General features: G+C 39.4%; 1 long non-coding RNA gene across 1 annotated transcript; it reads right to left on the reverse strand.

The window, feature by feature from the left end:
- Window positions 1-16,042: 16,042 nt before the first annotated feature.
- On the reverse strand, window positions 16,043-17,593 carry LOC145163195 (uncharacterized). The gene is made up of 3 exons (XR_013739635.1): window positions 17,494-17,593; window positions 16,616-16,662; window positions 16,043-16,448 (listed from the first exon to the last, which is right to left on the reverse strand). It is a non-coding gene; the product is annotated as an uncharacterized LOC145163195 (long non-coding RNA).
- Window positions 17,594-144,179: the final 126,586 nt, after the last annotated feature.

Below are 144,179 nucleotides of genomic sequence, written 5' to 3' on the forward strand. Positions count from 1 at the left end.
ATCATCTGAGAAAGTTCTCACTCGTTCTCAATTGAAAGCGAAACAAACTGCATTATTCTCTAAAGTTGAATTCTGTATGTTTAATTCGTTTGTCTCCAAAGTCGAACCAAAAACAGTTAATGTTGCACTTGATCATTCTGATTGGGTTCAAGCAATGCAAGATGAGCTTCATGAGTTCGAACGAAATCGAGTTTGGAAGCTGATTCCCATACCAAAGGATGCTTCAGTGGTGGGCTTGAAATGGGTCTTCAGGAATAAATTGGACAAAGAGGGGAACGTTATTAGAAATAAGGCTCGGTTGGTAGTTAAAGAATATTGCCAAGAGGAAGGGATAGATTATGAGGAAACCTTCGCTCCAGTAGCTAGGTTGGAATCAGTTAGAATCTTCCTGGCATATGCTGCTCATAAAAACTTTGAAGTTTTCCAAATGGATGTAAAATACGCTTTCTTGAATGGAGAACTAGAAGAAACAGTGTATGTTGAGCAACCTCCCGGGTTCGTGAACGAGAAATTCCCTGATCATTGCTATGTGCTGGATAAAGCCGTATATGGTTTGAAGCAAGCACCGAGGGCCTGGTATGAAACTTTAACTCGCTTTCTGAAAATGTCGAAATTTAAGCAAGGTTCGGTTGACCCAACCTTCTTCCGAAAGAAAGAAGGCGAACATCTAATGATAGTTCAAATTTATTTCGATGATATCATCTTCGGCTCCACGAATCCTAGCTTGACAGTTGAATTCAGGAAGTTGATGGAGACTAAATTTGAAATGAGCGCAATGGGTCGAATTAATTTTTTCCTTGGTTTGAATATTAGACAGTGACCAGAAGGTATCTTTATCAACCAGGAGGCATACACAAAGAATTTGCTAACAAAATTTGGTATGACAGGAGACTCGAAAGTAAAGGTTCCTATGGCGTTTGGCACTAAGTTAACACCTTCTCTAGAAAAACCTGCTGTTGACATAACACTATATCGACAAATGATAGGGTCCCTTATGTATCTAACAGCTAGTAGACCGGACGTTATGTTTTCTGTTTTCATATTGTGCCAGGTTTCAAGCTAATCCAAGAGAACCTCACATGGTGGCGGTGAAAAATATTTTCCGTTACCTGAAGCGAACCTCGTCTCTCGGTCTCTGGTACCCTGCTAGATCTGGATTCTTCATTCAAGCTTTTTCTGATGCTGATCTTGGAGGATGTGGTCTGGACCGAAAGAGCACTACAGGTGGATGCCAATTTCTTGATGGTAAACTTGTTAGCTGGCAGTCCAAGAAGCAAACCTGTGTGTCACTTTCAACAGCCGAAGCTGAGTATATAGCTGCAGCATCTTGTACCTCACAAGTAATATGGATTCAAAGTCAACTAAGAGATTATGGGCTGAGTATGAAGAAGATTCGTCTCTATTGTGACTCGGAAAGTGCAATAAGGATTTTTCACAATCCAGTGCAACACTCTAAGACTAAGCATATTGCACTTAGATATCATTTCATCAAGGACCACGTAGAAGATGGGAACGTGGAAGTACATTTCGTTCAGTCCTCTGATCAACTGGCTGACATATTCACTAAAGCCTTACCTGAAGCGAGTTTCAATAAAATTTTACAAGGCTTGGGAATGATGGAAGCAGAGTCGGTACCGAATCCTCAAATCTCTTACTAAAAATTAGACAAGCGAAATAGAGCGAACGCTCGGTCTATTTCGGTTCCGGATTTTTCGGGAACCGAAATGAACCGAACGCTCGGTCTATTTCGGCTCCATAATTTTCGGGAACCGAAATGAACCGAACGCTCGGTCTATTTCGCTTCATTCTTTTAAGATAAGGTTTCGGTTGTACATTTTGTTTATTATTTTAACTCTATTTTTTTTAAAGAGTGTTTTGTGCTACTTTATTTTTCTCTTTCTATTTTTATTATTTTTCAGAAAACTTCAAAAATCCAAAAATAATTTCTCTTTCTGTTTTTATTATTTTTCAGAAAACTTCAAAAATCCAAAAATATTTTCTCTTTCTGTTTTTATTATTTTTCAGAAAACTTCAAAAATCCAAAAATATTTTCTTTTTCTGTTTTTATTATTTTTCAGAAAATCTCAAAACTTCAAAAATATTTTTTTTAAAATTTTTTCTTTGTTTGGTTTGTTTGTTTGCTTTGTGTGTGTGGTGTGTGTGGTGTGTTTGTTTGCTTGTTCTTTTAATTAGGTCACAAGTATACCAGTACAACAGAATTTGGAGCTAAGGCGGGTTTGATCATTTCCATCTGAACTAGTTAAGAGTCCCTAAAAGCATGCTGCTGCATGTTGACCAAAGCCTCAACGACTTAGAGCAAGGCCTTAATGATTCGATCTATACCTATCGTTTCTTCCCAATCAGGCTGTTAAAATCAACTCAAGTCAAGAGCTACCTTACTCTTCTCAAATGAGTTAAGAGTTTTTCTGCTTAGTCATGTCTTTATAGCAGAAGGTACTTTCGGTTCTTTAGCCACCCTCCTTATATTCTCCATCAACTTTCGGTTCACCACTGTAACCCTTGAGACTCTCGGTCTTTACCACTGAGGTTTATGGTTGCATAAAATCTGTGTTTGTGATCTTAGATACGTACACCACGTGCTGAGTGAAACCCACAATCCAACACCAACAATGAATTGACGGTGAATTATTATATTCAAGATCTTACTGGTTACCTAATGAAATCTCATTTTTATTTTTGAGTGATCTTTTATAAAATTGTCTAACACCAAGGCTTTTCTTCCCAAAAAGATCAAGTTTATTTTTGTTTCTGAGATTTCCATCACTTGTATAGTCACTAAATCTTATATCCCACCTACTTGTTCAACAGACCACATCGGTCTCACAAGTACTTCTTCCGACGTTCGGTCTTATGTTAAGAATCGATGTTCAGTTGAAGATAAGCCACCCTAAGCCTATAAATTAAAAGGAAGCCTTTCAATGTTTCTCTACAAACACTTGATCGTTGTTTCTCGGGAACCCACACAAGCACTTCAAATCTCTCTTGACTTTGAAGGAAGCGATTCTTGCCCGAAATCACCTGCTTTCTGTATTCTAATAGACATCACTCACATCTAATACACATTTTGCTTTATTTCTTTATCTTTTCTCACACTATTGAACGAAAATTTTATTTTCCAACATTCTGGTTGCTGTTGGTTCGATTTTTGTTCATCTTTTGGAGCAACAGGGGTTATCCTAAATCTTGGAGCGAAACTGAATTTCAAACGACGAATTGAGGATAATATTTTGGGCGCGTGAATTTGAACGGTCTCTATACCCACGCGTGCTGATGTATACCTGGGAGTAACCAACCTGTCACATCGCGCTTTTTCAGGCGACGTTTTAGTGATCGCGTCATTGTCATGATGATTTTTTTCTCTCCTGGCAATGGTATATAAAGGGTTTCTAATCTTATTTGTCTTTTACCAGCAACAAATTCTCTCAAATTACAAGGCAATTTGAAACTGTTCATCTTCTTTCTTCAATCAATAATGGCGACTTCTTCATCGGCTCATGATCAAACTGCTTCATCCACATTGCTCTCGATCAAGCCAAATCAGAATATGATCATTGAACTCAATCCTTTTCTGTACGATGCGTATATGCTGTAAGTTGTTGAGTGTTTGAAGTATTCACCTTTGGTTCTAGCCTTAACGCAGGTGGAACCCGTTCCTATGTCACTCCTCTCGCAAGTCTACACTACCGCTTCGTATGATAAGAACAAGGAACGAATTTACTTTCAAATCTTCTCTCATAAGGCGTCGATTTCGAAAGGAAGATTTTGTTCCCTGTTACAACTTGATGTGGATTCCTCTGTAATCTCATCGGACTTCATTACCATAACTCAGTTGTTCTCAATGCTCTACGAGATGGGCTATACCGATGTCCTAACTACGGTTACAAAGGTTAAGAAGTCATGCTTACCGCCCCAATGGAATGGTTTACTTACTCTTCTCATCAAGAGTTTGGCAGAGAGGAGTGGTGGGTCTGATGGTACCAGTAAGGGTTTCCTAACCCTTCTCTATTGCCTTTACAATGGTCTCAACCTCGATTATGGGACGATTATCTGGTCTCAAGTGGTGCAAAGCCTCAACACTTAAACGAGGCATTCTGAAATTTCGTGTGCACGCTTCTGGACTCTCATTCGTGTGGAAAAGCCTGTCAATCGTGGAAAAAGGGCTACTACCAAGACAGGGACAACTGAGGATGATAAGTCTAAACCTGCCAAATCAAGGAATCGAAAGTCTGAGAAAGGGGATTCTTCCGAGCCTAAGAAGTTCAAGAAAATGGCAAAGAAACCCAAGAGTCCCTTTCCTTCTAGTTTAGAAAACGATGAAGAGGAGGAAGAAGAAGAAATTCATCATGAATCACCGAGAGGTAACACTCCACCCCGATCTCCTACTCCAACCGAATCTCTTCATAACAAACTTCCAACACCACCTCCATCACCGAAACAGACAGCTCCAGTTTCGGTTGCTCCTATTCCACCACCTACCACATCTCCAACAACACCTTCTCTATCACCACCACCACCAGTTCACTCTATTCCTATTTCTACTCTATTCCTATTTCTACAACTCCCTTACCACCTCCTATAATTTCCCAATCCACTTCCACTACAATCCCTGAACCGACAGTAAGAGTCAACGTATCAGATACGGGGGCGACTACTGAAACAGAACCTCCAGTTACTTCCACACCACTTTCACCCTCACCTTCAACCGATTCCGGTGCCACTCTCGGTGGTGCTAATGATGAGTTTGATTCAACATACTACAGTCCCTATAGGCTTCCTACAGATGATGATGATGAAGCTCCAGTCACACGACAACAACTGCAAAGCATTAATGAGAAGCTTGATAAATTGCTTGATGACAATAAGTCCTACAGTGGTGTTGTGCTAAAAGCTTTCATGGATACTGCTCTTGAGCAATATACTGAGTCAATTGACAAATCCACACAGGCTGTTAATGAGTGTACTTCTTCTTGCAAGAAGGCCACTACTGACGTTGCTGAAATTGTTCATAGTACTCAAATCTTTCTTGAGTCACTCAAAGGGCATGCTGATAACAATGCAGCTAAGGTGAATGCCTCTGTGGATTCCTTATCCCAGTCCCTTCAATAAGAGCACACAAAGTTTGAGGCTGTACGTTCTTCAATACAAGCAGAGAACACTTCACTTATCAGTTCTGTGAATTCTCGGCTTGAATCTCTTCACGCTGATTTAGCAAAAGAGAGTGCTCTAAAGGAAGATCTTGCTCGTCAAGCCTCCACAATTGAAGTTCAGAAGGTGCAGCTTGCTCAAGCTGAAAAGGAAATTTCTTTGTTGAAGACTGAAAGAGCTGTCTTTCGTAGTTGTGCTGGGGATGTCAAGGATATGCTTACCAATATTCTTGGTGCTCATGATCCTATCCTTACTCTCACTATCAGAAATCATCTGACATCAAAACTTCTTCCTGCCCTTGCAATGTTACACGAGATGAAGGGTGTTTCGGAGAGATTCATTTCTCCAAAACAAGGGGGAGAAGGTGCTCATCAACCGAAGGTTAAAACAGAAACCGAATCTGCTCAACCGAAAGTCAAAGTTACAACCGAACTGAAGGGTAATGAAGCTTCAGGTTCTGGTTCTCAAGCTAAGAAGAAGGAGATTGATGATGACAGTAATGACGAATCTGATGAGACTATTGTTGAGGCCCTTAAACGAAAGAAGAGGGATAAAGAGTTGGATGAAACCTTGAGGGTTGCAAAGGAAGCAGATGAGAGGGAAAGGAGGAACAAGGAAGAAGAAGAAGCCTTAAACTGCAAGAAGGCCTTGTTTTCCCTGTGGACAAAAGAGGCACTTATCAATCAAGCTATAGAGTTTCCAAGTGTTTACTGGTTGGAACCTGTTGCTTCGTTTGATTGTGACAATTCTAAGGACTCACAGTTCGACATGCCGATAACACGAAAGGCATTCACGTTTCATTGTTTCGATTCGACTGTTGAAGTTCCTTTCTCTCATCCAAAAGTTGATCGTGAACTTATCGACTTTTATTTGAAGTATGGTCAACCGCAGTACTTGACATGGAGCGCACAGAAGATAGTTACTGTCAAGGTCCTAAAACCTACGCCTGCTGGGAAGTTCATAAATGTTAATTTTAAAATCACACGAGGATCAGCAAACTCGGTGTCGATTATTTCCCTGGCAGACCTTCCAAATCTAAATCCTCATGACAGGATCCTATTGTTTAACATTCTGCTCACCAATCCGAAGGAATATGAGCCGATACTGGATCACTTGAAGAGGATGTTGGCTTCTTACATCCATGAGGTTGCAGCTATGGATCAGGAGATAGCGAAAGTAATGAACAAGAAACCGACTATCAAGCCAACACCGAAACCAGGAGATGTGAACAAAATGAAGATGGGCCAAATCGATTCTACACATCTTACTGTGATGTTTACAAAAGGCGAAGCCCACAGATTTCTATTCGCTCTTGTTGATAAACATCTGTTTTCAACAGACTGCTTGGAGCACATTATCAACATTATTCATCGGTGCAAGCAGAACTCAGACACAGACAAGAAGAACTTCACAGACATGCTTCGGTGGTACATAACGTTTCGTCATCATCTGTTGGCTATCATACCGAAGGTGTTCAAGACAATCAAGAAGTCTTCTGCAGCTCAACCGAAGTAAGCTTTCGGCTCCATTGACGCAAAGGGGGAGATTGTTGGGTCTTATTGTGTTGCGTCATGGGCTTGTGTTTTGTTTCCGGATTGGGCCTGTCCATCCGTGATTATCTAGTAGGGTTAAACTATATATAGTGCATGCATGTATGCATTAGTAAATGTTCGTGATTATTATCGTTTATTGTTTTGTAACCCTAAACACCTCTACAGTCGAAGTTCTTAATCGAGCTCTTCTGAGGTGTTAAAGCATTAATCATACGACACATTCAAAGCCATTCTTGTGTTCATAATTACGTTCTTAATTGTTTGTCTGCATAGAATCTATCGATCCTAATTGAACTTTGTTTCAACAGTATTCGAGTATGATACCTGAAATTGTTGGATTATTATAAGACTGCGGGGAGCCGTAGCATTTACTAGTCAGTGAGAGTTTGTTGTAAGACTGCAGGGAGCCGTAGCATTTACTAGTCAGTGAGAGAGTGTTGTAAGACGCGGGGAGCCATAGCATTTACTAGTCAGTGAGAGAGTGTTGTAAGACTGCGGGGAGCCATAGCATTTACTAGTCAGTGAGAGAGTGTTGTAAGACTGCGGGGAGCCGTAGCATTTACTAGTCAGTGAGAGAGTGTTGTAAGACTGCGGGGAGCCGTAGCATTCACTAGTCAGTGTGTGACACATATGGGTTCTTAGGCTTGGGTAGCCTTGCCATATGAGTCTTTGGGAACCTGGTGGCTAGACCAGGGGTGAGACCGGGGTCTCATCGATGGTTGGGAACCGTTATATCTCGAGTTAGGCTGGAGTTGTTGCAAATCAGAAGGATTGGAGTGTAATGCATGCGTAGACTCGCGGATCTCGGGTTATGCGTTGACTATCATATTGGATACGAGTGGTTCCAATTTTTGTTACCGGGCCAGACTCTTGTGTTTGGGTTGGCTCTATCTGTGTGAAGGATAGGCAACTTGGGAATTTTGGATTTTCAGATGGATTCCATTTTGAGTGGTTATGGGTCCCATCTGATGTTTTAGACCTGGGTGGGTTGGTCCGTTTGGCATGGGGAGGACCACGACATCCATGGAATTAGCAAGTGGTAGACGATAGAGGTCGGAGGTGATGTGTGACTGCAGATCGGTTGTAATATTCACTTGGGGGTAAAGAGAACTTAGTGATTGCATGTACAGTTTGATTGGTTGAGATAGCTCAGTTGGATTGATCGGCTGTGGAGTTATATTGCCGAATGTGTTAGAGTAGCCTTGGTAGTCCAACTATTGTGTCGGGAGTCGAACTTGTATTCGGATTTGGTGTTAAGCATTAGGAGGCAGCTGGAGTCATGTTTTCAGATATCAGTGGATAGTTCGTCGGGCATGGTAAGCCAGTTCAGGGCCAGAGCTGAATCGTTCTGGGATTGGTAGTGGAATGGTTTTGTTTGACGGAGGTCAAACCTAGTGTAGGGTTTCGGTTTCCATGTGGATCGACAGGTTTTCATTTAGTGTTGAGGGCAGAGTGTTGAGGTTCATTCTTCAGATGGGTTTTGATAGCAGTATCGGTGGTTGGTCCTTGCTGCGAGGTGATCCCTCCGTTCCTTTGGGTTTCGGTCAGGATCGACTCGTATGTCAGACATAAATGTTAAGCAACTGATTATGATCAACGACTTGTCCCATCGGTCGCAACAAGATAATCAGGGTTGGAAGTGTTTTATCGGGTCTGTTATTCGATGAGCGATTGGCATAGGGATATTCTGCATGGGCGGTCTGTCGGGGAGACAGACCGTTATAGATTCCATGTTTTGGAGAGGCAGAGTTGGTTCTGAAACAGCGAAGGGTTCGTTTTCTTCGGGTTGGAGGGTTCTGATTGGTTTCGTTTGTCTTGGGGAGATTGTTTCATGTTCTGATTTTCGGATGCACTTCTCGGGTTGTTTTGATTGGATTTGAGTAATGATAAGGAGCGATTTCGAGGGCGAAATCAAATTTAAGTGGGGGAGAATTGTAACATCATGTTTCAGATCGTTTGTGATTTGGGGTTCGTGGGCTGCAACCCGGACATGAGGAAGTTTTGAGGCTGTGATGAGTTTCTAGGAGCGTAGGGCTTCTCGCCACCTTTCAGTGGGTGTAAGGTTCATTGGAAACGGACTTATAATGAAGAAATTATGATAGTTTGAAGTTTTGGCAAGTTTAGTCCTTATTGAGAAATGGGTGGCAATTGAGTACATGGGGCGTAAGCATGTGTACACTTAGCGTACTCATGTGCGTAGCATGAATAAGGAAACCACCTACTACGTTGGGCGTACCAGAGGGTACGCTGGGCGTACTAGGCAGACAGTCTAAACCCTAATATTTTGAGGTGACCCTACTTAAGGAACATGATTGCCTCATTTTTCAGCCACCATTTCCAGCCTCCAACTCCTCTCAAAACCCTAATCTCGTTTCCATGGCTTGTGTGAGTGTGGTGGCTCATTTGAGTGTTTTTGGTGAAGCTCTTGGTGAAGAAGGAGTCTTGAAAGAGGATAGCTTACGCTTCTAGCTTGTGGATCTGAGTTCTACCCTTGTTGGTGCATCTTCCAGAGGTATCAAGTTCGAAACTTGCTCATTGTTGTGCTAGTTCTTGTTTTGGGTCCATTTTTAGGGTTTTATGTCCCAAGATTGGAGCTTTGTGAGTGTGGTGAACTCCAGAGCAAATCTCCTGTCCTTTTAAGTGTATTGGGTTGCCTTGATTCACAAAAATGAGAACTTGGTCGTCTAGACCTCTCCATGCATGTGTTAAGATGGTTTAAGAGAGTCTTAATGATTATTTGTGGAAGGTGGGTCCCATTAAGACATGCAAACTAATAATGTCGCCAACTTTATCAGTAAGGAGCTTGAAATGAAGCTTCCCTGAGGATTGAATGCTTTGAGCTGAAGTGGTTAAGTCGAAAATAGAGTTTTTGGACTTGAGTCTGACGCCCAGTGTAATTCCCAATGCGCCCCGCGTACTGGTCTAGTTTCCCCGATCAGGATTTGAGTGTACGATGAGCGTACCAAGGGAGGTACGCCTCGCGTAATCTTGTTGTGAGCTTTTTGGGCTAAATCTCGTTTGGGCCTTAAGTGTTGGGTCTTGGTTGTGGGCTTGCTGTATTGGAGATTTTTTGTCAGAGGAATATATATGTCTTGGACCCTTGTGTTGGGTTTGCCATTTTGGACTTAAGTTTAGGGTTGGGCCTTGGTGGGCCCATTTGGAATTGGGCCTTGATGGGCCCAATGGGCTTGGGTTATTTATGGGCCGGGTTAGTAGACCATCTTTAGACGTTATGTGTGAGGGTTTGGTCTTAGATCCTAATTGGGTTAATTGTGGGTTTGGCTCAGTGTTACAGGCCAGTGTGCAGCAGCAACATTTATAGGATATGTTCATCATTCGAGGTGAGTCTTCTCACTATGCTTACCTGTGTGGTAATTTATGTGTGACCGGAGGGTCTTATTCGTGTTATTGACCGGAGGGTCTTATTTGCTTATACTGAGATATGTGACATTATGCATTCTGTCTTTGTAATTATTGTTGAATATTATTCTGCGCATTTATTGAGCTATGACCGAAGGGTCCATACCGAGCAGTGAGACCGGAGGGTCTTCACCGAGACACGGGACCGGAGGGTCCATATCGAGCCGTGAGACCGGAGGGTCCTTATCGAGATTTAGGCATGAGAGGCTAACTATTTGTGTGTCTGGTATTTTGGGGAACTCACTAAGCTTCGTGCTTACCGTGTTGAGTTAAATGTGTTTCAGGTACTTCTGTAGATTCTGGGAAGGCAAAGGCACGATTGTACACATCCGACGGCTTATGGAGATTTGAGGATTTTTAGGACACTCTGATATTGTTTGATAATAACTTGCAATTTATGTGATGACTTGAATTTATGAGTAATATTTTGAGAATTAAAAATGAAAAAAAAAATTGTCTTGAAATTCGAGCTGTTACAGGACAGTTCGTCACTCGCTATGTGGTAGGTTGTAGTTAACAACCACGAGTGGGGTGGTCAACCCGTATAACTTATACACAACTTCCTTGCTCACACGGGATTAACGGTTATAGGTCAGAGGATTTCCCCTAAGATTCCCAATCTTAGTTGATTACTAGAATAGCTCATGTAGACTTTGTCGGCTTCCTAAAGTTCTAACAACAAAAAGCATATTCGTGTCTAAAACCCTAAGTTACTAGACTATGCTTCTAAATTTACTCCTAATTTCATGATACTTAGGCAGTATAACATCTATAACTTGAGGTGAAACCAGGTTTTTTCTTAACATAAAACCAACAATAGCAACATACTTAACAAGTGTATATAGAACTCCTGAATATACCTTCAGGACTATATTAATAACATATCAGTTTTTATCTTGACATAAAACCATAAATATCAACATACTAAACAATTAGTATATATAACTCCCGAGTATAACTCCGGGGCTTTATCATACATCATATATATATATATATATATATATATATATATATATATATATATATATATATATATATATAGAACACCCGATTATAACTCAGGGTCTACATTAGTATAATAACATGCTAACAAGTTTACGATAGCTGTATGTTTTCAAAGTATCAGATTCAAAACAACTATATCCCGGTTAATATAACTATCTATGTTGATATGAATATACTATCATATAGACATAATATTAACTTATATACAATATTTTGCATGCGTTTTCCCCTGAAAACATTAAAACGTAGGGTCGTGAAACTCACTTTAGCAGCGTAATTTTATGGAATCTAACTGGAAACGGTCAACGGTTCGTGATCGTCGGGCTCGGGAAGCGGAACGCCTTCAGCAAAGGAGAGAGAGAGAGAGAGAGAGAGAGAAGATATTTAGGTGTAAGGAAGCTTAAGGACGAACTTGCTTTTTATAGGCTGATTTTTGGTCTCTCACATCGTGAGTTACATATGCTCACGTCGTGAGCCATGCCTGCTCACCTCGTAGACTTGCCATTTGCGTCCCTAGCTTCAGAAGGTGTCAATTTGACTCCTCACTTCGTGAGAATCCATTCTCACGTCCTGAGCTTTTGACTTATCACTCTGTAGACTTTCCATATGGGTTCTAGCATTGAGAGGTGTCCGTTACACTCCTCACATCGTGAGAAAGCAAGCTCACGTCGTGAGTTCAGTCAGATTAGGGTTTCTGACATGTGTCACGCTCTCAGACAGTTGCATCTTCGGAAGGTCACAACTTTTGCATATGAACTCCGTTTTTGACGTTCTTTATATCCACATGTAGGTATTTACGAGTACTATAACTCTCTTTTAGATTCCTATAGCTAAATCTCACTATATTTTAACATCTTCTTATTATAAAGATTTATAGTGTTAGAGTTTATCATAACTTCTTCATGTGAAGTCAGTTTTAGATTTGTATGGATGTATACTTTGATTTATACTATAAGGTAGATACAAAAGTTCATATTTGTATTAGAATTTACCATGAACTACATAGTAAGTTTATCACATCACTAGTTTAACAAAATCACATTACTTGATTGACTTAATCATATGTGATTGTTGTTGACCTATTTTGACTGGTGTTAAAACTATATTCTTAAAGAATATATAAACAATAATCAACAGAACGAAGAAAAAGAATGATGGTAACAAGCATTCTCAAAGAATATAATCTATTGATGATGTTAATTAATTTAATCATATCAAAAGATAAATATATTCGTAAAGAATTTCAAATATGTAGAATATAATTTAACCATGAGCTGGAAAGCACGAACTCGAGCCCCCTCAGGCTCTGCCCTGCCCTAGCGTCCACCCGAGATCCTCAAAGTAGTCTGGGATGGAGCCTGCACGAGTCTTGTAGCGAGCAAAGGATAGTTGACATTCAAATAGCCAACCTGATCACAGTGATACCAAATCCTGGTATTCGGTACTAGGGCCTGCTTACGACAATCCTTAACAATATGGCCCTGCTTTCTACATTTGTGGCACCTAAAAGAAAATCGGAAAACACCCTTATGAACCTCGCTGAACTTGCCACAAGTGTGGCCCCTCTTACCTCCTGATCGTGAATCAGTGGGCTTGAACTGCTTCGCTGTAGCCTGGGCCTGAACCAAAGCCTATCGACGCTCCCTCTTCTGAGTTTTAATCTCAATATCTCGCCTCCTTGCGGCATCCTGAAGCTCGGCCAAGGTAATGTATCGTTGGGTAGACACAAACTCCCGAATTTGGGTCTTGAGCATGCTCAAGTATCGTAACATCTGAGCCTACTCCGATGAATCATACCCGAGACAGAAAAGATCCCTCTTAGTAAATATCTTGGTGATCTCTGACACCGTATCTATCGTTTGTCTCAAAGAAAGATACTCCTGAGCCAACCTCTCTCTCTCCACCAAGGGAACATACATAGTGCAGGACATCTCAGAGAACTGCTCCCAAGTCACTTCAGCCTTCTCCGCAAGAGAATAAGTACCAGTCGCTAACCTCCACCAATCCTTCGCCAATAACAGAAGAAGGTTCAGGGCGCACTTGACCTTCTGGTCATCTGGGCACGAAAATATGAAGAAAAAGCCCTCCACATTAGACAACCACCTCATTGCCATAATCAGGTCCTTGACCCCATCCAACTCTGGGGGCTTCATGTTGCTAAAGTCCCGATATTGGAATGATCCCTCCTGAATCCCTGCAGTAGCATTTGCGGTAGTTGCAGCAACAACAACTTCAGTCACTACATTGTACCGCTCATCAAACAACTCAATCATATCGGTCTTGATAGACCCAAAAACATCAGGGATGGCACCACAGACACCAGCAACTACCTCAGTAGCGATCAGCTCATGGATATCATCATCCGTCAATCTTGGCTTGTCCTGACCACCAGCTCCAGAATCGGATCCTCTCGTGAACACCATACTGAAAATGAACCAAAATATATCAGAAATTCCATAATTCATACTATTACAACCATCACAAAGAGACTAAACCCTCGGGGTTTGTGACTTCCTTGCTACGTGTACATGTCCTGTTTTTCAGTAGTACGAGCCCATACTACCTTCCACACCTACCCGTATTTGTCTCAATGGATCTTCAAAAACTTCTCGAAAACATGCCCACAACTAAGATACACACACACACATACACACACACACACACACATATATATATATATATATATATATATATATATATATATATATATATATGTATATATATATATATATATATATATATATATATATATATATATATATATATATCCTATACTCACTCTCTCGAAAGTGGCTACTCATTCCTCAATTGACATGCTACACCCATACTTACTCATGAAACTTCCACCAACCCTGCAGCCGCTCGTGCATGCTAATTATATGTAACGCTGGATTCCATAGACAGTCAAATACTTGATTCTACCCTAAGCCCACAACCAAATAAGGAACATGAAATAAGGCTAAACCAAACATTCTTAGGCTATAGAATCTTAGTTATGTACAACTATGTTGTACACACTAAGCAACTACAATACTGATGTCAATTCCATCTAGCATATGGAAGATTCTCTTAGGCTATAAGGCATCAAAACTCATGCAATTCCTGAAGATCCTTAGCCTATAAACTAGCAGGCCGTTCTATCAAAATCATGATAAGCAAATAATAGTGTGGTATTTTGGGGTATACTTTCTTGCTCCGGCTGATCGTACACATCTCATCCTTCTTTGCCATCCTTGAAAACAATTTTGAAAAAAATATTTAAAATTTTGAAAACAATTTTGGAAATTTTTTTGAAAACTTTTACAGATCCTTAGTTTAAGTCTGGACTCACATGAGTGCTTATCCAACTCGCTCAAACGAAGGCTCCGATACCAACTTGTCACATCCCAAAAATCAAGGTAAAATTTTTCATTTTTCAAAAACAACCCACAAGTCATATTGTTTGCAAAACATAGTTTCCAAAAGTCAAAATCAAAATCCAGAGTATTCCAAAATCAAATCTCATAAAAACTAGAGGATATGCACGATCACACATTTGCTTTCCCTCTATCATCAGAAGTACCTGAAACATGACACATAAACTGTAAGCCAAAGATTAGCGAGTTCCCCCAAAATACCACCACACAAACATATAACAACATGCTTACTAGAACCACATCCATCGAGATGGATTACCCTTGAGCCCACGTCATGAGTTTGGCTTGCCTTCCTGTCCTACAAATCATGTCTGGATTGCTCCCGAGCCCACAACATAATTCTGGCTTGCCTTTCTGGCCCATAGCTTATGTCTGGCTTATTGTCGAGATTGTTAGCTTCCGCATAGAGCAGTATTGCCTCAACTCTACCACACTATGTCGACATATGTAACAGATAGTCATATAACCAACAAACAGATAATCATGCAGATCTAACATATCACTACAACATAGAAACATCCTATATACCAGAATACATAACCAAATGGGCTGGCATTAGTGCCTTCGACCCACAAGTACAGTGAGGAAACTCACCTGACTGTCTGAAAAGATAGCAGAAAAAGGACGCTGCTCCAGATGCCAACTCTACAGGTCATCTATATGACAAACAATGACCTTAACTCAAGTACATCTCAAGATATCCAAAATGCCCCTAGGTCAAACTTGGTCAAAGTCAACAGTCAACGATCATATTCAAAGTCAAATCCAACTCCAGTTGGTCTCCATGTCGTGGCCTTCCTTAGCCACATCGTGGCCATAAATCTACAAAACAAATGTCTTTTGCCCAGTCTCCACGTTGTGGGAGCCTAGGCCACTCCATGGGCACTAGGCTCCCAACAACTTAATGTATTAAGTCAACTTCTTTGAACCTAAGGGATCCAAAGCCCAGATCTGGTCCATTCCAAGGTCCAAGTGGATAAAGTTTCCAACTTTATCCCTTTAGACCCTCTAAGAGATAGATATCTCATTTATAGATCTAAATAGGGCAATAACATAACTTGGCTTAACCTATTAAGCACTTTCCCTTGAAGACTACTAGATCCCCATTTCCATAATGTTTCTAGCATCAAATGACAACATAAAAATCCATACTTTCTATACATGCATGTCCAATGCATGTCTTGGACTCTATTAGGTCAAAATGAGGGTTTTTGGCCAAATCTCCCGTGCATGATGCTAAAACTCAATATTACTCCAGATCTAAAGTATCAAAGGCCCAAATGGCCTGGAGATTCAAAAAAGTTGCAAACTTTATGTGTAACACCCCAATTTTCATATATAGATTATATAACAAATAATTGTTCCAACATTTCCCAAGATCAATTCTGAACTTACTTATCGACTAAACTACAGCAGAAGCAAAATAAAAGAAAATATAGTCTTCAACCGAAGAGCTTCGGGTGTTACGTCTTTGCGGAACTCCTTAGTCGTCTTGTTGATCAATCCTTCTCCCTAGCCTTCTTACTGCCACTTGTTAACTAGTTTCCTGGGTTGCGCACATTTAAAGTTTCTAAAAGGGTAAGCCTAGGGCCTAGTGAGTTTGTGTTTCACATACATGTTCATCACTTAAAAAAAACAAAAGGTTTTACCATATAGTTTCAATAAATCATACAACAAACATATCACCCGATGACATAATTTAGGGGAACGATTAATTATCCAGAGAAAGAACCAATGATTCGTTTCCCTTCCCCTTGAGACAAATTATCATCCATTGTACTCAAGTATTTTAAATATCTAAGGAAGTGAGTATAATTCTCAATTCCCATCTCCGCCGATCACACACATCCGTCATGCTCACGATGATTAAACACCCCACCCGTTCCCACTTAACATGTCATCCAAAAAAACACATAGTAGATAAATAAGTCAAAATAACATTTGCACACAACCATACTTATCATAAAACATACTGTTAATAAATAATGAAAAACTGCATATAAACCACATAATAAACATTTATGTGCGAGTAACCACAGAACACGAAAAACTCACCTTACAACCGATAAGTCCTAGCCGAAGCTATGTTACTAACCTGCATCCTACATTCCACCAACAAATTTCTTTTCTAAGACAATGATCCTATGAAAAATAACATATTATCGTATGTGTTCTTGGATTTTAATTCATCCTCTCGTATGTCTCGTTTGGTTAACATGTATTTTAATTACATGCTGAAAATATATTTTAAAATGTATATATTTTTTTCCAAATAAATAATCATACAATTATTTAGTAAGTATATTGAACAAAAAGTTTTAATTACCAAAACCAAATATTACATAAACTGAAAGGGTAAAAAGAAAAAGTAATAATGCTTTTGATTTCACCAAAAAAGCTCGTTGGTTAATATTTTAAAATAAAAACTAACAAGTTATTTAAACTATAGGGGCCCTTTCTGTAAATATTAATTTTTAATTCACAAAAACAAGCCATCAGGCTCGAGAATACCAGACCACCACCAACTTTTAGTTATTAACTTTACATATTTTTTTTAAACAAGATCGGACCTTTGTAGACCCGCCCAACACAATAAACCCGAATTGTCTTCTTCTTAACCCGGAAACTCTTTTTCTTTTTCTGCCATTTTTATACAAATTACAGCTTCGATTTTATCCCAAATATCGCCAAATGATTATGTAAAACACACACTAGTTATCTCCACAACCTACTAACATAAATCAACTTTTAATCTAAAGTAAAACCACATAATCGTAGACTAATTATCATTTTATACCAAACTTTATTTATTTCATTTCAATCAAATTAAACCACTCATAGACAAAAAAGAGACATACGATCGATCTAGGCCACACAACACATAACCTAAAGCGATATCTTCAACTAATTTGAACTAAAATTAGAAAACATACCTTGATTTGCTAAAACTTCAAAAAATCTTCACAATCTTACTCTAGTGATTTCTCCTTCGATTCTCAATGTTTTCTAGCAATTCCAGTGGGCATCCCATTCCATTTCTCGAGCCCTTTATAATGCCCAAGTTTGTAACCTTTTTAGCTCACTCAAGAGTCCAAATTTATGACTCTAATCAAAGTGATAAGTTTTAGAATTAAAATTCCATAATTTCTCTATTTACTCCTAATTAATTTCTTAATCATAATTATAATAATACATTTAGACCATATATTTATATATTTATTTTAATTTGAGTTATCATATTATGGGATCTAACCACCTAATGATCAAGAACATGAAGATTAAGGGACAAAACAGGGTAAAAGTCCTTTTTACCCTTTCCCTAACTTTGCCCAATACCAAAGCCCAATCCAAATGTCTAAAAAGTCTAAATTCCAAAATAATCATTCAAGGCCTAAATATGACCCACTTTTCCAAATTGGGCCCAAACCCCTTCATGGGCCTTCAACCAAAGGTCCAATAAAATATCCTTAGCCCAAAATAATATTCTGATAGCCCAACAAGGCCCTAATCATCAAGAGTCCAAATATGACCCTATATCGAGGAGCCCATATGACCGAAGCCCATTGCTGAGTACGCAGGGCGTACTCAGCTCGTACGCTCAGCATACTCGCTTTAGTGCTTGTACGCTAACCGTACCCGCTTGTACGCCCAACGTACTCCACGAACTTCGCCAACTTTCTCATTCAGCTCTTAAACGGTTAAGACTTCACTCCAACACTTAGATCTGACTTCCTTGATGTGGTTTATCACGTAAAGTTGCCAAATTTACGTGCATGCATGGCTTAATGGGGATCTAGAGCTCAAAAGAGCTTAATAAATGACTTAACACATTCATGAGACCAAAACTACCATAACGTTTGCACCTTTATGCTTAAGAAACCCTTAATATGCCCAGATCTACAAGGATAAGCTCCATAAAGGACCTTAGATCACAAAACCAACCAAAAGGGACCAAAATAGCCTAAAAGCAAGCCAATGCATAGATCTATGAAATGAGATGACAAACTTTGAACTTTATAACTCAAAAGCTACGAAATGAAGGTGCTAAAGTTGGATCTCTAAGCTCCCCTCCATAGAATGAGTCTTCAAGCTTCTTCTTCCACCACTTCAAAATGCACAAAACCCTCTAATGATCAAAAGAAGAGCATAAGAGCACCACACAAGGAAAAAGGACGAATTAGGGTTTTCAAATGGTGGAGGCTGGTCTAAAATGTCCATAAGGTGAGTTATTGAGGCTTAAATAAGGCACAAACCCTAAAAATTAAGGTTTGCCCCTGGCCAGCTTACGCCCCGCGTAACCCTCGTACGCCCAGCGTACGAGGCCGATACCCGCGATCATGAATCAGCTAGTACGCCAAGCGTACCCTTTGGTACGCCCCACGTACTAGCGATAAGCACCAAAATGCAACACTTTAAATAATAAGGGTTAAACATGAAACTTACAAGGTTCAAGTGTTACATCATTCCTTTAAATAGGGAGCAAAACCCAGAAATAGGGTTTTGTCATTTGCCAGCTTCCACGCCGTTACCATATTTTGCCTCGCCGTGGCAGCCTTAAATGAGCCCGCGTTTTTTTTTCTTGAAGCGTCACGTCGTGGCGCCTTCCCCCACATCGTGGCGACCTTGAATTCTTAATATTATTGAATTACCTCGGGAGCTGGATGTTACAAAAAACACCTGTTAGAAAAGAGAAGATGTCGTCTGAACAATGGTAACCAGATGAAGATATGAAGTTAGCGGGATCATGGGTCGACATTTCGGAGGATTCAGAAACCAAAAATGTGCAAAAAGATGATCATTTTTTGCAACATATTATGCAGCGATATCTGAAAGTTATGGGTCGTGACGACGCTTAAATTTTTTTTATTGATAACAATAAAAGGTTGTTCAAGTTTATCGATGTGTGGAGGTTTTTATCCGCATCCATAATATGTATAAAATTGTCTGGTGGCAAAGAAGGCGGTGAAAAACAACCAAAGTTTCCGAGACGAGTTACACTGTTTCATCAGATGCATATTTTGGGTTTGATTTGAATGAAGTGGATAAGCTCGGACTTGAACAATTTGTTCGACCGATGGGTCGAGATAAGGTGAAAAAGAGAGGGTCTTCATCGAATACATCAGAAACGGGAAGAGGAGATGATATTTAAAAGGTCGATAGTAATTCCAAAATTTATAATTTGAATTTTGAAAATCGTTTGAATTTTGAAAGAAAGAAATTGGAGGAGATAGAAGAAAGTTATAGAGGAGAAACAAAGAGCTTGATAGGAGAAGTAAAGAACTCGCGATATGAAATTTTTTAAAAAATCCATCGATCATCTCACTGGAAACGAGCTCGATATGGTCTCGAGGGATAGAGCAGAAATCATGAAAATAATATTACAATTGGTCTTATTATGTAGTGTTTTAATTTAATTGTCGTTTTTTAGCTATGTAATCATTTTTAATTACATTAATGAAGTTTTTTCTTTAATTAATTTTATATAAATATATTTTATTAAATAAAAAAATAAAAAATAAAAAATAAAATAAAAATGTGGTATTACACCTAACAATTTTGACGGTGGTGGGAAATGAAATGACAGATTAAAACTATGGTAACGTGTGGTTTAACACCCACCGTTATAAGGATGTTGTTTTTCATTTGGCTATATTATATTTTAATCAATGTTGTAAAAAGCATTTGATGATAACTAGTCGGTTGATTGGGATCAAAGGGTTAATCGGCATATGTTGAATTTAATCAAAGAGATTAGATTATAAAAAATGTATTTAACAAAATAAATAAATATTATCAATATGCTAACAAAATATGTAAATAAACATAGAAAAGCATAATCTAGTAGTTAAGCATTTAAGTCAAGATTATCATACATTAAATTCGTAACCGGCGTCCATGTGATACGAAACAAGAAGTTGTTCTTGATTCCGTGAAAGAGAGTAGAGACGAAGAGAACGGGTGAAAAGCTAGAACTACAACTATTGGTTTACTTTTTGTCTTTAATTTTGTTTTTGTTTATTATTTGACTCATTTTTGTTACTTTCGTTGACAATTTTATTAATTTTGACTTTTAAACTTTTTTGTCAAATTTTCACTGCTTAGACTAAACGATGTGGTGATGTTTTCATCTGCCAAAATTTGATGTTACATAAGCTTTTGTAATTCTTACCATTTTTTCTCTATGAGTATGGTGTGGTAACATCCTTGCCTACCAACACTAATAAGATGACCAACTAATTAAAACTAATAGTAATTGACTAGAGACCACATAGCATTTAGATGCTAATTAATCCGCCGTCTAGACTAATTTTTACGACACTGATTTTTATAAAACAATACTATTTTTTATACAACTAGGTAAGTATAAGATCTTAGTGACATATAGATTAAGAAGATGTTTACATGATCACATTATTGGAGTCTAACCTTATCCTCCTCCTACCATCTCTAACCTACACATACTACTGCCTTTAACTGCAAGTTGGAATGAGCTTATTTAAAAACTTTAAACTGGCTATAGACTGCGGACAATGTGCACCACCAGCGCAACATGGCCATAAATTAGCTACATATGGGTTGAAATAGACCAAATTTTTTTATGTATGGACTTTATAAAGTTGTTTGAGGCCTTGGCCCAACAAGATTTAATTAGCCGAATACATTATTGTGGCATATGATAGGGACCAATATGATCAGCCTTCCTCTGGTTCGGATATCATATAATGTGGAATGAATGATATTATTATTGGTGATAAAAAGAGAGTTTTCTGCCTTTAATGCCAAGTCAATTTGTAGATGAGGCAAAATATGGGGCATGGAGACATATGGAGAGGAGTATACAATGTGGAATTAATGGGTAATATGGGTGATAAATCTAATTTAGTGTCTTTAATGCCAAGTCAATTATTAGGTGAGACTAAATATGGGACATGGAGACATATGAGGGGAGATTAAGGAGGATATCCAATGTGATGAATTCGATAATACAAAAAAAATTTGAGGTCTAGAACGAAACAATATTCAAAATAATAACTAAGATGTTTCTTCCAAGTGAATTAAAGAAGAATGATCGGCATAAATCGGTGGTAATTACACAAATAGATAATTCTTTCTTTATAAAAACTACAAGATATTATAGAAACCAAAAAGCTAGTAAGAGGCTAGTAAAAAATGAATACAAGGGCTGAACTGCAAAACACGGATTGCACAACCATGTCTGTCGCTCAAATTTAAATTTCCTATATCTATTCGACATACAACTAAAAGGATTAACTGTGCAATCAAACACAACTTTGTTGCAAAACACTTTATTTTTTATAAACTTTATCATTAATAATTATTTTCTTAATCTTCCATAACTCACTATAGTAACATCTCCGTCCAAGGCATTCATAATGCCTTCAAACAAGTTTTAATCTTTAATACACCTCACCAAATCTCCAATGTTGCAGACTTGATAAAAGTTTACTTCCGACCATCCACCAATCTTAAATTATACAATCTTAAACTACACAACTATAGCAAATCTACACTCGAAGAAGATGTGGCATGTATACTCCGTGATATCTAGGCAAAAGGGACTCAACGCAAAATGTTAAACATACTTGGTTGCCACTTTCTCCATCAGATATGCTATTGTGAATTGACTCAAGAACTTTGGCATCTAGACACAACTGTAAATATGTTATGGAGTTCCAACTCTATTTATCAAAAAATAAAGTGTCAAGAATTGTCCCTCCCATTTCCAGAAGATTCAAGAATTCTTCATTTTCAACCCCTCTACAAAACACTCTCCTCCTACTCCACTTCCATTATCCATCTACAATGTATTATGCGACATTATTTTTAACATGCTAGTAAGTGGCTGAAAACCAGGGAAAAGTATCCTTAAGAGAGGAATAAGAGCACCAAAGGTTGAACCAAAACTTGATGGTATCCCGCCTTTTTTTAAAATTTTTAGATCATCTAAATCGGGTCAATATCTTTAAGAGACAATTATAGAACAACCGCAACAAATGTACGAATTTCTAGCCAACTCCTTCTAGACAACCTATATTCACGGTGAATACCCTAAATGATACATATCCACTTACTCTGCGAGTTTAAACCTCCAAATCTTTTTAACAAACATATGAAACCACAAGAATCAACATCCTAGTAGAGGAATCAGAAAACAAATTCAAAATGTCGACATGGACAAGTTAGCTAGAACACTTCCTCCTAAATAACAACCTCTAGGATCAAAAGTGCCAAAGGTGGAACCCAGAATAACTGTACTTTTTATCCTTATCACTAAAAACTACCAAAACCAAACAACATAAATATGTTTTGGTAGTCCCAATATTCAGTTCAATCACAATTATCTTATGCTAATCCATCATACGGGCGACCAGGACGTCCTAATTCAATGATAGTTTGATTGAAAGAACATAAAACAATAAATTGTTCACAACGACGACCAGTTGAGATCCCGTTTGAATTATATTTCCAAACACTACTAATATGAAGGAGAAGACACATCATAAAACGTCATATAGTCGTTACAACTATTGAAGATAATAGGAATCCGCCTCACACTAAGAGACTACTGAGGTTGGATCTAAAAAATAGCCAACATGTCTTTCCTACTATTAGTCACACCAAAAACCAAAAATAGGACCAAGTATACTTTTTGTTCAGGGTCAAAAGAAGGCTCACAATAGAAATGAGAGGACAAGTTAAAGGGAAACAAGATATAAGGCAATCAAAATCTAGGATTTCGTCAAAACATAAACCATGGAGTAACACTAACATCATAGATGGGACATCCGCTATTTTTCATAACCGAAAAAAACTTTTCTTTACGCTTTTAAAACCAAGCTATATTTATTTATAGGAACTCCCAGTATAATAAAACATTTTACGGAAATTGTCTTTTTTTATTAAAATATCTTAAATAAATATGTTGTTTCAAAATACAAAAACCCTAAGGATATCATAATCAATACACAACATATGTTACAGTGTAAAGACCTAATGATCCTAAATAGTATCACATGCTTATCTTTTTAATCAATCGACATCTAATTCAAAATCCAACAGCCTTAACACCGCTACTTATGATGTATGTAAATTGAGTAGGCCAGGTTGGATAATATGGTGACACACATATGGTTTTCAATCCCATAATATCTAAATGATGATACATCATAATTATCAAACCTGCAAAACCAACTGTTATCAAACAACACACCATAAATATCTATAACACATTTTACCCCTAGTTACCCGTCTTGTCGATCCTCATATATTGATCTTATAAGATCTATCCTGATGAATCACTGTAAGCAACAAGTTGACTATATTGCTTAAGGGATTCATTGGCAGCAAATGTTTGTCAATAAAGCCAACCATGGGGGATATAGTACAACGAATGAACATACAACCCTATTGATCTGGATCAGTATAATTAATTAAAACTTACAAAATATAAGTCTGCTAGTGATTATACAATATTGATTTAGTCAGTGGTTGTCATCCTACTCAGGCAGATGACTAGGTACTTAACGGATTCCAGATACAGACACACCATTCCTGATTGTCTAAAAAGGAGGGATGATACTAATATAACACCCAATACATAACTTGTACCCCACTAAACATCAGTGTCATCGAACATAGTTCTACTCTCCGTTCCAATATTACACATACCCTTATTTTGATGCTACTCAGTATCCAAACTTAATTGAACTAAGTATCCCTTTAGGTCTTAATGTATAACTAGACAAGATTACAATACTCGTAATCAACAAAAATTTCCTTCCTATGTAATATCTTTACAATACAGGGTATAAATAACACTCTTTCAACTTATCTTGAACTAAACATCTTTTATAAGTCTTATCTCATCAATAGGCAAGACTATAATGCTTATAATCAACTTCCAAAACCTTTTTCTTGTTTGTACCATAATATCACAATATACTACTATACTTTTATCTAGCTTAATTGGAACTAATCATCCTTTATACATCTTAGTTTAAAAATAGACAAGACTACCATCCCTATAATCAACTTTCAGTAGTAGCCCTCAATAGACAATACCATCATAATTTAGTGCATACATTTAACACAAAGTATCAGGTATTCATTATACTTTAAGCTTTTAAATAATAATAGTTCCATTAATATTATCATGTAATAATACCATATACACTTTAAAACATATATAACCATATCTGGTTCGCACAATATACGTTATCAAATATACATTTATAAATATTCTAGATAATAAACATTTAATTCGCATATAAGTTTGAACATTTATTTAATACTTTTAATAAATATTTGTAATAAAATTATATTCATGAAAGTAACTATCCACTCACCTAATTGATGTGGAAGACTCGTAGGAAAGTCAGCTCCTTGAATGACACTCCAGTTTTTCCTTTCTAAACGACCTAAATACGAATATTATCATGCTTCAGAATTAGTTGGTATCCATAAAATTATATTAATCATTACCGGATTCTTCAATAATCCCAAAAAAATACCGAGTTCTATCATATAAGGATTGAACATGTAAGATCACTATGGAGGTATGATCCGTTTGGTAAAAAGATGTATCGTTTAGAAAATCCACTTTAAACACCTCACAGATCTGGCATCAACATCACTTCAGTAAGTAGATCGATCAATATAACGACTTGTATTACTGATAAATCTTATTTATAATTTCATTATAATGACTATTAACATAAATATAAGTTACACTTAAAGCCTAGTAAATATAAATCAAATTACAGGTTTTCTAGCGAAAAACCAGAAACTACGTGGGCAGAACTGCAATACCGAAAGCTCTATTTCGCCGGACTCTCTGATGTTCCAGAGTTTTGCTACTAACACTTAAAAAAACCTCAAGTCAGGCATTGGGTCGTGGGAAAAGTTTTAGAGGGTTTGGAGAGAAAACTGTGGAGTAAAATGATAAAAAATTGAGGTATAACATCCCAAAGATTTCAGGCAAAATTTTTACATTTAAATCATTTTATACATCCAATAATCATATCAAAACAACTGGAAGTGTATGATAGTGAATAATAATAATAATATCAGAGTATAAATCCCAAAATCACATAGTACAGAAAACATGATAAGATGTGGTGCGATCAAGCTGGGCCCTTCCCTTTTGAGCTGGAAGTACCTGAAATATAAACTTAAAACTATAAGCACAAAGCTTAGTGAGCTCCCCCAATATACTCCATACCATACATACATAACAGTCAAAAACATATTGGGTCTATTTCACCCCCTTCGGTATCTTTCAACTGGTACTGGTTTTATTTCACCCCTTTCGGTATCCTTCAACCAGTACTAGGTCTATTTCACTCCCTTCAGTATCTTTCAACCGATACCAGGTCTATTTCACCCCCTCTCTGACCCTCATCTGGTGATAACCCGAATGCAAATCAATCTTGGAGAACCAAGATGCACCCTGAAGCTGATCAAATAAATCGTCGATCCTCAGGAGCGGGTAACGGTTCTTCACGGTTAGCTTATTCAGCTCCCGGTAGTCAATACACATCCGATGCATTCCATCCCTTTTCTTCACAAAAAGATCGGCGCTCCCCATGGTTAACTACTCAACTGAATAAATCCATTATCTAGAAGCTCCTGCAGCTGCGTAGACAACTCATGCATCTCTGAATGTGCTAACCGATAAGGTGCCTTGGCTATCGGAGCCGCACCTGGAACCAAGTCAATCCGAAACTCCACCTGCCTCTCCGGAGGCACTCCTGACAATTCCTCCGGGAACACATCCGGGTACTCCCGAACAATCGGTACATCACCTATGGCAATCTCACCCTTCTCCCGGGTATCCGTCACATAGGCCACAAACCCGAAACATACCTGTTGAAGATAACGTCTGGCTCTGGTTGCCAAACATAGAGCCGACCCACGATGAGCACCCTCACTGTGGATCACCAACTCTCCTCCATTTGGGATCCGAACATGTACCAATTGAAGCATGCAATCAATCATCGTCCCATTGGGGATCAACCAATCCATCCCCACAATGACCTTTCTCTCGTGTAGAGGAATCGGAACCAAGTCAAACGGATACTGCTCACTGAGTAACTTCAAAGTGCATCCCCGGTGAACCCTTGACATTTCCTGTAACAATTGACAAAAATAGAAACGATCGAACGATACTATATTTTGACTTTTAAGCAATATGATTATTTTTATCAAAAATGGCTGAAGGAATTTAACATGTTTTATTAGATAAGTTCTCGTGAAAAATAAAACAAGTGACTAATGATAAATTCCGTTACGACGTATGACTACGAACCATCACCGGTTTGTGAAAATTAGCATATAACGTCATTTGAACGCAATAAATTTAATTACCGTATCTACATGTCTCCAATTGATGATTAAGATAAATTTTATATAAAACTTGTGCCTAATAGTTGTGAAGGATCTAAATTTTACAAATATACAAACCAAAGTGATCACAAAACTTGCTTAACGATATTGCTAACCGGTTAAATGTCACGAAATTATACCTTGGTCAATAAATTTTATATTTAATTAATAAAAATATAAAATGAATTATTATAAGGCATAATTAGAATGTATTTAAGTGTTTTTGAATAAAAAGAATAAAACATAAACATTTAAGTTCAAATACACAAAAACTACATTGTTATTTTATACCAAGAATACATGTATGTATTTGTACATATGTATTATTATCTAGTGGATAACTAGTTATGGGTCGTGACTTAAAGTGATTTCATGTAAGGTATTTTGTGTCTAAATCAATTAAGATAAGAGAAATGGTTGAGATAAGTTCGAAGTTAACTAACAAGTATTTAATCACTTAAGTCATTTTGCTAAAAACACTTCTTAATTCTTCTTATGATTTTTGAGATTTACCACCTTCCCTCTCCATAAATAGAACATCTAACTAACTAACTAACCAACTAATAACTAGTTAGTTAACTAAATCTTATCCCTAACTAACTAACTAACCAAGTGGCTAGACAAGATCATATCTCATCATTTTCCCATCCCATCACAAGCTAGCTTAGGACTTTACTTCTTATCTTCTTCTCTTCTTTCCCTACAAATCTCGAAACCTCTCTCTCTCATTCTTCTTTCATTCTCCAGCCAATACTCCATGGAAAATCTCTCAATCTTCATCCCATTTTCAGCCACACAAACTTCCTTCCAACTCATCAAAACCGTGAACCTTAAGGGGTTGTTGTCCCTTGGTTTTTCAGCCACCATTTCACCTATATTCACCTTCATTTTGCTTGATATTTTCACCTCCAAATACCCATGGAAGTTAGTTGTTATGCTAAACTAAATTTGGGACTCAAAACTGTAACGCTTGTTCCAGGTATCATTAATTTTTCAAGTTTTTAGGGTTTTGTACTGGGACTCGACGAGTTGGGGAGCCCCAAATCGACGAGTAGAGATTAATTTGGACGCGGGACTTAGGGTTTACTCGACGAGTTGGAAGGCCCCAACTCGACGAGTAGAAACTGTAAAGGAAAACCCTAATTTTCAGGGGTTTGTACCCAATTGAAGGAACTTATGGATCGTTTGTGGCCTCCCTCATCATCCTAACTGTCCAGAGAGAAACCCTAGCCGTGTTTTAGTGCCTTCTTGAGTGTGTGTGATCTTTGGAGAGTGAATATTGTGTTTTTTGGAAGGAAACTTGAAGATTGAAGAGATTGAAGTGAGGAGAGGGCCTTAGATCTGGCATCTACCTGATGTTAGCATCCATTTGGAGGTAAAAAGTTGCTACCTTGATCTCTATTTTCTTAGATCTCATCTTATGAAGTATATGGTCACTTTTGGTGCAAAATGGTGTCATACTCGGATTTGGACTTGTCATGAGGATATGGTTCCAGTTCTAGACACGTCTAGGTCTTCATGGACATAAAGTTGCTCCCTTTATCTAGTCTGGGCCCTTCTCTATGCCCCAAACCTTATGTGAGACTTGGTTTTAGTGTTTTAGCCTCTTGAGGCCTTGCATGCACGTAAAGTTTGCAACTTTACGTGGTATTTCAGTCCTAAAGGACTGGATCTGTAGTTTGGGGTTTTGGATTCGACTGAAAGGACTGATTATGTTAAGATAAGGGAAAACTGGACGAGTTGCCCTGGCAACTCGGCGAGTTGGATCGGGTTTTCCCGTTTTCAGTCTGCAGAGTAAACTCGACGAGTTGATAAGATAACTCGACGAGTTGGATCAGGTTTTTCCCGTTTTCGGTCTGACGAGTAACTCGGCGAGTTGGTTAGGATTTTCCCCGGTTTTCTGAACACTGAAGGAACTCGACGAGTTGCTAGATGCACTCGACGAGTTGGGTCAACATGGACTGTTGACCTTGACTTTGACCATGGTTGACCAAGTTTGACCGTGAGGGTATTTTTGGTATTTCGGGATTTACACAAAATTAGTCACATGATGATTGTAGGCAGTTGAGTTGGAGCTGCACGTTGAGACTTATCTGATCTTATCTTATAAGTTCAGCACTTTTGAGAGGTGAGTCTCCTCACCATACCAATGGGTTTAAGGCACCAAGGCTGGCCCATTTTGTGATATGTGATACACTAGTTGATGTAGTGATATATGGCATGTTAGTTGGTTATATGCTAGGTGGTATGCTAGTTGTATATGTGATACTTGCAGGGAAGACCATGGGGGGAGCCCATGAAACTTGAATGTAAGACCATATGGGGGAGCCCATGGCTTTTCAGGTAAAGTCCATGGGGGAGCCCATGACACTTGGATGCCAGACCATGTGGGGGACCCCATGGCTTTCCAGCTAAAGACCATGGGGGGATTCCATGTCACTTAGGTGTAAGACCATGTGGGGGAGCCCATGACATCCTGGAGTAAGACCCTGGGAGGAGCCCACGACATCCTTATATGTTTGTATGCATGTTATGTGGTTTATGTAGTTTTTATAGCTAATATGGATTATGTGATTATGTGGATTGTGTGGGGTATGCTCTGGGGAACTCACTAAGCATTAGCTTACGATTTTGTTGATTTGTTTCAGGTACTTCTGAGCCTAAGGGAAATGGCAAGGCTTTATGGCGCAACATGCACTCTTCGGCATTTGATTTGATGGGACACTCTGATATTTGAAATAAAATGTTGATGTTATGGATTTTGAAAACAATTGTCATTCATAATTCATACTTTATTGGAATGTTTTGATTAATTAAAAATGAAAAACTTATTTGGAAATTTGGGTCGTTAGAAGTTGGTATCAGAGCCTTGGTTTGAGGGATTCAGGCACACTCTCGGGTGTGTCAGGACTCAAACTAAGGAAATGGTAAAATTGTTTTCAAAGATCAAAAGTTAAAAACTTCTTAAAATGGAAAAAGGGGAGAGTGCAATGCGCGTGATCAGCCGAGCTCAAGTTAGCAGTTCCCCAATATGTTAGCCATGTTATACTGATATTTGGATTATGATAGCCGGATGGATTTTTGCTATGTGTATGCTTTAAAAATTGTATACAGTTAGGATCTTATAGCCTTAGAATGATTGATTTGGCCTTATTTCCTAGTCCTTATCTGGTTGTGGTCCTAGGGTAGAGTCTGTTATTCGAAAGTCTATTTGATCATGTTCTGTGTATAATTTGTATGCATAGGGCAGCCTGTTGATTTGAGTTCTGGTTTGATGGGATTGAGCAAATCTTAGGATAGCCTAGGATTTGAATTGTGCAGTATCCGTGAGATATGTTGTGTTCTGGGACGAATTAGAGTTATCAGGTAGAGCTTTAGGGAAGGTACATGTAGGTGTGGAAGGTAGTATTGGGCCCGTACTACTGGAAGCATAGGATCTGTCCCCGAACTAATGTTAGATATGGAAGCTCTAAGGAGAACCGGTGTGGGAGGATCCCCTTTTTGGATATCTTGATTATTCTGTGTTATGGTATTTTACATCAGGATGGTGGTGACACGACTAGGAGCAGGGGGATCAGGATCAGGATCAGAATCCGGATCTGGGTCGGGCGACGGTACCGAGCTCATTGATGAGAGGCTGCGCGAGCTTATTGCAGCCGAGGTTACGAGGGGCATCCTTGACGCTACCCCAGTGATTTTTGGGACAATCAAGGAAGGGATGATGAAGATTATGGAGTAGCGACTCAGGTCGTTCAGAGCCGAGATTGCTGTGGGCCAGATCGAGGACCGAACTGTTGGATTAGGTGTCTAAGTTCATAACTATTTCTGGAATGTACTTGACCCGGTTGGCATGGTCCATTTGGGTTGCATGGCATTGCAACACTTGGATAGACTAAATGAGAGAAAGGACACTTAAGGTTTATTAATATATTATAAGTTCTAATATATTATTAATATTTTTTAATTAGTATTTATCAAGATTTAATTTGGAATTAATTAAGTGATCAAAAAGAGACTAATTAAATATATGGGGTTGATTGTGTAAATCATCTATTCTTTTATAGTGGGCTAATGATCCATGGTTTATTGAATTGGGCTAAAACCCATAAGGTGCTCCATAGATAGTCCATGGAGGTTATAAACCCATGGATCATGGAATATGGAAAGCCATGTCAATTACGATTTACATGTTGTAACCCTACTTGTGACACAACTATAAAAGGACCCCATGACTAGCAAAATCGGACTACAAAGAAGAGAACTAGAGGGCTAGCCGATTTTGAGTGTTAGTGAACTTCTCTCAAGGTTATTCCAAGAGTTGTGGTGTTGTGTGAGACATTTGAGGCATCACACTTGAGGTGCTAGGCTCACAAGGTTCTCAAGGAATCCAAGTGTAACGCCCCGTTTATTTAAATAAATTAATAAATGTGAGTCCCGGACTAATTTGTGAAGAATTTTGATAGCCGGGGGTTAAAAGTGTAAAATACGGATTTAATGGGTAAGTATTATGCAAGACAGGGACTAAATGATAATTATTGGGGCTTAATTTGAAGAGATTTTATGGAGTAAGGGGATATTGGTAAAATTCAGATTTAATTTGTAAAGAGTTTTGTAGGCATGGGTTAAAATGGTAACTTTTGGATTACATTTGAATAAAAGGGGCATGGAGGGACTGTTACTGCCATTATGGCAAAGTATTGATTGGAGTCGGGTATAAAGGTTAAATAAACCCTAACCCCAAAAGCTCTAAAGTTCAGCCGCCACCATTTGTAGCATCGCCGGAATTCGGGTGTCGTCGGGAGGAACCACCGAGACCGTTGTTGTATCGCGGAGGACCAACCGAAGCTGTTGGGTCGGGTCTCATTGCTGCCACTGCCGCCATACGACTGTTTTATTGAGTTTTTCTGTCACCACCTCCGTTTATTTGATCTCCGGCGACTCCTTGTGAATCCAACGTCGGGCATGAAGGCCGGTACCGCTGTTGCGGTTGCGTTTTCCTTCCTCTGTGTCTTCTTCTCCTTCTATTCTTCGTTTTTCTGCTGCTACTCAGTCGCCAATGTAGCCATCCCGGGTGACTGTTACGGCTGGGTTCTTTCCCGGCTGCCTTGTGCCACCACGTGAGTGGTTGAGATCGGAGCGTATTCAGTGGCAAGCTTCCGTCGATTACGATCTGTGGACGTGTGATTGCTGTCGGGGACTCAAGAAAGCTCGCCACCACCGTGAGGTGGTGGCTGTCATTGCAAACAGCCGATGCCGCCGCCGCCTGCTGCTATGCTCCGTCACCACCAGCCACCGTGGAAGGTGGCTGTGTGCGTGCTTTGTATGTACTTAGGTGTGTGTATAGGGCTCTTGTATTCCATTAAGAGAGTGTGTGTGTAGTTTGTGTAAACGGGAACAAAAGTGAGCCACCACCACCACCGTGAGGTGGTGGCTAGCACCTCCGACCACCACTTGCCGCCACGGTGCGGCTGTGTGTGTGTGTGTGCGTGTATTATTTAGGTGTGTGTAGCTTGGTGTGTGTTTGGATTGAGTTGTAACTTGTAAATGGTGCCCGGAATAGTAATAGAAAATCCATAACCACCACCGTGAGGTGGTGGCTGCCGCCTCCTGCCGCCACCGGCCGCCGTGTCGGGTGGCGGTGTGCTTGCCTTGTGGTGTTTGACTCGTTTGCGGAATGCTTAGCCAAAGTGGGCCCAATGAAGCCCTAATGGGCCCAAGGAAACCATAATTGACCTAATAAAACCCTAATGGGCCCAATAAAGCCCAATGTGACCTAAAAGCCCAATCAATGGACTAATGGGCTAGTATTGGGTTGGAAAACCCTAATAGCATAAAACCCTAATTTTTGAGAATTAATCGGCACACACACGAGAATTATTTAATAAGTTGAAATATTAAATAATAATCATTGGCAAACTAACTTAAGGCAATAATGGACTTTATGGACTAAGTCCTTAATGGGTTAAGTAGGAACACTTAACCGTAATTGTCATTTCATGTGAAAACCCTAATTTTAATTGGGCCTTTCTTTTGGGTTTTGGTAATTGGGTTATTAATGGGCCATCCAAGAATAAGTAAATGGATTAAATAATTGTATGGGATTTAGGATAAGGCCCATGTGAGGACTTGGGCCCAATTTGGAAAATTGGGCCATAGATGGGCTATAATTGGACCTTTATGATTATGTGATATTGGGCCATATGAATTGGACTGGAATAATTGGATGGGCCTTAAGGAAAGACCATGTAGAGGTCTAGGCCCAATTTGGAAAATTAGGCCATATGTTGGGCCTTGGCCCATTACTTGACTTTTGGGCTTTTGGAGTGTGAGTTGGACTTTGAGCTTGAAACCAAATTATTAATTGGTTATTGTTTGATGTTGACAGTTCGGAAATCTGTCAATCAGCAGCTGGAGTGTACCTGCGGGACTTCAGCAGTGCCAGATGAGTTCTCCTCACTATATCAACAGGGTCTATGGCACCAAGGCCGGCCCTTTATGATTGTATCCTGGTTTTAGGATGTTGCTACGCTATGTGATCTGTTAGATCCGTATGGTTATCTATATATATGTTAGTGACCTGGTTAGGTCGGTATCTTGGTTAGAGGATGTTGCTATGCTATGTGATCTGTTAGATCCGTATGATTATCTGTATATATGTTAGTGACCTGGTTAGGTCGGTATCCTGATTATAGGATGTTGCTATGCTATGTGATCTGTTAGATCCGTATGATTATCTATACATATGTTGGTGACCTGGTTAGGTCAGTATCCTGGGCATATGATGATGCTATGCTATTTTATCTGTTAGATTGGTTGACTGTTATATATGCTAGCGTATGATACGTATGTGCACATGTTTGTTTGATTGGGGGTTTGGGTTGAGGCGGTCCTGCTTTGTGCTGAAGGCCAACATACCCAGGGCGGTCCGGATAGACTACAAACCCATGAGGGTATGATAGTCAGACCGAAGGCCCGGTGAGCGGTCCGGATAGGCTGAGGGCCCTACGAGGCGGTCTAGACGTGCCGAAGGCTCGGAGAGCGGTCCAGATAGACTAAAGGCCTGCGAGGCGGTCCAGTCATGCTGCAGGCTCAATATGCATGTTGTTTTGTATTTATATTGACATGATATTTGTTCTGGTTAGTATGGGTTGGTATTTTGGGGGTAACTCACTAAGCCTTCGAGCTTACATTTATCGATTATTGTTTCAGGTATTCGGATGATCGCGGGAAGGTGAAGGCGTGATCGTGCACCTCCTTAAATTTTCATGATTGATTCTGGGGATACTCTGATGTTTAAATTATTTTGAAAGTAAACTGTAATGACTTAATGGTTTTAAACGTTTTAAAAAGTTTTAAATTGGCTTGCATTTTTGGGGTGTTACACCAAGCAACAAAAGGTATGTTCTTCTACTAGTGTTTTATGATTCAAGTACCTCATAACATGCTAGTTAGGAAGTAAACCTTGGAAAATTATTATTTGCATGTATCTTAGAGAAAACATAGATCCAAGGTTTCTAGGGTTGCATGTACACCATAGGAGTGTTAGGATGCTCAAAACCCTTCAGTGGTATCAGAGCCTAGGTTTGTTTTCTTGATACTTGATGCAAACTTGTTTTTCAAAACCAACATCTGCCCAGACTGGAAAACTCGATGAGTTCTGGCCAAAAACTTGCCGAGTTCATTAGTTAATACATGAACTCGACGAGTTCCTTATAAAACTCGACGAGTTTGTCTTCCAGTTTGCAGTTTTTCGAGTTTGGCTGCTGGAAATGGACTAGAAACATTACCCTAAAGTTTTTTGGTCTTATAAAACTTGTTTTAGATGGTGTAATGTTTATGCTAATCCATTTTCAATGGCTATTATAAAAAATTTCTAGTTTTGTATGGTTTATTTATTATTCTTGAAATTGTTGATATGGATATTCATACACTTATGAGTTTAGAAGATCATAGGAATTATTTTCAAATAGTTTGTTAGTTTAGTTCTTGATCTTGATGTGTTTAATGGAATCCATAATTTGTCCTCAATTTATGGATTACCAAAAGTCAATCTTTTAAACTCCATTAAAGAAACACATAAGTTACATGAAAGTATGATGAATGTAAAGTAACTAAATGTTTTTATAAATTCCCAATCTTAGTTACATTAGGAAAATGTGAATAAGGTGCTAACCCATGAAATTACACTTTGCACTTTGCTTAAGTCGTTAATGGAGCGTGTATGGTTAACCGACACACTAACCTGGACTTAACAAGGTAGGCAAAGGGTGGCTTAAGGTTTATCATAGATCGGTGGAGCGCGTGTAGTTAACCGGCACATCGGTTGAGTGATAAACATTAAGAATACCAAGTAATTTGCATGGTTACTTCACACCTTGTTTTGTGATCCTCGGCATCCCAGTCACAAAACTTGAAGGGCACACTCGAGATTGAAACATGCCATTGAAAAGTTCAATGAATTTCAAAGAATCTATGTCACACCCCAAAACCGGAACGACGGAAACGTTCGGGGGTGGAGGACGTCATGTTCAGTATCACAACAATGCAAAGTAGTAAACAAGCAACAACATCATCCATTGCATTAATAATATAATTTCATACAAGTGTGTTCTGTCAAGTTATATAGACACCAAAACGTATACATCAAAAATAAAAGATGAGTCTTGAACGAGCTCCATCTTCTGAGAACCTGGCATCGGTACCTGTCTACTGGTGACCTGAGAATACAAGTTATTTTGAAAGTGTAGATCAGCTTTAAAGCTGGTGAGATCATAAGTATATTAGTGTCTGTGTTTGTATGAAAGCATTTGTAAGATGTTTGTAATGTATAAGTTTTGTAAAAGTATGTATTTGTTTGAACTCTCCTAGAAAACCCTATGTTTCCTACTAAAAGTAGCCTTCTACCAAGGCATCTAGTGTCTGTGTGTGTGTGTCTCTTGTAAGAGTGTGTATTTTCCCAAATCTGACAATCATTAACCAAAAATATAGTTCTTACATTATTGTTTATTGTGTGAATATCACAAAGTAAATGTAAAGGGAAAATAAAATAGTACTATAGTGTTGTATTAAGTAACTACTGCTGTACTAACTACTTTAAACTAATTGTTATTTAAAGTACCATGTGATCGGCCTGTATCCTGCTACCGACTCTAGTAAAACGACAATGTAAGACGCCGTAAGAAATGACGTTTGGCACCCGTAGACTTGCAAGTCCCACTGTAGCGAGCAACAAGGTGTAGGATAGTCAATCCAGTATAGATCTATACACAAACTCATACGCTCCCCACTTAAGGAGATTCTGGATACAAAACGGGTCATGACAGGTAGTGCCATGTCCCCCGTTAAGTGGCTCACATAACTGTGTTTAATGTATATGTATATGTATATGTATATGTATATGTATATGTATGTGCTAGCTGTATTGTGTGTTCTTTCTCTGTCTAGCTTGTATGTTTTGTTTCTCATCACTGTGTATTATGTTTGTTTCTTATCACTATGTATTACGTTTGTTTCTCATCAATATGTATTATGTTTGTTTCTCATCACTATGTATTATGTTTGTTTCTCATCACTATGTATTATGTTTGTTTCTCATTACTATGTATCATGTTGGTTTCTCATCACTATGTATTATGTTTGTTTCTCATTACTATGTATTATTCATGAATGAACTGACTCATTTAATGTTTCACTGTTCTAGTAATAGTATCTTCCTAAACCATACCTATTATAGTTTACTAGTAATGTTGTTTGTGTATATGAACATGTTTGTATACCTTTGCTACCCAAAGGCATTGAACTAAATGAAAGAAGTAACCTTTTATATCTACACACATATACATGATATATAACTAGGATTCAAACGACCTTTGGACAAATAACCTGAATGCCCTAAGTCCACAACCAAACAAGGAACATGAAGTAAGGTGAGCTATCAGTCCTAAGTCCTTTCAATCCTACTTATATAACTATATCTATATAGATACACATAATATAAGTTAAAAGAATTTAAGTAAAAGTATTTAACATGTAAAAGAGTTTGATAAAAGCATTTGGTATGTAAAAGAGTTTGTAAGACAGTTTGAAGTAAAACAGTTTGGTATGAAGGGGTATGAACTCACCTGTAGTGAGTGGTTTGGATGAACGGAATGTATAGGATGCTAAGTGTCAAGTGAAGACTTGAGCACACACACGGATCCTATTTAACATATAATAACACATATATGTATCCAATTAGTCATTTAGCAACTAATTAACCAAGTTAAGACACCCTAGGACATGGAAAACACTTTGATTCAAGTGCTAGAAGTACCAAGGGTTGCATCTAAGGGTTGTATAGCCACTTAAAGGAGTTTTCGGTCCAAAGAGGTTTTCGGTCCATATGGTTTTCGGTCCATGTGGTATTCGGTTTTTAGGGTTTTCGAACCCTGAGTTTAAGACCGAAAACTCATGATTTTTGGTGCATAAGGTGATTTTCAAGGGCTTTCAACAATCAATGAAGTGTTCTAGACTCAATACTAAGTATTAGGAAAGGCTTAAAGTCATTTTGCACCCTTAATAAGGGTTTTCGGTCTAAGGAGATGCACTAGACCGCAAACACTTTTTGTTCTTGGATAATGACAATTTCTAGGCCCTAAATCAAGTATCCTTACTAGATAACAAGTATAAGAGATAGATACTTACAATATGGAAGCAAAGAAGGGTGTTTTCGGCCCAAAACACTAGTGTGTGTTCTTGGTGAAATGAAGAACACTTGAAGATCTAAGAAAATGGAATGATTTCACGGATGAAATCATGTAAGATCACTAGATAATGGAAGAGATCAACTAAATAGGGTAAGAAACACTTACATTTTAAAGATCTAGAAGGAAAAATCGGATGGTACTTGAGAGGATTTCGGTTCTTGTTCTTGAAAGAGTGAAAAAGTGAAAAATATGGCCAAGTGTCATATATATACTCATGGGGGTTTTCGGTCCAAACACCATTTGGGCCGAAAACTCTTAACTCTTGGAGTTTTTGCGAAAATGAAGCACAATGAACCTAGGGCATCCTCTCTCCTATTGTTCTTTGAAGTGCTAAGCTTTAAAACACTTAAACTTATTCCAAAAAGCTTGAAAATTAGCAGAAACAATTCTGACTTCTATTGAAGTGAATGGTTGTACAAAATAGAAATTTCGGGTTGTCACAATCTAGGAGTTTCAAAACCAATTAAAACCTAATAATTTATTTCGTTTTTCATGGTGGAATTTGGTGAATCGTCATTCACCTACCTTCAAATATTTTATAGCTTGGATTACGGCATCCCTCTTCTAAGTTATAAAATATTGTGTTGGGTCCTAGCCTTAATATTACATTTGGGTGTCTTGTTAAGGACTATGTTTATATCTAATCTAAACTTGACTTTCTTCCTTTTCAGATGTCTTCCAACAATGCTGCTTCTGGCTCAAACCCTACCGACTCCTTCTCTCTCATGAACCTTTGTGGGAGAGTCATCTTCGATGGTTCTAACTTTATGGATTGGATCCGAAACATCAGGATGGTCACTCGTTACGAGGACAAGGAATATGTACTCGACAAGAAGCTTAACGAACTTGATGAGTTGTCTGCTACTCCTGAGGAGATCGCTGAATACCGGACTCATGAGAGAGATGCCACCAAAGTGACATGTATCATGTTGGCCACATTGACAGCCGAGCTCCAAAAGTCCTATGAGGACTATTACCCTTTTGAGATGCACCAGGACTTGATGGACCGCTACCATCAGAGTGCACGTCAAGAGCGGTATGAAATCATCTCCTCCATGATAACAACCCGAATGAAGGATGGTGAACCGATCACAGACAACATGTAGAAAATGCAAAGGTATGTGGACCGTTTGCTGAAACTGAATGTGAACTTCCCCGAGGAGTTGGCAATTGACATCATTTTGCACTCCTTACCTTCTTGTTATGATCAATTTCGAATGACATACCACATGAACAAGGAGGAAGTTACACTCAACAAACTTCAAGGACTGTTGAAGACCGCCGAAAGTGGTCTTAAGGGTAAATCGGTTGTTACTACTTCTACTCCTACTAATACCCCTGTTTTGGCTATCGGGAAAGGTAAAGGGAAGAAGAGGAAGAGACCTTCGAAGGGTACCAAGGGAAAGTCCCTTGATGGCTCCTCTTCAAGTGGAACCAAGAAAGGTTCTGTCACTCCTTCTGCCAACCCTAATGAGGCTGAATGCTTCTATTGCCATGAAAAGGCACATTGGAAGCGAAACTACCCAAAGTACTTGAAAGATGTTAAGGATGGGAAAGTGAAACCCAACCATGCAGGTTTTTACACTATATTGTCTAATAACTCACCCTATTCTAATTCTTGGGTCCTTGATACAGGTTGTGGTATTCACATATGTTCTGATTCGCAGGGACTAAGAAGAAGTGAGAATGTGGAGCATGGGAAGATAAACTTGATCATGGGGAATAGGAAAGTTACACCTGTCACCAAGATTGGAGTTTATTCTTTGTTGCTAAGTAGTGGGTTAACATTAGATTTGAATAAATGTTGTTACTCGTCTGAAATGGCGAGAAATATTATTTCCTTTCATTGTTTGTACAAACAAGGTTTTACCTTTTCGTTTGATAATGAATGTGGTGGTATTAATGCTTTCTTTAATAATGTTCTTTATTTTAAAGCATTACCTTGTGATGGTGTGTATGAAACTGTTTCGGTTGTAGATAACCTAGGAAATAATGTGTTGTGTATCGATTCTTCCACTAGCTTGGATAAAGCATCATTATGGCATTGTCGTCTTGGACATGTAAGCAAGAAACACATAGGCCAACTCCAAAAGGATGGAGTCTTGGAGTCATTTGACCTAAAGTCAGATGATAGTTGTGAGTCTTGTTCGCTTGGAAAAATGACAAAGTCAACCTTCACTGGTACTTGTGCTAGGGGTGAGGGTTTGTTGGATCTCATACATACTGATGTGTGTGGATCCTTCAGAACTGCCACAATGGATGTTAACCGCTTCTATGTGACTTTTACTGATGATTATAGTAGATATGGATATGTCTACTTAATCAAGCATAAGTCAGAAACCTTTGAAAAGTTCAAGGAGTTTAAACATGAAGTGGAGAATCAGTTGGGCAGGAACATTAAGATGCTTAAATCCGATCGAGGTGGTGAGTATCTTAGTACAGAGTTCCTTGACTATCTTAAGGAATGTGGGATTGTCTGACAATTGACACCTCCCAGGACACCACAGCTTAATGGTGTGGTTGAGAGGCATAATCGAACCTTGTTGGATATGGTTCGTTCCACGATGAGTCGAGCTTCGCTACCAATCTCATTTTGGGGGTATGCCTTAGAGACTGCCGCCCATATCCTTAATCCAGTCCCTACAAAGAAGGTTGCCAAAACACCTCACGAGATGTGGACTGGAAAAGTTCCCAATCTAGATCACATCAAGATTTTGGATTGCGAGGCTTTTGTGTGGCGCGAGACTCACGATAAGCTCGAACCTTGAAGTGAGAGGTGTATTTTCATCGGCTACCCACAGAAATCCTTTGGTTACCTCCTCTACAGACCCAATGATAATGTGGTCTTTGTAGCAAGGAGAGGATTATTTCGAGAGAGAGAGTTCATAAGCCAAGGAAACAGTGGGAGGCAAATTGACCTTGAATAAATTCAAGAGTCAAGTGGTGAAGGAACCTCAAACCCTAGCAATCAACCTGAGGAGGAAACTCCTATTGATCCGACAGACAAGTCTGTACCTCTGAGGCGTTCCACGAGAGTTAGGAATGCACCTGAGCATTACTATGGTTTCCATATTACTGCGGAAGGTGATACACTTATCAGTGATAGCACACTGGTAAGTCTGGACGAGCCTAACAGCTACTCGGAAGCCATGGCAGGCCCTGAGGCTGCTAAATGGAAAGAGGCTATGGACAGAGAGATACAGTCCATGTATGACAATCAAGTTTGGAACTTGGTTGACAATGTACCAGGTCGAAAGTCCGTCGGGTGCAAATGGATCTTCAAGAAGAAGACCGACATGGATGGTAATGTACACACTTATAAGGCGCGACTGGTTGCAAAGGGCTTTTCTCAAACTCCGGGAGTTGATTATGATGATACATTTTCACCAGTAGCAAAGATTAAGTCTATTAGGGTTATGTTAGCCATTGCTGCATTTCATGACTATGAAATATGGCAAATGGATGTCAAAACAACTTTCCTTAATGGGAAGTTGGCTGAGGATGTTTACATGAGTCAGCCAGAGGGTTTTGTCAGCGTAGAGTACCCTAATAGAGTGTGTAAGCTTGAGAAATCCATCTATGGATGATGACAAGCACCTCGCAGATGGAATCTTTGTTTCGATGAGAAAGTCAAAGAGTTTGGCTTTTCGAGGAGCGAAGATGAGTTCTGTGTATATGTCAAGGCTAGTGGGAGTATAGTTAGCTTTTTGGTATTGTATGTGGATGACATACTACTCATAGGAAATGACATCCCAACTCTGCAGTAGGTGAAGTCCTGGCTTGGGAAGTGTTTCGCTATGAAGGACCTTGGAGAAGCTCCCTATATCCTAGGGATAAGGATTTTGAGAGACAGGAGTAAGAGACTAATTGGACATAGTCAGAGTACATACTTGGATAAGGTGCTAAATAGGTTCAGCATGCAGAATTCCAAGAAAGGAGAGTTACCGATCCAGAGTAACGCCAGATTGAGTAAGACTCATAGCCCGAGTACAGAGGCTGAGATAGCAGAGATGAGTCGAGTACCGTATGCTTCCGCTGTAGGCTCGATCATGTATGCTATGACTTGTACTCGTCCTGATGTGGCCTTTGTGTTGAGAATGGTCAGTAGATATCAGGGGAACCTTGACAAGGCTCACTGGCCTGCGGTAAAGAACATTCTCAAGTACCTGCGGAGGACTAAGGACTGGGTCCTTACCCTCGGTGTGAGTGATGACTTGAGAGTAGTAGGGTATAGTGATGCTAGCTTTCAGACTGATAGGGATAATTTCTGCTCTCAGTCAGGCTGGGTCTTTAGCTTAAACGGAGGAGAAATTACTTGGAAAAGTTCCAAGCAGGAGACGGTGGCTGATTCATCTTGCGAATCATAGTATATATCGGCAAGCGAGGCAACAAAAGAGGCTATATGGCTAAATAACTTCATTGGAGACCTTGGAGTTGTACCAGCTATAAAGGAGCCTATGGAAATTTTCTATGACAATGAAACTGCAGTTGCCTTAGCCAAGGAACCAAGGGATCACAGAAGATCCAGACACATCGACAGAAAATACCATTTCATCAGACATCGAATAGAAGAAGGACTCCTCGTGGCAAAGAGGGTATCATCGGATGAGAACCCAGCAGATCCGTTCACGAAGGGACTGAGTAGGGTTAAGCATCTTCAACATGCGAGGCGCGTAGGGCTAAAGGATGATATTTGTTTTTGAAATTAGATAACTTTTGAAATTTGTAAAGTGTAATTGACATTTGATGATAAATAAAAGTTGTTGTTTATTTATAAGTAAAGTGTTGCTATCTTCTGTCAATCGTTTACTATCATTTCATTTTGCATGTTTTGACTTCCAGAATAATTATGTTATGGTATATAATATTATTCAAACTCTCCACAGTCGGTCATACATTGGAAGTAGATATGAATCAAGACTGTCATTAGTTGTCTTGTAGATGTCTAAGATGTTGGACATAGCAAGAGTTGCTACAACACTCATGAATGCTCATAAGTTCTGAGTATTGGATTCAACCCACGCTCACTTGTATCACTTCATTGAATTTATCTCGAGTGATCGTGAGACGGTAATATCATATAAGTCTTTAAACCTAGAGATATGATTTGTTGACTATGAGTTGGTTATATATTGATTGTGCGAAAACGCATTGGTAGCTCGATGTTATAAAAAGTGCCTTTATGTATAATTCAACAAGTAGTAGAACAAGCATATTAGTCGAAGTTTATATGTTCCTTCTTGGATTAGAAGCAATATCTGGGCCCCTCGACGATTTTGTGTTGACCCATGTACCGGGCCTGGTCAGAACTAAATTGATGTGTTCGATTAAGTTCTATGACAAAAAAATCGGAAATCGGGAAACAAACTGATGGACAATAAGTAAGACAATGTTCCATGTATTTGTCCGACTGATATCCCGAACAGAGGATTATACGATCACTTATCTTAAATGATGTATCATCATCATCTCATGTGACAACCCGAAAATCTTTGCCTTGTAAGTTCAGCCATTCAATCCAACCGAGGGTCAGACTCGTTTCTGCTATCTTTTAGCCCTGTTTAGAGTCTGTTTAAGGGTTCAAAGCTCAGTACATTCAAGCATTGAGTATAGGATTGAGTTGCGTAAGTTCTTAGCCTTGAAATCAAGCCATACACTCCATGTAAGGGAGTGTACGGACGTACACATGAGTGTACGACTGTACACACATGTGTGTGCGGCCGTACACCCATGTTGGCCGTACACCCCCTCCATAAGGTTGATATCCTTCCATTTCTAAGCCATTTCCTCAGTTTCCAAGTCAAGAACATCGATTTCTCTCTCAACTATCATCAAACCTTTCACCCGATCTTCAAGAATGTAAGCTTTCTTCCGTTTTGATTTGTTGTTATTCTTCTTATCCATGTAATCACCCTTTTATTCATCCAAGAAAACAACTCTTTATGATAGATCTTCAAATCTTCATCCATTTCACCAAGAACACCAAGAACACACACTTGTTCTTGGTGATTGTGAACCCTCTTGAGCCTCCAAATCGTAAGTACTCCTTCCTTATGCTTAGTACTTGTTAGAAACACTAGTTTAACACCATAAAAACGACCAAAACTCAAAAGGAGTGTACGGCCGTACACTCATGTGTGGCCGTACACCCCTCAAAACACCCCTAAAGTGCCTCCAAAGTGCAAACCTAGCTTCAACACTTGATGAGCAATTGTCCCACAAGCTTCCCTATCATTAAAAGACACTTTTGTGCACTTGTTACCATGAGTGTACGGCCGTACACTCCATTTAATGGCCGTACACTCCCCTTAGATGAATCACATGTGATTCTAACACTTGGTCCAAGTGTTTCCAAGTCCCAAAAGGTGTTTCCTTGGATATGGTTGCTTCTAAACACTATATTCATGCCAATATATGCCGTTATATGTCATTTAGGACTCGTTTGTGTCTCGGGACTTCATTCGTGGAACTTCTCATCCTTACGCGCATATTCGTTTGAATCACCCACATAAGGTGAGTTCATACCCCTATAATCAATCTTTTAAACTGTTTTAAATGCTTTTAAGGGGGGGGGGGGGGGAATACAAGTTGAACACAATGATAATTGTGTAAATGTTTTTTATAAACATCTTTCAAAACATTGCCTATGTCTTTTATAAGTGATCAAAACATTTTAAAAACTCTTTTTAAGTTATGTTACTTTATAGTTTATAAAACTCCGTTTTTAAAGTACAATCATAACTTAGAAAATAAATGAGTATTTTCAGTAACAGTTCAAGTAAACATACTAGTAAACTATAATAGGTATAGTTTAGGGGTTCAGTTCATACTAGATGCTAGAACATACTATAAAGAGAAATAGGGAGGAAGACACAATACACGATAACAGAAAGAACATACTATAAAGAGAAACAGGGAGGTAGATATAATACAACAGAGAGACATACTACATACTATAACAAAGAGAACATACTAAGATACTATAACAGAATAACAAATCATGATTTAATTAATTATACTAATGATTCCTGGTAACCTAGGAAGGGAACGTATCACTAACTCATTGTTCTAAACAGAAGGTGATAATAAAAGTACTATAATATATATATATATATATATATATATATATATATATATATATATATATATATATATATATATATATATATATATATATATGGTGCATCTACAATATGCCATGATTTATATATATATGGGGTACATCTATAAAATACCAGATTTATTTATAAAGGGGTATATCTACAAAGTACCGGATATTAATAAATTAAACAAATGAATATATACAAAGCTCATAACATACTAGTAACATGAACAAGTACTTCAATATGTCAATTTAAAAGACAACTGTATACTTTGATTTTTCCCATTACTTTCATATTGTGACAGTTCCACTTGAAAGTTAATGCAAACTATTTTCGAGTTAAGATAGTTATAAACTAGGGAAAACTTACCTCTTTTCAAACTACAATCAGAACAGACGAGTCTAGTACATTCAGTAGAAAGGGGGCCTATAATGCTAACTTTATGATTCCTTAGTTTATACATCAGGAATATATATTAATCGGATCCGACAGGTAGTAGGATGTGTGCTTTCCGCTTCATTTCCCGTTCCTTGTTTGGTTGTGGGCTTAGAGCAGATTCACCCAGCCTACTATCTATCCGATCTTAGCTATATATATGTTCCGTATACACCAAGTAATCATAAGGGGTACCAGGTATGGGCCAGGTCATAGGACACTAATTCAATGCACCGTTTTCTAGTACAAAACATACTTTTCAAATAGAACATTAGGTATTCAAAGCTAGAAACTTACCAGTAAAGGGTTTAGTCCATTTTATTAAACCAGTATAAACTTAAAGGACCTTAGGTCGTTAATTCTATAATACCTTAGTTTATACATCGGGGTTATATATAATTAATACCTGATAGGTAGTTGGATGTGTGCTTTCCGCCTAATTTCCTATTTCTTGTTTGGTTGTGGGCTTAGGGCAGATTCACACACTTAAATATCTGTTCGAAATTAGATTATATATAACTAGTATAAACTAAGTAATTATAAAAGGAACCACTGTGGTTACCATTTTTACTAAAAGAAATAAGGGTTTTCTTAAAGAATCTTTACATCAAATTAAAGGAACTATTACAGTTAACTCCGTGAGTACCAAGTGAATACACCAGGGTTATATACAACAAGGATCTAACAACCAATGGGATGTGTGCCTTCCGCCTCATTTCCTGTTCCTTGTTTGGCTGTGGGCTTAGGGCAGATACACACAACCGATTGTTTGTGTACTCTGGGTTTTATATAACTTGTATCCAGTTAGTACTCATAGAAAGGATTGTAGAGTCATTTTTACTTATCTTTCATCAAAGCAGGAAATATAGGATTTTCTGGAGGAACAGGCGAACTTTTCTAAAAGAACTTACAACTTACTACAACTTTCGTACAACTTACATTACATCACTAAACATCTTATGGACTCACCAACTTAAATGATGATCTACTCTTTCAAAATAACTTGTATTCTCAGGAGACCAGTAGACAGGTTCGCGCACTGGGATTCAGAAGATGGAGCAGTATAGCTTCATGTCTTATTTTGTTATTTACTTTTTAGTCTATGTTATGTGATCACATACTTTGTAAACACTTTCTTTATAATGAAATGGTTGTTTATTACTTTTATTACTATGATGCATGACTTGTGATACTAAACATGACGTCCTCCACCCCCGAACGTTTCCGCCGTTCCGGTTTTGGGGTGTGACAGATTGGTATCAGAGGATTGTTTATAGTGAACTAAGTATATCAACCGATAAAATATATACAACTATAAATATAATGGGGCCGAAGTGCTCTGGATAATAATATATTTTAAATATATAAAGATACCTTATAAAAGTATACATACATGCTTATACATATATACATACTAGAACAAGTTTCACAAGAAGAACAGAACAGAAGTATTTAAAGGTTGAACACTACGGTCAAACCTGGACTGTTATGTAATCATAGCTAGGATCAATATAGCCTGATCAACTATATTCATTCGAGATGTGACCGACATGTGTTTGGGAGTTAGGTGGTGTTGCAATAGTCTTAAAACTTTCCTAACTCTATTCAAGGGAATTCTAGATCAGAACATAAGGATAAGATACTATGGGAGTATTTTATGATACTATAACACGATAACAGGTTTAAAACATACCAAGTACATTACATTAAAATACTATAGGAGTATTTTAGGCACTATATAAATAACTTATGTGATAACTTAAAAGACCCTTACGGATAGGTCTATAATCTTGCAATGTATACTCCCAAGGTTTTATATAATTGAGATTTTATAGACTTAGAATTTGTGATCTACGCTTCACTACCTGTTCCTTGTTTGGTTGTGGTTTCGGAGTAGGATCACTTATTCGAAGGTCTATTTAATCTTAAATTATATACAACTTGTATACGTTGTGCAATTATAGGAGGACTCTGTAAGGATCACCCCATAATGTTTCACTTAAATCTCATAGATTCTTTAGACACTTGCATCCTCCCACGACAAACCCAGATAGATGTAACCACTTCCTCATAGCAGTCATGTAACATCCCAATTTTCAAGTACACAAATTTCTTTTTAATTAACTGACTCATAAAAGATTCATAAGAAAATACTGTGAAAACACATCAGCTCATAAAACAATGTATCATGTCTGAAAACCCAAGTCATAAAATAATAACATATCAGAGTACAATCGCAGAAAACTCCATGCGGAAATCATGTGTGTGTGTGTGCGATGCGATGCTATGCCGCCGACTGCTTCCCTTTAGACGAAGAGGTACCTAAAACCAAAACCGAAATCGTAAGCACAAAGCTTAGTGAGTTCCCCCATCATACCACATACCATACAATATCATCGGTATCTTTCAACCGATAATCATCGTTGGTATCTTTCAACCGGTAATCATCGTCGGTATCTTTCAACCGGTAATCATCATCGGTATCTTTCAACCGGTAACTGTCATTGGTGTCTTTCAACCGGTAACTGGGGACTATTCCACCCCCTACCACTAGCATGCAACAACAAGTTATTAACATACAGTCAGGCATATCCGGGTACTGACTTACCATTCGGTCCTAAGGACCGCTGTCAGGGAAACTAATCCCTATTATACACGTAACATATCATACAGATAAAACTCATAACCAAAGCACGTAACCAGACCAAGATAATTATCACAAAGACAATCATCTTCTAAATACCCCTTTTTGGTGGGCCGACATTGTGGCCTTAGACCCACCCCTACTGGAAGGTAACTCACCTCGCACGAGTAGCTGCTGATAATCTGTGCGGGAAACCTATGACTGCTGCTGCTCTGGAAATCCTCCGGCTACAATCCCCACAAAACACTCAGTCAAAATTTGATATCTACTCTTAGGGTAAAATGACCATTTTACCCCCAACCAAGTCCAAGTCAAAGTCAACTTCCAGTTGACCCGACTCGCCGAGTTGGGCCGTCAACTCGTCGAGTCCCTTCCCTTTACTCGTCCTTACCCACGACTCGACTCGTCGAGTTTGGCAACGACTCGACGAGTTCCCCTTCTTTACGAACATTAATGAACCTTCATCCGTAACCAGACCAAGATAATTATCACAAAGACAATCATCTTCTAAATACCCCTTTTTGGTGGGCCGACATTGTGGCCTTAGACCCACCCCTACTGGAAGGTAACTCACCTCGCACGAGTAGCTGCTGATAATCTGTGCGGGAAACCTCTGACTGCTGCTGCTCCGGAAATCCTCCGGCTATAATCCCCACAAAACACTCAGTCAAAATTTGATATCTACTCTTAGGGTAAAATGACCATTTTACCCCCAACCAAGTCCAAGTCAAAGTCAACTTCCAGTTGACCCGACTCGCCGAGTTGGGCCGTCAACTCGTCGAGTCCCTTCCCTTTACTCGTCCTTACGCACGACTCGACTCGTCGAGTTCCCCTTCTTTACGACCATTAATGAACCTTCATCCGACTCGCCGAGTCGTATGAACAACTCGTCGAGTTCGCCTTCAACTGAAGAACAAGTCCTGACCTTGACTCGCCGAGTTGTATGAACAACTCGTCGAGTTCATCTTCAAACATAAGAAGATTGCCTTGGACTCGCCGAGTCTGTTCTAGCACTCGTTGAGTCCCATGAACTCCAGGTTTAAAACTAAGTCCAATGCGTTGGGTCACTCTTTCTGTCCTGCTACAACCCTTCTAACACCCAACTGAGTTCTTTGACCCTCAACAGATATGGGACTCAAAGCCTTGGACTCATTGAGTCCCAAGAACAGACTCGCCGAGTCTATAACGTCCACACCCTAAATCCTCGATTTCTGATGTACAACACTTGTCCAAAAGATAGATCCAAGCCCCTAAGCTCGATATAGCACGTAAAGTTACGAACTTTACGTGCATGCATAGGACTTTTGAGCCAAAAGGCTCTAAAATGGCTCTTTTGTTGCATGGGGCCTTCCTTGGGTGCAAAAGCAACCCAAATCTGCCTTGTGACTCTCCCCAAGTGCTAGATCCGAAGTCTTGACCCCCAACCATGTTTTCAAATCTGCCTTATGTGGCTTAAAAGCCCTAAATCCTCCACAAAAAGGGATCTAACAAACATGTAAGCAAGGTACAGACTTTATACCTTTCAAAGGCTGCAAATGATGAACCAAACTCGAATCCTTCAGTCTCCTCTTGATCCTTCTATGCCCTTCCTCGTTCCTTGAGGTCAAAACCCACAAAAATCACTCAAAAGCCTTAGATCTTGCACCAAAACACTTAGGGTTTGCTATTGAGGGTTTCTGGGAGCATAAAGGGGCGATGGAGGCTGTATAAGGTTGTTTAAATAGGGTGAAAACCCTCAGATTAGGGTTTTGTCAAGTCAGAGCCTACTCGTCGAGTCCGGGACTCGACTCGACGAGTCCATCACTTAAATCCCGCGTCTCATCCCACTTCTACTCGGCGAGTTTGTCCTTCAACTCGCCGAGTCCAAGGCCAAAATGCAAAATTACTTAAATAAAATACATACCAGGAACCAGGTGCTACAAATCTCCCCCACTTATTTTAGACTTCGTCCTTGAAGTCTGCTGCTCGATCCTGGAATAGCTCTGGGTAATGCTCCCTCATCTCATCCACCGGCTCCCATGTCCATTTCGAGCCCTTCCGGTGCTGCCATTGCACCTTTACCAACTCGACCCTCTTGTTCCTCAGATCGTTCGACTTCCGGTCGAGAATCGCTACAGGCCGCTCAATGTAATTCAGGCTGTCATCGACTTGAATATCCTCTAATGGTACCATTGCCGAGTCGTCCACCAAACATTTCTGTAACTGGGAGACGTGAAAAGTGCTATGAATCTGACTGAGTTCGGCTGACAGATCCAACCTATATGCCACCTTGCCCACCCGGGCTATAACCCTGAAGGGTCCAATATACCTGGGACCTAACTTGCCCCGTTTCCTGAATCGGATGACACCCTTCCATAGCGACACCTTCAAAAGAACCATATCCCCGACCTGAAACTCCAGGTCCGATCGGCGCTTGTCGGCATAACTTTTCTGATGGGTTTTGAGCATTCTAACACTTCCTAAGTGTACATGCAACCCTAATAACCTTGGATCTATGTTTGTCTAATAATCATGCAAAGTTGAATTCCAAGTTTATATTCCTATCTAGCATACATGGGGAACATTTTTAACTTGAATGAAAGATAGAATAACTTACCTTGTTGTTGATTATGATCCTTGAAACCTTGTGAGCCTAGCACCCCAAGTGTGATGCCTCAAATGCTTCACACAACACCAAATGCAAAGGAGTAAACTTTGAGAGAATCTTACACTTGCAAAATCGGCTCTAGCCCTCTTGTTTCTTAGTGTCGCCGATTTTGGTGGAGAACATGTTGCTTATATAGTGTGTCACATCTAGGGTTACACCATGTAAACCCTAATGTGGCATGACTCTTCATTTCCATGACCCATGGGTTTGTAACTCCCATGGAGCCTCCATGGAGCATTCAATGGGTTTAACCCAACTTGATTATCCATGGAGCCTTTTAGCCCACTATACAAGTTATGGATGATTTACATGATCAACCCATATATTTAATTAGTCATCTTTTGATCACTTAATTAATCCTAGATTAATTCTTGATCAATACTAATTAAATAATACTATTAATATATTAGAACTTATAATATATTAATAAACCACAAGTGTTATTTCTCTCATTTAGTCTATCCAAATGCATGATGCCATGCAACCCAAATGGACCATGCCGGGTCTGGTCAAGTACATACCAGAAATAGTTATGGACTTAGACACCTTATCCAACAGTCTCCCACTTGGATAAGTCTAATAACTATAACTGCAAGTATGACTTCAGGAACCGATCAGCAATCGTAGCTCTTTTCAAGGTTTCTCAGAACTGAGAAGATGATGATACGCCATTTCAGATAAGTGATCATATAATCCTCTGTTCTAGATATCAGACGGACAAATACATGGAACAGTGTCTTACTTTGTGTCCAACAATTTGTTTCCCGATTTCCGATTTGTTTGACATAGAACTCAATTGAACACATCAACTTAGTTCTGACCGGGCCCGGTACATAGGTCAAAACAAAATCATCGAGGGGCCCAGATATCAGCTTCTAATCCAAGAAGGAACAGATAAACTTCGACTCATATGTTTGTTCTACTACTCATTGAATTATACACAAGAGCACGTTTTATAACATCGATTTACCAATGCGTTTTCATACAATCAATGCATAACCAACTCATAAGTAACAAATCATATATCTAGGTTTAAAGATTTATATGATATTACCGTCTCACGATCACTCGAGATAAATTCCATGAAGTGATTCCAGTGAGCGTGGGTTGAGTCCAATGCTCAGAACTTATGAGCACTCATGAGTGTTGTAGCCATGTCCAACAACTTAGACCTCTGCAACCAATCATGACAGTCTTGATTCATACCTACTTCCGACATATGACCGCCTGTGGAGGTTCGAATAATATGATATACCAAACATAATTATTCTGGAAGTTAAAACATGCAAAAGAAATATAGTAAACGATCGACAAGAGATAGCAACACTTTACTCATAAATAAAACACCTTTTATTCATCATCTAATGTCAATTACACTTTACAAATTTCAAGGTTATCTAACTACTAAATCTAATATCATCCTTCAGCCCTATGCTCCGAGCATGCTGGAGATGCTTAACCCGAGTCAGTCCCTTCCTGAGGGGATCTACTGGATTCTCATCCGATGATACCCTCTTTGCCACGAGGAGTCCTTCTTCTATTCGATGTCTGATGAAATGGTATTTTCTGTCGATGTGTATGGATCTCCCGTGATCCCTTGGTTCCTTGGCTAAGGCAACTGCACTTTCACTATCACAGAAAATTTCCATTGGCTCTTTAATAGCTGGTACAACTCCAAGGTCTCCAATGAAGTTCTTCAGCCATATCGCCTCCTTTGCTGCCTCGCTAGCTGCTATATACTCTGATTCGCAAGTTGAATCAGCCACTGTCTCTTGCTTGGAACTCTTCCAAGAAATTCCTCCTCCATTTAAGGTAAAGACCCAGCCTGACTGAGAGTGGAAATTATCCCTATCAGTCTGAAAGCTAGCATCACTATACCCTACAACTCTCAAGTCTTCACTCCCACCGAGGGTAAGGACCCAGTCCTTAGTCCTCCGTAGGTACTTGAGGATATTCTTTACCGCAGTCCAGTGTGCCTTGCCAGGATTTCCATGATACCTGCTAACCATGCTCAAAGAAAAGGCTACATCAGGTCGAGTACACGTCATAGCATACATGATCGATCCTACAGCCGAAGCATAAGGTATTCGACTCATTTATGCTATCTCAGCCTCAGTATTAGGGCTTTGTGTCTTACTCAATCTGGCGTTACTCTGGATGGGTAACTCTCCTTTCTTGGAGTCCTGCATGCCGAATCTCTTCAGCACCTTATCCAAGTAGGTACTCTGACTAAGTCCAATTAGTCTTTTACTCCGGTCTCTCAAGATCCTTATCCCTAGAATATAGGAAGCTTCTCCTAGGTCCTTCATAGAGAAACACTTCCCAAGCCAGGACTTAACTTCCTGCAGAGTTGGGATGTCATTTCCTATGAGTAGTATGTCATCCACATACAATACCAAAAAGCTAACTATACTCCCACTAGCCTTGACATATACACAAGATTCATCTTCACTCCTAGAAAAGCCAAATTCTTTGACTTTCTCATCAAAGCAAAGATTCCATCTGCGAGGTGCTTGCATTAACCCATAAATGGATTTCTCAAGCTTACACACTCTATTAGGGTACTCTGTGTTGACAAAACCCTCTGGCTGACTCATGTAAACATCCTCAGCCAACTTTCCATTAAGGAAAGCGGTTTTGACATCCATTTGCCATATTTCATAGTCATGAAATGCGGCTATGGCTAACCGAACCCTAATAGACTTAATCTTGGCCACTGGAGAAAATGTCTCATCATAATCAACTCCCGGAGTTTGTGAGAAACCCTTTGCAACCAGTCGTGCCTTATAAGTGCGCACATTACCATCCATGTCGGTCTTCTTCTTGAAGATCCATTTGCACCCTATAGTCTTACGACCTGGTACATTCTCAACCAAGTTCCAAACTTGATTGTCATACATGGACTGTATCTCGCTGTCCATTGCCTCTTTCCACTTGGCTGACTCAGGGCCTGCCATGGCTTCCGCGTAACTGTTAGGTTCATCCAGACCTATCAGTGTCTCATCACTGATAAGTGTATCACCTTCCGCAGTAATATGGAATCCATAGTAATGCTCAGGTGCATTCCTAACCCTTGTGGAACGCCTCAGAGGTACAGACTTGTCAATTGGCTCAACAGGAGTTTCCTCCTCAAGTTGAGTGCTAGGGTTTGAAGTTCCTTCACCACTTGACTCTTGAATTTCTTCAAGGTCAACTTGCCTCCCACTGTCTCCTTGGCTTATGAACTCTCTCTCTCGAAAGAAAGCCCTCCTAGCTACAAAGACCACATTCTCACTAGGTCTGTAGAAGAGGTAACCAAAGGATTTCTGTGGGTAGCCGATGAAAATACACCTCTCACTTCGAGGTTCGAGCTTATCATGAGTCTCGCGTCTCACGAAAGCCTCGCAACCCCAAATCTTAATGTGGTCTAGTTTGGGTACTTTACCAATCCACATCTCATGAGGCGTTTTGGCAACTTTCTTTGTGGGAACTAGATTAAGGATATGGGCGGCAGTCTCTAAGGCATACCCCCAAAATGAGATTGGTAGCGAAGCTCGACTCATCATGGAACGAACCATATCCAACAAGGTTCGATTACGCCTCTCAACTACACCATTCAACTGCGGTGTCCTGGGAGGTGTCAATTGTGAGACAATCCCACATTCCCTAAGATAGTCGAGGAACTCTAAACTAAGATACTCACCACCTCGATCGGATCGAAGCATCTTAATGTTCCTGCCCAATTGATTATCGACTTCCTGTTTAAACTCTTTTAACCTCTCAAAAGTCTCTGACTTATGCTGGATTAGGTTGACATATCCATATCTACTGTAATCATCAGTAAAAGTCAAATAATAACGATTAGCATCCCTTGTGGCATGTTTGAAGGGCCCACACACATCCGTGTGTATAAGATCCAACAAACCTTCACCCCTCTCACAAGAACCTGTGAGGGGTGACTTTGTCATTTTTACAAGTAAGCATGATTCGCAACTATCATCTGACTTTAGGTCAAATGACTCCAGTACTCCATCCTTTTGGAGTTGGCCTATGCATTTCTTGCTTATATGTCCAAGACGACAATGCCATAATGATGCTTTATCCAAGTTATTATCATTAACAGAATCAATACACAATACATTATTTCCTAAGTTATCAACCACATATACAGTTTCATACACACCATCACAAGGTAATGCTTTAAAATAAAGAACATTATTAAAGAAAGCATTAATCGAACCAACTTCATTATCAAATGAAAAGGTGAAACCTTTTTTATACAATGCATGAAAGGAAATAATATTTCTTGCTATTTCTGGCGAATAACAACATTTATTAAAATCTAAACTAAACCCACTACTTAGCGATAAAGTATAAACTCCAATCTTGGTGACAGGTAAAGCTTTCCTATTCCCCATGATTAAGTTTATTCTTCCATGCTCCATATTCTCACTTCTTCTTAGTCCCTGCAAATCAGAACAGATATGAATACCACAACCGGTATCAAGGACCCAAGAGTTAGAATGGTGTGAGTTATTAGATAAGATATTGTAAATACCTGCATGGTTGGGTTTAACTTTCCCATCCTTCACATCTTGCTGGTACTTTGGGCAGTTCCGCTTCCAATGTGAGTTTTCATGGCAATAGAAGCATTCAGCCTCTTTAGGGTCAGAAGAAGGAGTGACAAAACCTTTCTTGGTTCCACTTGAAGAAGAGCCATCAAGGGTCCTAGCCTTGGTACCCTTCGAAGAGCTCTTCCTCTTCTTCCCTCTACCTTTCCCGATTGCCAAAACCGGGGCGGAGTTTGGAGTAGGAGTGTTAACAACCGACTTACCCTTAAGACCTGTTTCTGCGGTCTTGAGGAGTCCCAGAAGTTTGCTGAGTGTGACCTCTTCCTTATTCATGTGATATGTCATGCGGAATTGATCATAGCACGATGGTAAGGAGTGCAAAATGCTATCTATTGCAAGCTCCTCAGGGAAGTTCACATTAAGCTTCAGCAACCGATCCACATACCTTTGCATTTTCTGCATGTGGCTCGTGACAGATTCCCCGTCCTTCATCATGGTTGTTATGATAGAGCATATGATTTCATACCTCTCTTGTCGTGCACTTTGATGGTATCTTTCCATCAGATCTTGGTGCATTTCAAAAGGGTAGAAGTCCTCATAGGACTTTTGGAGTTCCGCTGTCATGGTGGCCAACATGATGCATGCCACTTTTGTAGCATCCCTTTCATGTGCCCGGAAGTCAGCGATCTCCTGGGGAGTTGCAGTGGTCTCATCAATATCCTTAAGCTCCTTGTCAAGGACATATTCTTTGTCCTCGTAGCGGGTAATCATCCTGATGTTTTTGATCCATTCATTGAAGTTGGATCCATCAAAAGTGACTTTCCCACACAAGTTCATATGGGTAAAGGAGCCATTAGGATTAGAGCCAAAAGCAACATTGTTTGAAGACATCTGAAAGAAGAGGACAAGATTAGTTTAGATATTAAGAGAGTCCTTAATAAAACACCCAAATGTAATATTAAGGCTAGGATCCAATCACAATATATTATAACTTAGAAGAGGTATGCCGTAATCCAAGCTATAATATATTTGAAAGGTAGGTGAATGACGATTCACCAATTTCCACCATGAAAAACGAAATATAAATATTAGGTTTTTAATTGGTTCTTAGAAATTCCTAGATTCTTTTGAGATTCAATGAACTTTTCAAAGGCATGTTTCAATCTCGAGTGTGCCCTCCAAGTTTTGTGACTGGGATACCGAGGATCACAAAACGAGGTGTGAAGTAACCATGCAATCACTTGGTACCCTCAAGGTTTATCACTCAATCGATGTGCCGGTAAACCACACACGCTCCACCGATGCTATGGTAAACCTTAAGTCACCCTTTACCTACCTTGTTAAGTCCAAGTTAGTGTGCCGGTTAACCACACACGCTCCACCAACGACTTAAACAAAGTGTAAAGTGTAATTTCATGGATTAGCACCTTATTCACATTTTCCTAAAATAACTAAGATTGGGAATTTAATAAAAGCATTTAGTTACTTTATAATATTCATCATACTTTTAGTGAGAATTTATAAGTCCTTGTCTTACCCGTTCGGCTAACGACCCTCCACCGATCAAGGAAGCGGTGGGTGAGAGTGGACACCCATTAAGTTGCCATTTTATAGGCAACAACCTTATACCCCCCTTATAGACCGGCTTCGTGAATGAGGCGTACTAGCGGTAAGACGACTTGACGTTATACATATATATATTAGTAACTTATAATATTATAAAGTATAAGGGTTGAATTTTAACTTTTAAAATTCTAAGGGTTGGAACTAAAGTTTTAATCAAGACTTTACATGTTCCAAAACTTGAGGGCAAGTTTTGTAAACTTCCAAAACTTTTCATTTCTTATAACTTATGAATTAATTGAGTAATAAAAATGAAGACTCTTCATTTTTATAACTCTTGTGTTCTTTTAATGGCTTTAATAAAAGTGAGACTTTTGGTTTTCCATAACTTGAGGACAAGTTATGGACTCCATTAAAACACATTATGATCATGAATTAAACTACCATGAAGGTTACAAACAATTCCTATGATCATCTAATCTTCATAAGTTCAAGAACATGAATATGAACACTTTCAAGAATCAAAAATTACACTTAAAAAAACTTGTAATTTTAATAATTGCCATTGTAAATGGATTAGCATAAACATTACACCATCTAAAACAAGCTTTAAAACATCAAAACAGTTTAGGGTAATGTTTCTAGTCCATTTCCAACAACAAATGTGCAAACTTTCATACGAGCAGAAAACAGAAAAACGATTTTTTTTCAAGCTGTTTGCACACAAAAAAAAAAAAAAACAACAAACAAACCTGGGCTCTGATACCACTGATGGGTTTTGAGCATTCTAACACTTCCTAAGTGTACATGCAACCCTAATAACCTTGGATCTATGTTTGTCTAATAATCATGCAAAGTTGAATTCTAAGGTTATATTCCTATCTAGCATACATGGGGAACATTTTTAACTTGAATGAAAGATAGAATAACTTACCTTGTTGTTGATTATGATCCTTGAAACCTTGTGAGCCTAGCACCCCAAGTGTGATGCCTCAAATGCTTCACACAACACCAAATGCAAAGGAGTAAACTTTGAGAGAATCTTACACTTGCAAAATCGGCTCTAGCCCTCTTGTTTCTTAGTGTCGCCGATTTTGGTGGAGAACATGTTGCTTATATAGTGTGTCACATCTAGGGTTACAACATGTAAACCCTAATGTGGCATGACTTTTCATTTCCATGACCCATGGGTTTGTAACTCCCATGGAACCTCCATGGAGCATTCAATGGGTTTAACCCAACTTGATTATCCATGGAGCCTTTTAGCCCACTATACAAGTTATGGATGATTTACATGATCAACCCATATATTTAATTAGTCATCTTTTGATCACTTAATTAATCCTAGATTAATTCTTGATGAGTACTAATTAAATAATACTATTAATATATTAGAACTTATAATATATTAATAAACCACAAGTGTTATTTCTCTCATTTAGTCTATCCAAATGCATGATGCCATGCAACCCAAATGGACCATGCCGGGTCTGGTCAAGTACATACCATAAATAGTTATGGACTTAGACACCTTATCCAACATTTTCTGCCGACTCTGAGCAGTCTGAAGTCTGCTCCGAACCTGCTGAATCCTCTCTGTCGTCTTGAGCACCACTTCGGTGCTCCCCATGACCCTCTGGCCAACCTCACCCCAACATATCGGGGTTCTACACTTCCTCCCGTATAACATCTCGGAGGGTGGACGGTCGATACTCGCATGATAGCTATTATTATACGAGAACTCCGCCAACGGGAGGTAGGTATCCCAGCTACCTTCGAAGTCTAAAACACATGCCCGCAGCATATCCTCTAGCGTTTGGATGGTCCACTCGCTCTGACCATCCGTCTGCGGGTGAAAGGCGGTGCTAAAATGCAGACGAGTACCCAGCTCGTCATGAAACTTCTTCCAAAACCTGGAAGTGAACCGCACATCCCTTTCGGAAATCACTGAAACTGGCACTCCGTGCCGAGCTACCACCTCTCGGATATAGATGTCAGCCAACTTCTCGGCCGAGATACTCTCCTGGATCGGTATGAAATGGGCACTCTTGGTCAACCGATCCATGATTACCCAAATCGAATCCACTCCCCGTGCAGTCTTGGGAAGCTTGGTGATGAAATCCATGGTAATATCTTCCCATTTCCACATGGGAATATCTAACGGCTGCATCTTGCCGTGTGGCCTCTGGTGCTCGGCTTTGACCTTCCTGCAGGTCAAGCACCGGTCCACATACCATGCTACGTCCCGCTTCATGCAGGGCCACCAATAATCAGAACGAAGATCTCTATACATCTTCGTCGCTCCGGGATGGATAGAAAATCTGGATTTGTGTGCCTCCTCCATCAGGATCTGGCGCACGCCTCCATGATAAGGGACCCACACCCTACGGTGAAGAGTCAATAACCCTCGGCTATCATAGTCGAAGGAAGAAACCTGCCCCACAATCCGCTTGCTCTTCCGATGTTCCTCCTTCATGGCCTCCTGCTGGGCCTCCCGAATCTGCTCCAACAGCGGAGTCACCACTGTCATCCTCAGACAGATATCCCTGATCGGTGCTGCCTTGCGGCTAAGCGCGTCGGCCACCACATTGGCCTTCCCTGGGTGGTAGAGGATCTCACAATCATAATCCTTTACCACATCAAGCCACCGACGCTGCCTCATATTCAGATTTGGCTGGTCCATGACATACCTCAGGCTCTTGTGGTCCGTGTAAATCGTACAATGAACCCCATAGAGGTAATGACGCCAAATCTTGAGCGCGAACATAATAGCCCCCAGCTCCAAATCATGCGTTGGGTAGTTCGCCTCGTGAGGCTTCAGCTGCCTCGAAGCGTAAGCAATGACATGCCCTCTCTGCATCAATACTGCGCCCAAACCCGAGATGGACGCATCACAGAACACGACGAAAACCTCCATGCTGCTCAACGTCTCGAATGTAGCCTGCTGCTCAGGCCCCCAACGAAAGACCACAGCCTTCCTCGTTAGCCTGGTCAGGGGTACGACTATCTTGGAGAAATCCTGGATGAATCTCCAATAGTAGCCGGCTAATCCTAGGAAACTCCGAATCTCAGATGGAGACCTCAGAACCTCCCATCTCATCACGGCCTCCACTTTGGCCGGATCTATCGATATCCCATTCTGGTTGACAAGGTGCCCAAGAAACTGCACCTCACGCAACCAGAACTCACACTTGGAGAACTTAGCATACAACTTTTCCCTTCTCAAAGTCTCTAGAACCTCTCGCAGATGCTCCTCGTGCTCCTCCTGCGTCTTGGAATAGACCAAGATGTCATCGATGAAAACTATCACAGACTGATCCAGCATCGGCCTGCACACACGGTTCATGAGATCCATGAACGCGGCAGGAGCGTTGGTGAGCCCGAAAGGCATCACCACAAACTCATAGTTACCATAACGGGTCCGAAAGGCAGTCTTCTGCACATCCTCCTCTCTGACCCTCATCTGGTGATACCCTGAACGCAGATCAATCTTGGAGAACCAAGACGCTCCCTGTAGCTGGTCAAAGAGGTCATCAATCCTCGGGAGTGGGTAACGGTTCTTCACCATTACCTTATTCAGCTCCCGATAATCTATACACATCCGATGCGACCCGTCCTTCTTCTTCACAAACAGAATCGGGGCTCCCCAGGCATAACTACTCGGTCTAATGAATCCCTTGTCTAACAGCTCCTGCAGCTGTGTAGACAACTCCTGCATCAAAGGAGGAGCCAACCGATATGGTGCCTTGGCTATCAGAGCTACACCAGGTACTCGGTCGATCCTGAACTCCACCTGTCGCTCCGGAGGTATCCCAGGCAACTCCTACGGGAATACGTCCGCAAACTCTCGTACCACGGGAACATCGCCCACCGTCGCCCTACCCGCCTCTCGGGTATCCATAACATAGGCGACATAACCTGCGCAACCCTGCTGGAGGTAGCGCCTAGCCCTCGCTGCCGAACATAAAGCTGGTCCTCGCTGTAGCCTTTCGCCCTGAACCACCAGCTCTCTCCCACTAGGGGTCCCAATCCGTACTGACTGCTGCACGCAGTCAATCACTGCCCCATTGGGGCTCAGCCAATCCATACCAATAATAACCTTGTTCCCCCGCAAAGGTATGGGAACCAAGTCCACCAGGTAACGTTCCTCGAACATCCTCAAAACACAATCCCGGTAGACCTCTGACGCTCGTACCGACCGGTCGTCCGCAATCTCGACCTCTAGAGGGCAATCCAACATGCCCGAAGACTCCGGAAACTTCTTGCTAAGTGCAAGAGAGACAAACGATCGAGTGGCACCCGAATCAAACAACACCTGAACTGGGATACCGTTCACATGGAACGATCCTATGCAAGGCGCATAATATATCAAAACCACAGCGACATAACATAAAAGCATAAAAATAAGAAATCATACCCGTCACCACATCGGGTGCAGCGCGTGCCTCCTCGGCTGTCAACTGAAATGTTCGGCTCCGAACCACTGGAGCCTCCAACTTGGCCTTCCGGCCATCCACAACTCGTGCTGTCGCTGGAGTCGGCGCCACTGCCGGCGCCGCTGCTGCTGTCAATCTAGGGCAATTGGCCTTTTTATGGCCCTTCTGATTGCAATGAAAGCAAATTAGGCCTGATATCTGAATCGCGGGAGTAGGGGCAGTACAATCTCTGCCAAAATGCCCAACCTTGCCACACTTATAGCAGCCTGAACCCAGCCCAGTGTGACAAGCTCCCTCGTATGACCGACCGCATTTCCCACAGCGGTCCCGCCCTGACTGGCCTTTCGGCCTACCATCGGATCCCTTGGGCTTCTTCCCCGAAGCCCCCGTCGTCAGCCCCTCCACCGCCTTCCTCTTCCGGATGTGCTCCTGATCAATCTCCCTCTCCCTAGCCCTAGCAATCATGGAATCCAGGGTAGGGCAAGCTGAGAAACTGACATGCTCCCAGATGTCAGATCGTAGCATGTCATGGTAGCGGGTCCTCTTCATGTCCTCATCACCCGCATACTGGGGCACCAGCAATGCCCTCTCCCGGAACTAGGCGGTGATCTCCACCACAGTCTCCGTAGTCTGTCTCATGTCCAAGAAATCCCTGGCCGGCTGCTGAAGCTCCACAGCTGGCGCAAACTCCGCCCTGAATCTGGTCACAAAGTCTGACCAGGTCATAGCCTCAACAGCCGAGGCTCCCAGTGAGTCGCCAACCGACTCCCACCAATCTCTGGCCCTGTCTCTCAAACACCCTGCAGCGAAATGGACCTTCGACCCTTCCGGGCAGAAGCTCGTTAGCTACGCAGACTCGATGTCTGCGATCCATCTCCTAGCAGCAATGGGGTCTTTCACCCCATGGAAATCCGGCGCACCACTCCCACGGAAGTCCTTAAAGGACAGTGTGCGCGTACTCGTCTGCCTAGACGCCATATCACTCCTGAATACCCGGAGGTGATCCTCCATTAGCTCAACAATCCCTTCCTTGATCGACCCGAAAATGACCGGGGTCGACTCAAGAATGCCTCTCGTGATCTCAGACGCGATGAACTCGCACAGCCCGTCATCAACCTGCTCGGATCCTGCACCCGAGCCAGATCCTGATCCTGATCCGGAACCTCCTGCTCCATGTCGCGTGGTCACCATGCTGAAAATACACGCATAAATGTCAGGATCATACATACTCTCGAGAGGTCTAACACACTCTCCAAGGTTCTCGGTTCTGTCTCAACCTTCCTTGATTCGAGTACGAATCCTCTGCTTCCAGTAGTACGGGCCCATACTACCTTTCACATCTATCTGTACTTTCCTCAAGGACTGTCTCGACTCCACCAGGTCCATTAACCAATATCCCTTTCCATCTAGTCTCATCCCAGGCTTTCCTGGGGCACTCTCTGACCTACTCTCCGCATTCAGCTGCACTAGGAGTCCCTACTTCCCCTCCCTAACTAGCTTGCGAGTACTGTTAAATATCCGCTCACTAGTTAGTTAAAGTTAGCCAGGACCCCTTAAGCACAAAGCAAGCAGCATTCGTGCATCGAGTAACTGCATCAGGGATAACCTAATCAGGCTATCCTACTGCTGACTAAGCAGTCCTAGCATACAGCCCATAGAACATGCATATAAGGCATCCTCCCTAGACCCTTAGCACTAACTAGCATGCAATTCTCAGAATCATATATATCAGGCACACAAGGCATCCTCCTAGATCCTTAGTCCTATTCTAGCATGCAGTTTTCTGAATCAAAACCATATAGCATAACATAGCAAGTATGGGTATCTTGGGGAAAACTTACTTGAGCCCGGCCGGTCGCATGCATCACACACTTCGTCTTTCTTAAAATCCTTCCATTTAGATTTTGGAAAACCATTTTTCCTTGTGAAAACCTTTTAGCCCCTCGGTTTGAGTCCAGACTCCCCCGAGGGTATGTCCGAAACCCTCAAACCAGGGCTCTGATACCAACTTGTAACATTCTAATTTTCAAGTCCAAAAATTTCTGTTTAATTAACTGACTCATAAAAGATTCATAAGAAAATACAGTGAAAACACATCATCTCATAAAACAATGTATCATGTCTGAAAACCCAAGTCATAAAATAATAACATATCAGAGTACAATCCCAGAAAACTCCATGCGGAAATCATGTGTGTGTGTGTGCGATGCGATGCTAAGCCGCCGGCTCCTTCCCCTTAGACGAAGAGGTACCTGAAACCAAAACCGAAATCGTAAGCACAAAGCTTAGTGAGTTCCCCCATCATACCACATACCATACAATATCATCGGTATCTTTCAACCGGTAATCATCGTCGGTATCTTTCAACCGCTAATCATCGTTGGTATCTTTCAACCGATAATCATCATCGGTATCTTTCAACCGGTAATCATCATCGGTATCTTTCAACCGGTAATTGTCATCGGTATCTTTCAACCGGTAAGTGGGGACTATTCCACCCCCTACCACTAGCATGCAACAACAAGATATTAACATACAGTCAGGCATATCCGGGTACTGACCTTGACTTCGGTCCTAAGGACCGCTGTCAAGGAAAGTAATCCCTATTATACACGTAACATATCATACAGATAAAACTCATAACCAAAGCACGTAACCAGACCAAGATAATTATCACAAAGACAATCATCTTCTAAATACCCCTTTTTGGTGAGCCGGCATTGTGGCCTTAGACCCACCCCTACTGGAAGGTAACTCACCTCGCACGAGTAGCTGCTGATAATCTGTGCGGGAAACCTCTGACTGCTGTTGCTCCGGAAATCTTCCGGCTACAATCCCCACAAAACACTCAGTCAAAATCTGATATCTACTCTTAGGGTAAAATGACCATTTTACCCCCAACCAAGTCCGAGACAAAGTCAACTTCCAGTTGACCCGACTCGCCGAGTTGGGCCATCAACTCGTCGAGTCCCTTCCCTTTACTCGTCCTTATCCACGACTCGACTCGTCGAGTTTGGCAACGACTCGACGAGTTTGGCAACGACTCGACGAGTTCCCCTTCTTTACGAACATTAATGAACCTTCATCCGACTCACCGAGTCGTATGAACAACTCGTCGAGTTCGCCTTCAACTGAAGAACAAGTCCTGACCTTGACTCGCCGAGTTGTATGAACAACTCTTCGAGTTCATCTTCAAACATAAGAAGATTGCCTTGGACTCGCCGAGTCTGTTCTAGCACTCGTCGAGTCCCATGAACTCCAGGTCTAATACTAAGTCCAATGCGTTGGGTCACTCTTTCTGTCCTGCTACAACCCTTCTAACACCCAACTGAGTTCTTTAACCCTCAACAGATATGGGACTCAAAGCCTTGGACTCGTCGAGTCCCAAGAACAGACTCGTCGAGTCTATAATGTCCACACCCTAAATCCTCGATTTCTGATGTACAACACTTGTCCAAAAGATAGATCCAAGCCCCTAAGCTCGATCTAGCACGTAAAGTTACGAAGTTTACGTGCATGCATGGGACTTTTGAGCAAAAAGGCTCTAAAATGGCTTTTTTGTTGCATGGGGCCTTCCTTGGGTGCAAAAGCAACCCAAATCTGCCTTGTGACTCTCCCCAAGTGCTAGATCCGAAGTATTGACCCCCAACCATGTTTGGAAATCATGGTTGGTCACCTCATATGGCTTAAAAGCCCTAAATCCTCCCTAAAAAGGGATCTAACAAACAAGTAAGCAAAGTACAGACTTTATACCTTTCAAAGGCTGCAAATGATGAACCAAACTCGAATCCTTCAGTCTCCTCTTGATCCTTCTATGCCGTTCCTCCTTCCTTGAGGTCAAAACCCACAAAAATCACTCAAAAGCCTTATATCTTGCACCAAAACACTTAGGGTTTGCTATAGAGGGTTTCTGGGAGCATAAAGGGGCGATGGAGGCTGTATAAGGTTGTTTAAATAGGGTGCAAACCCTGAGATTAGGGTTTTGTCCAGTCAGAGCCTACTCGTCGAGTCCGGGACCCGACTCGACGAGTCCATCACTTAAATCCCGCGTCTCATCCCGCTTCTACTCGGCGAGTTGGTCCTTCAACTCGCCGAGTCAAAGTCCAAAATGCAAAATTACTTAAATAAAATACATACCAGGAACCAGGTGCTACAAGTCAACAGAAGAGTCAAGGAGGAACAAGAGCAAGTTCATGAGAAGTTTTCAAAGAAGGATCAACCGAAGTAACCGAAACGTCTTATGTGTCACACTAATAAATAATAATCTTGGTTAACTTAGTGAGTTAGTGGAAACACTGCTCACACTATGTGTTAGGATTATTTTCTTTACATGTAATTGGTAACAGTTATTCAGGTCACAGATATTCATTCGAGGATAGTCATTTCTAATTGATAAAGTTTATTTTGTATAGACTTCCTTTATGAATTGTTTCCAGAACCTGATACACTCAGAATTAGGATAACCTTGTCTTTCAACTTTCGGCTTATATCCACTACTATAGACTTATTCCATCTCATCTTTGTATTCTTTTAGGAAAGATGCCTCCTCGCAGATCAAACAGACGCACTACTCCGATAACTCCAACTCAACCACCACTACCTCCGCCACAATTCGATCCTGCTGCTCTCCAAGCAGCGATATCCTCCGCAGTGGCAACTGCTCTAGCTCACTTCGGCGAAAGTGGTACCTTCAAATCTGGTAGTGGTACCCACTTAACCAACCCCGTAGTTACTCACGAACACCCAAGGGAGTGTTCGTATAAGGATTTCATGAACTGAAAACCCAATTCCTTTAATGGAAATGGTGGAGTCATCGCTCTGATGCGATGGTTCGAGAAAACAGATTCGGTCTTCGCAATCTGTTTGTGCTCAGAAGGGAGCAAAGTAAAGTTTGATGCCTGCACCTTCTCAGACAGAGCCCTGACACGGTGGAACAGCCATGTCAAGCCACTGAACCTATCAGTGGCTAAGTCAATAGGTTCGGAAAACCTAAAAGAGTTAATGCTGGAAGAATACTGCCCGTTGGGCGAAGTTCAAAAGCTGGAACAAGAACTATGGGAGCTCACGATGGTCGGCTCAGACATAGTGGCCTACACTGACAGGTTTAGCGACCTGGTAGCACAATGCCCTAGGATGGTTACCCCGGAGAGCAAGAAGATAGAAAGATACATATGGGGTCTAACTGCCCCGATCCAAGGAGATGTGCTGTCTTCTAACCTAGCCACATTCGATAGTGCCAAACGTCTGGCTCAGCAGCTCATCGACCATGGAGTCCGCCATGGTGTAGAAGTCCCCGTTCCCGAGCCATCAAATGGAGAGGACTATAAACGGAAGTCGGGAAACAAGAGGAAGAAGAAGCGAACAACACAGGAAACCCCACAGGAGCAACAAACGAGTACTATGTACGCCCCTACAACGCCTGCTACTCCAGCACCTGCCAGTCGGTATGCTGGAACCCTCCCAAAGTGTGGAAAGTGCAACTATCACCACACCGGAGTATGTCAGGAAATGGAATGCCTGAACTGCCACACAAAGGGATACACAGTCCGTTTCTGCAGGGCACCGGCTCAACCGATCTCCCAAGTCCCCGAAGCTGAAGAAAACCAAGCCTGCTATGGCTGTGGTGAGACTGGACACTACAAGAGGGACTGGCCGATAACAAAGAACTCAGGAGCGGATGAACGAATCCTGATGATCACCGCAGGAGAATCAACCCCGGAGTCGCCAACGAGCAGCGGTACGTTTTCTAAATAGTAATTACTTTAAAAATTAATTTATATTTATATAAGATTAAAACTTGGGGAAAACACTTAAAAGTAATTATAATAACTATCTTATTGAAACAAGTCACAGTATGCAAGAGAACTAAAAATATTCGTTCAGAGAAGCTATGATGGCTGAGTATGTACATCAGGGTTGTGCATAGCTAAGATTTTGCAGACCTAGAGTGAGTGATTCCGCCCTAATTCTTGTTCCTTGTTTGGTTGTGGATTTGGGGCAGAGTTACTCAGTCGACCATCTTATCCATCTTAATTATTCATAACTTGTATATGACAGGTGATCATAGTGGTACCGAGGAGGATCGTAGTATAAAGTATCAACACTAGTTATCAAGCACTTTCACGGTATGTACTTGCTCATGGCGGTATGATACGTAGAAGTGTTAACATCAAGGTGAAAACAGAAAGCACTAGAACGTTTACAAAGAGTACATTGTCGAGCACACTAGGAGTACATCATCGTATAACAGACATTTCTTTCAAATCAGCCAAACTTTTGTTTAGTAAAGAGTCCGTTTCTATCATTCGTCATGAGTTGGCGTGGTCCTCACCATACTAAGTTCATATGTTTCTATCGCCTTGACCGTTAAATTCACGAAACCTTCGTTATTCGTAATGATAGTCCGACCCAGACCTCAGTTTAGTCCTTCGTATTCTAAACCCCGAAGTACTCGTGCGAAGAGTACTTTTCCTTCCGAAGCCTTGCCGCCGTATGTTCAGCAGACCTTCCCGAAATACCACTCGTTCAGCAGACCAAGTTCGAGCACAGAGGCTAAGGACGAATACATCCCACCTATCATTATTCAGTGTATACAAGAGAGTGGTATATGATTATGATTACACAGATTTAGTATGTACGCTTCCGACCTATCTCCTGTTCCTTGTTTGGTTATGGACCTGGGGCAGAGTCGCACATCTGACCGTCTAACTAATCTTAATTATATACGACTTGTATAGACGAGGTAATGATAGATGGACCCAGTATGAATCCTATCATGAATAGTAGGGCAAAGTTGCCAGGTCTACGAGTGGGTATTCTGCCAATCAGAGGAGCGCAAACCCAGTAGTTCTGCTAAGAAAGCTAATTTCGGGACAAAATTCCATCTAACGGGGGGATGATGTGACAACCCAAAAATCTTTTCCTTGTAAGTTCAGCCATTCAACCCAACCGAGGGTCAGACTTGTTTCTGCTATCTTTTAGCCTTGTTTAGAGTCCGTTTAAGGGTTCAAAGCTCAGTACATTCAAGCATTGAGTATAGGAGTGAGCTGCGTAAGTTCTTAGCCTTGAAATCAAGCCATACACTCCATGTGAGGGAGTGTACGGCCGTACACATGAGTGTACGGCCGTACACACATGTGTGTGCGGCCGTACACCCATGTTCGCCATACACCCCCTCCATAAGGTTGATATCCTTATATTTCTAAGCCATTTCCTCAGTTTCCAAGTCAAGAACATCGATTTCTCTCTCAACTATCATCAAACCTTTCACCCAATCTTCAAGAATGTAAGCTTTCTTCCGTTTTGATTTGTTGTTATTCTTCTTATCCATGTAATCACCCTTTGATTCATCCATGAAAAAAACTCTTTATGATAGATCTTCAAATCTCCATCCATTTCACTAAGAACACCAAGAACACACACTTGTTCTTGGTGATTGTGAACCCTCTTGAGCCTCCAAATCGTAAGTACTCCTTCCTTGTGCTTAGTACTTGTTAGAAACACTAGTTGAACACCCTAAAAATGACCAAAACTCAAGATCCAAAGGAGTGTACGGCCGTACACTCATGTGTGGCCGTACACCCCTCAAAACACCCCTAAAGGGCCTCCAAAGTGAAAACCTAGCTTCAACACTTGATGAGCAATTGTCCCACAAGCTTCCCTATCATTAAAAGACACTTTTGTGCACTTGTTACTATGAGTGTATGGTCGTACACTCCATGGCCGTACACCCATGGCCGGGCACTCCATTTAGTGGCCGTACACTCCCCTTAGATGAATCACATGTGATTCTAACACTTGGTCCAAGTGTTTCCTAGTCCCTAAAGGTGTTTCCTTGCATATGGTTGCTTCTAAACACTATATTCATGCCAATATATGCCATTATATGTCATTTAGGACTCGTTTGTGTCTCGAGACTTCATTCGTGGAACTTCTCATCCTTACGCTTATATTCGTTTGAATCACCCACATAAGGCGAGTTCATACCCCTATAATCAATCTTTTATACTGTTTTAAATGCTTTTAAGGGGGGGAATACAAGTTGAACACAATGATAATTGTGTAAATGTTTGTTATAAACATCTTTCAAAAGATTGCTTATGTCTTTTATAAGTGACCAAAACATTTCAAAAACTCTTTTTAAGTTATGTTACTTTATAGTTTATAAAACTCCGTATTTAAAGTACAATCATAACTTAGTAAAAAATGAGTCTTTTCAGTAACAATTCAAGTAAACATACTAATAAACTATAATAGGTATAGTTTAGGGGTTCAGTTCATACTAGATGCTAGAACATACTAGAAAGATAAACAGGGAGGAAGATACAATACTCGATAACAGAAAGAACATACTATAAAGAGAAACAGGGAGGTAGATACAATACAACAGAGAGACATACTATATACTATAACAAAGATAACATACTAAGATACTATAATAGAAAAACAAATCATGATTTAATTAATTATACTAATGATTCTAGGTAACCTAGGAAGGGAACGTATCAGTAACTCAATGTTCTAAACAAAAGGTGATAATAAAAGTAATATAATATACATATATATATATATATATATATATATATATATATATATATATATATATATAGTGCATCTACAATATCCCATGATTTTTATATATATGGGGTATATCTACAAAGTACCGGATATTAATAAATTAAACAAATGAATATATACAAAGCTCATAACATACTAGTAACATGAACAAGTACTTCAATATGTCAATTTAAAAGACAACTGTATACTTTGATTTTTCCCATTACTTTCATATTGTGACAGTTCCACTTGAAAGTTAATGCAAACTATTTTCGAGTTAAGATAGTTATAAACTAGGGAAAACTTACCTCTTTTCAAACTACAATCAAAACAGTCGAGTCTAGTACATTCAGTAGAAAGGGGGCCTATAATGCTAACTTTATGATTCCTTAGTTTATACATCAGGAATATATATTAATCGGATCCGACAGGTAGTAGGATGTGTGCTTTCCGCTTCATTTCCTATTCCTTGTTTGGTTGTGGGCTTAGAGCAGATTCACCCAGCCTACTATCTATCCGATCTTAGCTATATATATGTTTCGTATACACCAAGTAATCATAAAGGGTACCAGGTATGGGCCAGGTCATAGGAAACTAATTCAATGCGCCGTTCTCTAGTACAAAACATACTTTTCAAATAGAACATTAGGTATTCAAAGCTAGAAACTTACCAGTAAAGGGTTTAATCCATTTTATTAAACCATTATAAACTTAAAGGACCTTAGGTGGTTAATTCTATAATACCTTAGTTTATACATCAGGGTTATGTATAATTAATACCCGATAGGTAGTTGGATGTATGCTTTCCGCCTCATTTCCTGTTCCTTGTTTGATTGTGGGCTTAGGGCAGATTCACACAATTAACTATCTATTCGATATTAGATTATATATAGCTAGTATAAACTAAGTAATTATAGAAGGAACCGCTGTGGTTACCATTTTTACTAAAAGAAATAAGGGTTTTCTTAAAGAATCTTTACATCAAATTAAAGGAACTATTACAGTTAACTCCGTGAGTACCAAGTGAATACACCAGGATTATATACAACAAGGATCTAACAACCAATGGGATGTGTACCTTCCGCCTCATTTGTTGTTCCTTGTTTGGTTGTGGGCTTAGGGCAGATACACACAACCGATTGTTTGTTTACTCTGGGTTTTATATAACTTGTATCCAGTTAGTACTCATAGGAAGGACTGTAGAGTCATTTTTACTTGTCTTTCATCAAAGCAGGAAATATAGGATTTTCCGGAGGAACAGGCGAACTTTTCTAAAAGAACTTACAACTTACTACAACTTTCTTACAACTTATATTACATCACTAAAAATCTTATGAACTCACCAGCGTAAATGTAGATCTACTCTATCAAAATAACTTGTATTCTCAGGAGACCAGTAGACAGGTTCGTGCACTGGGATTCAGAAGATGGAGCAGTATAGCTTCATGTCTTATTTTCTTATTTACTTTTGTAGTCTATGTTATGTGATAACATACTTTGTAAACACTTTTTTTCTAATGAAATGGTTGTTTATTACTTTGATTACTATGATGCATGACTTGTGATACTAAACATGACGTCCTCACCCCCGAACGTTTCTGTCGTTCCGGTTTTGGGGTGTGACAGATTGGTCCCGCGAGACCTTGAAAGAGCTACGATTTCTGATCGGTTCCTGAAGTCATTCTTGCAGTTAGAGTTATTAGACTTTTCCAGGTAGGAGACTGTTGGATTAGCTGTCTAAGTTCATAACTATTTATGGAATGTACTTGACCCGGTTGGCATGGTCCATTTGGGTTGCATGGCATTGCAACACTTGGATAGACTAAATGAGAGAAAGGACACTCAAGGTTTATTAATATATTATAAATTCTAATATATTAATAATATTATTTAACTAGTATTGATCAAGAATTAATTTGGAATTAATTAAGTGATCCAAAAGAGACTAATTAAATATATGGGGTTGATTGTGTAAATCATCTATTCTTTTATAGTGGGATAATGATCCATGGTTTATTGAATTGGGCTAAAATCCATAAGGTGCTCCATGGATAGTCCATGGAGGTTATAAACCCATGGATCATGGAATATGGAAAGCCATGTCAATTAGGGTTTACATGTTGTAACCCTAATTGTGACACAACTATAAAAGGACCCCATGACTAGGAAAATTAGACTACTAAGAAGAGAACTAGAGGGCTAGCCGATTTTGAGTGTTAGTGAACTTCTCTCAAGGTTATTCCAAGATTTGTGGTGTTGTGTGAGACATTTGAGGCATCACACTTGAGGTGCTAGGCTTACAAGCTTCTCAAGGAATCCAAGCAACATAAGGTATGTTCTTCTACTAGTGTTTTATGATTTAAGTACCTCATAACATGCTAGTTAGGAAGTAAACATTGGAAAATTATTATTTGCATGTATCTTAGAGAAAACATAGATCTAAGGTTTCTAGGGTTGCATGTACACCATAGGAGTGTTAGAATGCTCAAAACCCTTCACGAACTCCCTCGTTCCGCGAGTTCATGGTGTGTGGGGCGCCAGAGTTCTTCGGGGTCACGGACCCCATAGTTAGTCGATGCTGGGTGGCAGACATGTAGAACGCCCAACACACGATCTCTTGCCCTGATGCGACAAAGGTGGGGTTTGCTTTGTGTATGCTGAGGGACTGAGCCCGAGACTGGTGGGGAGAGGTGACTAGCCAGGTGGGAGCAGCCGGTGTGGCTGAGATGACAAGGGCATATTTTTTCAGACACATTAATCTGGAGTTTGCACCACCTATCGAGGTGCAACGACTAGTGAGGGAGTTTCATGAGCTCCAGCAGACCACCGAGACTGTGGCAGAGATCACCGCCACGTTTTGGGAACGAGCACTATTGATACCGCATTATGCTACAGAAGAGGATATGAGGAGGACGATATATTATTCCATGCTGAGGGATGATATCCGGGAGTTTTTGAGCTTTACAGTGTACAAAACCCTGAATGAGATGGTGGAGAAGGCCCGTGAGTGGGAGATGGAGTTGGAGTTCCGCACCAAGCGGAAAACAGAGCAGGCACAGACAGCGGTAGGTCAGGCTAAAAAGCCTAAGACCTCGGATTCTTCCAGTAGGGGCCAGCAGGGCCATGGCCGGTGTGCCAAGTGCGGTAAAACACACAGTGGGGCTTGTCGAGTGGCAGGCTCAGGATGGTACGTGTGTGGCCAGTCGAGCCACATGAGCAGGGATTGCCCTAAGAAGGGCTTGATTTGTTTCCACTGCAACCAGACCGGCCACAAACAGGACAATTGTCTGAGGTTGCAGGGAAGAGGAGGAGCAGTGGCGGCGCCTGAGCCCACCACAATGATGATCACTGATGGCCGCCCTGCTAAGGCGGATGCTATAGTGGTGAAGAGCCGCACATTTCAGTTTACCACCGAGGAGGGTCGGGCAGCGCCAGACTTTTTGGCTGGTACATATTTTATCTTCCTGCTCTATATTGATTTGCATTGCTTATGTGTATATTTCTACTCATGTATATGGACCTTTATGGTCAAAGGTATGTCAGATCACTTTCTATTCGACTCGGGTGCTACCCGATCGTTTTGTATCTCTTGTGCTTAGCAAGAAGTTCCGGCATGCGCCAAGAACTTTGGAATCCCTGCTTGAGGTTGAGATTGCGGACGACCGCAATGTGAGTGCTGCGAGGGTGTATTGGGACTGTGTCTTGAATGTGCTTCGGGAGAGGTTTCATGTTGATCTAGTCCCGATACCGTTGCAAGGGCTGAAGGTGATCGTCGAAATGGACTAGTTGGGTGCCAATGGGGCCATGATAGATTGCGAGTGCCAGCTGGTGAGGGTTCAAACCCCAAGTGGGGGAGAACTGGTTATTCATGGAGTGTTGGATTAGTGTCTAAGTCCATAACTATAATTGGTATGTACTTGACCCGACTTGACATGGTCCATTTGGGTTGCATGGCATCATGCATTTGGATAGACTAAAATGAGAGAAATAACACTTAAGGTTTGGTAATATATTATAAGTTCTAATACATTAATAAGATTATTTAATTAGTATTGATCAAGAATTAATTTGGAATTAATTAAGTGATCAAAAGGAGACTAATTAAATATATGGGTTGATTGTGTAAATCATCCATACTTATATAGTGGGCTAATGCTCCATGGATGTTCCATGGTGTTTTTGTACCTATGGATCATGGAAATGAAAGGCCATGACAATTAGGGTTTACATGGTGTAACCCTAATTGTGACACACTATATAAGCATCTTATTCTTCCCAAAATTGGAACCATGTGAGATTATGAAGAAATAGTGAGGGCTAGCCGATTTCTTGAAGTGTGGATTTCTCTCTAAGTTATTCCAAGAGTATTTGATGTTGTGTGAGCCATTTGAGGTGTCACATTTGAGGCACTAGCCACTCAAGCCCCATGGAGTCCAGCTACACTACAAAAGGTATGTATTCTATCTATATTATTACCCAAGTATCTATGATTGTATGCTAGATAAGGTAATACCTTGGAATATTAGCATTTGCATGTATATTAGAGAAAACATAGATCCAAGGTATTTAGGGTTTCATGTACACCATAGGAGTGTTAGAATGCTCAAAATCCAATAGTGGTATCAGAGCCTAGGGCTGTTTTCAATTATACTTGATGCAACTTATTTTTCAAGGCTGAGAATCTGTCAAGACAGAAAAATCGACGAGTTCTGGCCATAAACTCGACGAGTTCATGTGTTAAGGCATGAACTCGACGAGTTTCCTATAAGAACTCGACGAGTTTGTGCCCCAGACAGCATATCTTCGACTATTTTGGCTGGAATTGGACTAGGAACATTTCCATAAGTTGTTTTTGAACTTATAAACTTGTTTTTGATGTGGTAATGTTCATGCTAATCCAATTTCAAAGATAATTGTCAATAGATTCATGTTTTGTATTAGTTTAAGTGTTATGCTAATTACATGAAAAAGTTTGATTCCAATTATCTTGTTCATATGAGTTGCTTAGATTAATAGAAAAGTTTGATTGATTATGTGTTGTTGATCCATTTTAATCTAAGAGTGGATTCTAAAATGTGTTTGTGTAACTTGTCCTCAAGTTACATGAAAAGTCACATTAAAGTTTCTTAAAACTCATAAAAGTTGGCAAATGTTACAAAATGAAGAGTCTTGTCTTCATTGAATGGTTTTATGACTCCATAACTTGTCCTCAAGTTATGGAGGTTCAAGAGTCACTTCATTAAGTAATAAAATATGTAACCTTAATTAATTCCATAAGTTACAAAATAAAGAAAAAGTTACATTCTTTTATTAGTTTAAAGTCTTCCATAACTTGTCCTCAAGTTATGGAACTTGAAGAGTTTTTTAATTAAAACTACTTTAAACACATAAGTTATGGAATTAATTAATTTTGAATAGTTTCAAAACTTGCCCTCAAGTTTTGGAATTTAAAAAGTTTTCCTTACGAATACTTTAATTCCAAGTTAAGCCCTTAGAATTTTAAAAGTTAAAATTCAACCCTTATACTTTATAATATTATAAGTTAATAATATATATATATATATATATATATATATATATATATATATATATATATATATATATATATATATATATATATGTATAAGAGCAAGTCGTCTTACCATTAGTAGGCCTCATTCACGAAGCTGGTCTATAAGGGGGGTATAAGGTTACTGCCTATAAAATGGCAGTTTCCACTCTCACCCAGCGCTTCCTTGACTGGTGGAGGGTCGTTATCCGAACAGGTAGGACAAGGACTATAATTATCCCTTCATTAAAAGTATTAATGATAAATATTAAGTAACTAAAATGTTTTTATAATTCCCAATCTTAGTTACTTTAGGAAAATGTGAATAAGGTGCTAATCCATGAAATTACACTTTGCACTTTGCTTAAGTCGGTTAGTGGAGCGTGTGTGGTTAACCGGCACACTAGCTTGATTTAACAAGGTGGGCAAAGGGTAACTTAATATTTATCATAGTATCGGTGGAGCGCGTGTGGTTAACCGGCACATCAATTAAGGGGTAAATATTAAGGGTACCAAGTAATTTGCATGGTTACTTCACACCTTGTTTTGTGATCCTCGGCATCCCAGTCACAAAACCTGAAGGGCACACTCGAGATTGAAACATGTCATTGAACAGTTCAATGAATCTCAAAAGATCTAGGAGTTTCAAATCCAAGTAAAACCTAATTAAATTATTTCGTTTTCATGGTGGAAATTGGTGAATCGTCATTCGCCTACCTTCAAATATTCTATAGCTTGGATTACGACATCCCTCTTCCAAGTTATAAAATATTGTGTTGGGTCCTATCCTTAATATTTCATATTGGGTGTTCTATTAACGACTTTAGATCAACTATCTTGAATATCTCCCAAAAGAGGTCTAGTTCAGACATCTATGATCTTCCGTAATCTCTTGGAACTTCACTTCCTCCACCTCCCCAATTATTCTCCCTAACCCACAAGTTCAAAGGTCACTCTAGCCCTATTGGCAAGCAAGGTCTATGTGTGCTCACATCTTGGAGATGAAGTCACATATTGACAAGACGGGAGAGTTGGGTGTCAAAGTCTTAAGAAAGTTGGATGTTCAATCACTTTCTAAGTCACATAGTAAGTTACCTTTGGGACTACTATGAAATAGACTATGACATGACCCTTAATGATCTTATCTATTTGCTTGGTACTGCTGAATCAGCAATGATTTGGAGCTTTAGTAAAGCAAATTCGATTAGGAGATCAACTTCCCAATGGACATTGACAATGGAAACATTGGATATCTAGAAAAGCCTTCTCTTCCCAAGGAAAGGGATTGACCATAGTCAACTCGGTTGACCAAATGGTAAGGCAAGTCTGCAATAGTCTCATGTACTATTTCCAAAGAGTCCATATGTTTCTCTTGCCAGAGGAAGGGACATTGGTTGCGAATCTGCCAATTTTACCTGAAAGATCATAAGGCTGGTAAAGTCAATAAGTTTGACTCTACTTCAGGTAAAGTCCACTATCTAGCTCGGTTAAGTTTCTATTCTGAGATTCTTATTACATGATGTGACTGGGTCACATGTTGATGTTTTAATAATCAAAGGAAAAGTGAAGAAAACTTAAAGAAAGAGTATGCTGAATCTGACCGCGAAGATGGATTTCTATTGCTTGATTGAAGATCAGATTCTTGAGCTACTCTTAGGAGTTATGATAGATTGCTAGGAAACATGTAATAGCATAGTTTTCATTTAAAGTTGCATTGTAAGGAAAAAGTTTTTTCCGTATTTTATAAATAAAATAAAAATTTGTTTTACTCTATTTTATATCTCCTTGCAATGGAATTTATGAAAACGTGATGTTTGTATGTTTCTAGCAATATTGAAAATATGAATTTGATCCTTTCATTTGTGGTAGTGTCTAAATTTACCAAATAAGGAAAGCTTTTCATCACCCAAGTTTTCAGTTGGATAGAAACTTGGAATCATACAAGTTGTACAGTATGATGAATGAGAACTTTCAGCTTTGGAGAATTAAGACTAGTTCCTTGTTCGCATGTATATGTGAGTCAAGTGAAGGACTAAGGGATCGAGTACACATTCTTGTGCACTGATCCAGTCCACCACAAAAGATCGATAAGACTATTCGTCATGATTTACTAAAGTTTAGTAAATTTGGTTATACTTACAAGTACAATTCTGAAACATTGGAATAGTGTCGAATGAGAAGAATCAAATTAGGCAGAAGGATAAAAGTTTCTCAAATCTAAAAATATGGGAGAGTACTTTAGTATCATGTGTTGTGTTCATCTTAATGATTAAGAAACCATGTCACAATTGGTCCTCTAAAGACATCTTAGTGCATTCTTATGACTAAGAAGAGGAATCTTGAATTGTTGGAATGGTTAAATCAAGAAGATGAGTGATACTTCGTTCCAAAACAAGTCTTAGAGTCATACTCCAAGACTGTAAGTTGAGTGACATATCTTAAAGAAAGGTTTAAAAAACTTATCAAATGTAAGAGTAAAAGTGTCCTACTATTGTACATTTGAAATTGGTAAGTTGTGATGTTTTGGGTTAAACAAAGACCAACTTAGGCCAAGTCTGTGAAGTGTTTGTCTTGATAAAGAATCTGCACTATCTCTTGAATATTTGGCAAGATAGTCGTATATGTCAAGAGGACAGTGGGAGTCTTAGAGATTCTGAAAGTTTCAAGGTCTAATCAAGAATAAAAACTTGTAGTTTAACACTAGCACATGACGTGAGGTTTATAACCTATCGTGTTGACATATTTCTATTTCTGTGCCCATTCTAGTTAAAGTTGGCTTTGCATATGAGTTCTTAGAGTTCTCAATTGGTTGCATAACAACTTGGAAGCAATGGCAGGCCCTTGAGCTGCCAGGTGGCAAGAAATTCAGATTGAGTTCAGTCCATATGAGTTTGGATTTGTCATTATCCTTCTCTTGTGATTATGGTTTTGACAAATCCACATGGATAAGAACACATACACCATAAAATCTAAGTGTCATAAGGTTTCTCTCCGATTCATGGAAACGATGGTGAGGAAACACTTTCACTAAGTAGATTTTAACTAGATAGCAATTGTGATATTTGCATTCTCAAAGTCGTTAGTGGAGCATGTGTGGTTAACCGGCACACTAACAAGGACTTGTAAGAAATGACAAAGGTCTAAACAATTGAGACTATGATTACGACATCCCTTTTCATAGTTCTGAAATTGTTTAGACACACATGCATGCTATCTAAGGAAAGGTGTATGTTTTTGATAAAGTTTTTATCAAAGCATCTCGTACCAGAAGTCTGAACTTTGGTAAGCAAGTCAATAAAGTATTGATTTCTAGAAGTCCAACTGATTTTTGAGTACATGTCAAAGCTAGTGGGAGCATAAGTGTTATGCTAATAATCATCATGTTAGTGGGAGCATGATAATTATGATAAAGGTTGCAAGTTAGCAATGTTAATTATAGAAAACAAAAGTTTCATTTCGTGGAGTTGCAGGGGTTGAAAAGTTGTTTTGCTATAATTAAGGGAGAGGAAATTATACTTCATTTCAATTCTAAAAGCTTAGATTGAGGTTTTAATCATCTTTAGTCAAGGATATATATGAATTTTATGTTGGAATGGCTCAACATAAGGAAATTCTATATATGGGTCTATTATTTGCGTTCTAAAATTCGATTATGATTACGACATCCCTTTTTATAATCTGAATTATGAGAACTTGGCAAATAGAAATATTGTAGCAAAAGGACTGGCCTAGTATCATGTCTTTATGTGACATATCATGAATCGTGTCCCAGATGCTTCGGATATAGGATCGATTGCATGTGCTATAATATTCATCCTTTTTAAAATTTTCCAAATGCATGGGGCATTAAGAAAGGAAAAGGTCTAGAATTGGATATGACTAAAAGGATTAAGCAATTGTCGAGGACAATCTAAGGTTTACCAAAGATTGGTTGCTCAGGGACAGTTGGAAGTATAATGTTAATTTTGGAAAGACCATATTGACATATTTTTAAAAGAGGCAACTCTTGTTCAAGAGTAATAGTCAAAATGGTAATATAGAGTTGTTCCCATAGGTGGGAGTTATTAAATTTGTGTAAGATTAGAAAAACTTAATGCAAGAAGGATGTTTCCATGGAATTGATCTCCATGGGAATACTCTGTAATGTATGTTGACAAGTCTTTGTGACTTTGTGCATAATCATTACAAGAGGACCAATGCATATAAGTTGAGAATCTAACAGATTTAGGTAAATGACAGGAATTTGGAATTCTTGCATTTGCAGTAAGGAATTGGGATTGTGAAATGAGAATCTTTGGAATTATGTTCAATCGATCTATTTCACAAAGTAAAGATCGTAGACAACTATTGTTTAGAAAAACATAGTGTACATGCTTGGAGCATGGGACAACTATTGTTTTAATTCAAGGATAAAGTTGATAGTTTGAAACAGTATGCAATGAATGATGGGTAATCAATATGGTGATAAATAAAAGATGTTTTATTTATATTCATAAGTTCTGAGTTCATAGTGGATTCGATTATTCTTGTGTTTCACTTTGCATGTTTTGACTTCCAGAATAACTAGGTCATCCTTCCTGATTGACTAAGTTATTCAAACCATCCACAGTCGGTCATATGTTGGAAGTAGATATGAATCAAGATTGTCATGGGTTGGCTTGTAGAGGTCTCAGATGTTGGACAAAGTGGTGCTACAACACTCATGAGTGCTCATAAGTTCTGAGTATTGGATTCAACCCACGCTCATTGGAATCACTTCATGGATTTTATCACGAGTGATCATGAGACGATAATATCTTATATTCTTCAAACCCAGAGATATGAGTTGTTACTATGAGTTGGTTATACATTGATCGCACGAAAACGCATTGGTAACTCGATGTTATAAAACGCGCCTTTGTGTATGATTTAACAAGTAGTAGAACAAGCCATATGAGTCGAAGTTTATCCATTCCTTTTACCTTCGGGATAAAAGCGATATCTGTGGGCCCCTCGATGATTTAATGATGATACATATGAGTGCTTGGCCAAGCCAGGACTGATTTGATCTGTTCAATCAGTCAGTCATCATGAATCAGAAATCGGAAAACAACAAATGGACAGAGAGAATGATGTATAATCCATGTCTCAGTCCATATGATATCTAGAATAGAGGAATATATGATCCCTTATCTAATGGACAAGTCATTGACGATATCAGAGTTCAGTTACAACGTCAGAGTTCGATAGCGGCTTAAAGAGCTACGATTGCGAGTCGGTTCTTGAAGTCATACTCAATAATAGTTTTAGACTTATCCAAGTGGGAGAATGTTGGATTAGTGTCTAAGTTCATAACTATAATTGGTATGTACTTGACCCGACTCGGCATGGTCCATTTGGGTTGCATGGCATCATGCATTTGGATAGACTAAAATGAGAGAAATAACACTTAAGGTTTGGTAATATATTATAAGTTCTAATATATTAATAAGATTATTTAATTAGTATTGATCAAGAATTAATTTGGAATTAATTAAGTGATCAAAAGGAGACTAATTAAATATATGGGTTGATTGTGTAAATCATACATACTTATATAGTGGGCTAATGCTCCATGGATGCTCCATGGTGTTTTTGTACCTATGGATCATGGAAATGAAAGGCCATGACAATTAGGGTTTACATGGTGTAACCCTAATTGTGACACACTATATAAGAATCTTATTCTTTCCAAAATTGGAACCATGTGAGATTGTGAAGAAATAGTGAGGGCTAGCCGATTTCTTGAAGCGTGGATTTCTCTCTAAGTTATTCCAAGAGCATTTGATGTTGTGTAATCCATTTGAGGTGTCACATTCGAGGCACTAGGCACTCAAGCCCCATGGAGTCCAGCTACACTACAAAAGGTATGTATTCTATCTATATTATTACCCAAGTATCTATGATTGTATGCTAGATAGGGTAATACCTTGGAATATTAGCATTTGCATGTATATTAGAGAAAACATAGATCCAAGGTATTTAGGGTTGCATGTACACCATAGGAGTGTTAGAATGCTCAAAACCCAACATGGAGAGAGGGCCTCGCAGGGGCCAACCCTCTGTTCAGCTGCGAGGGCTAGGAGACTTCTTCATCAGGGATGTTTGGTATTTTGGGCATATATCTCGGATACGCTGGTTGAGACCTCGACGGATTTGGGAAGTGTACCGGTTGTACAGGAGTTTCGGGATGTCTTTCCCAAGGAGTTATCTGGAGTGCCTCTGGAGAGGCAAGTGGTGTTTCACATTGATTTGGTGCCAGGTGCCACTCCGATAGCCAAGGCACTGTACCAGCTAGCTCCACCCGAGATGCAGGAGCTATATATGCAGCTTCAGGAGCTACTAGACCGAGGGTTTATTCGTCCGAGTAGTTCCATGTGAGGAGAACCGATCCTATTTGTGAAAAAGAAGGACAGGTCACACATGATGTGTATTGATTATTGAGAGCTGAACAAGCTAACAGTGAAAAATCATTATCCGCTCCCAAGGATCGATGATTTGTTCGATCAGCTGCAGGGTGCATCTTGGTTTTTCCAAGATTGATCTTCGGTCGGGGTACCATCAGGTGAGGATTAGGGATGATGATATACCGAAGACAGCTTTCAGGACTCGATACAGGCACTATGAGTTTGTGGTGATGATATTCGGATTCACCAATTCCCCAACAGCGTTCATGGATCTCATGAACAGGGCGTGTAGGCCGATGTTGGAACGGTCGGTGATCGTTTTTATTGATGATATCTTGGTCTATTCTAAGACCAAGGAGCAGCACGGACATCATCTGAGGGAGGTATTGGAGACACTGTGGACGGAAAGGCTTTATGCCAAGTTCTCGAAGTGTGATTTCTGGTTACGAGAGGTGCAGTTTTTGGGGCACATCATCAACCAAGAGGGTATTTTGGTTGATCCAGCCAAGATTAAGGCAGTGATGCGATGGGAAGTATCAAAGAACACGTCTGAGATTTGTAGCTTCTTAGGTCTAGCGGGATAATATCGTACATTCATACATGACTTATCCAAGATCGCGGTGCCTTTGACCCGTTTGACCAAGAAGAATGTGACATTTTGGTGGGGCCCAGATCAGAAGTTGGCTTTCGAGACCTTGAGACAGAGGTTATGTGAGGCCCCGATTTTAGCGCTACCCGACGGGTTGTATGATTTGGTGGTGTATTGTGATGTGTCTATCATAGGGTTAGGCGTTGTTCTGATGCAGAGGGGGCACGTGATCGCGTATGCATCGAGGCATTTGAAGCCTCACAAGACAAATTACCCCACTCACGACCTGGAGCTGGGGGTTGTGGTGTTCGCCCTCAAGATTTGGAGGCATTACGTGTATAGAGTTTGATGCACCATCTTTACGGATCACAAGAATTTTAAGTATTAGATGGATAAGGAGAATCTGAACATGCGGCAGAGGAGGTGGTTGGATGTACTGAAAGATTATGATTGCGAGATCATGTACCACCCAGGGAAGGCCAATGTGGTGGCCGATGCTTTGATCCGAAAAGCGGAAAGTGCATAGATCAGAAATGTTTCTTTGAGGATGACGGTGATCTCCCCATTGGTGGACATGATCAAGAAAGCTCAGGTGGAGGGTGTGAAGAAAGGGAATTGGAAGATATAGCAGATTCAGGGTCAGTTTCCCTTGTTTGTTCAGGATAGTCGAGGTTTCCTGACACAATGTTGTCGGGTGTGGGTACCGGTAACCGGAGGTGTGAGTCAGAAGATCCTGGAGGAGGCACACAGATCCAAGTTCTCTATTCACCCGGGGGCCATGAAGATGTACAGGGATCTGAGGTTGAGTTACTGGTGGCCTTGCATGAAGAGGGGGATTGCATGGTTCGTGGAGCGGTGCTTGACCTGCAGGAAGGTCAAGGCTGAGCGTCAGAGACATCACGACAAGGTTCAGCCGTTACCCATTCCTATGTGGAAATGGGAAGAGATCAGTATGGGCTTCATCACGAAGTTACCGATGACGGCGAGAGGTGTGGATGCCATATGGGTTATTGTGCATAGATTGACGAAGATGCCTACTTTATTCCGATCTCTGAGAGCATCTCCGCTGAGAAATTAGCGGATATTTACATGCGAGAGGTGGTGGCTACACACGGAGTGCCAGTCTCAGTAGTCTCTGACCGAGATGCTTGATTTACATCTAGATTTTGGAGAAAGTTCCACGAGGAACTGAGCACTCAGTTACATTTCAGCAATGCTTACCACCCCCAGACAGAAGGCCAGAGTGAGAGCACAATCCAAACACTAGAGGATATGCTTCGGGCATGCGTGTTGGATTTTGGAGGGAGTTGGGGAACATACCTCCCACTAGCATAATTTTCATACAACAATAGTTAACATGCTAGTATCGACCGACCACCTTTTGAAATGTTATATGGTCGGAGGTGTAGGACCCCTATTTGTTGGCGAGAGGTAGGGCATCGAGTCATGGGGAGCACCGAGGTGGTGCTCAAGACTACTGAGTTGATTCAGCAGGTACGCGACATGCTGCGAGTTGCGCAGAGCTGTCAGCCGATCGGATCTCGAGTTTCAGGTGAGGGATTTCGTCTTGCTGAAAGTGTCACCATGGAAGAGTGTCATTAGGATTCGAAAGAGAGGCAAGCTAGGGCCCCGATATATTGGACAGTCCAGGATTACTTCCTGGGTGGGAAATATGGCTTATCGCTTGGATCGGCCGGATGAGCTTAGCCAGATACACAACACCTTCCACGTATCCCAACTTCGGAAGTGTGTCATAGACGAGGCCGCAGTTGTTTCTATCGATGAAATTCAAGTGGATGCGAGTCTGAACTACATAGAGAGGCCCGTTACGATTCTGGATAGGAAGACCAAGGTCCTTCGTAACAAAGAACTGAAGTTAGTGAAGATGCAATGGCAGCACCGAAGAGTCTCCGAATGGACATGGGAGCCGGAAGAGGAGATGCGAGATCACTACCCAGATTTGTTTGCATCAGCGGACCTCGAGGACGAAGTCTAGTTCAAGTGGGGGAGATTTGTAACGTTTGTTCCATGTATCATTTATTTTTCAAGTTTTTAGGGTTTTTCACTGGGACTTGATGAGTTGGGGAGCCCCAACTCGACGAGTAGAGATCAATTTGGACGCGAGACTTAGGGTCTACTCGACGAGTTGGAAGACCCCAACTCGACGAGTAGACACTGTAAAGGAAAACCCTAATTTTCAGGGGTTTGTACCCTATTTAAGGAACTTATGGATCATTTGTGGCCTCCCTCATCGTCCTAACTGTCCAGAGAGAAACCCTAGCTGATTTTTTAGTGCCTTCTTGAGTGTGTGTGAGCTTTGGAGAGTGAATCTTGTGCTTTTTGGAAGGAAACTTGAAGATCGAAGAGATTGAAGTGAGGATAGGGCCTTAGATCTGGCATCTACCTGGTGTTAGCATCTATTTGGAGGTAAGAAGTTGCTACCTTGATCTCTATTTGTTTAGATCTCATCTTATGAAGTATATGGTCACTTTTGGTGCAAAATGGTGTCATACTCGGATTTGGACTTGTCATGAGGATATGGTTCAAGATCTAGACACCTCTAGGTCTTCATGGACATAAAGTTGCTCACTTTATCTAGTCTAGGCCCTTCTCTATGCCCCAAACCTTGTGTGATACTTGGTTTTAGTGTTTTAGCCTCTTGTGGCCTTGCATGCACGTAAAGTTTGCAACTTTACGTGCTATTTCAGTACTAAAGGACTGGATCTGTAGTTTGTGGTTTTGGATTCGACTGAATGGACTGATTATGTTAAGACAAGGGAAAACTCCACGAGTTGCCCTGGAAACTCGACGAGTTGGATCAGGTTTTCCCGTTTTCGGTCTGCAGAGTAAACTCGACGAGTTGATAAGATAACTCGACGAGTTGGATCGGATTTTACCGTTTTCGGTCTGACGAGTAACTCGGCGAGTTGATGAGAGAACTCGTCGAGTTGGTTAGGGTTTTCTCTGGTTTTCTGAACACTGAAGGAACTCAACGAGTTGCTAGATGTACTTGATGAGTTGGGTCAACATGGACTGTTGACCTTAACCGTTGACCTTGACTTTGACCATGGTTGACCAAGTTTGACCTTGAGGGTATTTTTGGTATTTTGGGATTTTGACAAAACTAGTCACATGATGATTGTAGGAAGTTGAGTTGGAGCTGCACGTTGAGACTTATCTGATCTTATGTTATTAGTTTAGCATTTTTGAGAGGTGAGTCTCCTCACCATACCAATGGGCCTAAGGCACCAATGCCGGCCCATTTTGTGTTATGTGATACACTAGTTGATGTAGTGATATAAGACCATGTGAGGGAGCCCATGGCTTTTCAGGTAAAGACCATGGGGGGAGCCCATGACACTTGGATGTCAGACTATGTGGGGGAGCCCATGGCTTTCCAGCTAACGACCATGTAGGAAGCCCATGACACTTAGGGGTAAGACCATGTGGGGGATCCCATGGCATCCTGGAGTAAGACACTGGGAGGAGCCCACATCATCCTTATATGTTTGTATGCATGGCTTATGTGGTTTATGTAGCTTTTATAGCTAATATGGATTATGTGATTATGTGGATTGTATGGGGTATGCTCTGGGGAACTCACTAAGTATTAGCTTACTTTTTTTTTGATTTCTTTCAGGTACTTCTGAGCCTAAGGGCAAGAGCAAGGCTTGATGGTGCAACATGCACTCTTCGTCATTTGATTTGATGGGACACTCTGATATTTGAAATAAAATGTTGATGTTATGGATTTTAAAAACAATTGTCATTGATAATTCAAACTTTATCAGAATGTTTTGATTAATTAAAAATGAAAATTTTATATGGAAATTTGGGTCGTTACAAAAACAGTGGCTAAACTACTCTTATTTTACCTTCCTGCTGAGAATTTTCGTGACAGCGACATAGCCAAAACAGTGGTTGTTTTCAATTATGAAACCAATACCCAAAAGTCCTCCATTTTTCTGCCCATTTTTTAGATTCAAAGTAGACCATATGTAGCTACTTTTAAACACTTAAAACCCCATATAAAGATACCCTTCACCTCTCAAAAAGCTTGTGTTTCCACCACCTTTTGCCAACATACTTTAGATCCAAGTTAAAGCTAGGTATATTCTTGATTTCTACTCTTTCCTTTTATCATAAAGTTCACTGATTTTAAGTGATTTAAGATATGATAAAAGTTTAACTTAGAAGTAAATATATGTCTTTATGTGTTAAGACATCCATAAGAATACTCAAATCGCGAACTTGAGTGGAACCGGAAACCGCACGAACCGTTCTCAAATTGAATAACTTTACGCAACAAAAATGAGTTTTCTATGGCCCCTATTTTATGTTTTACAAGTTTTGGGGGAGCATACACAATAAGAAAATTCTAGTTGGTTGATTTAAAGGCTTTGCTAACTAAAAATACAAGTTATGTCACTAAACATTTCTAAGCTTAAATCTCAGCTTTTCACAGAAAATTTGTGGTCTGTTCAAAGAATGTTTTGCCCTTCTTAAACCTTATTTATTTCAAAAATATAGAATAAGAAAATAGTTCAGGTCTATACCTTTTCAAGGACTTCTCGCACGCGTTCATACGATTTTTCTACAATTTATAACGATTTTACAAAACTGCCTATCATTTCAGAACACTTTCGGACCAGTCTGTAAAAATGAACATTTTCAGTCTGGTTAAGAACCACTTAAGGTAAGGGTAAATATTATGGACAAAGTAGAATCATTTTCTAAGCTTTGATAGTTTACGGATCCTAATTCTGACTTACGATGATTTTTCTATAATTTTGCTAAAAGCATGGACATAATTGCCCTTTTGATTAACCTTGCTGTTTGGTCTTTCAAATATATACACTAAGATTTGTTTTAGACAAGAGAAACACAACTAATGAGATTGTTTAATTCACACACTTTAGGATCACAAAAATGTTAATGATAACAAGTGTTTCTAATATGATCATGTTGAAAACCTTATGACATAAGATGATTTGAAATACGTTGGTTTTGTTCACTCATAGCCGGGGTGCTGTATAAACTTTGTTTGGTCAGTCACAGCTGGGGTGTTGTATAAACTTTGCTTGGTCACTTACATTCGAAGTACTGTCTAAGCATTCGTTATGGACAATTACATCCGACGTGCTGTTTAAACTCGTGTAAAGCCACTTACAGCCGATGTGCTGTTTAAACTCGTATAGGGACACATACGACCGTATGTAGTATAAATATTGTTTGTAGATTGTTAAAGCGATTGGTTGTGTCTATTTATACAAACACTAAATATTTTGCTTCACAAAAATATGTTAATATTTACTTTTATCATATGTAGTTTAACATGGATACTCGTATCAGATTTCAAGTATCGGGTCTCACATGAATCATATCGGTAACTTTGTTGACTATGTTTTGCACAAATTATTTTGTTAAACATTCCACGTTTTATAAAGATTTCTTTTTATAAAACTCACGAAGTCAAAACCTGTGGAACTCACCAACAATTTTTGTTCACGTATTTTTAAAATGTGTATTCTCAGGTAACTAAGAAGCCGGAGGTAGGCCATCGGTTCGAAGGAAATTATAGTTCCTTTCTTTTGGGAATATACTTGACTTGTTTACCGTTGTGTGTTTAAATTATGAAGATGTAATTTCAATTCCAAAACTTAAAACTTTGTAAAATATTGATTTAAATATATGAAGTATTCGATATATGTGGTTGACTGTGATCCAATTGTATAACGTCGCAACCTCGGCATTTTCCGCCGTCGATCGGGGTGAGACAGATTGCTATCAGAGCTAACGACTATAGAGAACTTAGTATTTTCTATTTAAGAAAAATACAACTATAGTCTAGGGCTTACTCTAGTAGGTTTAGGAATATCCTTACCCTACAACACTTAAAAGATAAAAATCTAATAAACATAAACACAAGGATTTAGATCAAATACTCAATTAGGTTTCATAAACATAGTTCATACCATAACTAAACGTAGTTGCGCGCCTAAGTTTTATTTTTTCTGGGCCTCATGCATTATCCAACTTAAGCGAAGTAGTTGATAGACTAAAATCTTGGCGTTTTAAGAAACGTAAAATATGATCACAAGTCAATAAAAGTCAATAGAATATTCTTTAATTATATGTGTAAAATTTTTGTGTAACATATTTGAGATACTAAAAATTTTGGTAACAAACTTTTCGGATAAGTATTAGGATATGTACGAATAAGTAAACTTTATTTGTTTGTTTGTAGGTCTTTGTACCACTACTTGAAAGTCTTTACATTTTGAAAACGGTAAAGACTAATGTACTCGGATGTTAATGCTTAGTATAATGAAGCATATGTTATTATGTTTAAAAACCAATTAAAACATTATAAGAGAACTAACAAAAACATCACAAACTAAATCTCTACTACTAACAGAAATAAGAAACCAAAATGCCTCCAAGAAGGAACACCAGATTACACCCCGAAGTAACACCAACTACTGATCCAGCTATGCGACGAACCCAGAGAGGTCGACCGACCAGAAGGCCCGTTGTGACTCCAGTAACTGAAACGCCAACATCTAGCACACCACTTACACCACCTACTGAGTCAGGACTTCCTCAAACTACAACATAATTGGAACAGCTAGTTTCAAAACGCATTACAATTGCAATGGCAACTGCAAGGAGCTTGAAGGATGGAAGGTGACTCGTGGAAGTGAACGGACAGGGAAACGAAGCTGGAAGAACTCTTCACTCACATCTAGAAGAGCCTAGAAGAACTTGTTCCTACAAGGACTTCATAAATTGCAAACCAAGAAACTTTTATGGCAACGAAGGCGTTGTGGGTTTAACTCGTTGGTTTGAAAAAGTTGAAGCTGTTTTGATGAATGCTACTGCGCTGAGGGTAGCGAAGTGTGTTTTTCCGCATGCACCTTGATGGACAGGGCTCTAACGTGGTGGACTGACCATGTAAAAGCTTTGGGTGTCTCGGTGGCCAACTCAATGTCATAGGAAATCAAAGGGGGACTTCAAGCATCACAAAACTAAACTAGAACCTGTGGCTGTCTATGCCACAATTACCAACACTCCCACCGCAGCTAAATCCTACACTAGAACTTTACCTCATTGTATAGAGTGCAATTTCCATCATGTCGGAAATTTTAGGGAGATAATCTGCAACACGTGTAACATGATAGGTCACATCTCGAGGTACTGCAGGAAAAACTCCAACCACTACGGTAAAAGGCAGCCGTAACTGTTTTGAATGCAATCAACCATGGTATTTTAGGAAGGACTGCCCAAAACTAAAGAATCAGGGTGGAAATGGAAGGGTACTTATGATCACTACTGGAGATGCTCTGCAGGAACCGCCTATAGTTATTGGTACGTTTCATATCAACACCGTTTAGGCTTATGTAAACTAGTACCGATAAAAGCTTTATCGACCATAGGTTTCGAAACATGACAAAAACATAAATTCTGCAACTTACATTGTAGATATGGAAAATCAACCAAATAAAAATCACTTTAGAAATACTCACCAATTTCCTTCTTACCCTGAATAGTCACATCATTCATCTAGAAACTAAGGACCCTTGCTGGTAATCTATTCTTGCTAAGTTTATACGTTAGGGTTGTATATAATTAAGATTCTATAGACTTAGGATTTGTGACTCCGCTTTACTTCCTGTTCCTTGTTTGGTTGTGGGCTTAAGGTAGAATCACTTATTTGACTGTCTATTCGATCTATATTATATACGACGTGTATGTAGGAGGCGATTGTAGAAGGACCAGACAGGGATCATGTACTACGAAAATACATTACTATTTATCGAAGCCCCGTGTACTATCAGTACGTTTCTCATCAATAACTTATATGCTACAATTCTATTTGACTCCGGTACTGATAGAAGTTTTATAACTCCATCATTTAAACATCTACTAAATCACGAGTCTAGTAAATTAGACGTAGCATGCGAAGTAGAAGCAGCAAACGGTCAGATAGAAAACACCACCGAAATCTTACGAAATTGCCTTCTAACTTTAAACGACCACACATTCTATGTCAACTTAATGCCAATGAATATTGGGAGTTTCGGCATCATTATCGGTATGGATTGGTTATCTCTGCATCGTGCTGAAATTCTTTGTTTCGAAAAAGCTGTATGACTAACTCCACCTAACAGAAAGACGATGATAATCTACTGTGACAAGTCCGGTCCAAACTTGAAGCTTATTTCTTGCAGTAAGGCTCAAAACTATCTACACAAGAAGTATTACACCTTCTTGGCGCACGTAGTAGATAAGACGAGGAAGATAGAAGAAATCAAAGACATACCCCATGCATGCGACTATCCCGATGTATTTCCTGAAGATCTGTCTGGATTGCCACCAAGTCGCAGTGTTAAGTTCCGAATTGATTTAATACTGGGAGTAACTCCAGTGGCGAGATCCCCTTATAGATTGGCTCATTCGGAAATGCAAGAGCTTTCAAGTCAACTGCAAGAACTACTTGACAAGGGTTTTATCAGACGAAGCTTATCACCTTGGGGAGCGTTGTTCTTATTCGTCAAGAAGAAAGATGGTTCTTTCAGATGTGTATAGACTATCGAGAGTCGAACAGACTAACAGTCACACACCGTTATCCACTCCCCATAATAGATGATCTATTTGATCAACTCCAGGGATCTAGTTACTATTCAAAGATAGATCCAAGATTCTGATATCATTAGTTAAAAGTACTAGAAGCAGATGTTCTAAAACCTGCATTTAGAACTCGATACGGTCACTACGAGTTTTTAGTTATGCCCTTCGGATTGACCAATCCTCCAGCAGTATTCATGGACCTCATGAACCGTGTATGCAAACCACACTTAGATAAGTTCGTTATAGTTTTTATCGATAACACTCATGATGAGACTAAAACACTTTAAGATTGATAAGATTCTTAACAAGCAACACAAGAACACAAAGTAAATAAGTGATGGGTTTTGAGCATTCTAACACTCCTATGGTGTACATGCAACCCTATAAACCTTGGATCTATGTTTTCTCTATTATACATGGAAATATTCAATATTCCAAGGTTTCATCCTAACTAGCATAATATGAAGTATATACAATACAAGAATCTAGTAGAATGAAATACCTTTTGACGGAGCTTGTAGTCTTGAACCTTTAAGAGCTTAGCCCCAATGGTGTGGAAGCCTCAAATGGAATCACAAACCACCAAAAACACTTGGAAAACTTGAGAGAATAGAAATCACTTCTAGAAATCGGCCCACCCTTTGTACTCCCACACTAGTGCCATTTCATATGCCAAAGACCTCTTTATATAGTATGGAGGATTAGGGTTACATTCATGTAAACCCTAATACCCATTACCTTTCATTTCCATAGGATCCATGAGTTAAAAACTCCATGGACTATACATGCAAGCTTAGGCTAACCTAAATGAACTTGGCCCATTCCATATATATATATATATATATATATATATATATATATATATATATATATATATATATATATATATATATATATATATATATATATATATATATATATGTATATATATATATATCAGAGTCCATATTTAATTAGTTCCTTTTGATAACTAAATTAATTCTAAATTAATTTTTGATCAATACTAATTAAATAATATGCTTTCATATTAATATAGTATAACTTATAATATATTAATAAACCATAGACATACTATTCTCAAAAGACTATCCATACAAATTGTTCCGGTGAAGTGCAACCCAAATGGACCATGCTACTCTCGGGTCGAGTACATACCAATAATAGTTATGGGCTTAGATATCTAATCCAACAATAAGAACACAAGATGAACCAAACTGATGTCAAATGATTAATAAGCCACAACCTCAGAAGAACTCTATAAAGAATTGCTACTATAGAGGTCTGGTAGGGTTACAATAATGATATCAACGACTAACTCATACAGGGTGCATGCATGCACTATATATAGATACTATAACCCTAATAAATGACGGCTGGACAGGCCCAAAACCGTATACATAATGGACTGAAGCAAAAAGGCCAATGACGCAATCTTGTATACCTAACAATCTCCCCCTTTGCGTCAATTGAGGCGAGAGAAATTACCTGATGTACCTGTTTTGTCTTCTTCACTGTGTTGAAAAACTTCGGTATGATAGCCAGTAGAGTATGACGAAAATTATATACCAGCGAAGCATGTCATTAAAGTTCTTCTTAATAGCTTCGTCATTTTGTTTGCCCCTGTTTATGATATTCAAGATGTGCTCCAAACAGGTAGTGGAGAACAGGTGTTTGTCGGGTAAGGCGAACAGACACTTTTGGTTTTCTCCACGAGTGAACATCACTGTGAGATATTTCGTGTCTATTTTGCCTAATTTCATCTTGTTCACATCACTAGCTTTACCAATTGGTTTGACAGTTGGCTTTTTCCTCAAGGCAGAGGCGATCTCCTGATCCAGCTTCGCGAGTTCATGTATGTATGAGACCAGCATGCACTTTATGTGAGCAAGAATAGGGTCATACTTCTGTTCTTCGGTTAACAGAAAATTTGTGAGCAGGATCCAATCGTGGGGGGTTAAGGTTCAGAAGATCAGCAAGAGAGATCTCATGAACCGAGTTTTCAAAACCTCGAGTCTCCCGAAACTTCACATTGATAAAGCTTCTTGCAGCGACTGGCTTTAGAACTTTGACCGATGTAATCTTTTGTGCACTCTAGGTCAAGTACTGAGGTTGAGAATAAGGAAGATAGTAATCAATTAAAGACCGATCCGTTTTTGCGTCAGGAGAGGGAATTGATGTTGTCAGCTCGAAGCTGTGAAAAACAAATGCCCTTCGGGTGATTGGCATATCAAACTGTGAGTCTTTAGAATTCTCCAAGTCAAAAGAAATGATCGGCTCAAGCCAATGAGTGCTTGGAGACTCGATTGCTTCTTTCAGTAACTTTTCCAATGTCCATAATGGAAAGAGAGTTTTTCTGCTTTCCAACATGTCATGGACTTCTTTCTCTTTTCATTCCCTATCTTCGGCTTCCCGTGCAATTTTGAGATTTTCATCTAGAGTTCGATCACGTTGCTTTCGCTTTAAGAACTCTTCTTCAGTTTCTTCTTCTTCTTCACTTTCGCCGATGATTTTCTTTCCTTTGGAACTCGAAGCTACATTACCCTTCGGTTCATTGGTGACTTTCAGTTTCAGAGGAGTTTAAGTTGTTTCGGTTGTTAGAGATTGAGTAAGAGGAGGTTGAGTAGGATGTTATTGAGTTACTTCTCCCCCTTGTTTCGGAGGAGCACCCACCTCAGAAACACCCTCAAGGCGATGAAGGATCTAATGTGTTGGACGAAGTTTTTCTGCTAAGTGTCGGCGGACACTGATGGTAAGGATTGAGTCATAAGCATCAAGCAGATTGGTGAGTAGGATACTGACATCAGCCACACAGGTCTTCATGACTGTCTTTTCAGATTGGAGCTCATTAAGAACCTTGTTCGCTTGGTTGAGCTTTAGAGTCTGAGTTTTGAGCTGAGTAGTGCGAAGAGCCAGTTCGTCCATGATTTTGTTTTCCACTGCTAAGTCAGTCTGGAGTTGGTCAAGACGAGAATTGATTGAAGAATGGAGCTCTGTATTATCAGCTTTAAGCCATGTATGAATTCTTTCAAAATGCTCCTTCTCAGCCTTGAGCGAAGTGGTGAGTTTCTCAATAGTAGTGTTCACCGTATTAGCATTCTTTTCGGTAGCCGCCTGGAGAGATTCCAAAAATAATCGAGCATCTGAGATTACTTTTTCGACATTTTCGGTCGCTTGCTTACAAGAAGTTGTAGAAGATTCCATAGCTTTGGTGGCCTTATCAATCGATTCCTGATGCTCTTTGACCAGTGTAGAGAACATGGCCTCGACTGCTGCTTCGGAGTACTCAGTGGTAGAAGAGGAAGATCCAGAGGCAAGCAAAGTTTCAAGCTTCTCATTCAGGGCTTTAAGATGCCGTTTAGTGACTGGGGCATCATCATCACTGTCACTTTGAACGGTAAGGGGCTATAGTGGAATGTGTCAAACTCCACATCGTTGCCACCAAGAATGGTGTCAGACTCGTCAGAGTGAAGTGGGGAAAGTGGTTTAGAAGTAATAGGGATTTCAAAACCAGAAGTTTGTGCCCCCACATCATATGCGTTGACATGAACCGATGGTTCAGTTGTAGTGGTAGTGGTGGTGGTAGTTGTTTCGGTGAAGATGGGTGGTGGTAATGGTGTAGAAGTGGGTGGTTGAGATGAAACTAGAGGTGGGCAAGGTTCTATCGAAATAGGAATAGAAGATAAAGGTGGAGATTGAATGGTTTCAGAAACATGCACCTCACGAGTTGGTGAAGGTGGAGGCGAACCACCTCGATGCGAACCCCCAGACAGATCATCTTCGCTGTCGCTTGACTCTTCTACTGGTTGATCCGAAGGTACATAATCATAATCGCTTGTTGAAGAGACTTTCGGCTTGAGAGTCTTCTTTCGCAGCTTTCACTTCTTAGGAGCCAAAGGTTCAACGGTTTGACCCTTTCACTTCCTAGGCGTGATAGGTTTAGAGGAGGGTCCCTCTTGAACTTCCTTCTTTTTGTCCCCTTTCTTACCTCCTTTCTTTAACTTGTCGCCCTCATCGGGGGAACATTGCATCTCGAGAGTGAATACCCTTGGACCTGAAAAGGATTGTTTCTTGTATTCAGAAATAATTTTACTAGCACCGGAAACACATCTTTACATCGTCTCAGGGATTGGACCGATGAACGAAAACTTGGAAGAGTCTGCCATGATGATCTTTGTGGTGTGGAAAGTAGCAATTGCAGACATTAAAGAATTCGCCATCAGTGGGACTTGAAATTTCTCCATAGCCCTTTGGGTAACGATGGTCCAGAATCTCCCACATGAAATCTCGGTGTGACGAGAAGTTGAATTCAAACTTTGAACCAATTGAGTCCAGAGAATAGACCCATAATCAAGATTGATGACATGGTATAGACCATAGATGATGGTCATGAAAGCTTTGCTTTCACCATCGGATCTAGATACCCGTTAAGAAAAACCCTTAAAGAGAAGGGTAAACAACCCATTCCATTGAGGAGGTAGGCAGGACTTCTTGACTTTTGTGATGGTGGAGAGAAGATCCATGTAACCCATGCTGTAGAACATCTCGATGATCTGAGCATTAGTGATCGAGTAAGGATTCACCATTGAGTCTACATGGGTTAGCCCTAAAAGATAGCAAAACCTAATTTTGGAGACAAAAGTTTTCTTATTGAAAATCTCGAACAAAATACGCTCCTCAGCCTTGACGTACTTTGCTGAAGAGTAAACTTGAGATAGGAGAGACATTGGCACATATTCAACTTTGGTAAGAGCTTGACTAGTGGTGAGTACTTAAGGCATTCGATGATCTGCAGCATAAAAGCATCATACGGGAATGGATCCAAGTCGATGATCAGGTTCTGATTAGGCTTGATCGTGAGGAGAGTGGATTGAGCGGTGTGTTCGTGAACTGAAGATGATTCTGCCATTGCTGAAGCTTGGTGAGGAAGATGAACAGTAAAGAGAGTATTTTCCTTTTGAATGCTCGAGAGATTTTGTAAGTAGTGAAGGAGAAAAGAATTATGAGAAATCCCTTTATACGATTACCAGGAGAGAGAAAATCCTTAATGATATCGTAAGCGTGATTTTCTGAAAAGATGCCTGATTAGACGTGATTTGACAACTATTACCCTCGAAAGCGTGTCAGGCGGCGTGATCAATTGGTGACGTTTCAAATTCACGCACCTTTAGTTTGAAATTATATCCATTCCCCGCCTCTTCATATTATCCTTTAACGCATCATATTCTAAGTTGATAAACGAATCTCCTTTCGCCTGAATAATCCCATGTGGAAGCGAGATACCTTCACATCCTGTAAGAGGAATAAGCCATAGTGACCACGAACAAGACTTCTGGAAATTCAATAGACTTTTGTGCAAGCGTGTGCCAAAGAAGAAGAAATAAATCAAGTTATATCTATGGGATTTAAGTGTTGTCATTCGAGACATGAAACTGAGGATCCCGGGCACGAATCTCTTCTTTCAAAGTCAATAGAGACTTAGAAATGTCTGTGTGGTTTCCCGTTGAACTACGATCAAATGTTTATTAAGAAACATTGAAAGGAATTTTTTAATTTCGGCATTAAGGGTGGCTTTTGCTTCAACCAAACTACGAACTTGATATAAGAACGAAAGTGGGATGAAGTACTTGTGTAGCCAGTGTAGCTTTAAACATCAAGTAGGTTTGATAATTTTGTAGTGACTTGGGAAAAGTTTAGAAATCTCAAAAACAAAAATAAAACAGGATCTTTTGGGAAGAAATGTCTTAGTTGTAGACAATTTCATAAAGATCTCAAAAAAATAAAAGAGATTTCTTGGTACATACCACATGAGTGGTTTCGTTAATACATGGGTGAAAAACTAGAACAGTCAATTGTTCACCGTAAATTCATGTAATGTATTGGATTGTGGGTTTCACTTAGATCATGGTGAAATGAAACTAAGATCATTAACACAGATGTTGTGTAACCGTAAACCTCAGAGGTACACGCTGAGAGTCTTAAGGGTTACTTTCATGGAATCGAAAATAATGGAGAAAAATGGTGAATATGGTTAAAGAACCGAAAGTACCTCTGCTATACGAAAGTGACCAAACAGATAACTCTTAACTCAATGTGAGAAGAGTAAGGTAGCTCATGACTTAAGTGAATTTAACAGTTTGATTGGGAAGAACCGATTTGTATACATCGAATCAGTAAGGCTTCACTCTAGAGTCGTCGAGGCTTTAGACAACATGCAACAACATGCTTCTAGGGACACTTATTTAGTATATGGATTAAGAGTTGATACCTTCCCCATGATACATTGTTGAGACAAACAGCAATTGTAAAACAGTCTAGGTTAAACAGATTAAAAAATATTTTTGCATTTTCGATATTTCTGAAAAAGAAATACAAGAGAAAGGAAAAATATTTGTTGTATTTTAGATTTTTCTGAAAAAGAAATAAAAACAGAAAGGAAAAAATATTTTTGTACTTTATATTTTTCTGAAAAAGAAATAAAAACAGAAAGGAAAAAAATATTTTTGTATTTAAGATTTTTCTAAAAAAGAAATAAAAATAGAAAGGAAAAAATATTTTTGTATTTTAGATTTTTCTGAAAAAGAAAATAAAAACAGAAAGGAAAAAATAAAATGTACAAAAATTATACATAAAGTGTCAACTGAACGTTCGCCTTTTGATGGATGAAGCGAAACATACCGAGCGTTCTGTACAATTCGGTGCCTGAAAAATTCGGAACATAAATAGACCGAGCGTTCGCTCTATTTCGCTTGTTAAAATTTTAATGAGGCGAAAGGGGTTTCGGTACAGATTCAGCTTCCATCATTCCTAAGCGTTGGAGAATTCTGTTGAAGGTTGCTTTAGGCAAGGCTTTCGTGAATATGTTAGCCAATTGATCAGCGGAGCGCACAAAATGAATTTCAACGTTTCCATCTTCCACATGATCCTTGATAAAGTGGTACCTCAGTGCTATGTGTTTCGTCTTTGAGTGTTGCACTGGGTTGTGACATATTCAGATTACGCTTTCAGAGTCACAATAGAGTGGGATTCGCTTCATGTTTAGGCCATAGTCTCTTAATTGACTTTGAATCCAAATGACTTGCGAAGCACAAGATGCAGCGGCTATATATTCAGCTTCGGCTCTTGATAATGATACATACATTTGTTTCTTGGACTGCCAGCTGACGAGTTTGCCATCCAGAAATTGACAACCGCCTGTGGTGCTTTTCCTATCTAGACCACATCCTCCTAGATCGGCATCAGAGAATGGTTGAACGAAGAATCCTGATTTCGCCGGATACCATATGCCGATAGATGAGGTTCGCTTCAAGTATCAGAAGATGTTCTTGACTGCCACCATTTGAGGTTCGCGTGGATTAGCTTGAAACCTGGCACAGTAACAAACAAAAAACATAATATCTAGTCTACTAGCTGTAAGATACATTAGAGACCCTATCATTTGGTGATAGAGCGTCATATCAACAACCGGTTTTCCAGAGATGGTGTTAGCTTCATCCTGAAATCCATTGGAACCTTCACTCTTGAGTCTCCCATCATGCCGAACTTCGCCAATAAAGTCTTTGTGTAAGCCTCCAGATTAATAAAAATGCCTTCTGGTCCCTGTCTTATGTTCAATCCAAGGAAACCGTTAATTGGACCCATTGAACTCATCTCAAATTTAGTGTCCATCAACTTCCGGAATTCAGCTGTTAGGCTAGAATTTGTGGAACCGAAGATGATGGCATCGACTTAGATTTTGATGATCATTAAATGGTCACCCTCTTTCTTGCGAAAGAAGGTTGGGTCAAGTGAACCTTGTTTAAACTTCGACATCTTTAGAAAACAAGTTAAAGTTTCATACCAGGCTCTAGGAGCTTGCTTCAGACCATAAACGGCTTTATCCAAAATATAGAAATGGTTGGGAAACTTTTCATTCACGTAACCCGGTGGTTGCTCAACGTATATGGTTTCTTCTAGTTCTCCGTTCAGGAAAGCACACTTGACATCCATCTGAAATACCTCAAAGTTTTTGTGTGCTGCATATGCCAAGAAGATTCAAACTGATTCTAACCTTGCTACTGGAGCGAAAGTTTCGTCATAGTCGATCCCTTCTTCCTGACAAATCCTTTCACCACAAATCTCGCTTTGTTCCTTATGTCGTTGCCTTCTTTATCCATCTTGTTCCAAAACACCTATTTTAGACCTACCACAGATGCATCAGGTGGCGTGGGAATAAATCTCCAAACCTTGTTTTGTTCGAACTTATTGAGTTCGTCTTGCATGGCCTAAACCCAATCAGAGTGATCGAGTGCAGTATAAACTGTTTTCGTTTCAAATTTGGAGATGAATGAATTAAACATGCAATATCCACTTGAGAGAGTAAAGCAGTTTGCTTCGCTTTCAGTTGAGAGCGTGTAAGAACTCCCTCATATGATTTGCCAATAACTTGAGTTTTTGGGTGATCTCTAGTCCATTTTGTGAGCGGAGGGTAGGATGGATCATAGGCAGGATCTAGTTCAATGTTGACTTCCTCTTCGAATTCTGATTGAACATCTTAATCAACATTTGTATTTTGATTCTCCCCCTCTAATGATGAGACGGTTTCAACCTCAGGTTCAGAATTCTCCCCCTCGAGTGGACTTTCATGGGTCATGGTTAGAGATGTTTTCTCCCCCTGGAAAGGCGAATCGGATTTATTCGCCGTAGACGAACCCTCCCCCTACAATGGAGTGCTTTCTTTTGAAGGTTCGCTTGAGATTGGAGGTTCGCTTTCCATTTCTTTTGTGGCATCATCGATTATCTTCTTTATTTCATCGAATTTATTATCTGCTGCTTTTGCTTTAGAGTGGATAACCTTCTCTGGCTCATCAAAGAGTCGCATGTATTCCTCATAAAGGTCAGCTATTACAATTGTGACTGGACTTGGTGTTGGAAAGATATCTCCCATTTGACTTTCGCTTGATTGTTTCTTCTTCAGGTAGTTGTCGTCAAACGTGACATAATAAGTTTTTTCCATTTTCTTGGATCGTTTGTTGAGAACCCTATATGCCTTAGAGGTCAGCGAACAACCCAGAAAGATACCTTCGTCTGCCTTCACATCGAACTTGTTTCGATTTTCTTTAGAATTAAAGATGAAACACCTGGAACCGAAGACATGGAAAAACTTGACGTTAGGTTTGCGATTATTTAATATTTTATATGGAATAAGGATAGATCGATTATTCAAGAAGGATCTATTTTGAGTGTAGCAAGCTGTGGCGATTGCATCAGCCCAAAAATACAGTGGTAAACAAGCGAAACTAAGCATGGTTCGGGCTGCTTCACATAAGTAATAGTTTTGTCTTTCAATTACGCCATTCTGCTGTGGAGTGTAGGGAGCAGAAAAGTTGTGAGTTACTCCCTTTTTAGCTAAGAATTCTTCAAACTCTTTTTTTTATAAATTCCAGCCCATTGTCGCTTCTTATGTTACGAACCAGCTTTCGCAACTGAACTTCCACTTGCTTTATAAAGTTCTTCAGCTTTAGAGTAGCCTCTGATTTGTGTTTTAAAAAATATACCCAAGTGAAACGGGAAAAATCTTCAACAATAACAAGTATATACTTACTACCACCGACACTTTCGATTGCAGACGGTCCACATAGATCAATATGAAGAAGCTCAAGAGGCTCGATGATATTTGTGTTTACAGATGACTCTTTCTGCTTTGCTTCCCCATTTCGTATGTTCCACACAGGTGATCTTTATCAAACTTTAAGAGAGGAAGCCCTCACACGTGATCACCAAGAAATAACTTGTTGATGTCTTTGAAGTTAAGGTGCGAAAGCCTTCGGTGCCATAGCCAGATTTCATCAAAGTGAGCCTTCGTTAGCAGACATATAGCAGGCTTCCCTCTTATGGGGTCTAGGTTTAAGGGGTACAATTCCCCTTTTCGCTGTGACTTCAATAGAATTGCTTTCATCTTTTTCTCTATAATTTCTGATCCATCATCATCAAAGGATACTTTCAGGCCAGTTCCCAAAACTAATTGTGAAACACTAATTAGATTGTGTTGCAATCCTTCCACATAAGCCACCTTTTGGATTGAAAAATCTCCATTTGTGATCATCCCGTAGCCTTTTATTGTTACAAAGGAATTGTTACCATACTTTACACATCCACCATCTTTCAGATCATAAAACTCTCTCAGCTCTTCGTTTCTTCCTGTCATGTGACGTGAGCAGCCTGTATCAATACACCATTCATTGTCAAACTACTCGTCTCGTATGACCTGCAAAAATTAAGCGGATTTAGGAGCCCAAAGTTGCTTGGGTCCTGGTGAGCTTTTTATAGAACAAGGAAAAGCAATAGAAAGATCAAGCATATACATTTGTTTTATTAAAGTTGTTTCGTCTTTCCTTTTAATGGTGAAAACCTTTATTTTGTTACTCGTTTTGTTTGAATCAATTTGTTTTTCTTTATGTTAATTCTTAACAAATTATCTCTTATCATTCCTAGGCTTAGTGGTCATTTTCTTTGTTTGAACTTCAGAATCTGAGACGTGCTTTCCCTTCCCTTTAACATCCTTGATAGGAGTTTTCTTTGGTAGAGAGTGAGGAGGATTGGGTTTCTCAGAAAACCTTTTTGGGACTAATGACTTATGAGCGAAACTACCATTTTGTTTCTGTGAAGCGTAGGAATGATAGTGTGAACACTGTTTGGGTTTCGCCTGTGGATGTACTTTCGTCTTTTAGTTGGAAGCTTTTTCTTTACGTACATAGTTGGAGTTCTGGGATTGCCAAAACTGCTTCCTTTCGTTGCGATTTTTCTGATATCTCCTATTTCGTTGACGTGTCTGCTCTGCAAGTTGCTTGGATTTTTTGTGAATATTCACATTCGATTTCGCCTTCCTGGCATGAGGCTCAGTTCTCACTAACTGAGGTTCACTAGTACTGTTAGTTTCGCCTGTTCCTTTCGAAAATTCATTTTGAACATCCTTGGTGCCACTTGTACTAGCCTTATTGAGCCTTGATGGTTTGTTTATTGGTTCAGCTACGTATCTGTTTTTCACTCTCCACGAGGTTCGTTCCGACAAACCTTTCGTTTCATCTACATTGTCGATTTGGGCTGACCAAAAATATTCATCACAACCATCAGCGTTATCTTCATCTACTATGTTTGTTAGCTCAACAGTATGATCCTTAGTAACTCCAGTGGTAGTATACACTTGATTTGGTACGGTTTGTACCTTTTGGTATACCACAACCTTTTCTTTCAGGACTTTGACCTTGTCTTTAGACAATCGGGCGAACTCAACAGAGTTTTCGGATATAAGGACTTTTGTTGGTTCAGGTTATGTTTTAATAAATTCAGAACAGTCAACCTCATCCTCTATAGATATTTCACTCATGTCACTGTCCTCATCAAATTCAGATGTATTTTCAACATTGATCTTTTTATCTGAACTCAACTTAGAACTAGACGAATCAAATTTTTGTACAACTTCGGTCTTTATTTTCAATCTGTCATTTTCATCCAGTAAGTTTCTGAGCATATCCTTGTGGTCTTCGGACTTAATAAATGACTCAATTTTGTCCAGTCCAATTCTCTAGGCTTCAGAAGTTTCTTCTGATGAGACAATTGATTCACAATTATAGCAATCATCATCTATTTCGTCTTCCTTTAATTCAAGGAAAGGCAAAATCATTTTATGGATCTTATTACCAATCTCACAATTTAAATGCAACTGAGTAATATTGGAATAAAGACGTTTAGCAATAAAGCAAAAAATATTCCTTTGTTTCAAAAACTTTAAATTGTCACGTTGCAAATAAATCAATTCATCTCTTGCCCTAACCAACTCTAATTCCTTCTTCTCTATCCACATCCTTCGCTCCTCACTCTTGGAAGACACCCTACTAATTTGATCAGTTAGGTTAGAATTCGTGAGGCGAGTTTGTTTTAGGCTACCACTTAAACTGGAGAAGGTGAATTTTAAATCATTTAATTCTTTTTCATAGTTAGATACATGTATTTTAAGAGATTCAAGGATGAAATTTACTTTCTTGATCAACTGATCACACTCATTGATATGCTCTCCGACTGGTTTTGCGGTAAAGCATTTGTCTTCCCTCTCCTTCGCTTCTTCACACCCGCTATCTATTGTGTAGCCTCTCATTTGTGACACACCAGTTGTTACCATTAAACATCTGCCAGTAACCTCAGAGCATTCTTCCTTCGCAACAAATGCCCTGCCATGTGAGGGCTTGCGAACTTCTTCATCTTCCAAGTCAGTAGACTAAACTTTTACTCCATCGAACTCGTTATCTGCGACATCTTCCTGCACAATCAAAGCAGGCATAAATTTATCATTAGTTTTCTTCTTCTTGATTTCCTCCAGCTTACGCTTGAAGTAAGCTTCATCATCTTCTCCCTCTTTCTTCTCATTCAGCTTTCGTAACATGCAATCCTTCGCCAAATGATTATGCCCGTGATAGTAATGGCAGTCATACCCACAGTTAAAAAGTAGCTTTTCTTCTTTCTTCTCTTCTTCCTTCTGAGAAGTGTTTTTGTTCTCTTCCTTCGCCTTCTCGGAGCTATAATTCTCGTGCCAGTTTTGGTTCTTGGCAGAAGAGAATTTATTCCTTATGAAACGAATGGGGTTGGACACCATCAGAGCATAATCCTCACTATTAAGATCACATTCTGAGAGATCAGTCTCAGGTTCTTCATCGGTCATGGATTTACCTCTAGCCACAAGTGCCAAAGAGCCCAAACTAGAAACAACCTTTGAGTCTTTTGTCACAACACTTTCATGTGACTTGAGAATCCCTACGAGCTTTGCCAACGAGTAAGACTTGAACTGTTCATGTGCTTTAACAGTTGAAACCACCTCCATCCATTCGGGTCTTAGGCCATTCATGAAAGTGACCTTCTGCTCGATCACCTCTCTGCCAATTCCGTGCTTAATCATCTTTCTGAGAAGATGGTTGTAACGATTGAATGTTTTTATAAGACTTTCCTCAGGATTTTTCTTGAAGTTACCAAACTCTGAAAGTAAAAGAGTTTGGATGGAATGCTCGAGATCCTCATCGGTGGTATATAACTCCTTAAGTCTTTCCCAGATTTCCTCTGCAGTAGTACACACCGAAAGGTATCAGATTGTAAGGCGAATCTGATCATCCTCATTGCTTTTACATTGCTAATTAGTTTGTCCTTCTCATCTTGAGGGACTTCTTTCACATCTACCATAAGCTGATTGTACTCTTTCTGTGTCTTGATGGTTCTGTTGGTTCCGGAGTGAACGAAAGGACCCAAAGTAATGGCCTCCCAGATCAAATATCCGTTATCCTCTGAACCAAGAACAAAGTCTTCAAAATGAAGAGCCCATACCTCATATTCATGAGTGTATAGGATCAGAATCCTTGTGGTCGAGCCAATGCTGTTAGAGATGTTGATGGGATTGTTTTGAGACTCGTCGAGAGACGTGATGATTTGATATACGTACCTGTCAAGAATCAACCTTGTAAATATTGAGTTAGGGTAATATCGAGATCTAGGAACAACATCAATAAAGTGATGACGGCTCCAATGGATTCGTTAAAAGCGGAAACCGTAAAGATTTTCTTCTAACAGAAGAGATGCGTATTATTTACACAGCCTCCTGCTCTGATACCAATTGATGAGACTAAAACTCTTTAAGATCGATAAGATTCTTAACAAGCAACACAAGAACACAAAGTAAATAAGAACACAAGATGAATCAAACTGATGTCGAATGATTAATAAGCCACAACCTTAGAAGAACTCTATTAAGAATTGCTACTGTAGAGGTGTGGTACGGTTACAATAATGATATCAACGACTAACTCATACACGGTGCATGCATGCACTATATATAGATACTATAACCCTAATAAATGACGGCTGGCCAGGCCCAAAACCGTATACATAATGGACTAAAGCAAAAAGCCCAATGACGCAATCTTCTATACCCAACAATTCTAATCTATTCACGAACTAAAGAGGAACACGGCCAAAATTTAAAATTGATCTTGGATGTAACATACACGTTTTGAAATCGTGTTATGTAATTTGAAAAGTTAAAAATATTATGAAATATTATGTGAAATTGAGTGTTGAGTTCTAACAGATAGTTTTCACTAGAAATGAAGTAAAACTATGTTTAGAACCACTCATAAAATATTGGAAGTCTTATGAGATTCCAATTAAAAGCCAATTAGTGAAATTTAGTGAAAATATAAAACTTGAAATAAGTAAAATTTTATTGTTGAAAGTTGTAGATAAACTCGTTAGAAACACGTAGGCGAAAACCTCGTCGAAATCCGAGTTATAACGAAGAAGTTATGACCAATCGAAGATCCGCGATAAAACCGACACGGTGCCGAATGACGTAAAAAGTGAGTTTTTGATAAACTACTTTTTTAGCCTTAGTGATCTAAATGAAAGTCGTAGTATTCGTTAAACGGAGAAGTTCGATAAAAAGAACGCCAAAATCTGACTTCGTATGAGGAAGTTATGATTTTTACAAGTTTCATCTTAGTAGTAGACAGCTAAAAACTCGAATTTTTGATCGAGTGATTTTTAGCCGACACAACCTAAATGAGAATCGAAGGTCTCGTCATTAGTAGTACAACGGTAAAAAGGCTGACGAAAACGGACGTCGGATGAAGAAGTTATGAATTTTTAACGGATTTGCCAGTCTCGGTCTGTTAAAAATAATAATATAAAAATAAATTCAAAATTTTCCAACGAAGTCTAAACGAAAATTGTAGAGCATAATTTTCTCTACGCGTGCATATAAAGAACGTCAAAAATGGAGCCCGTATGAGAAAGTTATGGATTTTACAAGATTGGGCACATTTTTCATTTAATTTTCGCGTGAATAGTGTCGATCCACGTGGCATCTTCTGATTGGACCGCAGCCTCGCGTGGCACCCTCTGATTGGTCTGAAGTCATCACCTCTCTTCCCATTGGAACGAAGCTCGGTCCACTAAGAAGCTTCCAGCCGTCCGAACCGAAGTCTCGCAGGTCCGACGCGTGTAGAAGCCACCTGTCCGATGCCAGCTGGTCCGAGCCTCGCATGCGTGCCTTCGCCTCCTGATGTCGCGTGTCCGAACCCTTCGCTGCCGCGTGTCCCTTCTTGGCCGACCTTCGGATTTCCCCTCCTATAAATAGGAGCCTTGCGAGACTACCCGGGGAAAATGAGAAAATGACAATTTTCACCCCCCTTTTCTATATTTTCATTATTTTGATATCCCCCGAAGCCCCGGGATTATTTTCAACGCCCGAAACACGCCCCGAAGTGCCCGGAGACCCGGAAAATTTATCTTTTCGGTTTTGAAGCCCAACCCCCGCAGGGCCCGGTTTTCAAGAAAATTCCCGGTTTTCAACGACGAAAGTCATATTTAGAGCCGAAATGCTGCACAAATTATTATTTTGACCCCTGTTTAATTCAAGGTGAATTTAATATGTAGAAACAATTGTATGTTATATGTTATATGTGCTATGTGCTTTTCCATGTTGTCCTCTCGAGTTGTTGTATCTGCTATTTTTATAGCAAGGTTGTACCTCTGACTTGAAGTGTATGACATAAGCATCACTTGGGTATTGGTATGAACCGTTGACCATGAAGTGTATGACATAGGCATCACTTTGGCTTCGGTAGAATGATATTCCTGAGTATTTTCCTGTGTTATTTTTATTTCTGCTATTTATGATAGCAAAGCTATACCTTTGACCATGTGATCAGTTTAAGAACTCATATTCACAGTGGCACTGGTATGTAGCCTCTGGCCATGTAGAGCATGTCCCCCAGTAAGTGAATGACTCTATTCTATGGCAATGACAGATGGTTAGACAGGGCGTGAAAACCTGAAATCTACCAAAATGTTAATCCGAAGTTGTATGTCTTCTGTGCCATTTGGGCCAATGCTTTATTGATTGTATATCAAGTATGGAGATTGTTACGTCTCAGTGATTGATATGGAAAATTTTCCGCATTATGCCTTTGTTGTTCCTTGCTCCTTTTTGCTTCTGCCATATTGGTGGCATAACGTTATATTGTATCTATTATTGAACTCACTAAGCGTTATCGCTTACCCCTCCCAATGTTTTAACATAATGCAGGCAATAAGCACCCAGTATAGTTGGAAGAGTTAGAATAGTTGAAATATTATTTTTGTATTTTGGTTTAGGTTTGTATAGATTTACAATATCCTGGGTAGTTATGTAAAATCTTAAAACATAGTCGGTTTGTATCCAATCCTTTGTAATCACTTTATCAATGTAAAATACTATTTTATAAATATGCATGTTACATGTTTTGGAGTAACTATATTGTCAAGTATGAAAGTTTGGGTTTTTTAGAAATATGAAAGTATAGAAAGGGGTTCTTTCAATCATGGTATCAGAGCAGTGGTTTAAGTGAACTAAATCCCATGGATTGGTATTTAGACTTAAACTATTGGAAGTTCAATATATGAACTGGAATCATTGTAAATATATGGATACAAACCATAGGGAACACTTAAGTGGGGTATTGGGTAGTGATAAACCCTAGTATTCTAAGACATTAACTTACTTCAAAAAATTTAGAGAATTAGTATATATGAACTAGGAATTTTGAGAATTTCTATATTTAAACATGAATTGTTAAGTGAAGATGATACAATATGTATCTGATATATTTTAGGTTGAATACCTAATGGGGTAAGCACTAGAATATTAAGAGGAGATATGCCTTATATTCTAATATGTGCTAAAGGATAAGTAAATATAGCATGCTTTAGGTTTCATACCTATATTGCTATTATTTAAGAAAGTTTAAGGTCTGTTGCCGACCTTGGTTTAGAAAATTTTATGTTTAGAATTCTAAGAATTTTCGTAATAGAATTTACATGAAATTTTTCGAAGTAATAAAGATACTTATGATAATTGATATTGATAAGTTTATTGATAAACGATCGAAGGATATCGTAAAATAATAAATATGGAATGTTATCGTAAATAGTGTATTAATACCTATAAAGTGGTATTGTGCATTTAAAATATGTAAGATAATATAATAACATCTTTGGAAGAAAGATGTGCGTTTAAAATACATTTATATGAGATAAATGTTTTGGCATAACCGATGAAGTTGTTCCACCGCTGTCCAGATTAAAGCAGTGATAGTTTATAGAGTCAGAAGAACCAAGGATGGTGATAAATACTTCGATAGTATTGAAATTAATGTAGTCCAAGATTTAGAAGAATTAAATGAAGATCAAAGGAAAGGCTAATGAAGTTTTTAGACTTATTAGGCCAAAACTTTGTGATGAAGTATGTAGTTAGAGTAGTAACCCTATACAGGATGCTCAGACTTAGTATTTAATAATACTGAGTGATGATTGACTTCTATCACATCCTTATGGAAGTTCCATTGTGTGTTAAGCCGACTTTAACATACAAGATTGGGATAGTGAAATAGGTTATTCGGTTGTGAAAAGGCTGAGTGGCTTACTTGTTAGAGTAAGGTAGAGTACTTAGTTGAAGAAGTTATACACTTATATTATTGTATGAGAAGAAATGTTGTAGTTAAGAATGACAGAGAACCAAGTTGAAGCTAGTAGAGCTTGCTGAGAGGCAGCTATAATGCAGACTTCTTAGGATAGACTCCTATGAAGTAGACTTAAAAGATACAACCATGAGAAGAAAACTTACTCAGATACATGAATGACGATGTCATGAAAGGAAAATGAAACCAACAAATTTGTATGATGATTTGCATGAGTTAGAAGATGATGTAAGTAGTTGGAAACTATTTGTCATTACACTGCTAGAGGAAATCTTGGGTGTAGTATGTCTTGCAGAGTAGACATTACCCGACAAAGAATTTATATGAAGAAATGGAAGTAAAATTTCTATCGACCTATGGAAAAATATTAGAATATTCTAGATCGAGTATATGCATGAGAAGAATCCTAGAAGGCGAGTATAGGTAATCCAATATATGTTTGATAGAAACGCGAAAACCCTAGTTGAGTCTAGGAGAAATTGTTGTATGTACTTGTTTGAACGCACTTAGGTGTGAAAATTTTCTTTGTGAAAACTTTTGAATGGTGACTTGGGAACTGCGAGACAATACTTGGGACGAGTATGAGTAGGTGTGAATAGTAGTAGAGGCCTATACTACTGGAAGCACAGGACTCACGCTTGGATCAGGCAAAGTCACAAGGTTACCAAGAAGCTAGTAAATGATTCTGTTTTATTCATGTGTGTCGTTACCTTCATTTCGGTAATGACTAAGAAGATAATTATCGTTCAAATCTTAATGTCATAAAGAATCGAGTCCGATTAGTATAAATCCGCGAAAGGAGTTGATTGGTTCAGAGAACCATGTCGTATATATTGACAACACTTCAGTAGGAATACTGAAGAAGTAAATGGTCGAGGTAGTAAATCGATATATAACAATCTTCATTAAAGAATTGAGCAATCATTAGCCAGATATGTGACTTGCTATGTGGTGTTACTGGCCACAAGAAATGTTTCCGCCCTGCTCTTACTAGTCAAATGGCGGGGAGTTAAGTTTCCATTCAACAATCAAAGAGTACTCCAACTAAAAAGGAGGAGGTGCCAAAAGCTAAAAGATGTGTATGTCCGAAAGCACGAATTAGAGATACGTGGTGCTATTCTTTCTGTTCCAAAGCATCCACGTGTTGATCAAACTCTTTTTTTCATTTTCTTTATTCCATCAGCTTGATTCATTCGATCTGATTCTAATACAAGAGTTTGGTTCCTTATGTGTATTGTGAATTATAAATACAAATGTCATTAGAATAAGACCATTCGAGTTGTTGTTATAGCAAAAGTAAAGACCTTATCTTAGGTTTAGTCTATAAACCAAGAAGGGGCAGGAGTCTGCAATGAGAATAGAGTTGTAACTCAAAGATTAGGATCGAAAGCCCAATAGAGAATGATGAGCGGGTGCAGATTTGAGCACCGCTAGTAATTAATAAGTTTGAAGAGTTTGACAATTGTTTGGCAAATTAAAAGTTAAAAATGATACATTTTAGATTAACCCAGAGGAAGTAAGTTAGGACTCGAATGTTGTGACTAGTAGTTTTCTCGTAAACTTTAGATCTGCTCACATCTTATTTGATTATGATGCCTCAGATTCTTTTGTGCCTTATGAATTCGCACATTCTTTTCAAATTGCTTGTTACGCAATTGTCCAATCATTTCATATAAATAACATAGGAAATATATCATTACTTGCTGATAAAGTCTATAGAGATAGTGCTATAGGAATTGAAAGTTATAATCTTCCTGCTAACCTAATTCCTATCTTTGATATTATTCTCGACATGGATTGGTTGTTAAAGAACTACGAAGAACTCTTGTGCTACGAAGAGATGATATGCTTCCCTATCGAAAGGGAAGATTCTATTTATGTCTACGGTGAAAATAATAAATTTTTTTCTTAAAAACTCATAAATTTATATCGAAGGGATATTCTACTTATCCGACTTATACAGTTAATACCTTGAAAGAGGAGAAGAAAACTGTGAATGATAGCATTTGGATAATTATCGACCGGCTGATTAAGAGTGCATATTTTCTCGCCATACGTACAACGGTTCTAATGGAGAAATACGCAGAAGTGTACTTAGATGAAATTGTGGCGAGACATGGTGTGCCACTAAAGATTATTTCCGATCGTGATACTCGCTTCACTTCTCACTTTTGGGCAAGTATGAAAAATGAATTGGGATCTCGAGTTGCTCCCAACACAGCCTATCATCCCCAGACAGATGGTCAGACAGAGAGAACAATCCAAACTGTAGAAGATATGCTTCGTGCATGTGTCTTTGAGTTTGGTGGTAACTGGGATAAATACTTACCTCTTGTCGAATTCTCGTATAATAACAGTTACCACGCCTCAATTAAAATGCCACCATATGAGGCATTATATGGTCGCAAGTGTCGTACTCCATTATGTTGGCGTGAAATAGGACATAAAATCCTTGGAGGCCCTGAAATGATTCAAGACACAACCGACAAGATTCAAATTGTACGAGAAAGAATGAAAGTAGCCCAGGATCGACAAAAGACCTGTGTAGAAATGGAGGAGACGATCCATAAAATTCCAAGTGGGTGATACCTGAAGGTAACCCCGTGGAAAGGTATTATGAAATTTGAGAAGAAAAGGAGATTGAGTCCTAGATTTGTTAGACTTTTCAAAATTATATAGAGAATTAGTCAACAAGCATATCGCTTGGAAATTGCCTGAAGATTTGGCAGGTATTCATGATGTATTTCATGTAAGATATCTACGTAAATGCTTGAGCATGTATGATGAAATGGTTCCGTTATCCAAGGTGAAACGGGATAATAAATTTATACTTAGGGAAAATAAGAATGAGATAAGAGCGAAATATCCTCATTTGTCCAAATCGTTGTGATTTCGAGGACGAAATCCTCAAAAGGAGGAGGTAATTGTAACATACACATTTTGAAATCGTGTTATGTAATTTGAAAAGTTAAAAATATTATGAAATATTATGTGAAATTGAGTGTTGAGTTCTAACAGATAGTTTTCACTAGAAATGAAGTAAAACTATGTTTAGAACCACTCATAAAATATTGGAAGTCTTATGAGATTCCAATTAAAAGCCAATTAGTGAAATTTAGCGAAAATATAAAACTTGAAATAAGTAAAATTTTATTGTTGAAAGTTGTAGATAAACTCGTTAGAAACACGTAGGCGAAAACCTCGTCGAAATCCGAGTTATAACGAAGAAGTTATGACCAATCGAAGATCCGCGATAAAACCGACACGATGCCGAATGACGTAAAAAGTGAGTTTTTGATAAACTACTTTTTTAGCCTTAGTGATCTAAATGAAAGTCGTAGTCTTCGTTAAACGGAGAAGTTCGATAAAAAGAACGCCAAAATCTGACTTCGTATGAGGAAGTTATGATTTTTACAAGTTTCATCTTAGTAGTAGATAGCTAAAAACTCGAATTTTTGATCGAGTGATTTTTAGCCGACACAACCTAAATGAGAATCGAAGGTCTCGTCATTAGTAGTACAACGGTAAAAAGGCTGACGAAAACGGACGTCGGATGAAGAAGTTATGAATTTTTAACGGATTTGCCAGTCTCGGTCTGTTAAAAATAATAATATAAAAATAAAGTCAAAATTTTCCAACGAAGTCTAAACAAAAGTTGTAGAGCATAATTTTCTCTACGCGTGCATATAAAGAACGTCAAAAATGGAGCCCGTATGAGAAAGTTATGGATTTTACAAGATTGGGCACATTTTTCATTTAATTTTCGCGTGAATAATGTCGATCCACGTGGCATCTTCTGATTGGACCGCAGCCTCGCGTGGCACCCTCTGATTGGTCTGAAGTCATCACCTCTCTTCCCATTGGAACGAAGCTCGCTCCACTAAGAAGCTTCCAGCCGTCCGAACCGAAGTCTCGCAGGTCCGACGCGTGTAGAAGCCACCTGTCCGATGCCAGCTGGTCTGAGCCTCGCATGCGTGCCTTCGCCTCCTGATGTCGCGTGTCCGAACCCTTCGCTGCCGCGTGTCCCTTCTTGGCCGACCTTCGGATTTCCCCTCCTATAAATAGGAGCCTTGCGAGACTACCCGGGGAAAATGAGAAAATGACCACTTTCACCCCCCTTTTCTATATTTTCATTATTTTGATATCCCCCGAAGCCCCGAGATTATTTTCAACGCCCGAAACACGCCCCGAAGTGCCCGGAGACCCGGAAAATTTATCTTTTCGGTTTTGACGCCCAACCCCCGCAGGGCCCGGTTTTCAAGAAAATTCCCGGTTTTCAACGACGAAAGTCATATTTAGAGCCGAAATGCTGCACAAATTATTATTTTGACCCCTGTTTAATTCAAGGTGAGTTTAATATGTAGAAACAATTGTATGTTATATGTTATATGTGCTATGTGCTTTTCCATGTTGTCCTCTCGAGTTGTTGTATCTGCTATTTTTATAGCAAGGCTGTACCTCTGACTTGAAGTGTATGATATAGGCATCACTTGGGTATTGGTATGAACCGTTGACCATGAAGTGTATGACATAGGAATCACTTTGGCTTCGGTAGAATGATATTCCTGAGTATTTTCCCGTGTTATTTTTATTTCTGCTATTTATGATAGCAAAGCTATACCTTTGACCATGTGATCAGTTTAAGAACTCATATTCACAGTGGCACTGGTATGTAGCCTCTGGCCATGTAGAGCATGTCCCCCAGTAAGTGAATGACTCTATTCTATGGCAATGACAGATGGTTAGATAGGGCGTGAAAACCTGAAATCTACCAAAATGTTAATCCGAAGTTGTATGTCTTCTGTGCCATTTGGGCCAATGCTTTATTGATTGTATATCAAGTATGGAGATTGTTACGTCTCAGTGATTGATATGGAAAATTTTTCGCATTATGCCTTTGTTGTTCCTTGCTCCTTTTTGCTTCTGCCATATTGGTGGCATAACGTTATATTGTATCTATTATTGAACTCACTAAGCGTTATCGCTTACCCCTCCCAATGTTTTAACATAATGCAGGCAATAAGCACCCAGTATAGTTGGAAGACTTAGAATAGTTGAAATAATATTTTTGTATTTTGGTTTAGGTTTGTATAGATTTACAATATCCTGGGTAGTTATGTAAAATCTTAAAATATAGTCGGTTTGTATCCAGTCCTTTGTAATCACTTTATCAATGTAAAATACTATTTTATAAATATGCATGTTGCATGTTTTGGAGTAACTATATTGTCAAGTATGAAACTTTGGGTCTTTCAGAAATATGAAAGTATAGAAAGGGGTCCTTTCATTGGAACTGCTAAGAAAGGAAAAGTTGTACGCAAAATTCTCCAATTGTGAATTTTGGATTAGAAAAGTACACTTCCTAGGGCATGTAGTAAGTAACAGAGGAATACATGTGGATCCCACAAAAATCAAAGCAGTTAAGAATTGGGATGCACCAAGGACGCCAACCGAAGTGCGACAATTCTTAGGCCTTGCTGGTTACTATAGGAGATTCATAGAGAAATTTTTCCAAGATAGCCAACCCACTCACTACATAAACACAAAAAGAAATAAAGTTCGACTAGGGAGATAAGTAGGAAACTGCATTTCAGAAGTTGAAATAGATGTTGTGTAGTGCACCAATCCTATCCTTGCCTGAAGGAACCCAAGATTTTTTCGTATACTGTGATGCGTTAATTCAAGGAATGGGGTGCGTATTAACGCAGAGGGAGAAGGCACATGCATATGCCTCACGACAACTGTGACAACCCGAAAGATTTGGATCAAGCCAGGTCTAAACTGTAACCCTATTATAATAAAAACCTTGAAAACCAAAAGGGCGTGTGTAGGTATATATATATATATATATATATATATATATATATATATATATATATTTATATATATATTTATCTTTGTGTGTGTGTGTGTATATGTATACCTTAGAGACCATGTTTATGCAAACTCTTGGAAGTAAACAAATTATAGCAGGGCAAGACAGACCAAATAATTGAAACATGAATCATAAATTGATACTTTGTTTTATAGTTTAGGCTTAGGACCCCACCACATTGATTTTGGTTACTTAAGGCGGAAACCACCCCTTGGGAATGCTATAAAACCGAAAACACAATCATGGGGGCCACCATTAGGAACGAAAGCACCTTAATGAGTGATAAATGAACCGTAAACTCTTCCATGGACCACACCAATACCGCAAACACCCCTAAGGACCCCACTATGGCCGAAAACTCCATTCTAGGAGGCATCTAGGTTGTAAACAACTCCATTCTATGGTGTTTACGGTCATAAGATGTGAATAAGACAAGGATAAGGGTGCTGACTTTGTTGATTAGATGTTGTCCCCCACTTTCCCATGCAGTTTAATATTCAACGTATACCCATGAAATTAACCAACGGATTCCCAAGTAAGTATCACATCAAGTTTTGCTACTCCCTATATTTTGACAAATTCCTTCCAAAAAGCCCCACCATTTCTTATCATTCTACCTTCTCTTCATTTCCATTCTCTCTCAAGAGTAACTCTAAGCTTTAAAGGAGTTAAAGTCTTCAAGCTTACTCTAATTTTTGGTGAGTATTTCATAAATACCTAGTGATTTAATACATTTTCATGTCCATATCATCCAATTTACACAAAATATTATGTGTTGAAAACCTTAGGGTATCATAATCTTCAAAGGGCTCATCAAACACTCCAAGTGTTTTAGGCTCAAAATCTTCACTTCATCACTTCAAATCATCCACCAAACCAAACCAAGGTGAGTTCATACCCCCATATTTTCAAGCTTTTTCCATGTTTTAGGGGGGAGGGGGAATACAAGTAAAACTTTGTTTATCCCACAAATAACTACAACTTTTTCATCTTTATGTTTAGGATAAATTATTATTTGTACAAGTTATGGTATACTTTAGTTTTGGTATAAATATTTGTGACATATTGTTGAGATAAAAACTTTGAGACACTTGAACAAACGTTAGAACAAGTATATTGCGGAATAGTTAATCTCGAAGAATCTAAAAGCTCAACAATAATATTAATAAGTTAGAGTTAGATAGTTAGAGAGTTAGTTGTGGAAAAGTAAAGAAATGAAATGACAACAATTGTTATATCAAGTATACACATAAGTTGATTCATAACAAGGAATGCAATCAAACCAAGTTAATAAGAAAGATCAAACTTAGTCATTAAGTCACAAAAGACTTGCTCCGAAGAGAGATTATAATCAGTTAAATGCTAGTAAGATTTGAGAGTAAGAAGAGATGCATGATAAGATAGAGAGATAGAAAAGATATCTTCCGAGTTTTCTATTAGATTGATAGATTGATAATAAGTGAGAATGATCTCTATTTATAGATACTCAAGAAGTTACATTTGAATCACTCTCTAAGAGTAGCCATACAAGGCATACTGGACAATAGAGATTATTACAGAAAGACAAATAAACTAAGTAAAGTAAGGATGACTGCGGTTGACTAGATGACTTCGGATGCGGTTGCTGAAGAGGGAGCTTGACTGCGGTAGCTTGTTGGTTGCGGTAGATGAAGTTCAAGAGGGTCACTTTTCATGATTCAACAATTTCCCCCTAAGTGACCTCTTTAACTTTTGTTCAGCTATCAAGTTTAAGAAACTTGATCAGGATCCACCAAAAGTTCCTGACATTTTCCAACCAAATGACCCTCCTTAAAATCTCGAACTTGACTTCGGCAGTTGTGTGCTTTGATCTTTCAACTGCAGTTCGACAGATTTCAAGTTTCTTCCTGGTGAGGCGATTCATGGCAGTCATAGGAATAAAGTATTTGACTTTATCGGTCTTCCTTTTGAAAATGATTCCTAGTTCAGGGAAGTTGGTTGCACCTAAGGATCTTTCTTGATAGCCTTTGGTAGGCATTGGTGCAGGATCGAGTGGTGGCAGATCAAACTTTTTGGAAATTGTGGGGTAGATATCTGCGTCGATTTTAGCAAAATCACAGACAGTTTCCTTCAAAAACGTGCTAGCCCTTTCAAGCGCTATCTTCATCTTCGGGTGCTTCTCCGACTTGTTCTGGAACACCTTAGCTATGAGCAAGACTTCTTCAGGATTCATGCAGGGGAAGTCAGCTTGGGTGTGGACATAGTCGTGTTCCCTTCTAGTGAGAGTGTATTGGATGAAGTCAGCCTTCATGAACTTCCAAAGCTTGTAGTTTTTGACCGCGATGGTCTATCGTTAGACCATATTTTCTCAATGGGAGAGGCATGCTTTGCATAAAAATGGTTAAGTCTCTCGAATTCCATTGGCAGTTTTTGTGATCTAGAAGGCTGCGGTCGAATTGCTCAAACACTGTGAAGTATTTAGCGTTTGGGGAGATTGGAACATCCCAGTAGCCATCCGAAGGAGGTTCAGCATATGTGAGATATGGTTTGTAGTCGTCATCCAGCAGTCTGCGGTGGGGGTTGATCCAAGAGTTTATCAAGGATTCATCCATGACTGTGTCAAAACCGCATTCTCTCCATATAAGGTCAGCAAGTTTAGCTGCTTTCCAGTCTTTTTTCTTTTGGGTGGTGGCAGGAGAGTCATTTGAGCTTGGAGAGGACATGTGATCAACCAGATTTTTGAAGTGAGGGGGAGTCTCTGGTTTCTCAGGAGTGATCTCCTTTTGTGGTGGAGTGTGATGAGATGGTTGCGGTGAGGGTTGTGGTGTAGGAATTCTTTCTATATGATGCGATGGTTGCGGTGAAGGTTGCGTTGTAGGAATTCTTTCTGTAATGATGGGGGGACTTTGATGTTGTGAGACGCTTTTGGAATGATTAGAGTGGTGGACTTCTTCTTCCCTACTTCCCCCTCTTGAGGAATGCAACGCAGGAGCTTCCTCAAGCCATTTTCTGAGGCCATCAACTTTGGCAAAAACTTCCTGAAATTGGGCTTTAAGGGCATCCGCCAACTGTTGATTGTTGGGGATGGTGGAGTTGAAGAGCAGCCTGTGAATTTCCTTGGTGAGTTGAAGGATTTCAGGACCATGGAAGTTGGTTGACAAGGATCGTTGCAATCGGTTGATAGTAGCTTGAAGGAATGAGATAGTGGACTCATATGCAGTGTGAGTCTCATCTATCAGCTTTTGAGATTGGGAGGATTGGTCCACAATGGATGCTTGTAAGTCTTTCTTGATTGCGGTCACCTCAGAGAGGAGGCGTTCCGCAGCAGCCATGAATTCCTTGTGATCGGCTTGACGATTGTTATCAAGGGACCGAATCCCCATTTCGACCTTGAGAGAAATTCTTTCAGTAGCCAATCTCTCACGAGTTTCCAAGCGTTCTATCCTTTCGATCAAGGATTGCGGTCCGGGTGTGTCTTCTGGTTGCGGTTGAGTTGGCTTGACCGCAGCGAGAATCTGATCGACCTTTGCTTGCACGCTCAAAAATTCTTTTCTTGTTACAACATTCTTCTTCTTTTTCTTCTTCTCTTTGCGCTTAGAAGTTGAATGGTGAGAGCCACTGGATTCTTCTTCTTCATCAAACATCATAAGATCATCATCAGAGGGAGAGGGTTGATTTACCTCCTGAAGATCAACATCATCAAAACCGAAGGTGGGAGCAGAGCTGACTTCTATTGTAGTTCCTTCGTCTTGTGAGTCTTGAACAGGTGGAGTTGGAGGAACTTTGGAAGCACTGGCACCGTCATGAGTGGACTGGGCCTTGCGGATTGTCTCAGCCATCTCTGACATCCAATCTTGAACCTTCAGAATGGTGATTACGGTATTGGCATTGTTAATTGCGTCTGCCCAATACTTTGCCATAGATTGGATTTCCTGTTCCTTTTGCTGCTGTTGTTTGATTTGTTGATCTTTTCGTGCTTGGAATGCCTTACGGAAAGCGGCATACTTTTTGATGTCGGCCTCGGACACGGGAGTGTAGTGTAACCATCAGTCATTAGATTCTTCACCGTCAAATCCTTGGTATCGCACCGAAGCGTCCTTCGGGTCCACGGATACGTGCACATTTGTGCTCACCGTGCCTAAACCACCTGTTACTGATGTAAGCAGAGTAGGATTTCCTGAGCTTCCTCGGTCTCTTTGACTCGTAGTCAAGTTTGGCCTCGGCTCAGTTCCGGCAAGGGCGAAAGAAGTGCCCTGCGGTTGGGAAGGTGTTTGAAGTGTTTGGGTTACATTCAAGAGGATGGAGTTCAACTCCTCGGGAGAAAAGAAATGCAGTCGGGAAGCCCTGGAGACCTTAGGGCGAGAACCAGTGTTATCCTCTTGGGATTGAACTGGGGGGGGGGGGAGTCTCCACGATGAGATGAAACATACTCACTTTCTGAGCTTGAGTGGTATTCGATTGTGGTGTTGAATGTGTCTGCGGCCACCCCAAGGACTACCGGAGCCTTTTGAGAGGCTAGGGTATCAGTCCGCTCACGCATATGGCCAGTGGGATTGGTTTTTCTTTTATTAAGGATGGAAATTGGTTGCGCATCCTCATCAGAGTCACTGTCAATTGTGGGTGCGGATGGTTTGGTTTTGCGTTTCTTGGAGGGTGCGGTTGGTTTGGGAGCATCTTTCTTTGGGGTTATTTGTTTCTTTGAGACGTTGCGGGGGCCTAGATGAGTTGAGGCTAATTTCTTTCTTCTTTGAGAAAGATTTGATAGAGTAGTGGAAGATGGGACTGCGGTACTTCCAGGGGTAATGATCGCGGATGGGTTTTGAAGAGGCGGGGTAGGAAGGTATGGGGCAATACCTTTCGTAGCCTCAATATGATATGAGACATCAGCAGTCTCAAGACCAAGAATGGTGAGAATGTGGGTTGGAAGTCTTCTTATAGGTCCAAAAACAGATTGATCAGATGAGGGATTGTACCTTTTGAGATCCTTGGTGACAAAGAAGTTGATGTCGCTGCCCATGTTGATTCCTGCGTCCGCATGGAGGACTGAAATGCAGAGGGACCAGAATCTTGCAAATGTAAGTTCAGTAGGGTTCTCCTTTGGGTTTTCCTTGGGAATGTATTGCAGAAAATCATCTCATAGAATCTAACTGTAGTTCACGTCATGGCCTGTGAAGATACTCCATACTAACTCTAGGAGTTTGAGTCCCATGTTATCCGTGCCTCCGGTTCTGCCGGATAGATTGCGGATGACAAAATGGCAAACGAATTGCCAGACCGCAGGCAGTTGGTTTTTCTTGAATTCACCAATGCCTTTGATTTTCTTCTGATATCCCATTTGGTAAAGTGAAGAAGTAATGTCCGCCATGGATGGAGTAAAAATCTTGATGGAAGGATGAACAAGAAGGTTAATGGCAGAAAGAAACTTTTCTTTAGACAGGATGACCAAAGAATCGTTAACTAGGTTAAGATGCACTTCTTGTGGGTTCTCGAGTGGTCGATAGGCTGAAAAGGCACATTTGAATAGGGTTGAAAGCGGAACAACGTCTGTAAATGAATTGAAGGGGACAAACAGAGGGTGATTGTTCAAGAACTTGATCATTAGCTTGATTGTAGCATTGTAAGATGAATGATCTTCGAATACAGCTCTGAAATTGCTTGATGCAATCGTGGGAGTGGTATGTCTTGAAGCAGAGTCTGAACCAGTAGGGTTCACTGATCCAGAAGCTTTGGATTGTTTCTTGGATACACCGGATTTCACCATTGCAGCAGTTTGAGAGAAAGTGAAGAAACAGAGTACGAAAATGGAGAAAGGATTCAAGGTTCAGAGAGCGTAAACTGTTCTTGGGGAAGAAGAAAGGTTTTTATAGGGATGGAGGTGAACAGTAAACGATTTTACCCTAGGTAAAAAGAGTAAGGTAAAAAGGACGTTTGGGGGTTCTTTTGATTTTGCAGATTAAATCTCAGCCACATAATATGAAACGGTTTAAAAATGTTTTTGAGATTTACCAAAAAGGGGTTTCCATTTAATGAATTGTCAGACGTACAACATCACGTCAGGCGATCGTGTGGATGGGGTTGGTTTAATCCGTTGTGCAAAGAGAAGTTGTAATGGATTAGACGTGCTGCGTAAGAGGAAAAGATAGATTAAGGATTTTTTATGGAAAAAACGTTCTTTTTGTCATCATACCTAAAATAGGTCTGACACAAGGTTTATTCAAAAAGGTGAGGGGACAGTTTCTCAAGGAATGTTTTTTTTATTTAATGTTTTCTTATTTAATGAAGGATCATTAGATAGCACACCATGATTCAAAGATTAATGAAACAGTTGAGAAAACTATCAAGGTGGTTGCGGATGGAGATTTCATTACGGATGAACAGATGTCTGCAGTTGAAGGACTGAGGAGAATACTTGTACACAAAGTTAGTAATAACAAACAATAAGGACCCATGAAGGATAATTATGATATATGGTTGCGGTACATAGGCTGCGGTACACAGGATATACCAAAACCATCTATCATAATTAACTTTCAGTTAGGACCGCAACAGAGACCAAGGATGGTCTGCGGTACCTATCAATTCAAAAAGAATTGCGGGTCCGAATTCATCATTCCTAACATTTGTAAGAAAGTGTTGAGCTTTGTAGAGTCAAGTGCCTTTGTGAACACATCAACAATCTCTTCATGAGTATGGACAAAGATGAGTTCAATGTTACCTTTCAGGATGTGATCTTTGATGAAGTGATATCGTAGTTCAATATGCTTGGTCTTGGAGTGCTGAATAGGATTGTGAGAAATCGCTATGGCACTTTCAGAGTCACAATAAATTGGTATCCGCAGCATTCTGTATCCGTAGTCCATAAGTTGTGTTTTCAACCATAGAACTTGTGAACAACAGCTGGCTGCGGCCACATATTCAGCTTCTGTGGTAGACAGAGATACACAACTTTGTTTCCTTGATGACCAGCTGACGAGTCTTCCACCCAGAAATTGACATCCTCCTGAGGTACTTTTGCGATCTAATCTGCATCCGGCGTGATCCGCATCTGTGAATGCTTGAAGGCTGAAGTCATTGCCTGCGGGGTACCATTATCCAAGAGACTTGCTTCCTTTCAGGTACCGTAGTATTTGTTTGGCTGCGGTCAAATGTGACACTTTTGGGTCAGCCTGATACCTTGCACATACACCTGTTGCAAAGACAATGTCTGGCCGGCTTGCGGTGAGGTACATCAAGGAGCCTATGATACCTCTATAAGTCTTGTGATCCACAGATTTGCCTGAGGGATCAGCAGAGATCTTATATCCGAAGGCCATGGGGACCTTAGCCGAAGAACAGTTGTCCATAGAATATTTCTTTAACAGTTCGGTGGTGTATTTCTCCTGATGAATGAATATCCCTTGCGGAACTTGTTTCACTTGAAGTCCTAGAAAGAAGTTAATCTCTCTATTCATGCTCATTTGGAACTTGTTGCTCATGAGCTTAGCAAATTCATCCACCATTCCTTGATCAGTTGATCCGAATATGATATCATCCACATATATTTGTACAAGCATAAGGTGATCACCATTTGCTTTTCTAAATAAAGTGGGATCAATCACTCCTCTTTTGTATCCAGATGAGACAAGAAATTCAGAGAGAGTCTCGTACCAAGCTCTTGGGGCTTGCTTCAGGCCGTAGAGTGCTTTTTCAAGTTTGTAGCAGTGGTCTGGGAATTCAATACTTTCAAAGCCTGGTGGTTGATGACGATAAACCTCTTCTTTTAATTCCCCATTGAGAAATGCACTCTTTACGTCTATTTGGTGTACCTTGATGTTTTTGTGGGCTGCGTATGCTAAGAAGATTCGGATGGCTTCCATTCGTGCCACCGGACCATACGTTTCATCATAGCCAATACCTTCAAGTTGACTATAGCCCTTTGCAACTAACCTTGCCTTGTTTCTGACTACCGCACCAGATTCATCCAGCTTGTTTTTGAATACCCATCTAGTACCAAAAATGGTGTGACCATGTGGCTTCGGGATGAGCTGCCATACTTTTTTTCTTTTGAATTCTTCTAGCTCTTCTTGCATTGCGGATATCCAATCAGGTTCTAGTAATGCTTCTTTGATCGTTCGGGGCTCGATCGAGGACATAAATGCTGTGTAGTGACAATGATCAGATAAGTCCTTGGAAGATCGAGTCTGGATACCTGCGGATGGGTTGCCAATGATTTGACCTGGTGGGTGATCCTTCGTCCATACGTGTAGACGAGGTTGCAGATGATCAACTGCTGCGGTAGATGGAATGTCTTCGATATCAGAAGTCTCTGTAGTTGGAGATGACAGCTCCCCCTGGACTTGAGAACATCCTGCGGAATCATCTTGGATTGTTGGAGCGAGAATGGAATTTTCTTGAGCAGCTGGAAGAGGTTCCCCCTGGATTGCTGATGGGAGTTCCTCTGGAACCCGAGAAGGTTCCCCCTGGACTGCGGTTGAAAGAGTGACAATCCTAGAGTCTGTTCTTGTGTCAATGTTCTCTATGTGTTCATCATCTGAATCCGAAGAAACGTTTGAAGGTAATAATTCTCTGCGGATGAGAACTTGAGCAACATCAAGTACTGGATCTGAAGTAGAGCTTCCCCCCCTCAACCGGAGAGGTGCAAGTATTGAGAGATGCTACTTCGGATAGTGATGGACCAGATACATCAGTGTGCTGCTGTTGAGCTTCCGGAGACACAAGAACTTCTGATAATTTTGCCGTGTCAACAGGGTCGAAAAGATCGTCATAATTGACTTCAACTAGATGTAATGGACCTGAAGAGGCAGTAATATCGCTTTCCATGATTGCTGTGGTTTCAGTGGATGGAGGGGCGTTGCGGATGTGAGAATCATCAAATTTCACATCGAAACTTTCAATGATTAGCCTTGTACGTGTGATAAGAACCCTGTAAGCAACTTTGTTAGTGGAATAGCCAAGGAAGATGCCTTCATCAGACTTCGGTGCAAACTTGTTAAGATGATCTCGGTTGTTGATCACAAAACATCTACACCCAAAGATATGAAAGAAGCGGACATTTGGCTTTCTGTTGTTAAGGCCCTCATATGGTGTTTTGTTGAGACGTTTGCACACAATGCTTCAGTTTTGAACAAAGCATGCGGTGCCTACTGCTTCAGCCCAGAAGTAGAGAGGATAGTGTGCGAAGTTGAGCATGGATCTGGCTGCTTCTACTAGAGTGCGGTTCCTTCTCTCTACTACCCCATTTTGTTGCGGTGTGTAGGGAGCTGAGTAGTTGTGAGTGATGCCTTTGGACACCAAGAAACTATTGAGGAGATGGTTAGTAAACTCGGTTCCATTATCACTGCGGATACGTCTTACTGGTAGCTTGATCTGAAGTTCTATCTCCTTGATGAAATTGATGAGAATCTGCGGTGTTTCTGACTTGAGTCTAAGGAAGAAGACCCATGTGAAGCGTGTAACGTCATCTACAATAACCAGTATGTATTTCTTGTGATAGAGACTGGCTACGGTGGATGGACCGCAGAGATCAATGTACAAGAGCTCCAGTGATTCAGAAATGGAAGAGTCAATCACCATAGGGTGACTTGCTTTGGATTGCTTTCCACATTCACAAGTCGGACAAAGAGTATCATTGCTGAATTTGAGAATAGGGAGACCTCTGACTAGTTCTCCGGTGACCAAATTGTTGATTTACCTGAATTTTAGATGAGCTAGCTTGCGGTGCTATAGCCAGCTGACTTCGGATACGGCTTTGGATAGGAAACACAACTGCGATTTGCCTATGATCAAAGAGACATCCAGAGGATACATAGCACCTTCGGATCGAGATTTGATCAAACATGTGTTCCTATCACTTGTCATTACATAGCAAAATTGATCATCAAATTCAACTCGATGGTCTGCCTTACATAGTTGGCCAACACTGATGAGATTGTGTTTAAGGCTTTCTACATAAGCAACCTTTTGAATAGAGAAGTTCCCCGTAGTGAGAACACCATAACCTCGGATGATCCCATTTGCATTGTTGCCGAATGTAACATTTCCACCGTTGCAAATTGGCCTGAAATCCCGAAGGTATTCTAACCTTCCGGTCATGTGCAAGGAGCAGGCACTGTCGATTAAGCATTCTTATTCTTGTTCCTCCTTACACAAAGCCTGAGAATTACACGGTTAGTTTAGGAATCCAAACTAGTTTGGAGCCTGGGACAACAGAAGAGTTTCTGAATGATGCATGGACCGAGGTTGCAGGGACTCGTTTCTTATCAACTTTTAATTCTAGTCCTAGGTGTTTGTGAAGTTTTGGAGTGTTGTGTGTTTTTGAAAAAGTACGAGGTTTCTGACTCCAACTAGATTTGACATAGGATGAATTTTTTTGGCAGCTACATTGACATTGACAGGTAGAGATTTTGTCTTTTGTTTTGACACCTGATTTGGTCAGCGGTCTAAAGGATGAGTTGGGCTTGTGACCGGTCCGAGGTTGGTAATATCTGACATGAGTGTTGTTGGACTTTGAAAAAGTTTGTTTTGAAAAAGGTTTAGCACGTGTAGATCTTTGTGTCCTTTTTGTTGGATTTGGTAGAATACCCTTCCATTTGTTAATATTTTGATGTGACTTTAAAAGTGTTGGAGTGGGTAATATACCTTTCCATTTTGGATCATCTGAGGAATAGACTTGAAAACCATTGTTTTGAAAAGACTTTACACTCTTTTGGGTTGTGTCAGATGAATTAGGAATGACTGTTGAAACTGTACATTCCTTTTTGTATGTTTTCTTGATGGGAGAGTTTTTCGAAAAATAGTGTGAGAAAACAAATTTTTCTGGACTTTTGGACTTTGGAAATCTGATATGCTTCTTGTTTTTCGAAAAAGTTTGTCTATTTGTGCCTCGGGATCGAATTTCCTCTTTGAACTCCTTTTTGGCTAAAGTTTTTGGGGAACCGCAGTCTTTGATGTTTAACTGCGGTTTCCTGGAATTCTTAGACAACTTTTGAAAACGTGGGCTTGAGTCTTCCGAACATGAAGATTCAGGGGTTTGAGAGCATTGACCCACTTCAAAGTTTTCTATGGGTAATTCATGATGAATAGGCTGAAGAGTCACAGTTCCTTTTACTGATGACTGTGGTAGTGATGATCTGACTACCGCAGAGTAAGTTTGAGTTGGGACTTCAGTGGGACTTTTGTGGGACTTTTGACTACAGTGTGAGACACTGCGGTCTGAGGACAAATATGGGAAGTCTTTCGAGACTTCGGGGCTCTCAATGACAATTTCTTCATCAACTACAGATGAGGTTTGAGAATTTGGGTAAATGGTGCCACAGATAGGAATTTGATCACTTGTGTGACCCGAAACCTCAGGCACAATTTCCTCAATGATACAATTATTGCTTAGATTAAGCAGTCTACCGAAGTGAGTTTTGATGTCTTCGGGAAAGGTCTTGTCATTGACTGGGAAATGAAATTCTCGGTCAGGAGGGACATACAGTCTGTCGTTGTTGAACCGGGGTGAGGAATCCATTGTGGTAGGATATCCATTTGACCAACCCCAATTGTATGTATTGTCCACGGTTGCATTATTTACCAAATTTTCAATAGCTTCACTTTCATTGAACAATTTTTCGATTAAAAGATTTAAGCGTAGAATTTCACTCTGAGCTAAATCTCTCTGGTTCAAAGCTATCTCTAATTGTGTTTCACTCAACATTCTTGCATCTTTTTCTAACTCTAAGTCCTTTTCTAACATAGCCATTTTGAGTCTTTTGTTATCCAGTCGTCCTCTCACATGGAACATCTCTTGGGACGCAATGTTCTTCTCATCTAAGGCTTTGTTATAGTTTGTAAGGACGGCAGCACATGTGTCATTAAGATCATCTATGTAAGGTTGACAGTCATGCATGCTATAGTTTAGAGTTTGGATCATGAGTTTTACCTGTTCGACGATGCTTAGAGTTCCATCCTTTGCCATGTAGCAGTAGTTTTTTTTCCAGCTTTGTAGACTCATCATCATCCGCAGTTGCCAGCATGCAAATTTTCAATTTTCCTTTGACACTGCTAATGGCTTCATCTTCATCTCCGGATGACCAAACTTGATGGTCTCTTTTGACATGGGCAACGTATGCCCTTGCCTTTTCCTTATCTTCCAACTCTTGAGCCATTCTAAGGTAGAATGCTCTGTCTTTTACTACATTGGCCTTACAATCTTTTGCAAAATGATTCTCTTTGTTGCATTTGTGGCAAATCACAACATCAGTCTTGTCTTCTGAGGGAGTACCGGAGTCAGTGGTTTGAGTAGACTGCGGTGCCTCCATTGGTTGAGTATTTTGAGATTGCGGTGGTGGATGAGAACTTTTGGGATATCGAGGATGGTTATTCTGCGGGTTGAAGTTCCGATTGAATGGAGGTTTGTTGAACTGTTGATTCTTGCGAAAGGAGGGAGGTGGTAGACGGTTAAACTGTTGGCTAACCAGAGCAATAGCCTTCTGAAATTCTTCTTCATCATCATACTCTGAATCAGCTTCGTATGACTGCGGTGGAGTGTCATACGAGGGAGAGTAAGATTGATTATGTGGAGCTTGTGCTATGAGAGCAAGTGCTCCTCCGAAGTCAGCACAGTCTTTGAGTACGGTGGATTCTTGTGCTAGCAGTTCTCCATAGAGCTTGTAGAGTGACAAGGAATGAATCTTTCTATCACCTTGGACTATCATCTTAGCCGTAGTCCAATGTCTTCCCAAACCATTAAGAAACTGAAGATTTGTTTCATGGTTACTGCAGATGGTGCCCGCATTGGATAACTTGGTGGCTATCAGGTTGAACCTTTTGAAGGAGTCTTCTAAACTTTCGCCAGTATGAGCTTTAAAGTTGTTGAACTCATTGAGCGCGGTTGTAAGCTTCTGGTCTTGTGCTTGTTCTTAGCCTTCGTACAAATTCTTGAGAACTTCCCAGATCTCTTTTCTTTATTTTGTAACTTATGGAATTAATTAAGGTTACACATTTTATTACTTAATGAAGTGACTCTTGAACCTCCATAACTTGAGGACAAGACTCTTCATTTTTGTAACCATTACCAACTTTTATGAGTTTTATGAAACTTAAATGTGACTTTTCATATAACTTGAGGACAAGTTACAAAAACACATTTTAGAATCAACTCTTAGATTAAAATGGATTGAAAACACATAATCAATTAACTTTTCTATTAATCTAAGCAACTCATAAGAACAAGATAATTTAATCAAACTTTTTCATGTAATTAGCCTAATCACTAAACTAATACAAAACATGAATCTATTGACAAATATCTTTGAAATTGGATTAGTATGAACATTACCACATCAAAAACAGGATTATAGGTTCAAAAACAGCTTATGGTAATGTTCCTAGTCCATTTCTAGCCAAAAAACTCGAAGCTATGCTGTCAGGGGCTCCTACTCGTCGAGTGTATCAACCTACTCGACGAGTAGGATGATTTCTTTATGGACTCGGCGAGTTCATCAGTGGACTCGGCGAGTCCAGTGCCCAGAATGCCCGAAATTCGACTTTTTCAGCATTTTTCAGCAATTTGCATCAAGTATAATTGAAAACAAGCCTAGGCTCTGATACCACTGATGGGTTTTGAGCATTCTAACACTCCTAAGTGTACATGCAACCCTAAATACCTTGGATCTATGTTTTCTCTATTATACATGCAAATATGATTATCCAAGGTATTATCCTAACTAGCATACCAAAACATTGATACTAGGATACTAAAATAGATAGAATACATACCTTGTTGTTATTGCATGACTCCATGAAGCTTGAGATCCTAGTGCCCCAAGTGTGACACCTCAAATGGTTCACACAACATCATGAACTCTTGGAATAACCATGAGAAGAAGACATATATGTTCAAATCGGCTAGCCCTCAAAATATGTATCACTAGTGCCAATTTCTTGAACTAAAGGGGTTCTTATATAATGTGGCTATTAGGGTTACACCATGTAACTCATGACTTTTCCCATTCCTTATGCTCCATGGGTTTTAACCTCCATGGAGTATCCATGGATCACCACATGGGTTAAACCCAACATAAAGGAATCTTGGATCATAAGCCCACATATATAAGAATGAATGATTTACACAATCAATCCCCATATATTTAATTAGTCTCTTTTTGATCACTAAATTAAGTCCAAATTAATTCTTGATCAATACTAATTAAATAACATGATTTCATATTAATATATTAGAACTTATAATATATTAATATGTCACAAAATGTCTTTTCCTCATAAACGGTCTATCCAAATGTTCCGATGCCATGCAACCCAAATGGACCATGCCGAGTCGGGTTAAGTACATACCAATTATAGTTATGGACTTAGACACTAATCCAACAGTCTCCCACTTGGATAAGTCTAAAACTATTATTGCGTATGACTTTAGGAACCAACTGGCAATCGTAGCTCTCAAAAGCCGCTGTCGAACTCTGACCTTGTAGATGAACTCTGACCTTTGTGAATGACTTGTCCATTAGATAAGGGATCATATATTCCTCCATTCTAGATATCATATGGACTGAGACATGGATTATAATCATTCTCTCTGTCCATTTGTTGTTTCCCGATTTCCGATTTATGACGATTGACTAATTGAACAAATCAAATCAGTCCAGGCCCGACCGAGCACTTACATTTGTCATCACCAAATCATCGAGGGGCCCACATATATCGCTTTTATCCCGAAGGTAAAAGGAATGGATAAACTTCGACTCATATGGCTTGTTCTACTACTTGTTGAATCATACACAAAGGCACGTTTTATAACACCGAGTTACCGAATGCGTTTTCGTGCAATCAATGTACAACCAACTCATAGTAACAACTCATATCTCTAGGTTTGAAGAATATAAGATATTATCGTCTCATGATCACTCGTGATAAAATCCATGAAGTGATTCCAATGAGCGCGGGTTGAATCCAATACTCAGAACTTATGAGCACTCATGAGTGTTGTAGCCCCTTGTCCAACATCTTAGACCTCTACAAGCCAACCCATGACAGTCTTGATTCATATCTACTTCCAACATATGACCGACTGTGGATAGTTTGAATAACTTAGTCAATCAGGAAGAACGACCTAGTTATTCTGGAAGTCAAAACATGCAAAATGAAACACAATAATAATAGAATCTAATATGGTATCAAAACCTATGAACATAAATAAAACACCTTTTATTTATCACCATATGATTACACATTATTCATTGTATACTGTTTCAACTATCAACTTTATTCTTGAATTTAAAACAATAGTTGTCCCATGCTCCAAGCATGTACACTATGTTTTCTAAACACTAGTCATGCCATACACCAAGTATGCATACTATGTTTGTCTATGATCTTCACTTTGTGAATTAGATCAACTGAACATAACTCCAATGATCCTCTTTCACAGTCCCAAATCCTTACTGCAAATGCAAGAATTCCAAATTCATGCCCTTTACTGAAATCTGTTAGATTATAAACTTATATGCATTGATCCTCCTGTAATGATTATGCACAGAGTCAGAAAGACTTGACAACAACCATTACAGAGCATTTCAAGGAGATCAACTCCTTGGAAACATACTTCTTGCATTAAGTTTCCTAATCTTACACAGATTGAATAATTTCCAACTTTGAAACATTTCCATATTCCATTTTGACTATCACTTCTGAACAAGAGTTGCCTCCTTACAGAATAAGTCAATATGGTCCTTCCAGAATTAACACTATACTTCCAACTGTCCTTGAGCAACCAATCTTTGGTAAACCTTAGATTGTCCTCGACAATTGCTTAATCCTTTTAGTCATATCCAGTTCTAGACCTTTTCCCTTCTTAATGCCCCAGGCATTTGGAAAATTTTAGAAAGGATAAATATAGCACATGTAATCGATCCTATATCCGAAGCATATGGGACACGAGTCATGATGTCTCACATAAAGACTAAACCAGTCTTTTGCTATAACATTTCCATTTCTATTTGCCAAGTTCTCATAATTCAGATTATGAAAAGGGATGCCGTAATCATAATCGAATTTTAGAACGCAAATAATGGACCCATATATAGAATTTCCTTATGTTGAGTCATTCCAACATGAAATTCATATATATATCCTTGACTAAATACGACTTAAAACCTCAATCTAAGCTTTTAGAATTGAAATGAAGTATAATTTCCTCTCCCTTAATTATAGCAAAACAACTTTTTCAACCCCTACAGCCTCACGAATTGAAACTTTTGTTTTCTATAATTAACATTGCTAACTTGCAATCTTTATCATAATTATCATGCTCCCACTAACATGATGATTATTAGCATAACACTCATGCTCCCACTAGCTTTGACATGTAATCAGAAATCAGCTGGACTTCTAGAAATCAATACTTTATTGACTTTCTTACCAAAGTTCAGATTTCTGATACTAGATTGCTTTGATAAAACTTTATCAATATCATACACCTTATCTTAGATAGCTCACAGGTGTGTCTAAACAATTTTAAGAACTATGAAAAGGGATGCCGTAATCATAGTCTCGATTGTTTAGACCTTTACCACTTCTCACAAGTCCATGTTAGTGTGCTGGTTAACCACACACGCTCCACTAACGACTTTGAGAATGCAAATATCACAATTGCTATCTAGCTAAAATCTACTTAGTGAAAGTGTTTCCTCACCATCATTTTCATGAATCGGAGAGAAACCTTATGACACTTAGATTTTATGGTGTATGAGTTCCTATCCATATGAATTTTGTCAAAACCATAATCACAAGACAAGGTTACTGACAAATCCACACTTATATGGATTAAACTTGTGCAATCTTAAATTCTTGCCATTTGGCAGCTCAAGGGCCTGCCATTGCTTCCAAGTAGTTGTGCAACCAATTGAGAACTCTCAGAACTCCTATGCAAAGCCAACTTGAATAGGCACAGACATGTCGACACGATAGGTTATAAACCTCAAGTCGTGTGCTAGTGAAGAACTTCAGGTTTTATTCTTGATTAGTTCTTGAGACTTTCAAGACCTTTAAGACTCCCACTGTCCTCTTGACACATAAGACTTTCTTGTCAGATATTCAAGAGATAGTGTGGATTCTAATCAAGACAAACACTTCACACAATTGGCCTTAGTTGGTCTTTGTTTTATCCAAAACATCACAACTTACCAATTTCAAATGTACAAGAGTAGAAAACTTTTACTCTTACATTTGACAAGTGTTTTAAACCTTCTTTAAGACATGTCACTCAAGTTACAATCTTAGAGTATAACTCTAAGAATTGTTTTTGGAACGAAGTATAAATCATCTTCTTGATTTAACCACTTCAACAATTCATAGCTCCTCTTCTTAGCTACCAGAATGCACTTAGAGGATGAATTGTGATAAGGTCTCTTAATCATTAAGATGATTATATAACATGATACTAAAGTACTCTCCCATCTTTTCAGATTTGAGAAACTTTTATCTTTCTGCCTAAGTTGATTCTTCTTATTCGCTCTGCCATACATTGAAACCTTTTCCAATGTCTCAGAATTACACTTAAGCTTGTAAGTATAACCATATTTATTGAATTTTAGTAAATAACGACGAATATTCTTAATGATTATTTGTGGTGGGCTTGATCAGTGCCCAAGAATGTGTACTCGATCATTTACTTGACTCACACATCCATGTGAACAAGTAGTTAGTCTTAATTTTTCCAATGCTTGAAAGTTCTTATTCATCATGCTATACAACTTGCATGATTCCAAGTTTCTATCCAACTGAAACTTAGGTGATGAGAATCTTTCCTTATTTGGTAAATTTAGACACTACCACAAATGAAAGAATCAAATTCATATTTCCACTCTTGCTCTTAATGGGATCTTATAAGCAACAAAAGTTTTCACAAATGCCATTGTAAGGATATTTTAAAATAAATAAAATCAAAAAAAAAATTTCTTTTATTTTAAAACTTTGCGGAAAAACTATCCTTACAATGCAAAAGCACATGAAAACTTTGTTGTTATTTATTCCTAAGCAATATATCATAACTCTTAAGAAGTAGCTCAAGAATCCGATCTTCAAACTATGCGATAGAAATTCATCTATGCCATCAGATTCAACATATTCTTTCTTTAAGTTTCTTCACTTTTTCTTTGATTCTTAAAACATCAACATGTGACCCAGTCACATCATGTATCAAGAATCTCAGAATAGAAACTTAGCAGAGTTAGATAGTGGACTTTACCCGAAGTAGAGTCAAACTTATTGACTTTAATATCCTTAGGTAAATTTGGCAGCTTCGCAACCAATGCCCCTTTCTTTGGCAATAGACCCTTGATAATGAGACTATCTCAGACTTAGCCGTTCTCTTTACCATTTGGTCAATCGAGTTGACTATGGCCGATCCCTTTCCATTGGGAAGAGAGAGCTTTACTGGATATCCAATGTCATCATTGTCAATGTCCATAAAGTTTTAGGAAGTTGATCTTAGCAAATAGATAAGATCATTAAGGGTCTTGTCATAGTCTGTTTCATAGGAGTCCCAAAGGAACTCACTATGTGACTTAGAAAATAGTTGAGTCACCAACTTTCTCAAGACTTTGACACCCAACTCTCCCGGCTTGTCAATATCTGACTACATCTCCAAGATGTGATCACATATAGACCTTTGCTTGAGTGACCTTAAACTTTTCTGGAACTTGTGGGTTAGGGAGAATAATTGGAGGAGGTGAAAGAAGTATGATTTCCATGGGACATCATCTTCATTTAGGAAAGCTTGTTTCAAGAGATTTTGGAAGATCATCTTTTGGGAGATATTCAAGAGAGTTGATTTAAAGTCCTTAATATAACACCCAATATGAAATATTAAGGCTAGGACCCAACAACCTATTTATAACTGGAAAAGGGATGCCGTAATCCAAGTTATAAAATAGTTGAAGGTAGGTAAATGACGATTTACCAATTTCCACCATGAAAAACGAAATATAATTAAGTTTTAATTGGATTTGAAACTCCTAGATCTTTTGAGATACATTGAACTTTCAATGGCATGTTTGAATCTCGATTGTGCCCTCTCAAGTTTGTGACTGGGATGCCAAGGATCACAAACAAGGTGTGAATAACCATGCAAATTAACTTGGTACCCTTAACTTTATCACCTAATCGATGTGCCGGTTAACCACACACGCTCCACCGATCTATAATAGAGTCAAGTTACCCTTTGCCACTCTTACTAGTCCTTATTAGTGTGCCGGTTAACCACACACGCTCCACTAAGGACTTGGTAAGGTACAAAGTGTAATTTCATGGGTTAGCACCTTTTTACATTTTCCTAAGTAACTAAGATTGGGAATGTACAAGTGTTTAGTTACTTAGTATTTATCATTAATACTTTTAATGAAGGGAGAATTATAGTCCTTTCCTACCCGTTCGGCTAACGACCCTCCACCAGTCAAGGAAGCGGTGGGTGAGAGTGGACACCCATTAAACTGCCATTTAGAAGGCAGTAACCTTATACCCCCCTTATAGACCGGCTTCGTGAATGAGGCCTACTAACGGTAAGATTGACTTTATCTTATACATATCTATATAATTAAAATTATAATAATAGTATAAGGTTTGAATTTTAACTTATAAAATTCTAAGGGCTAACTTGGAATTAAAGTATTCATAAGAGTAAACTTTTCAAATTCCAAAACTTGAGGGCATGTTTTGAAACTATTCAGAACTAATTAATTCCATAACTTATGTGTTTAAATTAGTTTTAATTAAAAAACTCTTCAAGTTCCATAACTTGAGGACAAGTTATGGAAGACTTTAAACTAATAAAAGAATGTAACTTTTCTTTATTTTGTAACTTATGGAATTAATTAAGGTTACACATTTTATTACTTAATGAAGTGACTCTTGAACCTCCATAACTTGAGGACAAGACTCTTCATTTTTGTAACCATTACCAACTTTTATGAGTTTTATGAAACTTAAATGTGACTTTTCATATAAATTGAGGACAAGTTACAAAAACACATTTTAGAATCAACTCTTAGATTAAAATGGATTGAAAACACATAATCAATTAACTTTTCTATTAATCTAAGCACCTTATAAGAACAAGATAATTTAATCAAACTTTTTCATGTAATTAGCCTAATCACTAAACTAATACAAAACATGAATCTATTGACAATTATCTTTGAAATTGGATTAGTATGACTATTACCACATCAAAAACAAGATTATAGGTTCAAAAACAGCTTATGGTAATGTTCCTAGTCCATTTCTAGCCAAAAAAACTCGAAGATATGCTGTCAGGGGCTCCTACTCGTCGAGTGTATCAACCTACTCGACGAGTAGGATGATTTTCTTTATGGACTCGGCGAGTTCATCAGTGGACTCGGCGAGTCCAGTGCCCAGAATGCCCGAAATTCGACTTTTTCAGCATTTTTCAGCAATTTGCATCAAGTATAATTGAAAACAAGCCTAGGCTCTGATACCACTGATGGGTTTTGAGCATTCTAACACTCCTAAGTGTACATGCAACCCTAAATACCTTGGATCTATGTTTTCTCTATTATACATGAAAATATGATTATCCAAGGTATTATCCTAACTAGCATACCAAAACATTGATACTAGGATACTAAAATAGATAGAATACATACCTTGTTGTTATTGCTTGACACCATGAAGCTTGAGAGCCTAGTGCCCCAAGTGTGACACCTCAAATGGTTCACACAACATCATGAACTCTTGGAATAACCATGAGAAGAAGACATACATGTTCAAATCGGCTAGCCCGCAAAATATGTATCACTAGTGCCAATTTCTTGAACTAAAGGGGTTCTTATATAGTGTGGCTATTAGGGTTACACCATGTAACTCATGACTTTTCCCATTCCTTATGCTCCATGGGTTTTAACCTCCATGGAGTATCCATGGATCACCACATGGGTTAAACCCAACATAAAGGAATCTTGGATCATAAGCCCACATATATAAGAATGAATGATTTACACAATCAATCCCCATATATTTAATTAGTCTCTTTTTGATCACTAAATTAAGTCCAAATGAATTCTTGATCAATACTAATTAAATAACATGATTTCATATTAATATATTACAACTTATAATATATTAATATGTCACAAAATGTCTTTTCCTCATAAACGGTCTATCCAAATGTTCCGATGCCATGCAACCCAAATGAACCATGCCGAGTCGGGTCAAGTACATACCAATTATAGTTATGGACTTAGACACTAATCCAACAATAAACTCATGGGTTTACGACCGTAAACTCTAAGGGAGTGGTCCATGGACCGTAAACTCATGGGGGAAATGACCAAAAACCGTAAACTCATGTTTTGTTGCCAAATGAGAAGTAAACTCCAATGTGAGGCCATATTCTCTTTAGATACAAACCTTTAGTACTCTTAGCACTTGAAGCAAAGTGTTTCCATGTATTAGGGTGTCTTTACTTGCATAATTAGTTGTTAAATGACTAATTAGATACATTTATGTATCACTACATGTTAAATAGGATCCGTGTGTGTGTTCAAGTCTTCACTGGACACTTAGCATCCTATCCGGCACTTCCATCCAAACCACTCACTACAGGTGAGTTCATACCCCTTAATTAACCTTTTAAATGTTTTTAAATGCTTTATGGGGGGGGGGATACAAGTTGAATCATGATAGTTACTATATCAATCACATGTGATTATTAACTATCAAACTATGGATTTACTACACTTTTAGCTGCTTTATCAAGCAAACTACTTCAAAAAGATTTCTCGAATGCTTTTACACGTTGAACTCTTTATTAAACTTGTTTTCTAAACTACATCTTTCCTTTCAAATTCTATTATGACTATGTCTCAAACAAAGGTTTTCATGTACTTCAAACTAGGTTTCAAATAACGGATTTCTTATACTTTAAAACTGTTATATTGTCAAATGCATGCCTATATATGTATAGTTATATAAGTAATGTTTAAAGGACTTAGGACTGCTAACCCGCTTTAATTCCTTTTCCTTGTTTGGATGTGGCCTTAGGGTATAGGTTATTTGTCCGAAGGTCGTCTAAATATTAGTTATATATTATGTGTACATATATAGACATAAAAGTTCTACCAGTCAGTTCAGTACCTTTGGGTAGCAAAGGCATACTTCCATTTATTCAGATACATATATTATGTCACACCCCAAAACCGGAACGGCGGAAACGTTCGGGGGTGGAGGACGTCATGTACAGTATCACAACAATGCAAAGTAGTAAACAAGCAACAACATCATCCATTGCATTAACAATATAATTTAATACAGGTGTGTTCTGTCAAGTTTTATAGACACCAAAAATATACATCAAAATAAAAGATGAGTCTTGAACGAGCTCCATCTTCTCAAAAACCTGGCTCCGGTACCTGTCTACTGGCGACCTGAGAATACAAGTTATTTTGAAAGAGTTTATCAGCTTTAAAGCTGGTGAGTTCATAAGTATATTAGTGTTTGTATTTGTATGAAAGTGTTTGTAAGTCTGTAATGTATAAGTTTTGTAAAAGTTTGTAATTGTTTGAACTCTCCTAGAAAACCCTATGTTTCCTACTAAAAGTAGCCTTCTACCAAGGCATCTAGTATCTGTGTGTGTGTCTCTTGTAAGAGTGTGTATTTTCCCAAAATCTGACTATCATTAACCAAAAATATAGTTTTACATTATTGCTTATTGTGTGAATATCACAAAGTAAATGTAAAGGGAAAATGAAATAGTACTATAGTGTTGTATTAAGTAACTACTGTTGTACTAATTACTTTAAACCAATTGTTATTTAAAGTACCATATGATCGGCCTGTATCCTACTACCGACTCTATAGAAAAACGACGATGTAAGACGTCGTAAGAAATGACCTTTGGCACCCGTAGACTTGTAAGTCCCACTGTAGCGAGCAGCAAGGTGTAGGATAGTCAATCCAGTATAGATCTATACACAAACGCATACACTCTCCACTTAAGGAGATTCTGGATACAAAACGGGTCATGAGAGGTAGTGCCATGCCCCCGTTAAGTGGCTCACATAACTGTAAGTAATGTATATGTATATGTATATGTATGTGCTAGCTGTATTGTGTGTTCTTCCTCTGTCTAGCCTGTATGTTTTGTTTCTCATAACTGTGTATTATGTTTGTTTCTCATCACTATGTATTATGTTTGTTTCTCATCACTATGTATTATGTTTGTTTCTCATCACCATGTATTATGTTTGTTTCTCATCACTATGTATTATGTTTGTTTCTCAGCACTATGTATTATGTTTGTTTCTCATCACTATGTATTATGTTTGTTTCTCATCACTATGTATTACTCATGAATGAACTGACTCATTGTATGTTTCATTGTTCTAATAATAGTATCTTCCTAAACTATACCTATTATAGTTTACTAGTAATGTTGTTTGTGTATATGAACATGTTTGTATACCCTTGCTACCCAAAGGCATTGAACTTAATGAAAGAAGTAACCTTTTATATCTATACACATATACATGATATATAACTAGGATTCAAACGACCTTCGGACAAATAACCCGAATACCCTAAGTCCTCAACCAAACAAGGAACAGGAAGTAAGGTGAGCTATCAGTCCTAAGTCCATTCAATCCTACTTATATAATTATATCCATATAGATACACATAATATAAGTTAAAAGAGTTTAATAAAAGTATTTGTTATGTAAAACAGTTTGAAGTAAAACAGTTTGATAACACAGTTTGAAAAGTTACAAATCCACTTGTTTGGTAGTTATTAATCAGATGTGATTGATATAATAACTATAATAGTTCAAATTGTATTCCCCCCCATAAAAGCATTTAAAAACATTTAAAAGGTTAATTAAGGGGTATTAACTCACCTGTAGTGAGTGGTTTGGATGAACGGAATGTATAGGATGCTAGGTGTCAAGTGAAGACTTGTACACACACGATGATCCTGGTTAGCATATAATATCACATATATGTATCGAATTAGTATTTAAACAACTAATTAACAAAGTTAAGACATCCTAGGACATGTAAAACACCTTATTTAAGTGCTATAAGTCCTAAGGATTGCATCTAAGTGTTGTAGGACATTGCTATTGAGTTTAGGGTTCAAGGGAACCCTTTATTGGAGTTTACGGTTTTGTGACCATAACTCATTGAGTTTACGGTCGTAAACCCATGAGTTTACGGCTGTAAACTCATGTTTCTTTGACCATCTTGTGTTTTGAAGCCTTAAAGATCACAAGAAGCATTCCTACTTCATGTTTAAGCCTTAGGAAGAGATTAGGGCACCATTTCACTCCTTTTAGGAGTTTACGGTCCTTGGACCATTTCCCTTTGGGTTTACGGCCGTAAACCCAAATGGTTTATGGTATTTTGATGTTTTCAAGTACTAAGCACATCAAGTAATGGATCTAGGGTAGTTTCCAAGGCTTAGAAAGGACTAGGGCACACTTTGGCATCCTTTTTTGGGGTTTACGGTCCAAGAACATCTTAGACCGTAAAAACCTTTGATCCTTGGTTTCTTGGGTGTTTTCTTGATGTTTAGAAGTGTAACAAGCTCTATAATACTCTAGGATAGAAGTACTTACTAGGTAGAAGCTTGAAAAGGTGCTAAAAGTCCAAGAACACTAGTGTGTGTTCTTGGTGAAACTTGAAGATCTACACTTTTGGAATGATTTCACGGATGGAATCATGTTAGATCACTAGATTAAGGTATATATCAACTTATTAGGGTAAGAAACACTTACAAGTTGAAGATCTTGAAGAAATGTTGGATGATACTTGAGAGAGAATTGAGATTTGGATCTTGAAAATGTGAAAAATGGTAAAATATGACTAAGTGTCATATTTATACCCCCTTTTAGGGTTTACGGCCGTAAACACCTTTTTTTAGGCCGTAAACTCCAAACTCTAGGAGTTTTGGAATAATATTGTTGCACAACAAACCCTAGGGCATCCTCTCTCCTGTTATCTCCTGAAGTACTAATCTTAAAATACTCAGACTTATTCCAAAAAGCTTGAAAATTAGCAGAAACAGTTTTGACTCCTATTGAAGTGAATGGTTGTACAGAATAGAAATTTCGGGTTGCCACATATTACTAGTAACTATAATGGGTATAGTTAGGAGATACTAATTACTATTCCTAGTACAAGGAATCACAGAAGAGTCAGTTCATTCATGAGTCTCTACATAAGTACTACATTGAGTAATAATACATGCTATACACTATACAAAAGAATATACTATACACTATACAAGCATTAAGTACTATAACAGAATGTGACATATTACTTCTCGATACGACACTTCATCGTGGTATCACATTGTAACCAGAGTCTCCTGGAGGGAGAGCGGGCATTGTGTGTATAGATCTATACGGGACAGACACTCCCACATCCTGACTGCTAGCAACAGTCCCAGCCGAAAGGCCAAGGGGTAACAGAATGCTACCTCACTATTTATGACCTGTAGGGTCATCCGTTATTCAGCCGTCGATCAGCATGGTTACATACGAGTTCACATTCAAACCTTAAATTAACTAAATAAGAATTTAAGGTAAAAATAGACTTTTCGAGGCGTATTGTTCATTCGATACCACCTGGAGTCTACACTTCATTCATTTAGACTTTTCGAGGCGTATTGTTCATTCGATACCACCTGGAGTCTACACTTCATTCATTTAGACTTTTCGAGGCGTATTGTTCGTTCGATACCACCTGGAGTCTACACTTCATTCATTTAGACTTTTCGAGGCATATTGTTCGTTCGATACCACCTGGAGTCTATGTTTTATTCACTTTATAGCCAGCAGTATCACTGTTGAGGTAAAATATTATTTTCCCTATTTCAGTTACTTTGTGATTTTATCACATACACGTTTATGTATAATTATATTTAGATAATAATAGTTATACTAGGGGAAAAACCTTCATTTTTGCAGAGGTGCAAACCTTCAAAACAGTCGGGTCTTGATAGAAGACTGCTATTATACTAATAGGAAATATGGGATTTTCTAGGGCTTTTCATACTTATACGAAGTTTTCATAAAACAATTACAAGTCTTTTTCTTACAGTTTTACAAATCAATGACAATAAAATACTTATGATCTCACCAGCTTTAAAGCTGATACTCGCTTTCAAAATAACTTGTATTCTCAGGTCACCAGTAGACAGGTACGATGACCAGGTTTTGGAGAAGACGGAGCAGTCAAGACTCGTATTTTATTTTTGATTTCTTATTATCATGTCGTATAGTATGAAAGAACACACATGTATTAGAATTCTATTATTAATGCAATGGATGATGTTGTTGCTTGTTTACTACTTTACACTGTTATGATACTTTACATGACGTCCTCCACCCTAGAACGTTTCCGCCGTTCTTGGTTTTGGGGTGTGACAGATTGGTATCAGAGCATTGTTTATAGTGAATCAAGTGTATCAACCCATAAAATATATACGAACTATAAACACAACGGGATTTAAAAATACTCTGATAAAGAGTTTATACTTTTAAAAAATAAAATATTTAACTAAGTATACATGCATGTATTCATACTAAAATCAGTGTCACTAGGACAGAACAAAAGTATTACGATTGTTGGGCAGCACAAGTAGACTTAGAGACATATAGTCAAATCTGGGAAGATATAGCCTGATCAACTATATTATCCGAGGATTGACTAGCATGTGCCTAAGTGTGGTTGTGAGGTTGCAACAAGTCTAAAAACTTACCAACACTACTACAATGAAAACATTAGAACAGAACATAAACCTAAAATACTATAGGGGTATTTTGTGTTACTATAAATTACTTATGTGCTTATTTCTTATATCCCTTTTCTCGCATAGATAATATGGTTGGATTCCATCCCAACGACAACTTGTACTTCCCTAACCAAGGTAATGGAGGAGGGTTTGAAGCAGAGCCAGAAAATGATCATCCAATCCCTGTGGGTGATCACCAGGTTGAAGGCTTTGCAGATGGTTCTGACTCCGAGCCTGAAGTTGAGAACCTACCCCCGATGGCTCCCAATCCAAATCCTAACCCTCGTCCGGCTTTTAAAGGCCCGACGCCTCCTTGGGTATAATGTTTGGAGACGTGGAGCCAAGAACAGAATCAGCCCATACCATTCGACGGAGACCAAAGCTTTTATGACCTGAGCGAGGGAGGCTCAGCAGACAGAGTCTTGCCAATCCTGGTCCGCAGAGTGGCCCGAAACGACATTCAGGGCAGGACAGCTCTCCATCGAAGCACGGAAGTTGACGCCAATGCGAGAATGCATACCCTCCGCACCATTCGCCTGGAAGATGCTCGCGAGAGGTCTAGGGGAGACCATGAGGCCCTACTGCAAGCACTAGTTGAAACTCGAGCTGAAGTCATAGAGGTCCGAGTACGCCAAAGGGTGTACGAAAGGCACCTATTGGATATGGAGCGTCAACTGGCTAAACTAAGGGTTCACCAGAAGGATGACCGTCACCAGTGAAAGATGCCTTATTTTTCCCTCCTTGTTATAGGGAATCATTTTCTTGTCTATGCCCTATGTATCACTTTTCCATGTAACTACCCCAGCACCGTGAGTACTTTTAGTTAGGCCTTTATGCTGTCAAAACTTTTTCACTCCAGATATGATGTAAGACCTACTACAAGGTCAATTTTCCCAAACTTATTACATCAAAAATATCAATGATATGGACGGTCGGCTAATTTCTGTGTCAACCTTTGTTCAAATCACTTCCAAATTCTTGTCGAAGGTAGGATAGCAGTCATCTTATAACCATTCTATGAACTTACTTCTACTCTTTACTAGGACTGCATCATAGGGATGTAGGTCAAACCCTCAAGAACTTACTCCTACTCCTTACATGAATGGTCGAAATGCGTCTATGTTCAACCATAATCACTCACGAACTCATTTTCTTTTGTATAACAGAATCATGTCGTCACCCAAAAATAATCAGCCGAGCAACGAAACCCCTATCCTTCATATCGACGCCGCTACCTTCCAAGCAGCGGTATCAGCTGCCGTGACAACTGTCCTTGCAAACCTCAACACTAGTAACGCAAGCAAGGCTGGCAAAGGGGTTGACAATTCTGATCGTTTTATCGATCCGGGAAGCCAACAAATGATAACAGTCACAGACTTGCAAAGCCGAAAGACCGAGAATAGGAAACGAAAGCGTCAGGCCCAAAAGGAGCGCAAGCGATCCTAAAGACTGGCCATGCAACAACAACAAGTGGCAACCCCTGCCATCCCTGCACCGATCAGACCATACGAGGGAAAACTACCGAAGTGTGACAACTGTAGCTTTCATCATAATGGGGCTTGCCATGAAATGCAATGCTGCAATTGCCACAAAATAGGGCACCATGCTCGTAGCTGTGGAGCACCGGCACGACCCATCACTCAAGTCCCTGACATCGGAGTCAACCAGACTTGCTATGGTTGCGGTGAAATCGGACACTTTAAGAGGAATTGTTCGAAAAGGAGGAACAACGAAAGCAACCATCTCCACATAACTCCGACCCGACACATCACTTCCACCACCGATGCTGGTGCTAGCCAGATATGTCACCAATGCGGTGAGATAGGACACCTCAAGAAGGATTGTCCAATAACTAAGAACTCTGGCGCAGACGGGAAGATACTAAGGATCACAGCCGCAGGAGAGACTACTCCGGACCCACGTTGAAATACTAGGGTGTTTCGTTATAATAGACTTGTAAGTTGTTAAACACTAGTGCAACTCGAGTCTTGTCTTTTGCGAGATCCCGCCAGTTAAGGGGCTCTCGTGCTGCGTATACTTGCTTTTGTAGTATACCTTATTCGCAGCAGTAGTCTTGTAGTAAACTTAAGTACTGAAACTCTGTTAAAAGTTGCACCGATGTGTTTAGCTTGTAATACCTTTATGAACTAAGTCTAATGCCTTTTATTCCGAGTAGTCCGATATTTTCATATAACTTGAGCAAATCCTACCCTCACAATACCAGTCTTACGCGTAAATTCTTTTCTCCGAAATCGCCTTTCTAGCGAAGCCGTCATTCCAGAACTCCGAGGTACTCATGCAGAGAGTATCTGATGTTTCATATCCTACTCGAAGACCCATACGGTTGATCCATCGCTGGAGAAGGTATACGCAAGGGTGGTATATAATCAAGGTTCTACAGGCTTAGAATTAATGATTCCGGTTTAACTTCTTTTCCTTGTTTGGATGTGAGCTTAAAGAAGAATCATTTATTCGACTGCCTTTTCAGTCTTAATTATATACGACTCGTATACACGAAGCTGCGATTGATGAACCAAATATGACTTCTGATATGAACTTTAAGATGGAGACTGCCCAAGACTACGAGTGATCGTACTGCCATGCGGATAAACTTAGAATCCAATCAAATGCCTTCTCACCGATCGAGACAATAGATTCAGAAAGAACAGAAACTCCCAGGATTTACCTCCGCAACATCAAATCAAACTTAGGATCGACTTAGTTCTAGGGGCTACCCCAGTAGCCAAACCGCCCCATCGTCTAGCACCTGCATTGAGGCAAGAACTGTCCGAGCAACTTAACGAACTGCTCATCAAGAGCTTTATAAGTCCAAGCTTCTCACCCTGGGGAAACTCCGGTCTGGTTCGTCAAAAAGAAAGACCGATCACTTTCGTATATGCATCAAGTACAGGAAGCTCAACAAGCTAACAATCAAAAATCAATACCCTTTTGCCTATCATAGACGAATTATTTGATCGACTGTAAAATGGCGATCTTCTTTTCAAAAGTCGATCCAAGATTCGGGTATCGCCGACTACGAGTGCTAGGGGAGGATGTTCCGAAGACAGCCTTCCGAACTCGTTATGGGCACTACGAATTCGTAGTGATGCCATTCGGATTAACAAAAGCACTGCAGTATTCATAGATT

Source organism: Lactuca virosa, chromosome 3 (genome assembly GCF_052849685.1).
Source record: "Lactuca virosa cultivar CGN04683 chromosome 3, Lactuca_virosa_CGN04683_v6, whole genome shotgun sequence".
Lineage (NCBI taxonomy): Eukaryota > Viridiplantae > Streptophyta > Magnoliopsida > Asterales > Asteraceae > Lactuca > Lactuca virosa.